General features: G+C 33.0%; 12 protein-coding genes and 1 pseudogene across 13 annotated transcripts; 7 read left to right on the forward strand and 6 right to left on the reverse strand.

The window, feature by feature from the left end:
* Window positions 1-17,430: 17,430 nt before the first annotated feature.
* Window positions 17,431-18,088, reverse strand: LOC137830935 (albumin-1). Its single transcript, XM_068638351.2, has 2 exons — window positions 17,964-18,088; window positions 17,431-17,859 (listed from the first exon to the last, which is right to left on the reverse strand). The coding sequence occupies exons 1-2, from the start codon at window positions 18,013-18,015 to the stop codon at window positions 17,525-17,527; spliced, it is 387 nt and encodes a 128-aa protein (XP_068494452.1). The 5' UTR covers window positions 18,016-18,088; the 3' UTR covers window positions 17,431-17,524.
* A 7,220-nt stretch (window positions 18,089-25,308) lies between these two features.
* Window positions 25,309-25,879, reverse strand: LOC137830945 (albumin-1). Its single transcript, XM_068638378.2, has 2 exons — window positions 25,776-25,879; window positions 25,309-25,671 (listed from the first exon to the last, which is right to left on the reverse strand). The coding sequence occupies exons 1-2, from the start codon at window positions 25,825-25,827 to the stop codon at window positions 25,334-25,336; spliced, it is 390 nt and encodes a 129-aa protein (XP_068494479.1). The 5' UTR covers window positions 25,828-25,879; the 3' UTR covers window positions 25,309-25,333.
* Window positions 25,880-31,070: 5,191 nt separating this feature from the next.
* Window positions 31,071-36,211, reverse strand: LOC137809962 (albumin-1). The gene is made up of 2 exons (XM_090297832.1): window positions 36,077-36,211; window positions 31,071-31,500 (listed from the first exon to the last, which is right to left on the reverse strand). The coding sequence occupies exons 1-2, from the start codon at window positions 36,196-36,198 to the stop codon at window positions 31,266-31,268; spliced, it is 357 nt and encodes a 118-aa protein (XP_090153958.1). The 5' UTR covers window positions 36,199-36,211; the 3' UTR covers window positions 31,071-31,265.
* A 10,630-nt stretch (window positions 36,212-46,841) lies between these two features.
* On the reverse strand, window positions 46,842-47,497 carry LOC137830941 (albumin-1). Its single transcript, XM_068638365.2, has 2 exons — window positions 47,362-47,497; window positions 46,842-47,259 (listed from the first exon to the last, which is right to left on the reverse strand). The coding sequence occupies exons 1-2, from the start codon at window positions 47,411-47,413 to the stop codon at window positions 46,913-46,915; spliced, it is 399 nt and encodes a 132-aa protein (XP_068494466.2). The 5' UTR covers window positions 47,414-47,497; the 3' UTR covers window positions 46,842-46,912.
* Window positions 47,498-54,230: 6,733 nt separating this feature from the next.
* Window positions 54,231-54,865, reverse strand: LOC137830203 (albumin-1-like; annotated as a pseudogene). The gene is made up of 2 exons (XR_016517445.1): window positions 54,759-54,865; window positions 54,231-54,655 (listed from the first exon to the last, which is right to left on the reverse strand). The product of XR_016517445.1 is annotated as an albumin-1-like (transcript).
* A 16,079-nt stretch (window positions 54,866-70,944) lies between these two features.
* LOC137809993 (uncharacterized) lies at window positions 70,945-72,207 on the forward strand. The gene is made up of 2 exons (XM_090297833.1): window positions 70,945-71,008; window positions 71,144-72,207. Exons 1-2 carry the CDS (start codon window positions 70,945-70,947, stop codon window positions 72,205-72,207), a joined length of 1,128 nt encoding a protein of 375 aa, XP_090153959.1.
* A 6,104-nt stretch (window positions 72,208-78,311) lies between these two features.
* LOC137821141 (albumin-1) lies at window positions 78,312-78,967 on the reverse strand. The gene is made up of 2 exons (XM_068625599.2): window positions 78,837-78,967; window positions 78,312-78,736 (listed from the first exon to the last, which is right to left on the reverse strand). The coding sequence occupies exons 1-2, from the start codon at window positions 78,886-78,888 to the stop codon at window positions 78,405-78,407; spliced, it is 384 nt and encodes a 127-aa protein (XP_068481700.1). The 5' UTR covers window positions 78,889-78,967; the 3' UTR covers window positions 78,312-78,404.
* A 13,460-nt stretch (window positions 78,968-92,427) lies between these two features.
* Window positions 92,428-93,086, forward strand: LOC137832526 (albumin-1). The gene is made up of 2 exons (XM_068640732.2): window positions 92,428-92,559; window positions 92,660-93,086. Exons 1-2 carry the CDS (start codon window positions 92,493-92,495, stop codon window positions 92,992-92,994), a joined length of 402 nt encoding a protein of 133 aa, XP_068496833.1. The 5' UTR covers window positions 92,428-92,492; the 3' UTR covers window positions 92,995-93,086.
* A 2,361-nt stretch (window positions 93,087-95,447) lies between these two features.
* Window positions 95,448-96,111, forward strand: LOC137824050 (albumin-1). The gene is made up of 2 exons (XM_068629485.2): window positions 95,448-95,537; window positions 95,636-96,111. Exons 1-2 carry the CDS (start codon window positions 95,486-95,488, stop codon window positions 95,977-95,979), a joined length of 396 nt encoding a protein of 131 aa, XP_068485586.1. The 5' UTR covers window positions 95,448-95,485; the 3' UTR covers window positions 95,980-96,111.
* Window positions 96,112-109,439: 13,328 nt separating this feature from the next.
* LOC150023398 (uncharacterized) lies at window positions 109,440-110,493 on the forward strand. Its single transcript, XM_090297834.1, has 2 exons — window positions 109,440-109,678; window positions 109,761-110,493. The coding sequence occupies exons 1-2, from the start codon at window positions 109,536-109,538 to the stop codon at window positions 110,491-110,493; spliced, it is 876 nt and encodes a 291-aa protein (XP_090153960.1). The 5' UTR covers window positions 109,440-109,535.
* A 3,229-nt stretch (window positions 110,494-113,722) lies between these two features.
* On the forward strand, window positions 113,723-114,354 carry LOC137822323 (albumin-1). Its single transcript, XM_068627212.2, has 2 exons — window positions 113,723-113,821; window positions 113,927-114,354. Exons 1-2 carry the CDS (start codon window positions 113,770-113,772, stop codon window positions 114,259-114,261), a joined length of 387 nt encoding a protein of 128 aa, XP_068483313.2. The 5' UTR covers window positions 113,723-113,769; the 3' UTR covers window positions 114,262-114,354.
* Window positions 114,355-116,996: 2,642 nt separating this feature from the next.
* LOC137823456 (albumin-1) lies at window positions 116,997-117,665 on the forward strand. Its single transcript, XM_068628600.2, has 2 exons — window positions 116,997-117,083; window positions 117,190-117,665. Exons 1-2 carry the CDS (start codon window positions 117,032-117,034, stop codon window positions 117,528-117,530), a joined length of 393 nt encoding a protein of 130 aa, XP_068484701.2. The 5' UTR covers window positions 116,997-117,031; the 3' UTR covers window positions 117,531-117,665.
* Window positions 117,666-126,765: 9,100 nt separating this feature from the next.
* LOC137821164 (albumin-1) lies at window positions 126,766-127,478 on the forward strand. The gene is made up of 2 exons (XM_068625635.2): window positions 126,766-126,855; window positions 126,973-127,478. The coding sequence occupies exons 1-2, from the start codon at window positions 126,804-126,806 to the stop codon at window positions 127,299-127,301; spliced, it is 381 nt and encodes a 126-aa protein (XP_068481736.1). The 5' UTR covers window positions 126,766-126,803; the 3' UTR covers window positions 127,302-127,478.
* Window positions 127,479-129,902: the final 2,424 nt, after the last annotated feature.

Raw genomic sequence — 129,902 nt, forward strand, 5'->3', positions numbered from 1 at the left:
AAATCAGGGACGTTTTGTTTTCAGAAAACCAGTTTTGTTCACTCTCGGTCTGGGACTTACTACCACTTACTCCTCGGGGGTTTTGGTATGAAATTTTTTCCTGACGTTCATCACTGTGTGTATTGAGTTTTGGTTGAGATTTGAGGCCCAAATTCGTCCCACAAGATTGGCAATAAATTTTTTATTGATCACTGCCAGGATCGAAAGGAAGGTTCGTTTGTGTGTGAAACTGTTTGATTTTTTTCGTCGTCGAGTACTCATCCGTTTGCCCTGAAATTTGTTGCGTTTTGTCCCAAATTCAGCGGAGAATCTTACGTGGAATATCAGGAAAAAACAATTTCGGGAGAATTTTTCGGAAATTTTGTGCAAACCAAGGTTATAACTCTACCAAAACATGTGAAATTTAGCCCTATTTTCTGTAATTTTTAGTCTTCGTCCGTATTGCGCTAAAAAAGTTCACACAAGTACTTCCATATGTTGTTTGCACCCAGGTAAGGAGGCACGTCCATAAAAGAATCACACAAAGAAGATACGGGGAAGAAAATCAGGAAGTTTTGTTTTCGGAAAACCAGTTTTGTTCACTCTCAGTCTGGGACTTACTACAACTTACTCCTCGGGGGTTTTGGTCTGAAATTTTTACCAGACGTTCGTCACTGTGTCCATTGAGTTTTGGCTGAGATTTGAGGCCGAGATTCGTCCCACAAGATTGACAATAAATTTTTTTATTGATCATTGTCAGGGTCGAAAAGAAAGTTCGTTTGTGTGTGAAACTGTTTGATATTTTTCGTGGGCGAGTACTCATCCGTTTGACCTGAAATTTGTCGCGTTTTATCCTAAATTTAGTGGAGATTCTTATGTGGAATTTCAGGAAAAAACTATTTCGGGAGAATTTTTCAGAAGTTTTGTGCAAACCAAGGCAACTACCAAAACTCTAGAAATTTCGCCCTACTTTCTGCAATTTTTATTTTGTCTCCGTATTGCGCTTAAAAAGTTGACACAAGTTCTTCCATATGTTGTTTGCACCCAGGTAAGGAGGCGCGTCCATAAAAGAATCACAAAAAGGAGATACGGGGAAGATAATCCAGGACGTTTTGTTTTCGGAAAACCAGTTTTGTTCACTCTCGGTCTGGGACTTACTACGCCTTACTCCTCGGGTGTTTTGGTCTGAAATTTTTACCAGATGTTCGTCACTGTGTCTATTGAGTTTTGGCTGGAATTTGAGGCCCAGATTTGTCCCACAAGATTGACAATAAATTTTTATTGATCACTGCTAGGACCAAAAGGAAGGTTCGTTTGTGTGTGAAACTGTTTAATTTTTTTCGTGGGCGAGTACTCATCTGTTTGCCCTGAAAGTTGTCGCGTTTTGCCCCAAATTCAGTGGAGATTCTTACGTGGAATTTGAGGAAAAAACTATTTCTGGAGAATTTTACTGAAATTTTATGCAAACCTACCAAAACTTGTGCAATTTCGCCCTACTTTCTGCAATTTTTATTCTGGATCCGTATTGCGCTGAAAAAGTTCACACAAGTACTTCCATATGTTGTTTGCATTCAGGTGAGGAGGCACGTCCATAAAATAATCGCAAAGAGGAGATACGAGGAAGAAAATCAGGGACGTTTTGTTTTCAGAAAACCAGTTTTGTTCACTCTCGGTCTGGGACTTACTACCACTTACTCCTCGGGGGTTTTGGTATGAAATTTTTTCCTGACGTTCATCACTGTGTGTATTGAGTTTTGGTTGAGATTTGAGGCCCAAATTCGTCCCACAAGATTGGCAATAAATTTTTTATTGATCACTGCCAGGATCGAAAGGAAGGTTCGTTTGTGTGTGAAACTGTTTGATTTTTTTCGTCGTCGAGTACTCATCCGTTTGCCCTGAAATTTGTTGCGTTTTGTCCCAAATTCAGCGGAGAATCTTACGTGGAATATCAGGAAAAAACAATTTCGGGAGAATTTTTCGGAAATTTTGTGCAAACCAAGGTTATAACTCTACCAAAACATGTGAAATTTAGCCCTATTTTCTGTAATTTTTAGTCTTCGTCCGTATTGCGCTAAAAAAGTTCACACAAGTACTTCCATATGTTGTTTGCACCCAGGTAAGGAGGCACGTCCATAAAAGAATCACACAAAGAAGATACGGGGAAGAAAATCAGGAAGTTTTGTTTTCGGAAAACCAGTTTTGTTCACTCTCAGTCTGGGACTTACTACAACTTACTCCTCGGGGGTTTTGGTCTGAAATTTTTACCAGACGTTCGTCACTGTGTCCATTGAGTTTTGGCTGAGATTTGAGGCCGAGATTCGTCCCACAAGATTGGCAATAAATTTTTTTATTGATCATTGTCAGGGTCGAAAAGAAAGTTCGTTTGTGTGTGAAACTGTTTGATATTTTTCGTGGGCGAGTACTCATCCGTTTGACCTGAAATTTGTCGCGTTTTATCCTAAATTTAGTGGAGATTCTTATGTGGAATTTCAGGAAAAAACTATTTCGGGAGAATTTTTCAGAAGTTTTGTGCAAACCAAGGCAACTACCAAAACTCTAGAAATTTCGCCCTACTTTCTGCAATTTTTATTTTGTCTCCGTATTGCGCTTAAAAAGTTGACACAAGTTCTTCCATATGTTGTTTGCACCCAGGTAAGGAGGCGCGTCCATAAAAGAATCACAAAAAGGAGATACGGGGAAGATAATCCAGGACGTTTTGTTTTCGGAAAACCAGTTTTGTTCACTCTCGGTCTGGGACTTACTACGCCTTACTCCTCGGGTGTTTTGGTCTGAAATTTTTACCAGATGTTCGTCACTGTGTCTATTGAGTTTTGGCTGGAATTTGAGGCCCAGATTTGTCCCACAAGATTGACAATAAATTTTTATTGATCACTGCTAGGACCAAAAGGAAGGTTCGTTTGTGTGTGAAACTGTTTAATTTTTTTCGTGGGCGAGTACTCATCTGTTTGCCCTGAAAGTTGTCGCGTTTTGCCCCAAATTCAGTGGAGATTCTTACGTGGAATTTGAGGAAAAAACTATTTCTGGAGAATTTTACTGAAATTTTATGCAAACCTACCAAAACTTGTGCAATTTCGCCCTACTTTCTGCAATTTTTATTCTGGATCCGTATTGCGCTGAAAAAGTTCACACAAGTACTTCCATATGTTGTTTGCATTCAGGTGAGGAGGCACGTCCATAAAATAATCGCAAAGAGGAGATACGAGGAAGAAAATCAGGGACGTTTTGTTTTCAGAAAACCAGTTTTGTTCACTCTCGGTCTGGGACTTACTACCACTTACTCCTCGGGGGTTTTGGTATGAAATTTTTTCCTGACGTTCATCACTGTGTGTATTGAGTTTTGGTTGAGATTTGAGGCCCAAATTCGTCCCACAAGATTGGCAATAAATTTTTTATTGATCACTGCCAGGATCGAAAGGAAGGTTCGTTTGTGTGTGAAACTGTTTGATTTTTTTCGTCGTCGAGTACTCATCCGTTTGCCCTGAAATTTGTTGCGTTTTGTCCCAAATTCAGCGGAGAATCTTACGTGGAATATCAGGAAAAAACAATTTCGGGAGAATTTTTCGGAAATTTTGTGCAAACCAAGGTTATAACTCTACCAAAACATGTGAAATTTAGCCCTATTTTCTGTAATTTTTAGTCTTCGTCCGTATTGCGCTAAAAAAGTTCACACAAGTACTTCCATATGTTGTTTGCACCCAGGTAAGGAGGCACGTCCATAAAAGAATCACACAAAGAAGATACGGGGAAGAAAATCAGGAAGTTTTGTTTTCGGAAAACCAGTTTTGTTCACTCTCAGTCTGGGACTTACTACAACTTACTCCTCGGGGGTTTTGGTCTGAAATTTTTACCAGACGTTCGTCACTGTGTCCATTGAGTTTTGGCTGAGATTTGAGGCCGAGATTCGTCCCACAAGATTGGCAATAAATTTTTTTATTGATCATTGTCAGGGTCGAAAAGAAAGTTCGTTTGTGTGTGAAACTGTTTGATATTTTTCGTGGGCGAGTACTCATCCGTTTGACCTGAAATTTGTCGCGTTTTATCCTAAATTTAGTGGAGATTCTTATGTGGAATTTCAGGAAAAAACTATTTCGGGAGAATTTTTCAGAAGTTTTGTGCAAACCAAGGCAACTACCAAAACTCTAGAAATTTCGCCCTACTTTCTGCAATTTTTATTTTGTCTCCGTATTGCGCTTAAAAAGTTGACACAAGTTCTTCCATATGTTGTTTGCACCCAGGTAAGGAGGCGCGTCCATAAAAGAATCACAAAAAGGAGATACGGGGAAGATAATCCAGGACGTTTTGTTTTCGGAAAACCAGTTTTGTTCACTCTCGGTCTGGGACTTACTACGCCTTACTCCTCGGGTGTTTTGGTCTGAAATTTTTACCAGATGTTCGTCACTGTGTCTATTGAGTTTTGGCTGGAATTTGAGGCCCAGATTTGTCCCACAAGATTGACAATAAATTTTTATTGATCACTGCTAGGACCAAAAGGAAGGTTCGTTTGTGTGTGAAACTGTTTAATTTTTTTCGTGGGCGAGTACTCATCTGTTTGCCCTGAAAGTTGTCGCGTTTTGCCCCAAATTCAGTGGAGATTCTTACGTGGAATTTGAGGAAAAAACTATTTCTGGAGAATTTTACTGAAATTTTATGCAAACCTACCAAAACTTGTGCAATTTCGCCCTACTTTCTGCAATTTTTATTCTGGATCCGTATTGCGCTGAAAAAGTTCACACAAGTACTTCCATATGTTGTTTGCATTCAGGTGAGGAGGCACGTCCATAAAATAATCGCAAAGAGGAGATACGAGGAAGAAAATCAGGGACGTTTTGTTTTCAGAAAACCAGTTTTGTTCACTCTCGGTCTGGGACTTACTACCACTTACTCCTCGGGGGTTTTGGTATGAAATTTTTTCCTGACGTTCATCACTGTGTGTATTGAGTTTTGGTTGAGATTTGAGGCCCAAATTCGTCCCACAAGATTGGCAATAAATTTTTTATTGATCACTGCCAGGATCGAAAGGAAGGTTCGTTTGTGTGTGAAACTGTTTGATTTTTTTCGTCGTCGAGTACTCATCCGTTTGCCCTGAAATTTGTTGCGTTTTGTCCCAAATTCAGCGGAGAATCTTACGTGGAATATCAGGAAAAAACAATTTCGGGAGAATTTTTCGGAAATTTTGTGCAAACCAAGGTTATAACTCTACCAAAACATGTGAAATTTAGCCCTATTTTCTGTAATTTTTAGTCTTCGTCCGTATTGCGCTAAAAAAGTTCACACAAGTACTTCCATATGTTGTTTGCACCCAGGTAAGGAGGCACGTCCATAAAAGAATCACACAAAGAAGATACGGGGAAGAAAATCAGGAAGTTTTGTTTTCGGAAAACCAGTTTTGTTCACTCTCAGTCTGGGACTTACTACAACTTACTCCTCGGGGGTTTTGGTCTGAAATTTTTACCAGACGTTCGTCACTGTGTCCATTGAGTTTTGGCTGAGATTTGAGGCCGAGATTCGTCCCACAAGATTGGCAATAAATTTTTTTATTGATCATTGTCAGGGTCGAAAAGAAAGTTCGTTTGTGTGTGAAACTGTTTGATATTTTTCGTGGGCGAGTACTCATCCGTTTGACCTGAAATTTGTCGCGTTTTATCCTAAATTTAGTGGAGATTCTTATGTGGAATTTCAGGAAAAAACTATTTCGGGAGAATTTTTCAGAAGTTTTGTGCAAACCAAGGCAACTACCAAAACTCTAGAAATTTCGCCCTACTTTCTGCAATTTTTATTTTGTCTCCGTATTGCGCTTAAAAAGTTGACACAAGTTCTTCCATATGTTGTTTGCACCCAGGTAAGGAGGCGCGTCCATAAAAGAATCACAAAAAGGAGATACGGGGAAGATAATCCAGGACGTTTTGTTTTCGGAAAACCAGTTTTGTTCACTCTCGGTCTGGGACTTACTACGCCTTACTCCTCGGGTGTTTTGGTCTGAAATTTTTACCAGATGTTCGTCACTGTGTCTATTGAGTTTTGGCTGGAATTTGAGGCCCAGATTTGTCCCACAAGATTGACAATAAATTTTTATTGATCACTGCTAGGACCAAAAGGAAGGTTCGTTTGTGTGTGAAACTGTTTAATTTTTTTCGTGGGCGAGTACTCATCTGTTTGCCCTGAAAGTTGTCGCGTTTTGCCCCAAATTCAGTGGAGATTCTTACGTGGAATTTGAGGAAAAAACTATTTCTGGAGAATTTTACTGAAATTTTATGCAAACCTACCAAAACTTGTGCAATTTCGCCCTACTTTCTGCAATTTTTATTCTGGATCCGTATTGCGCTGAAAAAGTTCACACAAGTACTTCCATATGTTGTTTGCATTCAGGTGAGGAGGCACGTCCATAAAATAATCGCAAAAAGGAGATACGGGGAATAAAATCAGGGACGTTTTGTTTTCAGAAAACCAGTTTTGTTCACTCTCGGTCTGGGACTTACTACCACTTACTCCTCGGGGGTTTTGGTATGAAATTTTTTCCTGACGTTCATCACTGTGTGTATTGAGTTTTGGTTGAGATTTGAGGCCCAAATTCGTTCCACAAGATTGGCAATAAATTTTTTATTGATCACTGCCAGGATCGAAAGGAAGGTTCGTTTGTGTGTGAAACTGTTTGATTTTTTTCGTCGTCGAGTACTCATCCGTTTGCCCTGAAATTTGTTGCGTTTTGTCCCAAATTCAGCGCAGAATCTTACGTGGAATATCAGGAAAAAACAATTTCGGGAGAATTTTTCGGAAATTTTGTGCAAACCAAGGTTATAACTCTACCAAAACATGTGAAATTTAGCCCTATTTTCTGTAATTTTTAGTCTTCGTCCGTATTGCGCTAAAAAAGTTCACACAAGTACTTCCATATGTTGTTTGCACCCAGGTAAGGAGGCACGTCCATAAAAGAATCACACAAAGAAGATACGGGGAAGAAAATCAGGAAGTTTTGTTTTCGGAAAACCAGTTTTGTTCACTCTCAGTCTGGGACTTACTACAACTTACTCCTCGGGGGTTTTGGTCTGAAATTTTTACCAGACGTTCGTCACTGTGTCTATTGAGTTTTGGCTGAGATTTGAGGCCGAGATTCGTCCCACAAGATTGGCAATAAATTTTTTATTGATCATTGTCAGGGTCGAAAAGAAAGTTCGTTTGTGTGTGAAACTGTTTGATATTTTTCGTGGGCAAGTACTCATCCGTTTGACCTGAAATTTGTCGCGTTTTGTCCAAAATTCAGTGGAGATTCTTACGTGGAGATTCAGGAAAAAACTGTTTTGGGAGAATTTTTCGGAAATTTTGTGCAAACCATGGCTATCTATCTTCTACCAAAACTTGTGAAATTTCGCCCTACTTTCAGCAGTTTTTATTCTGGGTCCGTATCGCGCTGAAAAATTGACACACATACTTTCATATGTTGTTTGCACCCAGGTAAGGAGGCACATCCATAAACAAATCATAAAAAGAAGATACATGGAAGAAAAGCCAGGACGTTTTGTTTTCGGAAAACCAGTTTTGTTCACTCTCGGTCTCGGACTTACTACGCCTTATTCTTTGGGTTTTTAGTCTGATAACTTTATCATAAATTCGACATTGTGTCTATTGAGTTTTGGCTGAGATTTGAGCTCAAAATTCGTCCCACAAGATTGGCAATAAATTTTTTATTGAGCACTTCCAGGCCTTACAGGAAGGTTTGTTTGTTTGTGAAACTGTTTGAATATTTTCGTGGGTCAATACTCATCCGTTTGACCTGAAGTTTGTCGCGTTTTTGTCTCAAATTCAGTGGAGATTCTTACGTGTAATTTCCGGAAAAAATTATTTCGGGAGAATTTTTCAAAGGTTTTGTGCAAACCAAGGGTTTCTGTCCTCTACCAAAACATGTGAAATTTCACCCTACTTTCTACAATTTTTATTTTGGGTTCGTATCGCGCTGAAAAAATTCACACAAGTACTTTCATATGTTGTTTGCACCAAGGTAAAGAGGCACTTCCATAAACAAATCATAAAAAGAAGATACGGTGAAGAAAAGCCAGGACGTTTTGTTTTTGAAAAACCAGTTTTGTTCACTCTCGGTCTGGGACTTTCTACGCTTTACTCCTTGGGTGTTTTGGTCTGAAATTTTTACAAGACGTTCGAGACTGTGTCTATTGAGTTTTGGATCATATTTGATACCCAGATTCGTCCCACAAGGTTGGAAATAAAATTTTTATTGCTCACTTGCAGAGCTGAAAGGAAGGTTTATTTGTGTGTGAAACTGTTTGATTTTTTTTGTTAGTTAATACTCATTCGTTTGACACGAAACTTGTCACGTTTTTTCCCAAATTTAGTGGAGTTTCATACACTGAGTTGTAGGAAAAAATATTTCGTGAGAATTTTTCAGAAATTTTGTGCAAACCAAGGCTATCCTCTATCAAAACTTGTGAAATATCGGCCTTTGTTCTGCAATTTTAATTATGGGTCAGTATCGCACTACAAAAATTAACACAAGTACTTTCATATGTTGTTTGCATACAGATAAGGAGACATGTCCAAAAAAAAATCACAAAAAGAAGATATGGGGAAGAATAGCCAGGACGTTTTGTTTTCGAAAACCAGTTTTGTTCACTCCTTGGGTGTCTTGGTTTGAAATTTTTTCCAGAAGTTCGACACTGTGTCTACTGAGTTTTGGCTGAGATTTGAGCTCCAGATTCGTCCCACAAGATTGCCAATAAATTTTTTATTGATCACTACCAGGGCTGAAAAGAAGGTCCATTTGTTTGTGAAACTGTTTGATTTTTTGTGTGGGTGAATACTCATCCGTTTGACCTGAAATTTGTCGTGTTTTGTTCCAAATTTAGTGGATATACTTACGTGCAATTTCAGGAAAAAACTATTTCGGAAAATTTTTCAGAGGTTCTATGCAAACCAAGGTTATCTATCCTCTACCAAAATTTTTGAAATTTCGCCCTACTTTCTGCAATTTTTCTTCTAGGTCCGTCTCACGCTGGAAAAATTCACACAAGTACTTTCATATGTTGTTTGCACCTAGGTAAGGAGGCACGTCCATAAAAAAATCACAAAAAGAAGATGCATGGAAGAAAAGCCAGGACGTTTTGTTTTCGGAAAACCAGTTTTGTTCACTCTCAGTTTGGGACTTACTACGTCTTATTCTTTAGGTTTCTTGGTCTGATATTTTTACCAGACATTCGACACTGTGTATACTGAGTTTTAGCTGAGATTTGAGCTCTAGATTCGTCCCACAAGATTGGCAATAAATTTTTTATTGAGCACTTCCAGGGCTTATAGGAAGGTTTGTTTGTGTGTGAAACTGTTTGGATTTTATCGTTGGTGAATACTCATCTGTTTGACCTGAAATTTGTCGCGTTTTGTCCCAAATTCAATGGAGATTCTTACGTGGAATTTCAGGAAAAAAAAACTATTTCGGGAGAATTTTTCAGAAATTTTGTGCAAACCAAGGCTATCCTCTATCAAAACTTGTGAAATTTCGCCCTACTTTCTGCAATTTTTATTCTGGGTTCGTATCGCGCTAAAAAAATTCACACAAATACTTTCATATGTTGTTTACACCCACGTAAGGAGGCACGTCCATAAACAAATAACAAAAAGAAGATACATGGAGGAAAAGCCAGGACGTTTTGTTTTCGAAAAACCAGTTTTGTTCACTCTCGGTCTGGGACTTACTACGCCTTACTCCCTGGGTTTTTTGGTCCGATATTTCTAACAGACATTAGACACTGTGTCTATTGAGTTTTGGCTGAGATTTGAGCCCCAGATTCTTGCCACAAGATTGGTAATAAATTTTTTATTGATCATTGCCAGGGCTGAAAGGAAGGTTCGTTTGTGTGTGAAACTGTTTGAATTTTTTCGTGGGTGAATACTCATCCGTTTGAGCTGAAATTTGTCGCGTTTTGTCCCAAATTCAGTGGAGATTCTGTCTTACAATTTCAGGAAAAAACTATTTAGGCAGAATTTTTCAAAAATTTTGTGTAAATCAAGCCTATCCTCTACCAAAATTCGTGAAATTTCTCCATACTTTCTGCAAATTTTTTTCTGGGTCCGTATCCCGCTGAAAAAATTCCCACAAGTACTTTCTTATGTTGTTTGCACTCAGGTAAGGTGGCACGTCCTTAAACAAATCACAAAAACAAGATACGGGGAAGAGAAGCCAGGACGTTTTGTTTTCGAAAAACCAGTTTTGATCACTCTTGGTCTAGGACTTACTACGCCTTATTCCTTGGGTGTTTTGGTCTGAAATTTTTACCAGACGTTTGGCACTATGTCTATTGAGTTTTGGCTGAGTCTTGAGCTCCAGATTCGTCCCACAAGTTTGGCAATAAATTTTTTATTCATCACTGGCAGGTCTGAAAGGAAGGTTCGTTTGTGTGTGAAACTGTTTGATTTTTATCGTTGGTGAATACTCATCCGTTTCACTTGAAATTTGTCGTGTGTTGTCCCAAATTCAGTAGAGATTCTTAGGTGGAATTTCAGGAAAAAACTATTTTGGGAGAATTTTTTCAGAAATTTTGTGCAAACCAAGGGTATCATCTACCAAAAGTTGTGAAATTTCACCCTACTTTCTATAATTTTTATTTTGGGTTCATATCGCGCTGAAAATATTCACACAAGTACTTTCATATGTTGTTTGCACCCAGGTAAGGAAGCACATCCATAAACAAATCACAAAAAATTCACAGAGGTACTTTCATATGTTGTTTTACCAGACATTCGACACTGTGTCTATTGAGTTTTAGCTAAGATTTGAGCTCCAGATTCGTCTCAAAATATATGCAATAAATTTTTTATTGAGCACTTCCAGAGCTTATAGGATGATTTGTTTGGGTGTGAAACTGTTTGAAAGAATTATACAAATTTTTTTTCTATATCTCTCTCTCTTATGAGATAATTCTCACTCAAGTGAGAATATAATGAACAATGGGATGCTCCAAGTTCGTTTTCGTCCAAACGAGAAGAAATTTTGTCTAGACGAGACTTGGGATGAAATTTTAAGTGCTCTCAGATTCAATCTCGCTTAAGTAAGAGAGAACCCTCTCTACGATGACAAACACTCGACTTAAACCTCAATAATGAAAGTTTATTGGTCGGCCTAAACCTGTTCATCAAGCTTAGAGATAAAAGCAGAATAAGGAAAGAGATATCTTTTAAAGACAAAACCGTGATGGAGCTGAAAACTCCAAAGTTGACAATACCTTATGTGGTAGGATTAATCCTAGTAATGTCGTTGAGGTCGGAACATCTTTCCTAACTAATATATTTTCTAAAGTAATTGAATCGGACAAAAAGTTAATAAAGTTTAATTACTTAGAATTATTTTTTATATTTCTTCTATTTTGATGATTTAAAAAGTTAATTAATTACTTAGAGTAACTAAATATTTATTGAAATTATAATAATAAATTATATTCAATTATACAAATAATTAAATACACAATTTTAAAAATAAATAACATAAAATATTAAATGTAATTTATGTTATTTAAAAAATATGAAAAAACAAAAATAAATTGAAAAATGAAAAAAAAAATTATAGAAGTGGTGCTTAATCACGATTTCTTTTCATATCTCTATATTTTATTTTATTTTGAAATTTATCCGTGGCATGAAAAAAGAAAAACTGAAAAAGACTGGAGAGAAGCAGAGGAATCATTGAATCAGAATAGGCCAACTGGATAGTACAAGAGTGTTGTTTTATCATGTGTTTGATTAGTATGAGATCTGTGAATTTGAAAGATTAATGAATTATATATTATTCTACTTTAATAATATTTTATATTTCTTGGTCTAATAATTATTATAATTGCTATATGTATTAAGTGCAAGCCTCTCAAGTGTTGTTTTTAATTTTATTTCATTCTTAGTTCATAAAAAAAATTAATTATCATTTTTACTAGTTAATTTCAGGTATTTAATTATAAGAAAATGAGGTATGCCTATATCATATATGATTTATGATTGCAAAATATAACTCATAATTAAATAGCAGTAGAAGAATAAGCAGAAGAATAAACTACACACTTGGTTTCGTAACGAGTGGATCACTAAAAGAAAATTATGTAATAGAAACCAATTTTTAGATACCAAAATAATTAGTTACAATAGAAACTATAATAGAAACCATTTTAGAAACTTTAAAAAAAAATGATTTCTAAATTAGTTTCTATTATTTTTTATTATTGTTAAATAGTTTCTAAATTGGTATCTAATTAGCAACTAAGGTTTTAACTACCAATTATTTAGTTTCTAAATCCTTGATTGCTAATTAGATATCAATTTAGAAACTATTTAACAATAATAGAAACTAAATTTAGAAACCAAATTTCTTTTTAGTTTCTAAAATGGTCTCTAATTTAGTTACTATTGCAACTAATTATTTTGGTTTCTACAAATTGATTTCTATTTCATGATTTTCTTGTAGTGGATTATTAGTGTAGTCTTTGTATTAAAACTGAATTAATATATTTATTAAATATATTACAGTATCACTAACATTAAGATTATTATTAGTTTTAATGCTTATGTAATGATATGAGTATTTAATATGTTAATGTAGTTTTCATGAATAATTTAAATTGTATTTTTAAATATAATGAACTATTAAATTTCATAATTTTATTAATCATCATATAAGTTTATTAAAGATATGGATACAAGACTTTTAGAAGGAAGCTAATATCAATTGTGTCTTTTGTAAATCTTACTTGTTTCTCCTTATAGAATTGTGTAACATTTGTTTTTGTTTTTTCTCATTTTAGTATTTATTGATTGACCTTTTATTTTCAATTCTCTATGTAATATCCCAAAAACACCTATAACTATTATAATACAAGTTTTATAGATTTCTATAAAGGCTTAAGAGTTTTTTTTTTTTTTTAAATTCTTAATACATGATTAGAGCTAATAGAAATACAAATATTTACAATTCATAGTTCAAAACAAACTCTAAAGCCTTTCAGACTCTCATGCACCTGTATCATCATCTGCTCGTGTACAAACTACAATCATCATATTTCAAACACAACAAGAAAAATAAGGGTAAACTAAAAATAAAGTTTTATAATATACACAACTAAACTAAAAGAGAAAACCAAATTACATGGATCGATTTCTTAATTATTCAATCTTCTTCAAATTCCAACATAAAAATCACATAGATCTCACACGTATCTACACATCCCAGATATTCAACAAACAGAATAACAACTTACGTCATCCGAAAGACACGTATTAAGTAAATTCTACCAGAGACTAACACATGATCCAAAGATTACTAGCAAATTCAACAGAAAGGATCAAGGCAAGCTCAATACAACACAAGTCGTGTATCTCATATGTCACAGTGTGCATGAACTCCCCCCATCAGCTTCTCACCACCTGATGTCTAGTCTATCTCACTTACATCATCAATGAAGCTTGGAGATCTCTATTACCACATAGGCATCAATACTTAATACACAAACAAACATCAGTCCATACATTATCCCAAATGTATGAATTCAATTCCATACAATTTTCATCATACAATATAATTCAAAACGCAATCCACAATATTTAAAATCTTATTTAACATAAAAAAATAACACTTACATCAAAATCTAATATTTTTAAGTTTAAACCGTATATAAACAAACAATACAATATATAAGCAAACAACATCCCTGCAAGATAAATTGAATATTGGGACCACGTCCCCTGCATATCTAGATCTTCTAGCCTAGGTACTATTAAAAATTAAAGTTAGTTTCCCTTACCAGAAATTCGACTGATGGAAATTCTACCTCAAATAGGGAACCACTCCAAAATTTAGGAACCTATAACAAGTTATTCAAATATTACAAAACTTTAGTATATGGTAAAATAAGTTGAGAGGAACATTTTTCTCAACTGTTCTCATCAAGATTGATGAACAAATCATAGAGAAAAACATAGAATAAGGGATGTTTAGGGTAAAAATAACTTACTCTGTTTGAAAATCTAATCGGATAAAAATGTACCCTGACTCCCCAGTTACAACATGGCGTGATCAGATTTTGAAATAGATGAGTTATGGGAGAGAAATTGAATAGATAAGAGAGAGAGAGAGAGAGAGAGAGAGAGAGAGAGAGAGATGGACTTTAGAGAAAGAGAAAGCACCGTAAGAAAAGAAAAAGAGGAGGTAGGGGTGAGGTAAGCACCCCACAACATAAAATTTCGTCCTCAAAAATTAGCTTATCAAGAAATATTAGAATATGATTAACTTATCTTCTCTTTTATTTTTCAAGTGGAATTACATCATATCAGATTTCGCAACATTTTGACTATATCGATATTTTTATCATGAAGTTACTTTACTTGAGAACTCATTTGTGTTTAACTGACCTCATATCAAGAGACAAATATTTTATTTAACTAAATCAAATACTAGAAGATGATTGTGACCAACTATATATATTTTCTTAGTTACGATACACGAAGGAGATAATTCTGAGAAATTTATTTAATTGACGGAGGATTTTTTAATCTTCGTTAAGTTCCAAAGGTTATTTTAAAATCTCAGCAAAAGAACAAAGGTTTTTTTAACTTACATTAAATTCCAAATGTTTATTTTAAAACCTCAGTAAAATAGCAGAGGTCTTCTTAACCTTCGCTAAATTCAAAAGGTTTATTTAAAACATCAACAAAATAACAAAGTTTTTTAAACCTTAGTTAAATTTCAAAGGTTTTTTTAACATTCATTAAATTTCAAAAGATTTATTTTTAGAGATGCCAATATGGACTAACCCGTCCCACATAGACCCGCTCGTGTTTGGTCAATCCCACACAAAAAGTGCAAACTCATTTTACTAACCTGTCCCATAAAAAGTAATCTACAGACCTACAAGCCATTCCACGTCATCTAAATTCTTTTTAGTTACGGTGTTCACTATAATTTATAGATGTAGGTTCTTTTAATAACTTTAATAGTTAATAGTTATTAAAGTCTGTTTCAATATTTAAATTTAAAAACAATAGAACTGTTTTAAGAGATTTTGCATGAATTACCTTTTTACTGTATTTATTTTTGTATTGTATAATGTTTTTTTAACTTATTATTATTATTATTCCTCTTTTACTATGGGAAAACCTACCAAAGGTGTTGGCATACAATGTTGAATAACATGTTACAAAATTCAATGCAAAGTTTAAAGTTTAATGGAGATTGAATGGGTATTGAAGGTCCATTATGAGCATTTAGTAGTACTCTGTGACTCTATATGTGTAACAACGGTTAAAACACTGTTATAAAATTCTAAGAGTTATTTCAAAGTCAGAACAAACCAAATATGTATAATAATTTTGTGTAGTTCTCAAATATATAAACATAAATGATAAAGAATGGGAAGAATGGAATGGTACATACTGGAAGTGGCAAGCAAGAAGAGAGCCAAAGGAGCAACCCTAACATAACCCATTCTTTGATTTTCCAGATTTCTTATTCTGAGTTTTGTGGTGTTATTCTGTTCTTGCATAACAATTTATAAACATTAGTCCACACATCTAATGCATTATCCCAACACACCATAAAGAAACTCTTGTTGTATACACTTGGCCTATTCTTGTTCACTGATTCCTCTGCTTCTCCTCGTACAAAGATTCCTCTGCTTTTTCAGTCTTTTCAAAAACAAAATTTCTTCTCCTCTTCATTCATTGATTTCTCTGTCAGATTTGTTGCTTGCTCCTCCATAAATGTATGTAAAAAACTATTTAATACCTATCTTTCTGTCTTTGTGCTTCAATAAGAATTATTTTCGGCGGCAATTATTTAAGAAGCAATCACGAAAAAAAAATTGGTACAATTTTGTTTCTTTGTACATAAATGGATACATTTCAAAAAAAAAAACAAATTATAAAAATGGGTAACTAGAGGAAAGAAGTCGTGATTTAGCACCACTTATAATTTGTTGATTTTCCATTTTTACCATTTTTTAATTTTAGTGAAATAACATAAATTATATTTAATTTTTATGTTATTTATAAATCACCACTTTTTTAACATATTTACGATTAGTCTCATAAAATTTTAGAACAGAGAAAATGACAAGACTACAAATAATGATAGCAGGGCAGACCATGATTAGACCAAACAGTGAAAACTACTACAAAGTAGATTCTTCCATTTAGATTTAATAATTGAAAATGTGTTTGTTGGTTCATGTTTTTTATATATACAATGTAATAACTTTGCAGAACAGAATAATGTTGTGTAAAAGATTCTGCTGACTGTGTACCCATCAAATCCAAGAGCATAAAAAGTTCATTCTCACCAAGTGCATTGCTTCTCATCAACTTGGTTTGTTGTTTCTATTTGAGTGTTGTTTTAAATATTAGCTTATAAATAGAGAAGCTTGGAATGAAAACATATTATATCTTTTAAAAAAGACGAAGGAACATTTATACTACTACCAAAGTTTTTCTTTTGATAATGAAGTTATGCATTATAGAAATAGAAAATAAAAATAACAGTAATAACAAGAAGGCATAAGATAGGAAATAGTAATCAATCATGTAATTTTGATCCTAAAAAAAAAAGAAGGGAACCACTGTCAATGATTATCTCAATCAATTCTTTTGTAGAGATTATATGCTTCATTAATTCATTTTCTAACTCATGTTTAATCAATGCTAATTATGAAAATTAGTACTTATCTTGATTAATATGCTATTGGTTTTACTAATTGTATGTCTCTCTACCTTTCTTTTCTTAATTATACAAAATCAAATCTTTGATGTTAGTTGCTTGTTCAACCTATGGGCCTACAATTGAACTTGTTAATACCAAATTCAGCTTAAACAATTAGTCAAAATTTTAAATACAACCAGTATACTAAAATACTTTATAACAACCATAATTTAGTTAGATTTTATGAAAGAATATAAAATACATTAGATTCATTTAGGATTATGAATAATTTATTCAAATTCTAATATATATTGGTAATATTTATATATGAATTTTGTTTCTTTTCATATTGGTATTGTCATTTTTACATAAAACTAATTTTTTTCATGATTTTGATTGTTGGATTTATCTGAAAAGTACTTGTGAAGATTTCACTTAAATAATAATGTTTGATATATTTAAATAATAGAAATAAATTTGAAATGATAATTATTTTATGACATTTATCAAAATGTTTTTATATAAATAATATTTAGTTACTTTGAATAATAAAGTAATTAACGTTTTAAACTGTGCATTTAATTATTTATAGTTGGTTACAATTTATGTGATTTATTATTATAATTTAAACAGAGATTTAGTTAATTTAATTAATTAAATTTAAATAAATATTTTTGAAATTAGAAAAATTAAAATGTTGAAACTGTGTATAGTTTTGACTTTGTTTGGTAGAAGCCAATGTTTTGAGGCTCTTAATCTGAGTAGGATGGAACACTCTTTTTATTTAAAGCATAGATGCATCATGCATCACAATGCACGACCATACATGGCCACTTTTCACAAACATACACATTACTTGGAGATTGCCCTAGGCATGGCCAAGAAGCCTTTAAGTTCATCAGAACCAGAGTTAAAGCACCAACCATAATCCATATAGTAATTGGGATAAGGAGCACAGAAGTTTCCAGTTCCTTTCTTGATGCATTCTTCATCAGATTCACATAAGTTGGGATGTTCATCTATCATCTTTGCCATAGATGATGAAAGTCCACTTCGACTAATGCAGGTACCAGTAATCATTCCATGAGGGAAACACTGACACTCACTTGACCCGCATGGTCGCGTGTCAAACACTGAACAAGCACCTGAACATGCTGCAACTTCTATGTTCTTCATCGAAAACATTACTAAAAATGACATTTCAAAGTCAGAAGAAATGAAGTATGTGTAATAATTTTGTGTAGATCTCAAATATATAAACAGAAATGATGAACAATGGGAAGTTACATACTGGAAGTTGCAAGCAAGAAGAGAGCCAAAGAAGCAACACTAACAAAACCCATTCTTTGATTCTGCAGATGTGTTATTCTCAGTTTGTGGTGTGTTATTCTCTTCTTGCATCTAACTATTTATAGCCATTTTGTTTTTGCTCAGCTATATCACTAAAAGAAAATAATAATAATAATATAAAGGTAAAAGTTATAAAATTTTAATTATTCAACCGAAAATAATATGCAAAATTTTAATTAACTAAAATTTATTAAAAATTATTTATTTTTTAATTATTTTTGTTAATAAAGATAAATTTATGAATTCATATTTTTATCATTTTAAAAATATTAAAAAAAATTAATATCTATTATATCACTTACAAAATTTAATAATTGTTTTTATAAAAATCTAGAAATTTTATCATTTTAAAAAAAATAAAATTTTCTAATATCTATTATATTCCTTACAAATTTTAATATATTTTTCTTACAAATTTACTTTTACTATCTTTCAATTTTTCTATATAAAACTATTTCATATTCATTCCCTCTTCGGTCATCTCATCCATAATCTTAACAGACTGTAAAATAACTCTGGTAGGGTAGATGACTAAAGACATATCGGTGGTGAATCGTCCCTGTCATGCTCATTGGTTTGGAAGCTGTTGTCACAGCCATACTTGCGGGGGATGGTGCCTCTAATTCACCTATGGAAGGTTGCAATGCAGCTGACTACAGTGGGCGAACCTGAGCAAAGGAGTACCTTAGGGTTCTCCTTGGAAGGGTGGTGTCAATTGTTAGTGTAAGTAGCGGAAGGCAAGGGTTCTGGCTCTGGAGCATCTGAAGGACTGTTATGTGGAAGGATGATATTACAGTCGGTGATCGTCGAAGGTATGCAAGTCAACATGATCGTCGGTCGGTGAAGTGGTGCTTTACATAGGTTACCTTGATTGCCGATCGGTGAAGCGGCATGACCCATTGTATGTAGTCGGTGATCGCTGATTGTGCAAAGCTCAACATGATCGCCGGTAATTGAAACGGCGATTTCAACATGATCGCCGGTTGATGAAGCGGCGCTTTCCACTTCTGTGCAGACGGCGATCGTAGATGGCAGCGCTCAACATGATCGCCGGTTATAAAAAACGGCGATGGTCAATATGATCACCGATCGAGGAAGCGGCGTTCCTCATATGTGAGTAGTCGGTAATCGCCGTAGCTACTTGAAACGGCGTGCTCCATATGATCGCCGGTCGGTGGTGGTCGATAATCGCCGGTCGGTGGTGGTCGGTGATCGCTGGTCGGTGGTCGTCGAAGTTATGCAAAGATAATCGCTGGTCGAGGAAGTGGCGTGCTCTTTATGGACGTAGTCGGTGGTCGCCGAAGGCAATGTGAATGGGTAACCCGTTGCGTGGTGAGGTGAATGTAGAGGGCATCGGTAGTGGGCGTCTCGAGCTGTGTCTTATTCAAAGCACAAGATGTTAAGCAGGTTCCCTATACGTATCCACTGTTCCTGGATGAGTAGCTGTGTGGTTGGTGTGCGGTAGTTACAGGGGACTGTTGAGTATAGAGCCTGCGGTGGAGAACGTGTGTTACTCAACACCGTTAACTTAGCGTACCTTTTCTGGCGTGGAGGGAGCTGGTGGTTTAATAGAGTGTTGATATGGTGTGCTGTCGAGGTTTTCGTGGTCTCCTATAAGGGTTAAGTTTGGTTCTGTCTTAGGTGGTGAGTGAGGGTCTTTGTGGTGTTTTTGTCTGTTGAGGTAAATGGGTAAACCATATTTGAGGTTGGTTCTTTATGTCTAGCAGAATCGATTTAGTTTATGCGTACAGTCTGGACTTTAAGATCTGATGTATACGGGTTGGGACACCCCTAAAGTGTCTCTTTTAATTTTTATTAATTCATTGCTGATAAAAAAAAAAACTCCGGTAGGGTAGAGTTGGCCTATTCTGGTTTTGCTTCGCTGTGTCACTAAAAGAAAATAAATTAATAATATAAATATAAAAATTATAAAATGCTAGTTATTTCATCAAAAATAATATAAAAAAATTATTTCACTTTTTAAATACTTTTTAAAATAAAAATAAATTTATAAACTCATATTTTTAATATTTTAAAAAAATTAAAAATTCATTCACATTTTATAAATTTCCTACAAATTCATTCTCCATATCTTAATCTAAATAATTTTGGATTAACTTAATTTTCTTCTCACTTTTTTTTCTCAAATTAATAAAAATTCATTTCTCTGTTCATAATGCATAATCCCAACACACCATCATTTTGTCGTAAACACTTGGCCTATTCTTGTTCACTGATTCCTCTGCTTTTTTCAGTCTTTTTTCTTTCTGTCTTCGTGCTTCAATAAGAATTATTTTCGGCAGAAATTATTTCAGAAGCAATCACGGAAAATTTATTCGTACAATTTTGTTTCTTTATACATAAAGGGTACATTTCAAAAAACAAATTATAAAAATGGGTAACTAGAGGAAAGAAGTGGTGATTTAGCACCACTTATAATTTGTTGATTTTCCATTTTTTTCATATTTTAATTTTAGTGCAATAACATATATTATATTTAATTTTTATGTTATTTATTTTTAAAATTGTGTATTTAATTATTTGTAATTGAATATAATCTATTATTATGATTTAAATAAATTTATTGGTACAATTTTGTTTCTTTGTACATAAATGGATAAATTTCAAAACACTAATTATAAAATTGGGCATTACTGCACTGTTGTTTTTGTTCATCTTCCCATTAATGCGGTGTTTTCACGTGAAATACAATTTTTGCCTCTTTGCACGTGAAATACAATTTTGCAGATTTATATATGCTATTGTGTTCTTTTCTTATATGTTTTGTTTCCTGTGTATTTTCTTTTTTTGTTTTGTTCTGGCTTGTTAGGATTAAAAAATTATTTTAGAATAAAAGTGATATAATTGGATATCTAAATAATTTATTATTAAAATAAAAATAATATATAAATAAAAAATTTAGTTATTCAGGTTTCATTTCAAAAGAATCATCAATTTCTAAATTTTTTTTCCTACTCTGTAAGATTCTAACTTCCTCACACATCAGTTTGATGATTGAAGTCAGCCATAAGACTTCTCGCAATGAGATCTACAAGACTATCCGATCAGAATATCTGATAGAGTAAGTTCAATTTTACTCTTCTCTTTCAGTTAAATTTTGAATTTGTAGGTCTGTCTCAATCTAAGTTTATGCATGTGCCTCTTTTAGTTATAAAATTAGTCTTTGTTAGATCAGAGTCCTAGTGTTATAATTAAATTTTTTATTAGGAATCTGTGGTGCAGGTTAAACTACTCTTAAAGCTTTTGGTAGGTTTAAAGCTCTTCGTGAGCATCTACTAAGGTAAAGGTAAGGAAAGCTAGTTTAAATTTTCAAAAGAACCCTAAACTAGAAGATCTGGATGTGAAGGTGACATGGTCACCAGTTCAAAACTTTTGTTTACAGGATTTCTTGTTTTGAGTTGATTGGAAACCATTCAAAAAGTAATGACCTGATATTGATCAGTTATAATAATTTTCAATTAAAAGGGAAGTATTTTGGAAAATATTTTATGTTTTTTGAGAAAAACTAATACCTCCAAAATAATTTTATTATTCTACTTTAATAATATTTTATATTTCTTGGTCTAATAATTATTATAATTGCTATATGTATTAAGTGCAAAACTCTCAAGTGTTCTTTTTAATTTTATTTCATTCTTTGTTCATAAAAAAAAATTAATTATCATTTTTACTAGTTAATTTCAGGTATTTAATTATAAGAAAATGAGGTATATGCCTATATCATATATGATTTATGATTGCAAAATATAACTCATAATTAAATAGCAGTAGAAGAATAAGCAGAAGAATAAACTACACACTTGGTTTCGTAATGAGTGGATTATTAATGTAGTCTTTGTATTAAAATTGAATTAATATATTTATTAAATATATTACAGTATCACTAACATTAAGATTATTATTAGTTTTAATGCTTATGTAATATAATATGTAATGATATGTGTATTTAATATGTTAATGTAGTTTTCATGAATAATTTAAATTGTATTTTTAAATATAATGAACTATTAAATTTCATAATTTTATTAATCATCATATAAGTTTATTAAAGATATGGAAACAAAACTTTTAGAAGAAGCTAATATCAAGTGTGTCTTTTGTAAATCTTACCTGTTTCTCTTTATAGAAGTGTATAACCTTTGTTTTATTTTTTCTCATTGACCTTTTGTTTTCAATTCTCTACGTAACATCCCAAAAACACCTATAACTATTATAATACAAGTTTTATAGGTTTCTATAAAGGCTTAGAGTTTTTTTTAAAAATTCCTAATACATGATTAGAGCTAATAGAAATACAAATATTTACAATTCATAGTTCAAAACAAACTCTAAAGCCTTCCAGACTCTCATGCACCTGTATGATCATCTGCTCGTGTACATACTACAATCATCACAGTTCAAACACAACAAGAAAAACAAGGGTAAACTAAAAATAAAGTTTTATAATATACACAACTAAACCAAAAGAGAAAACCAAATTACATGGATCAATTTCTTAATTATTCAATCTTCTTCAAATTCCAACATAAAAATCACATAGATCTCACATGTATCTACACATCCCAGATATTCAACAAACAGAATAACAACTTACGTCATCCGAAAGACACATATTAAGTAAATTCTACCAGAGACTAACACATGATCCAAAGATTACCAGCGAATCCAACAGAAAGGATCAGGGCAAGCTCAATTAAACACAAGTCGTGTATCTCATATGTCACAGTGTGCATGAACTCCCCCCATCAGCTTCTCACCACCTGATGTCTAATCTATGTCACTTACATCATCAGTGAAGCTCGGAGATCTCTATTACCACATAGACATCAATACTTAATACACAAACAAACATCAGTCCATACATTATCCCAAATGTATGAATTCAATTTCATACAATTTTCATCATACAATATAATTCAAAACGCAATCCACAATATTTAAAATCTTATTTAACATAAAAAAATAACACTTAAATACTAAACCATCAAAATCTAATATTTTTAAGTTTAAACAGTATATAAACAAACAACACAATATATAAGCAAACAACATCCCTGCAAGATAAATTGAATATTGGGACCACGTCCCCTCCACATCTAGATCTTTTAGCCTAGGTACTATTAAAAATTAAAGTTAGTTTCCCTTACCAGAAATTCCACTAATGGAAATTCTACCTCAAACAGGGAACCACTCCAAAATTTAGGAACCTATAACAAGTTATTCAAATATTACCAAACTTTAGTATATGGTAAAATAAGTTGAGAGGAACATTTTTCTCAACTGTTCTCATCAAGATTGATGAACAAATCATAGAGAAAAACATAGAATAAGGGATGTTTAGGGTAAAAATAACTTACTCTGTTTGAAAATCTAATCGGATAAAAATGTACCCTGACTCCCCGGTTACAACATAGCGTGATCAGATTTTGAAATATATGAGTTATGGGAGAGAAATTGAATAGATAAGAGAGATAGGGACTTTAGAGAAAGAGAAAGCACCATAAAAAAAAAAAGGAGGTAGGGGTGGGGGAAGGTGTCTGACAGGTCTTACAATTATCCCCAACAACAAAAAAAAATTTCCTCGGATATTTGCTTATCAAGAAATATTAGAATATGATTAACTTATCTTCTCTTTTATTTTTTTAAGTGAGATTTCGCAACATTTTGACTATATCGATATTTTTACCACGAAGTTACTTTACTTGAGAACTCATTTGTGTTTAACTGACTTCATATCAAAAGACAAATCTTTTATTTAACTAAATCAAATACTAGAAGATGATTGTGACCAATTATATATATTTTCTTAATTACGATACACGAAGGACATAATTCTAATAAATTTATTTAATTGACAGAATTTTTTTAACCTTCCTTAAGTTCCAAAGGTTATTTTAAAATTTCAGCAAAAGAACGAAGGTTTTTATAACTTACATTAAAATCCAAATGTTTATTTTAAAACCTCAGTAAAATAGCATAGGTCTTCTTAACCTTCGTTAAATTCAAAAGGTTTATTATAAAACATTAACAAAATAACAAAGTTTTTTAAACCTTTGTTAAATTTCAAAGATTTTTTTATCATTTATTAAATTTCAAAAGATTTGTTTTTAGAGATGCCAATATCGACTAATCCGTCCCACATAGACCCGCTCGTGTTTGATCAATCCCACACAAAAAGTGCGAACTCATTTTACTAACCTGTGTCGCATAAAAAGTAACTTACAAACCTGCCGGCCTTTCCACGTAACAAAATCATCTAAAGTTTTAATCTTTTCAGTTACGGTGTTCACTATAATTCCTCTTTTACTATGGCAAAACCTACCAAAGGTGTTGGCTGACAATGTTGAATAACATGTTACAAAATTCAATGCAAAGTTTAAAGTTTAATGGAGATTGAATGGGTATTGAAGGTCCATTATGAGCATTTAGTAGTACTCGGTGACTCTTTACATGTGTAACAACGGTTAAAACACTGTTATAAAATTCTAAGAGTTCTTTTTAGTCTATAAGATAAGTTTGAATAAATGCGGTATAGGTGGATCTCAAGTCAGGAAAAAATTAATAATGATTTCCATTTTTTATATAATTACGATATAACTCTCAATATTATTACTTTAATATATTTTTATATTATTTAATTTCAAACTTATTTTTATTATATATATTTATTTTAAAACCAATCTATAAAAAAAAAAATTGAGAGAAAAAATGTGTATTAGGGTTGCAGATTCTTCCAAGAGCTTGTCGATTCCTACCCAAAGAAACAAAAGTGAAGACTCTAACATTCAGCAACCCATTTACAAAAGTTGTTTTATTTGAAGGAGAAAATCATGATTTTTGGGTTCCTACACAAAGAAACAAAACTGAGGACTCTAACATTCAGCAACCCATTTATAAAAGTTCTTTTATTTGAAGAAAATTATAATTTTTGGGTTGTAAAAAAGGAAACTTCATTCACATATTTGGATGTTTCAGATTTCATACAAACACAGTAGGATGATGAAGCCATTGAAGCCACTGTGAAAAGAAAATTAAGTTTTCAACACGAGTTTGAAGGAAATTTAAAGGTGAAAATTAACAATACCGTGTTGATTTTGAAGAGACATTTATTCCTGTGATAAGTTTAAACGCCATTAGAACTTTAGTTTCCCTTACTATTGAAAATGAAGTCAGCATTTTCAAATCGTGAACACGGAGTAGGATGAAATACTCTCATTTTATTTATACCAGTAAATGCATCATGCATGACAACGCACGACCATACATGACCACATTTCGCAGGCATGCACATTACTTGGAGATTGCTCTAGACATGGCCAAGAACCCTTTAAGTTCATCAGAATCAGAGTTAAAGCACCAACCATAATCGACATAGTGATTGGGATAAGGAGCACAAAAGTTTCCACTTCCTTTCTTGATGCATTCTTCATCAGATTCACATAAGTTTGGATGTTCATCTATCGTCTTTGCCACAGATGATGAAAGTCCACTTCGATAAGCGCAGAAACCAGCAAACAGAGCAGCAGGGACACAGCTGCAGTCACTTGACCCGCATAGTGGTTGCATATCAAACGGTGAACATTCACCTGAACAGTCTACAGCTTCTATCTTCTTCATCGAAAACATTACTAAAACTGAAATTTCAGAGTCAGAAGAAATGAAGTATGTATAATCATTTTGTGTAGATATGAAATATATAAACATAAATGATGAACAATGGAAAGTTACATACTGGAAGTTGCAAGCAAGAAGAGAGCCAAAGGAGCAACCCTAACATAACCCATTCTTTGATTTTGCAGATTTCTTATTCTGAGTTTTGTGATGTGTTTTAGTTTGTGCTTGCAGACCAAAACACCCAAGGAGTAAGGCGTAGTAAGTCTCGAAACCGAGAGTGAACAAAACTTATTTTCCGAAAACAAAATGTCCTTGCTTTTTTTCCCCATATATTCTTCTTGCGATTTGCTTATGGACGTGCCTCCTTACCTAGGTGCAAACAACATATGAAAGTACTTGTTTGAATTTTTTCGGCACGATACGAACCCAGAATAAAAATTGCATAAATTAGGACGAAATTTCACAAGTTTTGGTATAGGATAGTCTTGGTTTGCACAAAATTTCTGAAAAATTCTTCCGAAATAGTTTTTTTCTGAAATTCCACGTAGTAATCTCCACTGAATTTGGGACAAAACGCGACAAATTTCAAGTCAAACGGATGAGTAATAACCCACGAAAAAAAAATCAAACAGTTTCAAACACAAACTAACCTTCCTTTCTGCTTTGCTAGTTCTCAATAAAAAAATTTATTGTCAATCTTATGGGACGAATCTGGGTCTAAAATATCAAGAAAAACTCAATAGACACAGTTTCGAACGTCTGGTAAAAATTTCATTCCAAAACACCGAAGGAGTAAGGCGTAGTAAGTCCTAGACCGAGATTGAACAAAACTGGTTTTCCGAAAACAAAACGTACTGACTTTTCTTCCCCGTATCTTCTTTTTGTGATTTGTTTATGGACGTGCCTCCTTACCTGGGTGCAAACAACATATGAAAGTACTTGTGTGAATTATTTAGCGCAATACGGACGCAGAATAAAAACTGCAGAAAGTAAGGCGAAACTTCACAAGTTTTGGTAGAGGATAGCCTTGGTTTGCGCGAAAATTTCTGAAAAATTCTCCAAAATATTTTTTTTTTCAGAAATTCCACGTAAGAATCTCCACGGAATTTGGGACAAAACGCGACAAATTTAAGGTCAAACAGATGAGTATTTACCCACGAAAAAAATCAACAAGTTTCACACACAAACGAACCTTCCTTTCAGCTCTGGCGGTGCTAAATATAAAATTTATTCTCAATCTTGTGGGACGAATCTGGTGCTCAAATATTAGCCAAAATTTAATAGACACAGTGTCGAGCGTCTAGTAAAAATTTCATACCAAAACACCCAAAGTGTAAGGCGTAGTAAGTCCCAGACCAAGAGTGAACAAAACTGGTTTTGCGAAAACAAAACGTCCTGGCTTTTCTTCCCAGTATCTTCCTTTTGTGATTTTTTTATGGACGTGCCTCCTTACTTGGATGCAACCAACATATGGAAGTACTTGTGTGAATTTTTTCAGCGCGATACAGACCCAAAAGAAATATTGTAGAAAGTAAGGCAAAATTTCATAAGTTTCGTGGGTTAATACTCATCCGTTTGACCTAAATATTTTCGCGTTTTGTCCCAAATTCAGTGAAGATTCTTACGTGGAATTTCAGGAAAAAACTATTTTGGGAGAATTTTTCAGAAATTTTGTGCAAACCAATGTTATCCTCTACCAAAACTTATGAAATTTCGCCCTACTTTCTGCAATTTTTATTCTGGGTCCGTATCGCGCTGAAAAAATTCACACAAGTACTTTCATATGTTGTTTGCACCCAGGTAAAAAGGCACGTCAATAAACAAGTTGCAAAAAGAAGATACGGGAAAAAAAAGTTAGGACGTTTTGTTTTCGGAAAATCAGTTTTTTTCACTCTCAGTCTGGGACTACGCCTTACTCCTTGGGTGTTTTGGTCTGAAATTTTTACCAGACGTTCGACACTGTGTCTATTGGGTTTTGGATGAGATTTGAGCCCCAGATTCGTCCCACAAGATTGGCAATAAATTTTTTTATTGAGCACTGCCAGAGCTGAAAGGAATGTTCGTTTGTGTGTGAAATTGTTTGATTTTTTCGTGGGTGAATACTCATCTGTTTGACCTGAAATTTGTCGAGTTTTGTCCCAAATTCAGTGGAGATTCTTCCATGGAATTTCAGGAAAAAACTATTTCGGGAGAATTTTTGAGAAATTTTGTCCAAACCAAGGCTTGCACTAAAATTTGTGAAATATCTCTGTACTTTCTGCAATATTTATTCTGGGTTTGTATCGTGCTTGAAAAAATCACACAAGTACTTTCATATGTTTTTTGCACCCAGTTAAGGAGGCACGTCCATCAACAAATCACAAAAAGAAGATACGGGGAAGAAAAGCGAGGACGTTTTTCTTTCGAAAAACCTGTTTTGTTCATTCTGGGTCTGACACTTACTACGCCTTACTCCTTGGGTGTTTTGGTCTGAAATTTTTACCAGACGTTCGACACTGTGTCTATTGAGTTTTAGCTGAGATTTGAGCACAGATTCGTCCCATAATATTAGCAATAATTTTTTTGTTGAGCACTCTCAGGGCTGAAAGGAAGGTTCGTTTGTGTGTGAAACTGTTTGATTTTTTTCGTGGGTGAATACTCATCTGTTTGACCTGAAATTTGTCGCATTTTGTCCCAAATTCAGTGGAGATTCTTCCATGGAATTTCAGGAAAAAACTATTTCGGGAGAATTTTTGAGAAATTTTGTCCAAACCAAGGCTTGCACTAAAATTTGTGAAATATCTCTGTACTTTCTGCAATATTTATTCTGGGTTTGTATCGTGCTTGAAAAAATCACACAAGTACTTTCATATGTTTTTTGCACCCAGTTAAGGAGGCACGTCCATCAACAAATCACAAAAAGAAGATACGGGGAAGAAAAGCGAGGACGTTTTTCTTTCGAAAAACCTGTTTTGTTCATTCTGGGTCTGACACTTACTACGCCTTACTCCTTGGGTGTTTTGGTCTGAAATTTTTACCAGACGTTCGACACTGTGTCTATTGAGTTTTAGCTGAGATTTGAGCACAGATTCGTCCCATAATATTAGCAATAATTTTTTTGTTGAGCACTCTCAGGGCTGAAAGGAAGGTTCGTTTGTGTGTGAAACTGTTTGATTTTTTTCGTGGGTGAATACTCATCTGTTTGACCTGAAATTTGTCGCATTTTGTCCCAAATTCAGTGGAGATTCTTACATGGAATTTCAGGAAAAAACCTATTTCAGAAGAATTTTTCAGAAATTTTGTGCAAACCAAGGCTATCCTCCGCCAAAACTTGTGATATTTCGCCCTACTTTCTGCAATTTTTATTTTGGTTCCGTATCACGCTGAAAATATTCACACAAGTACTTTCATATGTTGTTTGCACCTAGGTAAGGAGGCACGTCCATAAGCAAATCACAAAAAGAAGATACGGGGAAGAAAAGCCAGTACGTTTTGTTTTCGAAAAACCTGTTTTGTTTACTCTCGGTCTGGGACTTACTACGCCTTACTCCTTTGGTGTTTTGGTCTGAAATTTTTACCAGACGTTCGACATTGTGTCTATTAAGTTTTGGCTGAGATTGGAGCCTCATATTCGTCCCACGAGATTGGCAATAAATTTTTTATTGAGCACTACAAAGGATGGAAGGAAAGTTTGTTTGTGTGTGAAACTGTTTGATTTTTGTCGTGGGTGAATACTCATCCGTTTGACCTGAAATTTGTTGCATTTTGACGAAGGTTTTTTTAACCTTCGTTAAGTTCCAAATGTTATTTTAAAATTTCAGCAAAACTATGAAGGTTTTTTTAACCTATATTAAATTCCAAATGTTTATTTTCAAACCTAAGTAAAATAGTTGAGATCTACTTAAACTTCGTTAAATTCAAAAGATTTATTCTAAAACATCTAACAAAATAACAAAGATTTTTTCAACCTTTATTAAATTTTAAATATTTTTTTTAATATTCGTTAAATTTTTAAATGATTTATTTTTAAAGATGACAAATATGAGCTAACTTGTCTCACATAGACCCTTTCACGTTTGGTCAATCCCACACAAAAAGTGCAAGCTCATTTTACTAACCTATCTCGCATAACCTACAGTCATGTAGGCCTTTCCACATAACAAAATCATCTAAAGTTTTAATCTTTGAATCTTTTCAGAAGTTGTTCACTATAATTTATAGATGTAAGTTCTTTTAATAACTTTAATAGTTAATGGTTTTATTTTTAATTTTTTTTAACTGATCATATGATGACTTATTTTATAAATAGTAAACATAATTTTATGTTGTTAACAACAAAGCTTTGAAATCAAATACTTTTACACTGCTTATTTGTTTTATTTAATTTTATTTAATTATTATTATTATTATTATTATTATTATTATTATTATTATTATTATTATTATTATTATTACTTCTTTATTTGGGTGTTACTAGAAACTAAAAATAATTTACTGAGTTATAAAAAAATAAATCTCACTCTCTCTCAATTATTAAAGTCTGTTTCAATATTTAAATTTAAAAATAATAGAACTGTTTTAAGAGATTTTGCATGAATAACCTTTTTACTGTATTTAATTTTGTATAATGTTTTTTTAACTTACTATTATTATTATTATTCCTCTTTTACTATGGCAAAACCTACCAAAGGTGTTGGCTGACAATGTTGAATAACATGTTACAAAATTCAATGCAAAGTTTAATAGAGATTGCATGGGTATTGAAGATCCATTATGATGTGACTCTTTATATGTGTAACAACGGTTAAAACACATATAAAATTCTAAGAGTTATTTTTAGTCTATAAGATAGTTTGAATAAATGTGGTATAGGTGGATCTCAAGTCAAGAAAAAATTAATAATGATACATCGAAAACCCCATTTTCTATATAATTATAATATAACTCTCAATATTATTATTTTAATATATTTTTATATTATTTAATTTTAAACTTATCTTTATTATATTTATTTATTTTAAAACCAATCTATAAAAAAAAATTGAGAGAAAAAAATGTGTATTAGGGTTGCAGATTCTTCCAAGAACTTGTCGATTCCTACCCAAAGAAACAAAGTGAAGACTCTAACTTCAGCAACCCATTTACAAAAGTTGTTTTATTTGAAGAAGAAAATCATGATTTTTGGGTTCCTACACAAAGAAACAAAACTGAAGACTCTTAACATTCAGCAACCCATTTATAAAAGTTCTTTTATTCGAAGAAAATTATGACTTTTGGCTTGTAAAAAAGGAAACTTCATTCACATATTTGGATGTTTCAGATTTCATACAAACACAGTAGGATGATGATGAAGCCACTGAAGCCACGGTGAAAAGAAAATTAAGTTTTCAACACGAGTTTGAAGGAATTCAAAGGTGAAAAATAACAAGCCATGTTGATTTTGAAGAGACATTCATTCCTGTGATAAGTTCAGACACCATTAGAACTTTAGTTTCCCTTACTATTGAAAATTATTCTAATTGAACAAGAAGTCACCATTTTCAAATCGTGAATTGAAACACTGTTTTTATTTAAAGCAGTAGATGCATCATGCATGACCATACATGACTACATTTCACAGTCATACACATTACTTGGAGATTGCTGTAGGCATGGCCAAGAAGCCTTTAAGTTGATCAGAAGCAGAGTTAAAGCACAAACCATAATCCATATAGTGATTGGGATAAGGAGCACAGAAGTTTCCACTTCCTTTCTTGATGCATTCTTCATCAGACTGACATAAGTTGGGATGTTCATCTATCATCTTCGCCGCAGCTGAAACTCTATTTTGAGAGGCGCAAATACCCAAAAGACAGACACAATTAGGTTACATGCATGGCACAAACGCTGTCTAAAGCTGAAATGGACATTCATCTGCTTCTATCTTCTTCATCGAAAACATTACTAAGAATGACATTTCAGAGTCAGAAGAAATGAAGTATGTATAATAATTTTGTGTAGATCTGAAACATATAAACAGAAATGATGAAGAATGGGAAGTTACATACTGGAAGTTGCAAGCAAAAGAGAGCCAAAGGAGCAACCCTAACATAAACCATTCTTTGATTTTGCAGATGTGCTATTCTGAGTTTTGTGGTGTGTTATTCTGTTCTTGCATAACAATTTATAAACATTAGTCCATACATCTAATGCATAATCCCAACACACCATCAAGAAACTCTTGTCGTATACACTTGGCCTTTTCTTGTTCACTCATACCTCTTTCAAAAACAAAATTTCTTCTCCTCTTCATTCATTGATTTCTCTGTCAGATTTGTTGCTTGCTCCTCCATAAATGTATGTAAAAACTATTTAATACCTATCTTTCTGTCTTCGTGCTTCAATAAGAATTATTTACGGCAGCAATTATTCCAGAAGCAATCACGGAAAATTTATTGGTACAATTTTGTTTCTTTGTACATAAATGGATAAATTTCAAAACACAAATTATAAAAATGGGCATTACTGCACTGTTGTTTTTGTTCATCTTCGCATTAATGCGGTGTTTGCACGTGAAATACAATTTTTTCCTTTTGCAGGTGAAATACAATTTTGCAGATTTATATATGCTGTTGTGTTCTTTTCTTATATGTTTGGTTTCTGTGTATTTTTTGTTGTGGGCTGTAAAGATCTAAAAATTATTCTAGAATAAAAAGTGATATATTTTGAATAATATCTAAATAATTTATTATTAAAATAAAAATAATATATAAATAAAAAATTTAATTATTCAGGTTTCATTTTAAAAGAATTACCATCTATCTAAAGATTTTTTTTATTTTTCTACTCTCTAAGATTTTAACCTCCTCACACATCAGTTTGACGATTGGAGTCAGCCATTAGACTTCTGGCAACGAGATCTACAAGACTATCCGATCAGAATATCTGATAGAATAAGTTCAATTTTACTCTTATCTTTGAGTTAAATTTTGAACTTGTAGGTCTGTCTCGATCTAAGTTTATGAATGTGCCTCTTTTAGTTATAGGATTAGTCTTTGTTAGATCAAAGTCCTAGTGTTATAGTTAGATTTTTTATTAGGAATTTGTGGTGCAGGTTAAGCTACTCTTAAAGCTTTTGGTAGGTTTGAAGCTCTTCGTGAGCATCTACTAAGGTAAAGGTAAGGAAAGCTAGTTTAAATTTTCAAAAGAACTCTAAACTAGAAGATCTGGATGTGAAGGTGACATGGTCACCAGTTCAAAACTTTTGTTTACATGGTTTCTTGTTTTGAGTTGATTGGAAATTGATTGAAATTGAAATGTGAAATGGTAGATATAGTATATGTTGTAGAATGTATTTGAATACTTTGTAGAATCAAGTTAAATGAAATGTTTGATGAGAATTGGTTGTTGATTTTAAATGATTTTGATTTAGAAATCATATATATGTATAGATTGACATAAAAGCTCAATGACTCAATGAGGGTGTTTGTATAATTCTGAGTAGGAAGTGTCTATGTAATGTGTAGATTTTATAAAATTATAAATTGAATGAAATGTGGATTTAAAATCTAACAAGTATATTAGGTTATGCACAATTTTTCTGCATATCTCGCTCAGGCTTGATAATTCTAGCTCAAGTTAGAATAAAAATGAAATTTTGGGTGTTCTCGAGTTGATTCTAGCTCAAGCTAGACTCTAAAATAATAATAATTTATTTTTAAAATATTGGTTTATTTATTTCTGTATAGTTTTACTTATAAATTATGTAAACTTTTATTAAATGTATATTTAATTGAAAATCTCTTTAATTAGACCTTTATATGATTACTAAATGAATTATTGTGTATTTTGGAAATTCTAAACATTGGTATGAGTTGATTGTTTGATGTTGGAAATTGTGAGATTTAAAATATGTATTTTAATCAAAACATAGTATTTTCAGAAAAGAAAACACCGCTTAAAATAATAGAATCATATAGATCAAAATCCGTATATAGTTTTGGCGCCATAAAACGGAGAGTAAAATAAAATCTAATGGATAGGATTCAAAATCAAGTTCATTGAGTGATTAAAGAACTTTAACTACTACATTACATATGAGAAATTCTTTAGAACTTAGATTTTGCATGAACTAGGTTCTAGTGCAAATTTGGAAAGCACATTTGTTATGAGTACTTTAGTTAAACTAGAACCAAATTATCTCAAATATATAAACAGAAATGATGAACAATGGGAAGTTACATACTGGAAGTTGTTTCGAAGATTTTGTCTATCAGGTTGAAAAGAGTAATCAGTAAAGTTATTGACGTTAGACAATCTGCTTTTCTGGAAGGAAGGGGGTTATTGGATAGTATTTTGGTAGCCAATGAAACCTTAGAAGAGTTGAAGAGGAAGAAGAAAAGTTGTGTGTTTTTCAAAGTGGATTATAAGAAGGCTTACGACTCAGTGAGGTGGGATTTTATATATTATATGCTAGGAAGGCTTGGCTTTTGTGAAAAATGGATCTCCTGGATTAAAGCTTGTTTGGAATCAGCGTCAATGTCAATACTCGTAAACGGGAGTCCTACTAAGGAATTTTTTCCGAAGAAGGGGTTGAGACAAGGTGATCCGTTAGCTCCTTTCTTGTTTCTTATAGTGGCTGAAGGGTTAGCTGGAGTATCTAGAACTGCGGTTGAGAAAGACTTGATTGAGAGCTTGGAGATTGGGAATAAATCAGTAAAAGTGAATATGCTCCAGTATGCTGATGACACTTTGTTCTTTTGTAAGGCAAAGAGCAAAAGTGTATTTAATATAAAGGTTATGTTGAATTGTTTTGAGTTGGCATCTGGTTTGAAGGTGAATTTCTCCAAGAGTAGAATTGGTGGGATTGGGGTGAGGCAGACGGAAATTATTCACTTTGCGACTATCTTAAATTGTGAGGTGATGAGAACTCCTTTCAAATATTTGGGGATGCATGTGGGGGGTTGTCATAAGAAGAGTGAGTTCTGGGATGAAGTGGTTAACAGGGTAAAGAAAAGGCTAGGCAGGTGGAAAGGAAGATGTATTTCGATGGCGGGGAGGATATGCTTAATTAAGTCTGTCTTGTCTTCAATACCTTTGTTCTATTTGTCTATGTTCAAGATACCGTCTAATGTGTTAAAGAAGATTGTGTGTCTGCAGAGGGATTTTTTGTGGGGTTGGGGGTCAAATGGAAGGAAGGTTGCATGGATGGCATGGGATAAGATTTGTAAATCCAAGGATGCAGGAGGGCTTGGTATTATCAATATCAGGCAATTTAATTTGGCTTTATTGGGAAAATGGATTTGGCGTCTAAAAACGGAAACGGGGGGGTTGTGGAGGGATGTATTAGATTCTAAGTACGGAGGTTGGAGAGGTTTGAAGGAGCAACGAGATATTAATAGTAAGGTTTCTCTGTGGTGGAGAGATTTAAGGAAGGTCTGGAGGTCTGAGGAATGGGGAGGGAAGTTTGAAGATCGTTTGTCTTTGGAGGTCGGTAACGGGAGAGAGGTATTGTTTTGGTCAGACAACTGGATAGACTCAGAAGACTTGAGAAGTAGATTTCCAAGGTTATTTTCATTGTCTGTTAAAAAGGAGGCAAGATTATGTGATTGTGGAATATGGGGGAACGGGTCCTGGGAGTGGAAATTAAGGTGGAGAAGAGGTCTGTTTGCTTGGGAAGAGGAGCAAGAAAGTCAACTCTTAGAGCTGATCTCTAATAAGATGCTTGAGATGGAAACAGTGGATAGATGGGTTTGGAAAGATAGTGGGTCAACAGAATTTTCAGTTAAGTCTGCTTATGGGTTTTTAAGGGGAGAAGGAAGCGAGGAAGTCTCAAGAAGATATAATTTTTTCTGGAAAATTAAGGCGCTTCCCTCAGCACATGTCACAGCTTGGAGAGTGATGGAAAACAAGGTTGCTTGTAAGATTAATCTGGAGAGAAGAGGAATCGGGATTGAGAGTAATTTGTGTTGCTTGTGTAAGAGGTACGAGGAGTCAACAAATCATTTGTTTTGCGAATGCAGAGTTGCTTGATTAATTTGGAATCTTTGTTATGATTGGTTAGGAGTAAGATCTGTCGATTTTATGGATCCTAGGTCTCATTTTGAACATTTCAAGATTCTGGATGCACCCACTTCAGTTAATCTTATTATGGGTAATGTGTGGATAGCATTGATTAGTGAAATTTGGAGGCATAGGAACAACTGTTTATTTAAAGGTGGAGTGGTTGACCACATTGAGGTGTTCTCTTTGGCACAAATTAAGGCTTGGTCCTGGATCTCTTCAAAGGTACCGTCAGCTAATTTCTCATTCTCTGATTGGTGTCTTGAACCTTTGGTTTATATGCATTCAATTTAGTTTTGATATGAGGATTGATCTTTGTTATTCTTTGTTATTTTGATAGATATGGGTTTGACTGTAGGAGGTTTTGTTGGCTGATTTGTAGTTAGAAAGGTATTTTACTGTATAAGAGTTGGATCACCCCTGAAGTGATCCCTTTTAATTTCATTGCTATTTGCTGATAAAAAAAAACTGGAAGTTGCAAGCAAGAAGAGAGCCAAAGTAGCAACCCTAAGATAACCCATTCTTTGATTTTGCAGATATGTAGTCCACTGTTGTTTTTGCTCATCTCCACTGTATCATAAAAGAAAATAATAAAGATAATTAACTAAAAAATATTTCATTTTTTTTATTTCTTTTTTAAAAATAGAGATAAATTTATGAATTCATATTTTTAACATTTAAAAAAATTCTAACACCTATTATATCACTTACAAAATAAATTTTTTTTCTCAGTATCTTATCTTAATCTGAAGAACGTAACTTTCTTCCAATTTTTCTCTATAAAAATATTTCAAATTCATTCCCTCTTTAGTTTGGCCTACTCTGATTTTGCTTCGCTGTGTCACTAAAAAAAATAATAATAAAAGAAAATAAATTAATAATGTAAATATAAAAATTATAAAATTTAGTTATTCACCGAAAATATTTTAAAAAAAATTATATCACTTTTAATTACTTTAAAAAAAAACAAATTTATAAATTCACATTTTTAATATTTTAAAAATTAAAAATTCATTCTTATTTCTTACATTACTCATCAACTTTTTATGATGTTTGTGTCCATGTCATATTAATATTCCTTTCAGTGTTTATGTTACAAAAATAATTGTATATAATTTATTTTATGATTTAAATAAATATTTAGTTACTCTACCTTTTTAAAATAATTTATAGGCATTACTGCACTGTTGTTGTTGTTTTTGTTCATCTTCGCATTAATGCGGTGTTTGCATGCCAAATAAATTTTTGCAGATTTATATTTTCTTATGTGTTTTGTTTCTAGTGTATTTTCTTTTTTGTTCTTGAGAGTTGTGGAAAAAAAAATTGTATTTCTATAAAATATTTACAATAGTAATTTCTGGTTATGTTTTAAAAAAACTTAAATATTTAATGAATAAATCTTAAATAATTTATTTTAAATAAAATAAAATTGGAAACTGTGAAGATTTATGTTTTGTATACACTTCGTTTTATAATTGATTTAATTTGTTGATAAATTAATTTTTTCGTAACTTGATATTGCATAAGTGTGAGCCCTTTGCTAGTTAGTCCTAAACCATACTTTTTTTCCGTATTGTAATTAGTTATAAATTAATTTTTCTGTATTATAATTAGTTATAAATTAATTATATTATAAACATGAAACTTTTTATTTATATTTATCTTTAAAACAATATCTCCATAGGACTTAGTCAATATATTATATATTGTTTTCAATAATTTATTGAGACCTAAATTTGTATAAGTTTTTTAAGTATTTTATTATCCAGTCAGTATATACGAAACAGTTAATATTCGTTAAATAATATGAACAGTAATTATATACAGTTATTTTTATATTTTTACTAATATTGGGTGATAATTTTCACGTTTCAATTCATTTTCAGATCACCACTTTTTTCACATAATTACGATTAGTCTGTAAAATTTTAGAACAGAGAAAATGACAAGACTATAAAAAATGATAGCAGTGCAGGCCATGATTAGACCAAGCAGTGAAAGTAGATTCTCCTATTTAGGGTAAATCAATTACCCACATGAGCTAGCCACTGAAATACATTGGGTAGAATAATTTTTTTTGGATAGATTCTCCCATTTAGGAGAAAATAATGAAAATTTAAAAAAATTAAAATTGGTTTATCTATAAGTTTAAATTAGTTTATCTAGAAGTAAATAGTAGATTGTATGATTATGTAAGTAATAACTTATGGATATTTCATACATTACTTTCCTTTTTTGGATTCAATGATTCAAAATTTCCTTTTGGATTCAATGATTCAAAATGTGTTTGTTGGTTAATGTTTATATATATATATATATTATGAAGATAAATATTTTTTTTATGTGTTGCATTAAATGAAGTGCACGTAATCACATGTAATCGCAATGGAGAAAGGGAAGTTCTGATGAACCTTAATTGCAAATGAAAAAGAAACAATGACTTAAGCATAAAAGAGAGAAAAACAGAAAAAAGAAAATACAAAAAAAATTCTTATTTTCTTGTGTATTAGAGAGTAAAATATATGGTGTATATATAAGAAAAAGAATAAGACCGAGCTGAAACAGAAAAAGAAAGTTGGACAAAACAAACAAAACTCAATAACTTAAAATGGAAAAACTAAATATGTTAACAACCCCTCGAGCTGGAGAGTAGATATTCGTCAGACCCAGCTTGGATTTGAGAGTAAAGAATTGTACGGAAGCAAAGGGCTTGGTGAATATGTCAGCAACTTGCATGACATAAGTAATGGGCAACAGTTTGAGAAGACCAGAGTTAATTTTTTCACGAACTAGGTGACAATCAATCTCGATGTGCTTAGTGTGTTCATGAAAGACTTGATTGGACCCTATTTAAAGGAAGATTTGTTGTCACAATACATGGTTGCAGGCTGGGGGAGAGGAAGATGTAAATCCTGAAGGAGGTAAGACAACCATTGTAGCTCACATGTGGTGGTGGCAAGGCTCTATACTCAGCTTCGGAGGAGCTGCGGGAGATAGTTGGTTACTTCTTTGAGTGATAGATTTGCGTGTGGTAGGACATGTTGCCCAGTCAGAGTCACTAAAACCACAGAGGTGAAGTGAACTAGTATGAGAATATTAGGCACAGGGTAGAGGAGCTAGAGAGAGAAGATATAAAATGTAACTCAATCAATCTTATTAAAGGTATAGAATCTACTTTATATACAAAGGTTAAGGAGGGGATATATCCCTCTGGTTAACACCCCCCGTTAAACTCATGGCTGGATTAGGAACCACCATGAGTTTATCCCTGACATTAAGAAACATAGTTCCAGATACTGGTTTGGTGAGAGGGTCCGCGACTTGGAAGCGTGCAGGCAGATGAAGAAGAGTAATGTTGCCCTTGCAGATGTGGTCACGAACAAAATGTAGGTCCAACTCAAAATGTTTTGTCTTTGAGTGCATGACAGGATTGGCACTTAGAAGGACAGCACCAAGATTATCAGAGTACAACTTCGGTGTGAGAAAGGGAATACGTAATTCTGATAAAAGAGACTGAGTCCATATAACTTCAGTAAGAAGAGCTGCAACAGCACGGTATTCAGCTTCTGTTGAGCTTCTGGAAACAGATTTTTGCTTGTGAGTAGACCATGATACGAGATTGGAGCCAATATAGATGCAGTAGGCAGTTGTTGATTTCCTGTCATCAACATCAGCTCCCCAATCTGCATCCGAGAAGCCAATGATGGAAGATGAAGACTGACGTTTCAGTAAAAGACCAAAGTTGATGGTTCCAGCTAGATAGCGTAAGATGCGTTTCACAGCTTGCCAGTGGTGTAGTTTAGGGTCATGCATAAAATGACAAACACGGTTAACTGAATAGGATAACTCAGGTCGCGTTATAAGAATATATTGCAAAGCACCAACGACTGACCTGTACATAGAGGGATCTTGAAAAGGTTCAGAGGAGTCTTGTTGCAGGCGAGTTGATGAAGTCATAGGGGTAGGTTGGGACTTTGCATGAAGCATATTCGTTCGACGAAGCAAGTCTTTGATATATTGAGCCTGAGATAAATGCATATTACCATGTTGTGTAGTTGATACCTGAATCCCAAGAAAATGATGGAGAGGGCCTAAATCTTTAAGAGCAAAGAAAGAACTAAGAGTGGAAATAAGATCAGTGACAGCAGTAGATGAAGAGCCAGTGATAATTATATCATCAACATAAACAAGCACAAATAAAGTGAAGGAAGTAGTGAATTTGGTGAAAACAGAGGAATCACTGACAGTAGATTGAAAACCAAGATGAATCAAAGTTTGACTAAGTTTAGAAAACCAGGACCTGGGAGCTTGTTTGAGACCATAAATGGCCTTGTGTAATCTGCAGACAAGAGTTGAATCACGAGATGCAAACCCAGGAGGTTGTTGCATGTAGACATGCTCAATCAAGTCACCATGAAGGAAGGCGTTATTGATATCAATTTGACGCACAGGCCATTGTTGAGTGACAGCATGAGAGAGCACAATGCGGATGGTGTTATGTTTCACCACTGGGCTAAAAGTCTCTGTGTAGTCCACACCTTCAGTTTGATTGAATCCCTTTGCAACCAGTCGGGCCTTACACCGTTGAAAAGTACCATCTGCATGTAGCTTGGTTTTGAAAACCCACTTACAGCCAACAAGAGAGGCTCCCGGTGGAAGTGTGGTAAGAGTCCAAGTTTTGTTGGAGAGGAGAGCATGATATTCGTCATTCATTGCTTGAAACCACATAGGTGAAGAAATTGCTTCCTTGACAGACGTAGGAGCAGTAGGTATAGAAATTATGGCATTATATGTCTGAGGTTTGAAAATACCTACCTTGGCACGAGTAACCATGGGATGAGAATTGATAGGTTGAATCTCAGAGCCAGTATTGTGATGCATATCAGTGCTGTTATTTAGAGGGACAAGAGCAGAAGAACTATGAATAGGCATATTAGTATTAGCATTAGAATGAATAACAGTAAGTGGAGGAGTTGTAGTCACAGGGGAAGGCACTGAAACAGATGAAATAGGAAAAGAATTTAATTGTTCATGATATGGAAACTCAGTTTCATTAAAGTGCACATGTCTGGAAACAATTGTCTTACCAGAGGGAGTTAGACATATATAACCTTTGTTGGTAACACTATACCCAAGAAACAAGCACTGTTGTGAACGAAAATCAAACTTATTTTTGTTGTAAGGACGTAATAAAGGAAAACAGGCACAACCAAAAACTTTGAAAATAGCGTAATTAGGATTTTTGTTAAACAACATAGTATAAGGATTAGAGTTGTGCAAAACAGGAGTGGGAAGCACATTGATAATATGAGTTGAAGTAAGAAAGGCTTCAGCCCAGAAACGCCTAGGCAAAGAAGCAGTGGCCAAGAAAGTTAATCCCATGTCAACTATGTGCCTATGCTTACGCTCAACAGCACCATTTTGCTCATGAGTGTGAGGACAAATGAGCCTATGTTGTATACCATGCTGATCAAGAACCTGTTTAAGACAAAGGAATTCACGGGCATTGTCGGTTTGTAAAGAACGCAATTTAGAACACGTTTGATTTTCAGCAAAAGATTTAAATTTGTGAAAAGCAGCAGGAACCTGTGACTTAGCATGAAGAAAATATATCCATGTATACTTACTAAAAGCATCAACAAACGAAATGTAATAACGGGCACCATTGGAAGCAGGTATAGGAGAAGGTCCCCACACATCAGCAAACACAAGTTCTAAAGGTTTTGTGTAAACAGTAGCAGAAGAATGAAAAGGCAATTGCATATGTTTACCAAGCAGACAACTAGAACAAAAACTAATATGATTGGAACATCTGATATCATTATTGTGAAAAATCTGTTTGAGAATATCCATATTACAATGACCCAGCCTTTGATGCCAAACATTAGCAGTCAGTGTATTACGAGTAAAAGAAATATTGTGAACAGAGGATGAAGGAAGATGATTATGAAGCATTGGGAAACTGTATAACCCATCTTTAAGGGTGCCTTGAAGAAGAATCTTTTTCGTAGCCTGATCAACAACATAACAACTGTTAGCAGTAAAAGTAAACAAGACATTGTTATCACGAGCAAAGGAAGACACACTGAGAAGATTTTTTGTAATTAAAGGAACATGTAGAAGATTTTTTAAAACTAAACTTTTATGAGTAGAAGGAGAAGAAAAAGATGTGGAACCAATATTGGCAATAGACAAACCTGATCCATTACCCATTTTGACAGTTTCAGTGCCATGGTAAGGCTGTTTTGAAGAATAGACAGTGGAGTCCTTTGTGACGTGATGAGTGGCGCCACTATCAGGGTACCAGAGAGGATCGTCCATAGTGGATTGAACGCCCAACAAAGATGCCTCATTCGATGCATGATCAGAATCTGAAAAATGAGAGACATGGGCATGTGGAGGAGGTTGCGGTTGATAATCATACCAGCGCCAGCAATGAAGAGCAGTGTGACCGGGTTTGCCACACACTTGACAAAATATCTTGGAGTTATTCCAAGCACCACGATTGGAAGAGCGAGCCACACGAGCACCGCGACTAAAATTGTTGTTTCTGCCAGAGCCACGGGTACCACGGGAACCAGAAAAATTGTTCTTGTATTTTTCTTGAGATGGATTTGCAGGATGCCAGGACGTGTATGCAGCAGTGGCAGGAAACGTTAATGGATCGACTTGATTGTGCCGCTCAAGACGCTCTTCTTGAACCAGAAGAAGGGCTTCGATCTCAGCAACAGTATAGGGATCCCTTCGTGACAAAACAGAGGCAACAAATGGATCATAATCAGACGAAAGACCATCCAAGATGGCTTCGATATGATCTTCGACGGATATGGGCGCACCGACTGACGCAAGAGCATCCACAGTTCTTTTGATGCCGAGAACATACGGTGAGACAGATTTATCTTTCTTGAGTTGTTTGAGAGTGAGTTTAAGTTTCTTGACCTGAGATCGAGTATGAGACAAGAAATACGTGTGCAGCGTGGTCCAGATCTGGGTTGCAGAATGGAGACCAACCATTTGCGTTAGCAATGGTGTCGTCATTGACGCCAAAAGCCACGCCACCACCAGATTGTCCTGTTGTTTGTACAGACGATAAGCAGGAGATGTTGGGACAGTGCCATCGGCGGAGGTTGAAGGCGATTCAGGAACGCAAGAACCATCAAGAAAATGCGAGAGCATAAGACCATCAAGCGTGGCCAACACCTGTTGTTTCCAGAGAAGAAAGTTTTCTTCATCAAGCTTGAGAAGAATCGGAGTGTGGAAATGGTGTAAAGAAACAGAGGCGGAAGCGGTGGAAGAGGTGGAGGAGGTGGGGCCAGAGGCTGCAGAAGTCATGGGTACTCAAAAAAAGAAAAGAAAAGCGAAAAAGCTAATAGCTCTGGATACCATATTAGGCACAGGGTAGAGGAGCTAGAGAGAGAAGATATAAAATGTAACTCAATCAATCTTATTAAAGGTATAGAATCTACTTTATATACAAAGGTTAAGGAGGGGATATATCCCTCTGGTTAACAGAAAAAATATATTCCTTCACTAAGGGTGTCCTTGAGGTAACGCAAAAGAAGTGAGACAATTTGTTGATGATGAGTTGTGGGTGCAAATATGAATTGACTTAAATTGTGGACAGCAAAGACGATGTCTGGTCGCGTGTTGGCTAAGAAGATTAGACGTCCAAGGAGTCTTCTATATTGAAAAGTTGCATCAGCATCAAGAGGGGAGCCTTGGTCAGGAGAGAGACGGAAGGTGTGAGTCATAGGAGTGGCCACAAGTGTCAGTTTGGTGAAAAAGATCAAGAGTATATTTGCGTTGACTTAAATTAAGACCAGAATTGTTGCGAGTCGCAAAAACTAAGTGAGATGACCTAAATTTTTTATTTTTTTTAATCAGCAACAAAAATTTAATAAATAAAAGTACTCAGGGTATATTTAAAGAGGATTCCCCTCTTAACGGTCTTTTCTTTTTACATAAATTACTTCTCTAGTTTACCCTTATTTCAATAATTATTTTATTATTTTATTTTGGATATTTCAGTCATTTTGTTATTTTTCTTAGCGGTTACTAAATATACTACAATTTTTATGAGATTTGATTTTGAAAACTGTTTTTTATTTCTTTTTATTTTTTTTTTAAAATCAATATCCGATAAGTTTTGTTTTGGTTGGTTCTCTTTTATTATTTTATTTAATTATTTTGTAACTACTTGAACAGTTACAACAGTCTTGAAATGATAAAATTGAAAAATATTACTTAATTTTAAATTTGGAAAAAAACTAATTGAGAAACTAGAGGTTTGTTTGAACTTTGGATTGAAAACATGCTCTTTTTTATCCCGTTTTGCTCATTTCTCTATGTTCATGTTGCTCTCTTTTTTCTTTTGATTTTTCCAATTCTCATTCATTTAGCATAGAAATTTGTTTAACCGTCAGATCTTGATGGCATTTGGGTTTCTTTTCTGTTTTCTGTTTCTATCTTCTATTGGATGAAAATTAGTCATGCACTTTTCATTGATTGTTTGTGAGTTTTTGGGTTTTTTTTTGCGGTGGCTTTGGATCAATGATTGGGAAAATCTCGATAAACTATGGTGTTTTCGGTATGTTCTGGGAGCATCTCTCTAAGGTTTATTTGTTTCCAAGGGACAGAATATTGGTTTTTTTAATGACTATGCAGGTTTTGTTGTCTAATGATTATGAAGGTTTTGTTGTCTAATGAGGGGTCTAGCCTATACTCAAGACTGAAAAAGATATTGATGTAAGTTCTTAAGAAGAAGAATTTTTCGAAGACCTTCTTGAGCAACATAATGAGATTGAGTTCGTTTTCTGATTATTAGTTTAACATCATCTGCAGTTCCTTTTTTCGTATCTGTAATATAATTTTCCGACTCTTTTTTTTCAACTACCACTGTGAAGTCCAAATCAATGACATATGATTTTAACAGTCTAGTTCTACAAATGTTCTTTCTTCTTTCGTTGTTCCCTTTTTGTTTTTCTTCCTTTTCTTCTTCTTTGGACTATTCATTTTTTTTATCAGCAATAAAAATACATAAATAGCTAGCGTCTTACCAACCTCCAACCTAGAAACACCTTCCAACTTAAATAAGGAACAACCAGAGTTACTCAAGAAAGCATTAAACAACTAGCCTCATACAATCTACTGGATTCAAAACCCAGTTGGGGTACGTAAAGGAATTACATCAGGACTTTGCAAAAATCCAAGACCAAACATTTACCTGTATCAATGCAAATACCTCGAGCGCATCTACCACGCCCTTGTCGAAGGTCACCGAGTTCCTATGTCTCCAAATTCCACTCACAACACCAACCCAAATCGCCCCCCAAACGTCATTAACCACATCAGAAGTCGAACACAACCTGAATTGTTGGAAGTTTACCAAAGGGTCCTTGTGACTATGTCTTTGGACTATTCATTATCTACCATGAATTTGAATTATATGCATATATATTACACTATGTGGATGTACACTACATTTAGCTCTTTTGGGAGATAAGGATACTCTTACAATTTTGAGAGAAAGTTGGTTGTGAAACAATTCAATTTTAATAGGTATAAAAAAAGTGCAACAAATCTAATACATATATCTCAAATTTTTATATCTTAATTATAAAGCATTAAAGTTAAATACATATTAGTTATTGTTTCTATGATCCTTTGATATTTCTTATTTGTTTTTAAAACTTATATTTGTTGTCATTTTCTTCTGCACATCATAATTCTTTGTTTTTTTAGTCTTCTCAATGGATTTTCTCCTCTTTCATCGGATTTTCTCTCTTTTAGTGATCGTCTTTGTAATTTGATAGTATAGAACCTAACTTGTATTTTGTCAATATTACATTGCATTATAATTCAAACCTTTTTAACTTTTCTCTTTGCTTTATACTAAATTATAAAAAAAATAAAAAGTGATAACTTCTCTTACACTAATTCCACCTAGCAACCATAAAATAATGTTTTTTCATCATCACTTTAATTAAAATATTTTAATTTATTATTTTATTCATTATCTTACTTTGGTTTATAATTTTCTTTATGAAGATTTGATTTTTTTTATTCTGTGGAACATAATTTAATGAGAGATCTTTTAAAATTATTATATAAACCAAAATAAACATAATTTACTAAATTTAATTAGTTTTAATAATTTTCAATCAATATGTATTTAAAAAAAAAATTTGACATAATTTTCACAATCTATATTAAAACAAAATCAATATATATGATCGTCTATATATTTTCGATTTAAAAAGTTAAATATTACTATAATCACTAAAAAATTGTATTAATTAAAACCTAATTTTTTTTAGTTTAAAATACTAATTAAAATAAATAAAGTAATAAAATATTTAAATTAAAATGATTTTTTAGTTGCAAAATTTATTCAAGTAATTTATCTAATATTAATTAAGATAAATATATTGTTTATTTTTTTTACATATTACAGTATAAAAGTAAAAAAAAAAATATAAAATTAAAAAATCAATAAAAATATGAAAAACATATGTGATAAAAATATTTTAATAGATTAATACTTTGAAATTCAAAGTTTAAAAAAATAATATTCTAAAACGTTTCCAGTAACATCCAATATAAAAACCACATTAATTTAAATTTATTTGAATAGGCTTCATTTATAGAGTTTCAAGTAACATCCAATATAAAAACCACATTAATTTAAAAACCACATTAATTAAGATTTATTTGAATAGTTTTATTTATAGAATAAAATTGTTGTTGCATTTGATAAAAAGTAAAATATACTCAAATAGGTATTCCATCATATCACATGTGAATTTATGATTTTTTTATTAAAAGTGGACATTAATCCTCAAATATACACTTCTTAATCTCTTTTATCTTTCTCTAATAATCAATTATACTATTAATTAACTAAAATTCATTTTCCTTATAATCATTTCATTAAAAAAAATACAATAAAAAATCGAAATAAAATTAAAAAAAATAAAAATATTTAATCCATAATAATAATAATAAAATACAGATATACATTAAAAACAAAAACAAAAATAAGCGCATTTTATATGTGTAACAACGGTTAAAACACTATTATAAAATTCTAAGTTATTTTTAGTCAACAAGACTTTGTGAGTGAACACGGAGAAGTGAAGGCTTAGTTTACAGAACAAAGTATGAGTAGGATGAAACTCTGTTTTTATTTATAGCAGTAGATGCATCATGCATGACCACTTTTCACAGACATACACATTACTTGGAGATTGCTGTAGGCATGGCCAAAAAGCCTTTAAGTTCATCAGAACCAGAGTTAAAGCACCAACCATAATCCACATAATGATTGGGATAACGAGCACAAAAGTTTCCAGTTCCTTTCTTGATGCATTCTTCATCAGATTCACATAAGTTGGGATGTTCATCTATCATCTTTGCCACAGATGATGAAAGTGCAGTTGGATGATAGCAGGTACCAACAAATGGTGCAATTACAGGGAAACATCTACAATCACTTGACCCGCACGGTGGTTCATGCGACGCCGGCGAACAAGCACCTGAACAGTCTACAGCTTCTATGTTCTTCATCGAAAACATTACTAAAACTGAAATTTCAAAGTTAGAAGAAATGAAGTATGTATAATAACTTTGTGTAGTTCTCAAATATATAAACATAAACGAACGATGAAGAAAGGAAAGATACATACTGGAAGTGGCAAGGAAGAAGAGAGCCAAAGGAGCAACTCTAACAAAACCCATTCTTTGATTTTCCAGATTTCTTATTCTCAGTTTTGTGGTGTGTTGGTCTCTTCTTCAATGTAACAATTTATAGGGATTAGCCTCCTCTTGTTTTTCCCTATGTTACAAAGAAAATAAATTAATAATATAAAGGTAAAAAATTATAAAATTTTAATTATTCAATAAAAAATAATAACACAATTTTAAGTAACTAAAATTTACAAAAAAATTATTTATTTTTAAAATAAAAATAAATTTATGAAGTCATATTTTTAACATTTTAAAAAATTAAAAAATTTCTATTATATCTCTTACAAATTTTAATAAATATTTCTTACAAACTTATCTTATTCTAAAGAAACTAAGTTTCTTCCAACTTTTCTCTGTAAGATTATTTCAAATTCATTTAGTCTTCCCACACTGTAAAACATCTCTGGTAGTATATAGTTGGCCTATTCTGGTTTTGCTTCGGTGTGTCACTAAAAGAAAATAATAATATAATAGTAAAAATTATAAAATTTTCATTATTTAACCGAAAATAATATACAAATTTTAGTTAACTAAAATATATAAAATAAATTCACTTTTTTTTTATTTTCAAAAATAAAAATAAATTTTTACACTCACATTTTTAATATTTTAAAAAAATTAAAAATTCATTCACATTTAGTACACCACTCAACAAATTTTATAAAACTTGTTACGAATTCATTTTATATATCTTAAAGCAACTCTTGTAGTATACAGTATTCTAGGCCATTGATTCATCTGCTTCGTAGTACAATGATTCTCTGCTTTTTCAGTCTTTTCAATTTTATTTTTTCTTCTCCTTTCAGTCATTGATTTTTCTGTCAGATTTGTTACTTGCTCCATAAATGTATATAAAAAAATTATTTAATATGTATCTTTCTGTCTCTGTGCTGCAACATTGGTACAATTTTGTTTCTTTGTACCCAAATGGATAAATTTCAAAAATAAATTATAAAAAATGATAACTTGAAAGAAGTCGTAATTAAGCACCATTTATATTTTTTTTTTCTATTTTCAATTTATTTTTGGTTTTCTATTGTTTTTTAATTTTAGTGAAATAACATAAATTTCATTTAATTTTTTATTTTATTTATTTTGAAAATTGTGTATTTGATTATTTGTATAATTTATTATTATAATATAAATAAATATTTAATTACTTTAAATAATTAATTAATTAATTAACTTTTCAATAACCAAAATAGAAGAAATATAAATTAAATTAATTCATGATGTAGCACTGTTAAAGGAGAGTGATCTTACCACGCCTTGACCAGTCTTCGCAATGGTCCTCCACTCACATGTTTCGTTTACTTCAAATCAACGCTCCTCGTTTCGATTCGCCTCCCAAACGCATCTCAACCGTCCATCTCATACCAAAGGGTAGGTGAATGTGTCCTACTTTTGTACTCCAATTCAGGGACATGTTCCTTTACCCTATGTTTCTGACAAGGGAAGGTGGAAAAATAAGATTAGAAATTGCAAAAAAAAAAAGACACTTTCCATTCTCACAGTAGAAAAAAAGTCTTATTTTTAATAACTTATAAATTAATTTATTATCATTAAATAAGAGGTACTAATTATTACTTTTTATTTTAACATAATAAATATTTAAAATATAGTTAATACACTATCTAAGAACACTGCACTATATTCATAATAGTTTTAATAAAAGAAATTAGTTAATATTTTTTTAATAAATTTAAATTAGTTTACCTAAGTTATTTAATATGTATCTTGCGTCCGACAATAAAAATAGAGCAATTATTTAACTTTCTTTGAAGCAAAATTCTTTCGATCAATTATGGTTGCATCGGAAAAAAAAACCCCAACTCAAAATCATTTTAATGTGAAAGTATTTACTAATATAGTTAAACTATGAACTTAAATTAAACTAAAATTTTACAAAGAAATCTAACTAATAACTATAGATTTATTTTTTATTATGACTAAACTCAAAATCATTTTAATGTAAATGACACCAGAGAGCACCAGATTTGTTGCTATGGTGTCATTTCAATCAACCCAAAATTCCTAGTGCTATCTGGTGTCATTTCGATCAATCTAAAATGTTTTCCATCGATCCAAAAATTTCTGGTGCTCTCTGGTGTCATTTAGATCAACCTAAAATATTTTCGATCAATTCAAAAATTTATGGTGCTCTCTGGTGTCATTTCGATCAACCTAAAATATTTTCGATCGACCCAAAATTTTTTGATGCTCTCTGGTGTCATTTCGATCAACCCAAAATTTCTGGTGCTCTCTGGTGTCATTTAGAACAACCTAAAATATTTTCGATCGACCCCAAAATTTCTGATGCTCCTCTGGTGTCATTTCAATCAACCTAAAATATTTTCGATCAACCCAAAAATTTCTGGTGCTCTCTGGTGTCATTTCGATCAACCTAAAATATTTTCGATCAACCCAAAATTACTGGTGCTCTCTGGTGTCATTTAGATCAACCTAAAATATTTTCGATCGACCCAAAAAAATTTTGGTGCTCTCTGTTTTGGATATTACTATCATTATTATTTTAGCATAGTTTATGTTGGATTACTATTGTTAAATAACTTCTTGGATATATTTGGATTGTTAGAAAGTTTAAATTATATGTTGTGATTGTATGGTGTATTGATGTGTTACATGAGATATTGAATGTTGTGAAAGTGAGATCAAACATAGTATTTTCAGGAAAGGAAATACCGTGTTGAGATTGTTGTTAGGGTATATTGATATGTTAGGCCCGTAATGAGACATCTTGACTCTACTGATATAATGGAATCAAATAGATGAAGTTATTCAGTTGGTGAGAGTCGATGGAGGTTCATATGACTTTGTTTATGGTTTGAAATATAATTTGGTCTTTCAAGTCATATGAATTTACCCTGTCATACTAGATGATGAGATATTGATTTGTTTATGCGCATGGCTGTGTGGATTCACATCGAGTAGTATGACAGGTGCAGGTCTCAGGATTCTAAATTCAATATACAAGTCTTCCGGAAGTAGAGTCAAGTGTTTGAGTATGTGAGTCAATAAAGATCTGACATGAATAATGTGGATGATAGTTGTGATAGACATTTGATGAATTTGTGTAAATTATGAGAATTTGATGGATTATGTTTGTTCTTGAAAGTTAAATTTATATTAGAATTCTTAAAAATAGCTAGCTTACCCCATTCTTTGTGTTGTGTTTGTTTTCTTTAATCTGTGATGATCGTGTTAAATTACACGGGAGCAGATGAAGTTGCAGGTAATAAAGCTCCTCAGTGAGCAGCAGGAGGATTAAATATATTTAAATTGAATGTTTTGCTTTGTTTTGTTTTTAAACTTTTTGATGTATATATTAAATCCCTATGAAGAGGGATATATTTTTTTGAGATACAAATATGAGAAAACAATATATGTTTATATGTTAATTAGATATTGCATGCATAATATATAAAAATAAAAATAAAAATGAGTAAAATTAGGGATGTTACACCTCACACATAGTAAGTTCAATTTTACTTTTCTCTTTGAGTTAACTTTTGAACTTGTAGGTAAGGGAACTCAACCTCATAAAACCGGCTTATGAGGTTGAGGTTTGCACTGACTTATATACAATCAATCTCCAACGCACCCCCTCACGTCGAGAGTGATCATAAAACCGGCTTATGAGGTTGAGGTTTGCACTGACTTATATACAATCAATCTCCAACGCACCCCCTCACGTCGAGAGTGATAGCTTGTGCGTGGGATAACATATTATGGGTGGTCTGATAACGGCCTGATAGCGGGTGACACGATAGACCCAATAAACACTCGCTAGGATAGGTTTTAAATGGCTCTGATACTATATTACAAAGTAGACTTTAAGCCTACCTCAACCCCACAAAACCGGCTCATGGGGTGAAGTTTGCACCCACTCATATACAATGAAATATCCTAATCTCTAGTCGATGTGGGATCTCCAACAGTAAGCTAATTTAAATTTTCAAAAGAACCTTAGACTAGGAGATCTGGATGTGAAGGTAACGTGGTCACCAGTTCAAAACTTTTCTTTACAGGGTTTCTTGTTTTGAGTTGATTGGAAATTGATTAAAATTGAAATGTGAAATGGTAGATATAGTATATGTTGTAGAATGTATTTGAATACTTTGTAGAATCAAGTTAAATGAAATGTTTGATGAGAATTGGTTGTTGATTTTAAATAATTTTGATTTAGAAATCATATATATGTATAGATTGACATAATAGCTCAATGACTAAATGAGAATGCTTGTATAATTTTGAGTAGAAAGTGTCTATGTAATGTGTAGATTTTATAAAATTATAAATTGAATGAAATGTTGATTTAAAATCTATCAAGTATATCAGGTTATGCACAATTTTTCTGCATATCTCGCTCAAGCTAGAATAAAAATGAAATTTTGGGTTTTTTCGGGTTGATTCTAGCTCAAGCTAGCAAATTCTAACTCAAGATAGACTCTAAAATAATAATAATAATAATAATATTTTTTGTTTTTAAAAGGTTGGTTTATTTATTTCTGTATAGTTTTACTTATAAATTATGTAAACTTTTATTAAACATATATTTAATTGAAAATCTCATTAATTAGACATTTATAGAATTAGTATATGAATTATTGTGTATTTTGGAAATCCTAAACATTGGTATGACTTGATTGTTTAATGTTGGATATTGTGAGATTTAGAATATGAATTTTAATCAAAACATAGTATTTTCAGAAAAGAAAATACTGTGTTAAGATTGTTATCATGTGCATTGACTAGGGATTTGTCTAGAACAGATATCCTGACTCTCTTGAGATAATAGAATCATATAGATGAAGTTATTCAGGTGGTGAGAGTTGAAGGAGGTTCATATGAATGGGTAAGTTGTTTGAAAGATAACTAACTTAACCTGTTATATGAATTAACCCTATCATACTAGGAGAGATGATATTTAGTTATTTATGCATATAGTTGTGTGGATTTCACAGTGAGATAGTATGACAGGTGTAGATCTCTGAGTCTGAGTCAACGCACGAGTCTTCCAGAAGTAGAGTCAAGTGTCTATGTGTTATGAGTCAGTGAAAGTCTAACATGTGAAAGATGAATATTGAATTTTAATAGACACTTGATGATTTAAGAAATTGCATGAGACTTGATGATTTACGTTTATTAATTTGAAATTGAAATTATATAATTTTTTTTTAAAATAGCTTGCTTATCCTGTTATTTGTTTGTGTTTGTTTCTTTACATGTGATGATCGTGTATTTATATGGGAGCAGATGAAGTTGCAGGTGATAGAGTTTCTTGGTGAGAAGATAGATGATGAAAATTATTATTTTTTGTTGAATAATTGTCTTAATTTTATGTACATATTTAAAGTCCTATGAGAAGGAATATATTTTGAAACACTATATAAAAAAATTGTAGACATATTTATATTATGTTAATATATTTATTTTGATATTTCAAGCAGATTATAGTTATTAGATATGGGTAAAAAAAGTTGGAATGTTACTGGAGTTTGTGTGAAAAAAATTGTATTTCTATAAAAATATTTACAATAGTAATTTCTGGTTATGTTTTTAAAAACTTAAATATTTAATGAATATCTCTTAAATAATTTATTTTAAATAAAATTTATTTAAGTCTAAAATTGGAAGCTGTAAAGATTTATGTTTTGTATACACTTGGTTTTATAATTGATTTAAAATGTTGATAGATTAAATTTTTCGTAACTTGATATTGCATAAGTGTGAGTCCTTTGCTATTTAGTCTTAAACCATAATTTTTTTTCCCTATTATTATTCCACATATATTCCAATTCCGAGATTTATAAGAAACGTGGGTGCAAAAAATGCCACAAACAATTTGTCATTGATTATCTCAATCAATTTTGTGTAGACATTATATGCTTCATTAATGCATTTTCTAACTCATGTTTAATCAATGCTAACTATGAAAATTAGTACTTGATTAATATGCTATTGATTTCACTAATTGTATGTCTCTCTACCTTTCTTTTCTTAATTATACCCGGTTAATTGTCCAATCTGAAAAAGAGTAATTAAAAGACTTGGTTCTATGTTTTAGCCAAGATCACGATTTTAGCTGCGCCATCTAAATCATCTCCTCTACATCCACAACTCCTTGTTTAAACAAAATGGAATTTCTCTGGTCCCAAATACCTCTTATAACCGCTGTCCAAATACCTTTCTAAATCAAGATTTGTTTTCCACTGGCCTGAGTACAAAGCAAACTCTCAAAATGAGATTTAATCTCATTATTTTGTACTAACATGATTCCCAGCCACTTTTGGCAAAGGGACCATACATGCTGTGTAAACACACATTCAATGAATAGATGCTGTGATGACTCCTCCTTATTCCGCATCCAATTAGTTAATAATAATCTTGATTGCTGATTGGATTAGCAACTATAATCATTCATGATTGTACTGCATCATCAATACTCATAATTAGCAATGAAAGATCAAGCTTTTGTGGTTACAGAAACAGTGACAAATCACCCCATTTTCATTTATTTTCATTTATCAGTGTTAACAAAAAAAGAAATAATGTTGTATATAATTATGATGGATTTATTTATAATTAAATGATATAAAAAAAATATTAAAGGGTTAGTGTATCATTATTTTATTAAATTTATTGAAATAGTTTATAATTTTGAGGCTCTTAATCTTCACAGTTTTCTTCTTGTCTCTAAGGTTAAGAACTATTTAAGCATGAGGTACCTATTTCTCTCTTCTTGTCTTTTACGTATTTCCAGCAGGAGTACAGGAACAAGTATGAGTAAGATGGAACACTGTTTTTATTTATAGCATAGATGCATCATGCATCACAGTGCACGACCATACATGACCACCTTTCACATGCATACACAATATTACTTGGAGATTGCCCTAGGCATGGCCAAGAAGCCTTTAAGTGCATCAGAATCAGAGTTGAAGCACCAACCATAATCCATATAGTGATTGGGATAACGAGCACAGAAGTTTCCACTTCCTTTCTTCATGCATTCTTCATGAAACTGACATAAGTTGGGATGTTCATCTATCATCTTTGCCGCAGCTGAAAGTCCAGTTGGATGAATGCAGGAACCAACAAATAGTCCTTAAGGAACACAGCGACAATCACTTGATCCACATGGTGGCATCTCAAACGGTGAACAAAAACCTGAACAAACTACAGCTTCTATCTTCTTCATCGAAAACATCACTGAAAATGAACTTCAAAGTCAGAACAAACTAAATATGCATAATAATTTTGTGTAGATCTGAAATATATAAACATAAACGATGAAGAATGGGAAGTTACATACTGGAAGTGGCAAGCAAGAAGAGAGCCAAAGGAGCAACCCTAACATAACCCATTCTTTGATTTCGCAGATGTGTTATTCTGAGTTTTGTGGTGTGTTGGAGTCTCTTCTTGTAACTATTTATAGGCATTAGTCCACTGTTAGTTTTTGCTCAGCTATGTCACTAAAAGAAAATAATAAAGGTAAAATTATTTATCTTACTGTCTTCTTGCTGCAATAAGAATTATTTTCGACAGCAATTATTTCAAGCAATCATGGAAAATTTATTGGTACAATTTTGTTTCTTTCTACATAAATGAATAAATTTTTTAAAAAAAAACACTATAAAAATGGGTAACTAATGGAAAGAAGTCGCGATTTAGCACCACTTGTAATTTTTTCAATTTTCCATTTATTTTTTGTTTCTCCATTTTTTTTTAATTTTTTAATTTTAGTGAAATAACATCAACTATTTTTTTTATTTTTATGTTAGTTATTTTTAAAATTGTGTATTTAATTATTTGTAATTTAATATAATTTATTATTATAATTTAAATAAATATTTAGTTACTTTAATTAATTAACTTTTTAAATAATTTACAGGCATTACTCCTCGGTATTACTGATGAGAGATGAACACTTAAATTAGGGATCTTTTATTTCATTGTTCTTGGGAGAATAAAAAACTTATTCTTAAAATATTTATATAAGAATTAAAATACTCCTAAAATATTTCATTTTATTTGATTTATTTTTTAATGATAACATACACATACATGCATAAGAAGTTGACTGAAAGTAATATATCGAAGTATTTGATTTTGAATATTTTATATTAATTTTAAAGTGAATAAGGAGTTGAAAGTGTTTGTGATTGAGAATTGAAAGTGTTTCAAAGATAATATAAATGAGTATTAATTTTAAGGTGAATAAGGTGTTGAAAGTGTTTCAAAGATAATATAAATGAGTTGAATTGTTTTTGAATATTTTGTTGAATTACTAAAATGAAATGTTTGATGAGTAGTGGTTGTTTGATTTTAGATGATGAATGATTTAGAGGAACATAGTTATGTATTTAAGTGAATTCTGATATATATTTGGATTGTTTAAAAAGTTAAAAATATGATGTGATTGAATGGTGAGAGTATTAATGTGTTAAATGATGTATGTAATGAGGTGAAAGTGTGATCAAGACATAGTATTTTTAGGAAAGGAAATACCGTGTTGAGATTTTGTTAGGGTGTATTGATTTGTCAGGCCCGTAATGAGACATCCTGACTCTACTAATATAATCGATTTACATAGATGAAGTTATTCAGTTGGTGAGAGTCGATGGAGGTTCATATGACTTTGTCTGTGGTTTGAAATATAATCTGGTATTTCATGTCATATGAACTTACCCTATCATATGAGATGATGAGATGATGAACTATTGAGATGTTTATGCGCATGACTATGTGGATTCACAGCTAGTAGTATGACAGGTGCAGGTCTCAGGATTTTAATTTCAATACATGAGTCTTCCGGAAGTGGAGTCAAGTGTCTGAGTATGTGAGTCAGTAGAAATCAGACATTGTAAAAATGTTTGAATACTGGTGATTTATGTTGATATTTAATCTTTTATATTTGAAATTTTAAAAATAGCTAGTTTACCTTGTGCTTTCTTTTGTGTTTGTTTTCTTTAATCAATATGTGATGATTGGGAACAGATGATGTTGCAGGTAATAGAGCTCATCAGTGAGCAATCAGAAGAGGATGAGATGTTTTATTTTGGATGTTTTTTTTTTAAAAAAACTTTTGTGTATATATATTAAAATTCTTAAGAAGAGGGAAATATTTTGAGATACAAAATGAGAAAGTATTATATGTTTATATGTTAATTAGATATTGCATATATAATATATTATCAAATATGGATAAAAATAGAGATGTTATCCCAAACTTTATTCACACTTTCTTCTCAAATTCACACACTTTCACTCTATCACACTCTCACATTTTCATTTCACAATCCAAATAAAACATAAAAAAAATTAATAATATAAATGTAAAAATTATAAATTTTTTATTATTCAAATGAAAACAATATAAAGAAATTTAATTAACTTAAATTTATATTAAAAAATTATTTTATTTTATGTTGTATTTATTTTTAATATAAAGATAAAATTATATTTTTAACATTTAAATTTTTTTTACACATATCAGACTCATAAATTTGAATAAAATTTCCTTATTAATTTACTTTATATACATTAATCCATACAAAGTTAACTTTTTTTTCATATTTACCTCCGAAATTCACTCTTTCTATTAGTCATTCATCTCATCTGTAATCAAACACATCATAAAGCAACTCTTGTGCTATACAGTTGGCCTTCTGATTCATTGATTCGTAATGATTCAAAGCTTCTTCAGTCTTTTCAGTTCTTCCTTTTTCATGCAAGTTGTTTCACAGCAATTATTTCCAAAAAACATTAGAAAGATTGTAACTAGTGTGAATAAAAGTCGTGATTAAGCACCCCTTCTATTTGTTTTCCTTTTTCAATTTATTTTTGGTTTTTCCATTATTATGAAGTGGGCTTTAAGTCTAACTCAACCCACTTATATACAATAAAAGGCTTTAATCTCTAGTCGATGTGGGATCTCCAACACCCCCTCACGTCGAGATTGTCAACTCGTGCGTGAGACTATATATTATGGGTGGTCCGATAACAGCCTGATACCATATTACAAAGTGGACTTTAAGCCTAACTCAACCCCATAAAACTAGCTCATAGGGTTGAGGTTTGCACCCACTTATATACAATGAAAGACTCTAATCTCTAGTCGATGTGGGATAATACCATATTACGAAGTGGACTTTAAGCCTAACTCAACCCCATAAAATCGGCTCATAGAGTTGAGGTTTGCACCCACTTATATACAATGAAAGGCTCTAATCTCTAGTCGATGTGGGATCTCCAACATCCATTTCCATTATTTTTTTTTCAATTTTTTTCTTTTAATTTTACTTATATAAAATAAATTACATTTAATTTTTTATGTTATTTACTAGTTGTGGGAAATTGTGATGTTTACTATATCTCACTCGAACACTTCAATTATTATATTAGCTCTAGTTTGAATGTATAGAAGTTATATTATTATTTGTATTATTATTCTAGCAAAAGTACAATGTGTGCTTAATTTTTAGCACTTAAAAAATAACTCAGTGTTTAATGTGTTACATTCCTTTTTCTCAAGATTTTTTATTTATTTATATTTATCTTTAAAGCAATATCTCCATAAGACTTAGTCAAATAATTATGATAATAATTAATGTTCTAAATAAATAAAAAATAAGGATTACTTTATCATATATTATATTTTTTAAATATTTTAATGAGTTCTAAAATTTATATAAGTTTTTAAGTGCTGATAAAAAAATATAAGTTTAACGTTTCACATAACATTTCATTCAATTCATTCTCAAATCACCACTTTTTTCACATAATTACGGTTAGTCTGATAAAATTTTAGAACAGAGAAAATGACAAGACTATAAAAAATATTAGCAGTGCAGGCCATGATTAGACCAAGCAGTGAAAGTAGATTCTCCTATTTAGGGTAAATCAATTACACACATGAGCTAGTCACTGAAATACATTGGGTAGAATAAAAGATTTTTGAAGAGATTATCCCATTTAGGAGAAAATAATTAAAATTAAAAAAAATTAAAATTGGTTTATCTATAAGTTTAAATTAGTTTATTTTGAAGTAATAAATAGTAGATTATGTAAGTAATAACTTATGAATATTTCATACATTACTTTCCTTATTTGGATTCAATAATTGAAAATGTGTTTGTTGGTTCATGTTTTTTATATATACAATGTAATAACTTTGCAGAACAGAATAATCTTGTGTAGACGATTCTGCTGACTGTATACCCATCAAATCCAAGAGCATAAAAAGTTATGTAGGTATATCGTGTGCGGAAGCGTGATAATTTCAACCAAAGATTATGAGAAATTAAAGTAACAAGTAAAGTGAGAATGATACCAGAATTTTTAGGTGGAAAACCCCTTTAAATAGAGGTAAAAAACTACCGACGACAGAGCCAAAACTTTCACTATAATGATATTGGGAGTACAATGAATTCCTCTCAGACTAATAGATAAATAGCCCTAAAAACAAATCCTCTCTATATGGGTTAAACACTTACACCCAAGAACAGAAAATAGAGAGTATATGAAAAGAGAGAGGAAGCAAGTGTGTGTTGCTTGTTTGTAGTGTGTTACATTGCTTTGCTTGAAGGAAGCCACTATATATAGTGGTTCTAGGAGACAACAATAATAAATACAATTAATGGTAATTAACCTCCCATTGATTGCAATTGATTGCGCAATTAATCTCCCATTGATTGCAATTGATTGCTGCAATTAATCTCCCATTGATTGCAATTGATTGCTGCAATTAATCTCCCATTGATTGCAATTGATTGTGATTGCGACAATTAATCTCCCATTGATTGCAATTGATTGTGGCAATTAACCTCCCATTTATGCCAAGATAACGGTAAAGGTGAGTCATAAACCCACAAATCTCCACCTTGACTTGCCTTTGATTGGAACACTCTCTCACCATGAAGTCTTGATTAAGTATGGATAATACCAGCTAAGTTCAGGCAATGATCGAACTTAGCCGATGGAAGTGGCTTGGTCAACATGTCTGCAGGATTTTCGGTCGTATGAATTTTTTCAACAATTATATCTCCTGTATCAACAATGTCTCGGATAAAATGGTGTTTAATTTCAATGTGCTTGGTCCTTGAGTGATACTTACTATTCCTGGTTAAGTGGACAACACTCTGACTATCACAAAATATAACAAGAACATCTTGTTGAAGACCAAGTTCACTTACCAAGCCTCGAAGCCATATATCCTCTTTCATACCTTCTACAGCAGCAATATATTCTGCTTCAGTGGTGGACAAAACCGCAATGGCTTGAAGTGAAGAATACCAGCTGATAGCAGACCCACATAGGGTAAAGATGTAAGCTGAAAGTGACCTTCTCCGATCTAAATCACCACCATAGTCAGCATCAACATAGCCAACTGCTCCTCCGGGATCGGATCTTTGTTGATCAAATACCAAACCAAGATCCGGAGAACCTTTCAGATAACGAAGTATCCATTTAATGGCTTCCCAGTGTGCCTTGCCTGGATTATGCATGAACCTGCTAACAATGCTAACAGCATAAGCTAAATCAGGTCTAGTACATACCATAGCATACATGAGACTTCCAATTGCATTTGAATACGGGACATGTGACATGCGTCTTTTGTCCTCGTCTGATTTTGGACACTGATCTGAAGAAAACTTGAAGTGGGCGGCAATTGGAGTATTAACAGCTTTGCAGTCTCGCATTCCAAATTTGTCAAGCATCTTAAGAACATACTTCTTTTGTGATAAAAAAAAGTTTTCCAGCTTAACGATCTCTGTTGATCTCCATTCCCAAAATTTTCTTGGCAGGACCTAAGTCCTTCATATCAAATTCACTACTAAGTTGGGCCTTTAACTTGTTAACTAAAGATTTATCTCTTGCAGCAATCAACATGTCATCAACATATAACAACAAGTATATAAATGACCCATCAGATGTCTTTTGAAAATAAACACAGTTATCATAGCTACTTCTGGAGTATCCATGTCCAACCATGAAAGAATCAAACCTCTTATACCATTGTCTTGGTGATTGCTTCAAGCCGTAAAGAGATTTTTTCAAACGACATACATGGTCCTCCTTTCCAGGTACAACGAAGCCCTCAGGCTGTTGGATGTAAATCTCTTCCTCAAGATTACCATGAAGAAAAGCAGTTTTCACAATTAACTGTTCCAACTCCAAATCATACAAGGCAACTAAAGCAAGTAATATACGTATTGAAGTATGACGAACAACAGGAGAAAAAACTTCATTAAAGTCAATACCTTTCTCTTGATCAAAACCTCTTACAAAAAATCTTGCTTTATTCCTTGTACTCTCAACACCAGGGATCCCTTCTTTTCTCTTAAAGATCCACTTGCAACTAATGACTCGTTTTCCTTCTGGTAACTTCACCAATTCCCATGTTTCGTTTTTGAGAAGACTCTCAACTTCTTCTTGCATAGTAGCAATCCACTTTGTTGAGTCGTCACCAGAGATAGCTTGAGAGTAATTCTTGGGTTCACCTTCTTCACCCATCTCTTGTGCAATAGTTAAAGCATAAGCGATGTTGGCAGATTCTGCAATTAATCTTTGAGTCGGTTTTCTTGGTCTCTGTTGTGGAAGTTCTTGAGCCATAGACCACGGCTGTGGTAATCCTCGTCGTTTAGGTGGACCTTGCTCACGTGGACTCAAATGTTCATTTGTACCATCAATAGCAGTGACTTGATCATCTTGAGTACTGGAGGAATTGGGAACATCTTCCTCATGAGCGGGTGTTTTAATCTCAAACTCCACCTTCTCTCGAGCATCTTCCTGGTCACCTGTATCAATTGAGGAAATGACAGTATCTTTTGCAGAAGAGAGCATAACGTTTTCATTAAAGGTCACATTTCGACTATGAATTATTTTATGAGATTCTGGGTCATATAAACGATAGCCTTTAACCCCTGAGCCATAACCCAAGAAAATGCACTTCTTAGCACGAGGTTCTAATTTTCCCTCGTTTACATGAGAATAAGCAGGGCAACCAAATATTTTAAGATTAGAATAATCAACAAGGTTACCTGACCAAACTTCTTCTGGAATGTTGCAATCAATTGATCTGTTAGGAGAGCGGTTTATCAGATAACATGTCGTTGAAGCCGCTTCAGCCCAAAAAGATTTGCTCAAACCAGAATGGGAGAACATGCAACGAACTCTCTCCAGGATAGTTCTATTCATTCTTTATGCAATCCCGCTCTGTTGTGGAATACTTGGGATGGTGAAGGGTCTGGAAATGCCTTCCTTCTTGCAGAAATCATTGAATTCATTCGAACAGAACTCAAGGCCATTGTCTGTCCTTAACCTCTTTATCTTCTTGCCAGTCTGATTCTCAATCAATAATTTCCACTCTTTAAAAGTGGAAAATGCTTCATTCTTATGTTTAAGGAAATACACCCACAGTTTTCGTGAGAAGTCATCAATAATTGTCATCATATAACGACATTTACCTTTGGAGGGAACTTTTGACGGACCCCAAAGATCCGAGTGAATGTAATCCAAGGTACCTTTGGTTCTGTGTATGGCTTTAGAAAAACTAACCTTTTTCTGCTTACCAAAAATGCAATGTTCACAGAAATCAACCTTTCCAGTACAGTGGTTACCAAGGTGACCCTTCTTCTTGAGGATTAGAATTCCCTTCTCACTCATGTGGCCTAATCTCATATGCCACAACTTGGTGTTATCTTTGTTGGGTGAGGCAACAGCCGCAGAACCTGTAACAGTTGAACCCTGCAGCACATGCAAACTATCACATCGAATTGCCTTTAGTAACACAAGAGCTCCTTTAGACACTTTTAAAACTCCACCTTCAGCTGAGTATCTACACCCATGAGATTCAAGGGTGCCTAAGGAAATGAGATTCCGTTTCAACTCAGGGACATATCTGACACCTGTTAAAGTTCTAACAATTCCATCATGTGTCTTGATTTTGATTGTTCCTTCACCAACAACTTTGCATTGAGCATCGTTTCCCATCAAAACAAGACCATTATAAACTGGTTCATATGTGGCAAACCAATCTCTATTGTGAGACATGTGATAAGTACAACCAGAATCAAGAATCCATTCATTTTTAGACCTTTGTTCAGTGTTGGAAGCTCCAAAACAATCCCCATCAGATTCAGTTTCAACAATACTAGCTTCGCCAAATTTTTCTGGTTGTTTACCATTTCCCTTATCTTCTCTATCTTGCTTATTTTTCAATTTATAACAGTCAGAGATCTCGTGTCCCTTTTTCTTGCAATAACGACAATATTTGGAGTTCTTGCCTCTAGATTTTGACCTAGATTTATACTTATTGTTCTTACCTTTCTCTTGGTTTCTCCCTCTAACTACTAATCCTTCACCAGAACTTTCAGAATGAATTTGAGTATCAAATTTTTCTTTGGCTAGTAAATTAGTCTTGACATCATCAAAGCTTAAGGTAAGATAATTACCGTATAACATAATTTCTTTGAATTGTCGATGCGAGGGTGGTAGAGAAACAATAAGTAGAACAGCTTTATCCTCATCATCAATTTTAACATCCAAATTTTCCAAATCAATTATGATGGAATTAAATTCATCAAGGTGAGATTGGATGGGAGTACCTTCAGACATTCGGAGTGTAAAGAGTCGCTCCTTTAACCGGAGTTTGTTTGCAAGACTTTTGGTCATGTATAAAGACTCCAATTTACTCCATATGCCTGCTGTACTTTTCTCGTTGATGACCTCACGCAACACCTCACGGGACAAGCATAACTGGATTGCAGACAATGCCTTTTCATCCATCTCATCCCACTGCTCCTCCGTCATAGTGGTTGGTCTCATCATTTTACCTGCCAGAACTTTCTTTAAACCATTCTGGGTGAGAACAGCTAGCATCTGGACTCGCCAGATAGCAAAGCTGATTTTATCATCAAATTTCTCAATATCCAATTTTGACATTATTGAACAATAGATCCTAGTTGAATTATCGAAAAGCTCTGATGCCAATTTGTAGGGATATCGTGTGCGGAAGCGTGATAATTTCAACCAAAGATTATGAGAAATTAAAGTAACAAGTAAAGTGAGAATGATACCAGAATTTTTAGGTGGAAAACCCCTTTAAATAGAGGTAAAAAACCACCGGCGAGAGAGCCAAAACTTTCACTATAATGATATTGGGAGTACAATGAATTCCTCTCAGACTAATAGATAAATAGCCCTAAAGACAAATCCTCTCTATATGGGTTAAACACTTACACCCAAGAACAGAAATAGAGAGTATATGAAAAGAGAGAGGAAGCAAGTGTGTGTTGCTTGTTTGTAGTGTGTTACATTGCTTGAAGGAAGCCACTATATATAGTGGTTCTAGGAGACAACAATAATAAATACAATTAATGGTAATTAACCTCCCATTGATTGCAATTGATTGCGCAATTAATCTCCCATTGATTGCAATTGATTGCTGCAATTAATCTCCCATTGATTGCAATTGATTGTGATTGCGACAATTAATCTCCCATTGATTGCAATTGATTGTGGCAATTAACCTCCCATTTATGCCAAGATAACGGTAAAGGTGAGTCATAAACCCACAAGTTCATTCTCAGCAATTGCATTGCTTCTCATCAACTTGGTTAGTTGTTTCTATTTGAGTGTTGTTTTAAATATTAGCTTATAAATATTTGAAAACTTGCATGTATAAGATTTTGATATCAAATGAGTAGATCTTGAATGAGTTTCATGTACCTAAGAACATTCTGATATCAAATGAGTAGATATTGAATTATATTAAGTTAATTAGACTACTTTATTCGTATTTTTATAGTTATATGATTCCATTATCCACTCCACTGTTTTGTCGAATACCGAATGATATTTTGGTATATCACTCATTCGATTCAAACATGAACCTCACTAAAAAAAATAATTCGGGATTTGGACACAATGTAACTAATCACAATAATCACTTCCTAAATAAGCTCCTAAATAGGATTAAAAGAGTATTAGGTTTTTATGTGTATGAGATAATCCTCAAGGTCATAAGTAAACTATAAATAGACGAGGATCCAAAGGAAAAAAAGGTAATGTTTCTCTGATTATAATACTCATAATCTAGATATATTCACCGTTGACTTGAGCATCGGAGTGTCTTTACAAGTACATACCACCGAGAGACTGGAGTCTCGATAGAGAAAATCTAATCTTGTTGAACTGTGTAAGAACATTTTTGACGCACACCGTTGGGTTAGAAGAAAAATCTATTGAGAAACCACATGGTAGATACTATAAGCATGATAGGAAGCGAAAGACAGGTGGTAGAGGAAGATCACCGGATAGACTTGGTGACAGTAGTGTTAGAGTTGAAAAGGGAGTTGGAAAGATTGAAAAGGAAGAACACTAGGGAGTAGGAAAGCCTGAAAAGGAAAAACACTGAGGAGATGGATGCTTGTTCAAGTGTGATTTCATCTGAACCTTCAAGTATCATTCAAACTCCACTACCTTTTTTTTTTGGAAGATCCATCTACGTTAAGAGTCCATCTTTCCTGTTTTTCGTTGATTTGAGGTAGCTTGACAATGAAATAGGTCAATAGTTTTTCCTTGATTAGTTCTCGACCTTCATAGGTGAACTCAAACTCTTATAATTCCAATGATAAAGTTGTCTTTCTACCAGTGAGTTCGGGCTTTTGCAGAACTTGTTTGATGGGGTAGTGGATGTGAATGGTAATGTTAAAGCTCTTGATATAATGTCTGAGTCTTCGAGTCGAAAAAACTAAGGCAAGGATGAGCTTATCAATGACTTAATATCTTTCTTCAGTCGATTATAGAGTTTTGCTAGTGAAATATACATATAGATGTTTCTTGCCTTCTTTATAGACCAAAACTAAACGTATTGCCAAGTAGGATACTGCCAAAGAGAGAATAAGAGTAGAATGTGGAAGAAGGCTCACCAAAGTTTGCAAAGAAGCAATATCTCGCTTAAGTTTGAATCTCTTCAGATTGTTGGTTCCACTCGAATTTTGTTACAAAACTTTAATAACGGGAATAATGGTTTTGACTTCTCGACGAGCTTGGGAGTAAACTTGAAAAGGGAAACAAGCTTTCCGTTTGGCTGTTGGAGTTCCTTGAGATTACTTTGACTCCTTGTGCTCAAAATGGCTTCACATTTATCGGGATTGACCTCATATCCTATTTGTGCAATCATGAAAACAAGAAATTTTCTGCCTCCAACCAAAAATGCAATTTTCAAGGTTAAGGCGCATGTTATGTGTTCAAATTTGGTTGCACACCTTCTCTATAAAGAGTGGGTGCTTCTATATGGATGTTGACTTGATCACCATGTCATCTACATAAAATTTCATGGTGGAACCTATGAGATACATAAAAATTTTATCCATTAAACGCTGGCAAGTGGCACTAACCTTTTTTTAGGCCAAATGGAATGACCTTGTAATAAAAGTTGTCGCCTTCAGTCATAAACGTTGTTCTGTCCTTGTTATAAGGATACATTCTAATATGGTTGTATTTAGAATAAGCGTTGTCAAAACATAGGAGCTCATGTTACGACCTATTATTAATCAGTCGATCAATACTTGGTAAAGGATATGTGACTTTTGGGCAGACTTTGTCTAAATATGCATCGTCTATACATATCTTCCACTTACCATTGAACTTCTTTACCATCACCACATTCAACAACCATGTGGTGGTAAACAATCTCTCTAATGAAGTCGACCTTCAATAGTTTCCCGGCCTCTTGATCAACTGATTGACGTCTTTCTTCATTAATTTACATTTTCTTTGAGCCATTGGATTTTCTTGAGGTAAAATAGAAAGCTTGTGGCACATGAAATCTAGATCAATGTCAGGCATGTCAGATGGGCTTCACGCGAACAAATCAACATTGTTGAGGTGTACTTGTTCTATCTCATTCCGTAGTACTCGGCGAATAGTTTTCCCAACTCGAGTGATTTGAATGGGGAGAGAACCGAGTTATACATTGATCATCAGTTCATCAAGGTTGGGTTTATTTTCTTCAAATTCGGCCTTGGGATCCAGGTCAACTTCCTCAATTTGTTCTTCATGTTCATCCTTGATAGGATGTATTTCCTCTATGTTGAGATCTGGTCGAGGAACATCGTGTTGGTGAGGGACCTTAATGATAAACTTCATTTGTGTTGTACTACTTGAAGTTGAGGCCTTCATCAAATAAGGTGTTAGTCATGAACTATGTGCGTAACATTCCCAAGGTGTCTTTGTTTTTTTTTACAGTCATAATTGTCATTTTCTACTAGAAACTTCATGGTCATGTGTAGTGTCGATATGACAATGTCAAGTTGATTGATAGTTTGGCGTCCAATCAGCACATCATAAGAAGTATTGGTCTTAACCAATATATACCTCACAGTTAAAGTACGATATGCTCCACTAGTACCAAGAGTAGTAAGAAGGTCTACATACCCCCTACACTACAAGAAAAATGCGAATTATATACGGATTATTACACACGGATTTTTTCCGTATGTAATTACATACGAATTATATCCGTATGTAATTTTGGCACCATGAAACGGGAATTAAATTTAACCACTACCCCCAAACAATTTCTTTAGTATCATTATGATTTTTATTATACTTATTATTATTAATAATATTAACAATATTAACAATATGAATATAATATTAATAATATGAATATAATATTAATAATATGAATATAATATTAATAATATGAATATAATATTAGTAATATGAATATAATTTATATTATTATTATTATTATTATTAATATGTATAAATTATATTAATAATAATAAGTATAATAAAAATGATAATATGACTAAAGAACTTGCCTGGTCTAGTGGTTAATACTTTCTTGATCATTGAAAGGACTTGATCATAGAATGAGGAAGGACAACTATTTAGCTGCCCTAATCAATGAGGACTTTACAAACTTGCTAGTTGATTATGGTAGTTGTAACAAACATTGGATCATGGACGAGGTTGTTTACACAAAAATCTTCATTGGAGAAGGTGATAAGAGACAACAAATGAGGTGTTAAGGAGTTTATTGAAGTGATACTCCTAAGCTTCCTTTTTTGTCTTGCATTTGAACTTCCTCCACTTGCGAAGCCTCCAACAATGGTGAGAACAGTTCCTCGTACGTGATCGAGATTTTGAGGTTGTTCTTGCTCTTATGTAGGTTGTAGTGTAGGAGCGAGAGGAGGAGATATTGTTTCAGATGGGGTGATGTTTCTCTTCCCCTTCCTTGATTACCTCCTCAGAAGCCTCAACCTCTTCCTCACCATCTCCTGCATCCTCATCCTCTGCGAGATTTATTGTTTTGCACAAAACAATTTAAAGCACGTGACTAAAGAAATCGGGTCACATACTTTGTAACATTCTTCGGATTTTGGTGATAGTTGTATCTATTGGTTGGATCAACATAAGTACGTGAAGGAGCGGGGTGAAGAAGTCAGACAAGCTCTAATGTAAAGGTCTCACGGAGAAAGAGACTATGCTAGCATTTAAGGGTGTATAAGTTTCAAATCTACCAACACATTTCTTTTTGAAATTTTATGGATTGGGAGGTAAATCTTTGTAAGTTGATAATATTGAAATTTTATGGATTGGGAGGTAAATTTTATGACATGTATATATAAATGTTTTAGTAATTAATAATAATATTGATTTTTACATCTATACTGAGATAGTTATAATCAGGTCCGAGGTGATTACCATTCAATAAATATCAGCAAAATATAAGGATAACTGCATATAGTTAATGTTCATATTATTTAACAGATACTAACTGCTCTAAATTTATTGGTTCGGATAATAAAATACTTAAAAAAATTGTACAAAATAATATGAATATGTTAAGTTTCATTAAAATTAAAATATTATAAAAGAGATATAACATACATAAAGTAATCCTTATTTTCTTTATTTAGAATATTTATTATCATCATAATTACTTGACTATACGTCCTACGAAGATATTTTTTTAAAGATAAATATAAATAAATATTATCTTGAAAAAAAAGGAATATAGCACATTTTACACTAAAATATCTTGAAGTGCTAAGACTTAAGTATACATTTTGCTAGAATAATAATAATAATGTAATTTTTAGTAAACAGTTACATGTGAAAGCGATTTTGTGTTGGGGTTTATAAGCTCTAGTTTTCTAATATTATGATAATTTTTTTTTAAATGTTTATATATCTAATGGCAACGTATTTTTTATATTATAAATGTGTAGACTGCTTTTTCTGTTATTAAATATTTTTTAATAATAAAGCAAGTTAGAGGCATTCTCCGGGAGAATGGAAGACAACCCTGTCTCAATACGACGTTGAGGCGCCCGAGTGAGACGCCCTCTCTTCTTTGGATTTGTGGGTTGTTTAGTGTTGACCAAAGACACTAAATCAATGATAGAGGTAGATGTTTCAGTCATTGGGTACGCGGAGCGGAGGAGCGGAGGAGCGGAGGGTACGCGGAGCGGGGGAATCATTCATATGCTAATTTTTTCACAACCTTCTTCTTCTCCAACTTCCCAGACAGTCATGGGGAACGCGATATATTGGAAGTGTTTTAGAAGTGGGCTAGGGTTAAGGAAGTATTCATATCAAGGAGGAGGAATAGATGGGGAAGAAGATTCGGGTTTGTGAGATTTTTTGGTGTAAGAAATGTTGTGAGCTTGGAGAGGGACCTGGACAGTTGTTTCGTTGGAAATATGAAGCTCTATGTTAATATACCAAGGTATAGAAGAGACGGGCTAGGAAACAAAGGAAACGCGTCTTACTATGCTGAAGTGAAACCATCAGGAGGTGATGCACAGAGCAACATAACGAGGAAGATCAAGGAGGTTTGGAGGGAGAAAGGTGGGAAGGAAGCAATGGTTACGAATAGCTATAACGTTAAGTCGTATGCGGACGCAGTAAAAAGACCAGCACAAGGTCAGTGGAGCGGCCCAAGTATAACAACCAGGGTGCTGTCTCTTCCTTGGTTGACTAAGAGTATGATTGGTCGTATGTTGGATGAGTTTAACTTTGAAACAATGCGAGAGGAGTGCCTTAAGGGAGGGATGTCTATGTTCAATACGAAGTTTTTGGGTGACGACCAAGTTCTGCTGTCACCTAAGGCGGAAGGAAGAATGGAAGACCTGGTGAAATCGCATAAGGAGTGGTTCTACAGTGTTTTCGCATAAATTAAACCTTGGACTGAGCATGACGTTGTAAGGTATAAAAGAGTGTGGGTCAGATGTTATGGGTTGCCGCTCAATCTATGGAGCAAGGAGTGTCTATCAAAAGTCGTGGGGGAAGTGGCTACGGTGGTGGAGATAGATGAAGCTACTCTATCTTGGGACCGCTTGGAATATGCCTGGTGCCAGGTTAGGATGCTAAAGTCATGTAAAGCAGATTTATCCAAGGAGTTCCGTATTAATGGGAGATTATATAATGTCACTGTTGTTGAGGAGGCAACAAAATCTGGTAGAATAGACTTCTGTTGCAAGTGTGCATTTCACAACGAAGGGTCCTCTATTAGCTCATCCTCAGTAGAATCCTTTGTGGCAGACTCGCTGGTCTCTGAGAAGTTCAGCGAGGACGACGACGGTAGTGAAGCAAGGTTTGGGTGGCCGGAAAAGGTATCTGGGGGAGGAGAGGGTAGGTCAACAACGTGTGCACCAAAAGCAATGGATAAGGAATGTTCAGAACGACACGAAAGTTGTCAGCAAAAAAGTGGGCTATTTACAACTAGAAAAGACCTGTGCACGCAGGGAGCCTTAGCGGAGAGGACTTGTGTGTCTGACACGCAAAGACGTGTCAGTGATGCGTGTGTGGCTCTTCATCAGTCGATGGTGAGCTTAGTAGAGGTAGTGGAGGCAGTTAGTAATGCTAGGCCCAGGCCCATTAGCATTGAAGCCCAAACCAGCGGAAAGTGCAATCAGAATTTTGAGAGCCACAATGCAAATCGCGTATTGACTCAGACGCAGGAGTTGGGCGGTGCTGGGCGGTTGTCAGCGGCGGTGAGCACGAAGGATGAACCCAATACGGGCGAGGTCGTTCGAGGAGATGCGCCCTCACAACGTAGTCAGGAAGAAAATCAAATCGGCGTCGCTACGATTTGCAACGAGGTTGAAGTGGAGAAAGCAGAGGGCGGAATGGGTAACGAGGCGGTAGGCTGTCATCGCGGAAAGGAAGGTGGAGCTATGGTGGAAGATGGTATCACACTAGAGAGAGTGCGACACTTAAGAGCACTATTGGAGAAGGGGACCCTCACTGTTCAGCGACGGTGGAGATCGAAGGGGGGCTTGGTGTCTCTTCATCAAGGGAACAGTTACTCAACTAGGTTAAGTTCCAAAACTTATGCTATGTCAGATTCTGAAATTGTGGAATGCAACAATCGTCTTAGAAGGGAAGCCACCCAATCGGAAGAAACTTAGATTTGGGAAGTTGGAAAGCATCTGGGGACAACCTGTTCTGAGGATGCAGGCATGTTAATTAAGGAAATGGAAACCTTGGAGGATAGGGACAACCAAGTTTTGAGAAATTTTATGGAGGGTGACAGAGGAGGTATCCCATGATAGTTATCAGCCTGAATATTAGAGGGCTGGGGGGGTGTGAAGGCTAAGTATCTTAGGAATATCATAGGTAAGGAGGGTGCGGAGTTTGTGTGTGTGCAAGAAACTAAATTAACCGAGTTTTCAGATAGCAGGTGTTTCTCTTTGTGGGGAGATAATAAGGTGGGATGGGTGCATAATGAAGGTGTGAATGGGGCTGGAAGCACATTATCTATGTGGCACAAGCAAGCCTTCCACTACGTGTCTCATACGGTAGGGAAAGGTTTTATTGCTATTGTGGGGCACCATGTTAAGTCAAACTGTTCCTGTATTATAATTAACGTCTATGTTGCTTGTAATCCGACTGAGAAGGTGGCTCTGTGGGAGGATGTGTCTGTTATCAGAAGTATTCATCAGGATAAGGTGTGGTGTTGTTGTGGTGACTTTAATGCAGTCAGGTGTGCTACGGAAAGGAAAGGCATTAAACGAAATACAAGCAACAAAAAGGAAATCAGGGACTTTAATGATTTTATTGGAAGCAATTCTATGGAGGATTTGCCTTTAGTAGGTAAGAAGTTCACTTGGTTTAAGGCAGATGGGTCCGCAAAAAGTAGGCTGGATAGAATTCTGGTATCCGAAGAATGGCTACAAGTGTGGCCTATGAGCAAGCAATACATACAAACAAGGGAAGTTTCAGATCATTGTGCAATAGTAGTGAAATCATGGAGTAAAGATTGGGGGCCAAAACCTTTCAAGTCTATTGATGCATGGCTATTGGAGCCCGGGTTTAAGGATCTGGTGAGGGGTAAATGGGGATCTTATGAGGTGCTGGGCGACAATATAACAAAAGTTAAAGAGAAACTCAAACTTCTAAAGCTGGATCTTAAAGAGTGGAATAGGAGTGTGTTTGGGAATCTTGAGGACGAAAAGCGCAGGATATTGAAGGAGATTGAGGATATTGATGTCAAGGATGGTGTATCTGACTTGGTGGAGGGTGAAAAGTTGAGAAGATTGGAACTTGTAAGCCAGCAAAAATTGGTAGAGAAAAAGATGGAATCCCTTTATAGGCAAAAAGCCAGGTCCAACTGGTTCAAATATGGGGACTCTAATTCTAAATTCTATCACACTACTATCAGATGGAGAAGAATCAAGAATGAAGTTAAAGGAGTTGACTTAAATAATCTATGGTGTGAGGAACCGGAGGCAGTATGAAGGGAAGTAAAGCGAGTGTTTGAGGAGAGATTTAAGGCCACCCCTAATCTAGGGTTTAGGGTTTAGATCTCTTCTTGAAGAGGTAAGCCTGAGAATGATTGAGGTGTTCTCCGAGGAGGAAATCAGGGAGGCGGTGTGGAATTGCGAGGGGACTAAGAGCCCGGGCCCAGATGGTTTTAATTTCAACTTTATTAAAGCTAATTGGGAGACCCTAAAGGAAGATGTTATGGGAGCAGTACATAGTTTTCAAGAGACAGGGATCTTGCCGAAGGGGTGTAACGCGTCCTTTATTGCTCTAGTCCCAAAGGTAAAGGATCCAACTACAATTGATCAGTACAGACCTATCTCTCTTGTGGGAGCTATGTATAAGATTATGTCCAAGGTCATGTCGAATCGGATCAAAATTGTTCTACCTATGGTCATTGATGAAAACCAATCAGCCTTCATGCAAGGAAGGGGGCTACTAGAGAGTGTTCCGGTGGCTAATGAGGTGATTGAAGATGTACGAAGAAGGAGGAGGAGGGGTGTGTTCTTGAAGGTGGATTTCGAAAAGGCATATGACTCGGTCAAGTGGAGTTTCCTGTTGGATATGTTAAATAGGCTGGGGTTTCATGTGAGATGGATCAAGTGGGTGCAAGGCTGCTTAGAATCAGCAACAGTATCTATTCTGGTCAATGGATGTCCGACAAAGGAGTTTAGACTGACTAGGGGTTTGAGGCAAGGGGATCCCATGGCTCCGTTCCTGTTTCTTGTTGTGGCGGAAGGTTTGGCGGGCCTAGTACGTTCTGCGTCTAAGGAAAACCTTTTAAGAGGAGTGAAAGTGGGGAGAAATGAGATAGAGTGTAGCATGCTGCAATTTGCGGACGACACACTCTTTATGTGTGAAGACTCCTTCTCTAATGTGTTTACCATTAAGGCAATTCTTAGGATGTTTGAGCTGGCATCTGGACTCAAGGTAAACTTCCATAAATCTAAGTTGGCAGGTATCAAGGTTGGTAGGAGCTCGCTAGAAACCTACGCAAGAAGTCTCAATTGTGGATTAATGCAGGTTCCTTTCAAGTACTTGGGTTTAAAAGTAGGTGGGAATCCTAGGAGAACGCAATTTTGGAAGCCAGTGGTGGAAAAAGTTAAAGCTAGACTTAGTACTTGGAAAGGGAAATGCTTGTCACTAGCAGGTAGAGTTTGCTTGGTTAAATCGGTCCTAACATTTGTTCCTCTATTCTACTTGTCCTTATTTAAAGCGCCAGTGTCAGTATGTAAGACGATTGCAAGTATTCAAAGGAGGTTTGTATGGGCATAGGGGGCGGAAAATAAACGTATCTCGTGGGTCAGCTGGGGCATTGTGTGCAAGCCAAAGGAGGAAGGGGGTTTAGGAGTTAAGGATGTTAGAACGTTTAACTATGCCTTACTAGCAAAATGGAAATGGAGGATGCTGACTGAGGAAGAAGGGAAATGGAAGGAGATACTAGTCTCTAAGTATGACTAGGAGGGAGCAGGACATGAAGTGTCTAACAATTACTACTCCTGGTGGTGGAAAGACCTATCTAGGGTTACTGGTGAGGGGGAGGGGACAGGATGGTTCCACAAGTCGATAGGTTGGAATGTTGGAGCAGGGGATAAGGTCAGGTTCTGGGAAGATGTTTGGTTGGAGAACAGCGAGCTCAAAGTGTTGTTTCCTAGGTTGCATTCGGTTTCGCTGGACCAAGGTAAGGTGCTGGGAGAAATGGGTGTTTGGGAGGACAATGGGTGGAGCTGGAGGCTAAGGTGGAGAAGGTCCAGGTTCGCATGGGAAAGTGTGATGGAGGAAGAGTTGCTTAGCCTTATTATGAGAAAGACCCCGCGCAAAGATAGAAAGGATGTTTTGATATGGAATGGAGAACAAGATGGTGAGTTTTCTGTGAAGTCCGCCTACTCTATTTTGTGCAGTCTAGCAAATAATGAAGTGCAAGACACTTTTCCTTCACTCTGGCAAGCTATAGCTGTCCCTAAAGCGCTGTATACAGCTTGGAGAATCCTGATCGAGAGACTTCCAACCTATGACAATTTGATCCAGAGAGGATTGGCTGTATGCTCTTCACTGTGTGTGTTCTGCAAGGAAACGCAAGAAACAACACAACACTTCTTTATAGAATGTGCCTATGCGCAGAGGGTATGGATCCTATGTTTCAGATGGTTTGGCATCACACTTGTGCAGAATAAGGATATTTTAATACACTTCGAGAGTTTCTATCTGCCCCATCTGAGTGTTAAACATAATCAAATTTGGAAGGGTGTTTGGGTTGCTATTGTTAGAAGTATGTGGGACCAAAGAAATTTGGTGGTGTTCAAGCAGGGGACAGCTGATGTAGAATAGATTGTTCACATAGCCCAACTGTCAGTGTGGCTCAAGCTGAAGTTTGGGACAAACTCCTTCAACTATGCTTTTTCGGATTGGGTTCTAAATCCAGGTGTGTGCATGCAAAGTTGCTAGTTGGACGGCAAGGGCCTGTATACTGATATTTAAGGTGTGCAGGTTTTGGTTGAAGGTATACAGACTTCATACCAGTTTGGAGTTCGGGTGCAGCTCAAGTTTGATTTATGCAGCTGGTCATACCAGTGGTACCATCTGTGGGGGGGATGAGCAGGGGTGCGGTTGACGTCTGGGGGATGAAGGGGACGGTTGCTGTCAGGACACGCAGCTTTAATGGGTGCTGGTAGGATGTGCTATGCTGGTTTGGGTGATTCTGTTAGGGGCTATGTGTTGTATGCTTTGCAGGTTTGGGTGACCCTGTTAACGGGTGCTGTTAAGATGTGCTATGCGTGCAGTCCCCACGGTCATCAAGTGAATCTGATGGTAGTTGCGACAACTCAAGGAAGTTGAAGCCTAAGTCCATCTGGGGTTTGGGCATGCTGTTCGGAGGGCATATTTGAAGATGAGGTGTCCAGGGAATAGACTTAGGATGAAGGAGGAATGTGTGTTGCTGGATCGTGTCTGCTTTGGCCAAAACAACCTCAAGCTGCACATGCTTAAGGCTGTGTATTGAGGGTCTACAGATGCTTAAGGCTGTGTCTTTAGGGTCTACAGATGTAATCCAAATGGCCAATTTTGCTTCTGAAGATCATTACCACTATGCTGTAGTATTGAAATATGAACACCTGGGGTTTGCTTATAGTAATGACTGGGATTACCGTGGGTTTTTGGTCTTAAACAAGAGGTAGATGGATTTTTCATGGGTTAAAGGGATGGGAGGGAGTTGCTTTTACTATATGCAGCAGTATGTTTTCTGCTGGTGTCTGTGCTGATCAATTTTTTCTGGTTTGGGAAGCCTTTGTACTTTATGGTCTTTAGTGTTAAGTGCCCCATTAACTCTGATTTGTATTGTTGTTTGTTTAAACTATGAGGGTATTATATATAAGGGTTGAGACACCCCTTAAGTGTCTCATTTTTATTCTATTAATTTATTGCTGATAAAAAAAAATGATAGAGGTAGATGTTCCTGCTCCTATCAACTCAAGAGAAGCCTTCTATCTCTTTATCGCCTATATTTTCAATTGTTTTAATACATTCATTGATTTGAGGACGATGTGAGGCATAATTTGTGCAAAACACAAATGAATTAAACTCAACATATGAAATAAATATACAAGTATATGAAAACGTAATATACCGGTCAAATTGGCCCATCGTTGGGACAACTCATATACGGTTAAAACTTTATGAGTAGGGAGCCTATTTGGAAGTTGATCAAACACATGAAAAAATTCTTTATCTTGAGAGTCATGGAGGACCTTGGTCAAGATGCATAACGGGTGGGCATCTGGGTCCAATGAAAGGGGAATTTTGTTTTTCCCTCCGAGTCATAGAAAAATGGCTTACCGTCCGGCTCAACTAATATTTTGAAGTATCTCTCCTTGGAATTTTTATAGGACGAGGTGAATGGAGTGAAAAGAATGTCGCGGAGGACGAGCAGGCACGTACAGTAAATCAAAAGTGGAGTGTGATAACTGTCATAAACGCGACCATTATGCAAATGAGTGTAGATTAAAAGGTGATAATCATGCTGCCAATTGTGCTCAAGAAGATAGTAATCACGAACAAGATGAAGAGGATAATGCAATACTAATGGCAACCACATCATATGAAACTCCATACAATCAGACTTGGTATTTGGATACAAGTTGCACGAATCATATGTTTGGTCAAAAGGAGTTGTTTGCATATTTGGATGACTCATTTCGCACAAAAGTGAAATTCGGTGATGGCAGGTTCGTTCCGGTGACTGTAAAAGGGCGAATTCTTGTCACATTGAAGAATGGTGATCACAGGTACATCTATGATGTTTTCTATGTACTTGATATGAAAAGTAATTTGTTGAGTATGAGACAACTGGCCAAAAAAGGTTACGTGATGCACATAGTTGAAAATCAATTCTCAACTTATGAAAATCAATTCATAAGTTAAGAGATCTATTGGGCATGAAGGTTGTTCCAAATCAGAATTAAGTGAGGATGTTGGTTATTAATTCAGATTTTATTTCCCTTAAATTATTTACTATTATTATTACATTAGTGGTAAATTTATAAACTATTAGTATTCTTATTTTATAGCTTTCCGTATTTATAATTTTATTATATATATTATTGAAGTAATTCAAAATGTATATATGAGTTCAGCAGTTTTGCAAATTCGTGCAATTACATTCAATTAATTTCTACAACTTTTTACCTTTTGTTATTTCCTTCTATTAGTTTCTACAAAAATGCGTTGTTGGTTTTTTTTATATATACAATATAAACATAGTCCAAGACAACTTTCATATTTTAAAGGAAAGAATAATCTTGTGTAGAAGATTCTGCTGACTGTGTACTCATTAAAATCCAAGAGCATAAAAAGTTCATGTGAAAGTTCATTCTCAGCAAGTGCATTGCTTGTCATCAACTTGGTTAGTTGTTTCTAATTGAGTGTAATTCTTTTGTAGAGATTATAAGCTTCATTAATGCATTGTCTAACTCATGAATCAATGCTAACTATTTTAATCAATGCTAACTATGAAAATTATTACTTAACCTGATTAACATATATGTTATTGATTTCACTAATTGTATATCTCTCTACCTTTCTCTTCTTAATTATACAAAATCAAATCTCTAATTTTAGTTGCTTGTTCAATCTATTTAATGGGGCTACATTTGCAGTTGTTAATACCGTATTTAGTTTAAACGATTAGTCAAAATTTTAAACTACAATAATATATTAAAGTACTTTGTAAGTGCCATAATTAAGGGAGATTTTATGAAAAAAAAAATTAAATATTTATGTGTCGATCAAATTATAATTCAACCTTAATTTGAGACATTTGAATATAGTAATTTGAATCTAGATAATAAACTTTTATAAAAAAATTTCAGACATACACTCACTATTTTTCACCTTTCTCTCACACATTTCACTCCTACAATTCTTACTTTCATTCTCCTTTTTCACCTTTCTCTCACACATTTCACTCCTACAATTCTTACTTTCATTCTCCAATCCAAAATCCAAGCACAAGCACAACCTTAAAGAATAGATGAATTAAAATTCTTTGAGTGATTATGAATGGTCGAAAGCCCTAGTCAAAATCGTTTTCACCTCAAACTGTTTACTAATAGGTAGACTATGAACTTCGATTAAACTAAATTTTCATAAAGGAATCTAACTCAATACACGTATTTTTATTTTTGTTATGACCATCACTATAACCAACGAATTTATGCACTTAATACATAAGAATGTTTTTATTAACCAACCCTCAACAACATCAAGTATATTGTATTCACCCGCAGCCAATTAGTTAATAATAATCTTGATTGCTGATTGGATAAGCAACTATAATCATTCATGATTGTACTGCATCATCAATACTCATAATTAGCAATGAAAGATCAAGCTTTTGTGGTTACAGAAACAGTGACAAATCACCCCATTTTCATTTATTTTCATTTATCAGTGTTAACAAAAAAAGAGAAATAATGCTAAAATTTTAATGTTGTATATAATTATGTTGGATTTAAAGGGTTAGTGTATCATTATTTTTAAGAGTAAGATAGAACACTGTTTTTATGAGTAGAGGAACAAGTATGAGTAAGATGAAACACTGTTTTTATTTAAAGCATAGATGCATCATGCATCACAATGCACGACCATACAACATGACCACCTTTCACAGGCATACACATTACTTGGAGATTGCCCTAGGCATGGCCAAGAAGCCTTTAAGTGCATCAGAATCAGAGTTGAAGCACCAACCATAATCCATATAGTGATTGGGATAACGAGCACAGAAGTTTCCACTTCCTTTCTTCATGCATTCTTCATGAAACTGACATAAGTTGGGATGTTCATCTATCATCTTTGCCGCAGCTGAAAGTCCAGTTGGATGAATGCAGGAACCAATAAATAGTCCATAAGGAACACAGCGACAGTCACTTGATCCACATGGTGGCATCTCAAACGGTGAACAAACACCTGAACAAACTACAGCTTCTATCTTCTTCATCGAAAACATCACTGAAAATGAAATTTCAAAGTCAGAACAAACCAAATATGCATAATAATTTTGTGTAGATCATATATAAACATAAACGATGACGAATGGGAATTTTCATACTGGAAGTGGCAAGCAAGAAGAGAACCAAAGGAGCAACCCTAGCATAACCCATTCTTTGATTTTGCAGATTTCTTATTCTCAGTTTTGAGTTTTGTGGTGTGTTGGAGTCTCTTCTTGTAACTATTTATAGGCATTAGTCCACTGTTTTTTTTTGTCTATTTATAGATCACTAAAAGAAAACAATAATATAAAGGTAAAAACTATCAAATTTTAATTATTCAACCGAAAATAATATGCAAAATTTTAATTAACTAAAATTTATAAATAAGTTATTTAATTTTCTTATTTTTTTTATAAATAAAGATAAAATTATGAATTCATATTTTTATCATTTTAAAAAATTAATATTTTTTTTTAACATCTATTATATACCCTACAAATTTTAATAAATTTTTCTTACAAAATTTAAGATTTTTATCATTTTAAAAATATTAAAATTTTCTAATATCTATTATATCACTTATAAATTTTAATAGATTTTTCTTACAAATTAACTTTTACTATCTTTCAATTTTTCTCTATAAAACTATTTCATATTCATTACCTCTTTCAGTCATCTCATCCATAATCTTAACACACTGTAAAACAATTCTGGTAGGGTACACTTGCCTATTCTGGTTTTGCTTAGCTGTCTCACTAAAAGAGAATAAATTAATAATATAAATGAACAAATTATAAAATTTAATTAATCAACCGAAAATAATATACAAAATTTTAATTAACTTAAATATATAAAAAAATTATTTCACTTTTTAATTATTTTTAAAAATAAAAATAAATTTATAAATTCACAGTTTTAATATTTTAAAAAAAAATAAAAATTCATTCACATTTATTAGATTGCTGACGGATTTTTTATTTAATTTTTTATAAATTTTTCTACAAATTCATTCTATATCTTAATCCAAATAATTTTGCATTAACTTAATTTTTTTCTTATTTTTTTCTCGAATTACTTAAAATTCATTTCTCTATTCATACATCTGATCCATAATCCTAACACACCATAAAGCATCTGATCCATATTCATTTCTCCTCTTCATTGATTGATTTATCTGTCAGATTTGTTACTAATTGCTCCTCCATAAATGTATATAAAAATAATTTAATATGTATCTTACTGTCTTCTTGCTGCAATAAGAATTATTTCCGACAGCAATTATTTCAAGCAATCACGGAAATTTATTGGTACAATTTTGTTTCGTTCTACATAAATGAATAAATTTTAAAAAAAAATTATAAAAATTGGTAACTAGTGGAAAGAAGTCGTGATTTAGCTCCACTTATAATTTTTTCGATTTTCCATTTTTTTTTCTCCATTTTTTTAATTTTTTAATTTTAGTGAAATAACATCAACTATTTTTTTATTTTTATGTTATTTTTAAAATTGTGTATTTAATTATTTGTAATTTCATATAATTTTTTATTATAATTTAAATAAATATTTAGTTACTTTAATTAATTAACTTTTTAAATAATTTACAGGCATTACTCCTCTGTTGTTTTTGTTCATCTTCCCATTATGCTGTGTTTGTTTCAGCGGTATTACTGATGAGACGAACACTTAAATTAGGGTTCTTTTATTTCATTGTTCTTTGGAGAATAAAAAACTTATTCTTAAAATTATTTATATAAAAATTAAAATACTCCTAAAATACTTCAGTATTTTATTCTTTTATTAGTGATATGAAAAAAATTTCATTGTCCATATACATACTACATGCATAAGAAGTTGACTGAAAGTAATATATTGAAGTAATTGATTTTGAATATTTTATATTAATTTTAAGATGAATAAAGTGTTGAAAGTGTCTGTGATTGAGAATTGAAAGTGTTTCAAAGATAAAATAAATGAGTTGAACTATTTTTGAATATTTTGTTGAATTACTAAAATGAGATGTTTGTTGAGTAGTGGTTGTTTGATTTTAGATGATGAATGATTTAGAGAGCATATATTTGGAACTTAGTTATGTATTTAAGTGAATTTTTATATATATTTGGATTGTTTAAAAAGTTAAAAATATGATGTGATTGAATGGTGGGAGTATTAATGTGTTAAATGATGTATGTAATGAGGTGAAAGTGTGATCAAGATATAGTATTTTCAGAAAAGGAAATACCGTGTTGAGATTTTGTTAGGATGTATTGATTTGTCAGACCCGTAATGAGACATCCTGACTCTACTAATATAATGGATTCACATAGATGGAGTTATTCAGTTGATGAGAGTCGATGGAGGTTTATATGACTTTGTCTGCGGTTTGAAATATAATCTGGTCTTTCATGTCATATGTGTTGAAGATGGATGAAGCCTCTTCTCTACCTAGTGTTAGTGTGTGTTTGATGTAGAAAAATAGCTAGTTTGTTGTAATGTTTGTAATAGGTTTAGATGATCTTGTATGTAGGCTTGTATTTGTGTAAGGTTGCCTTTTGCTACATGATCCATCCTAGATGCCTAACCAAGCCTAGATCAAGCACATGATGTGGTTAAATGGTTTTTGAAAAGCTTTTTAAAGTGCTCTTAAAAGTTTTAAATCAGTACACAAATAAATCTGTTTTTTGGAGAAAGAATCGGTTTATTTCTTCTCTGTTAGAAGGCTTTTCTAAAATTTTGATAAAACACCACAGGTAAAGCTTAGTTAGTTATTTCAGTTAAAGCTGAGCTGGCCTACTTGCTATCATTTAATATGTTTCACTGTGAAAGAACAGGTTTATTCTTTGGTCAGCTGAAAGGTTTTTCACAAGTTAGTTAGGGCACCAAAGGTACAACTCAGACAGTTATTTCAGGTAGCTGAGTTGGCGGTTTTCACAAAATAAATCTGTTAAGTTCAAAAATGAATTTTTTGTTTTCATAACTGCTTTTCAACTGTTTTTTGAAAAGAAGTTAGAAACTGTTTTCTATATAAAGAAAAGTCTCTCTCACATGAAAAAGTGCTGAGCAATTACGTTTTTGACAGAGATCAAACGTTTTCCATGTGAGAAGAAGGATTGAAAGATTTTTGAAAGGTTTTCCAAAGAGATTTTCAAGTGTGCTTGTTCTAGGAAACCTTTGATCTTGGTGAAGGTGCTGGTGCAGTTCTGCAGCAAATTGAACTACTGGTTTTGAGTTCTTGCATCTTCTTTTCAGGTGTAATCTTTCCTTTATTCTGGTTTGTAAATGTGTAAGTGTTAGTCACTCTTTGATAGGGTTTCTTGGAGTGCAAGGTGTGCTGAAATAGGGTTTTTCAGCATTGGTTGTATTGTTCTTGTAGTGTTCAAGAACTGCTGTGATTGTAAGTGATTGGTACTGTTTGTTTTAGTGGATTCCACCTTGGGGTAAGGTGAAACTGGATGTAGCTCTGTATGAGTGAACCAGTATAAAAACTTGTGTGCCTTTCTTCTCATCCCTGCACTCGTTTCTGGTTTTGCTTATTTCTGTCAAGAACTAAATCTGTTCTTTTGAAATTGAATCTGTTAATTCTAGGTTTAATAAAAACTGTTCTTCCTGATTTGTTAAAGCTCTCTAATCACAATCAATGCAGTTGTATATGCTGTTTTAATTGATCTGAAAACAAATTGTCTATTCATTAAAACCTGAGAAAGGTTTATTCTCATTAAAACCTTGTGTTGAATGAAGTTGATTGATTTCTTGGCATAGCTGTATTCTTCATACTCATAAAATCCAACTAATCTGATTCTGTTATAACCCTCTGTTGTTTACAATTCTAATTTGAACAAAGTCAAATTGTGCTAGACTGCTCTGAAGAATCCATCTGTTTTGTGTAAAAACAATATGTTCTCTTTGTCTCTGATATACTGGAAATTGTGTGTTCTTGCGAAAATTTTATAAGCTCAATTCACCCCTCCCCTCTTGAACTTAGACACTAATAGACCCAACAATATGAACTTACCCTGTAATATGAGATGATGAGATGATGAACTATTGAGATGTTTATGCGCATGACTATGTGGATTCACAGCTAGTAGTATGACAGGTGCAGGTCTCAGGATTCTAATTTCAATACACAAGTCTTTCGGAAGTGGAGTCAAGTGTCTGAGTATGTGAGTCAGTAGAAATCTGGCATAAGTAATGTGGATGATGAACGTGATAAACACTTGATGAAATTGTGAAAATGTGTGAATACTGGTGATTTATGTTGATATTTAATCTTTTATATTTAAAATTTTAAAAATAGCTAGTTTACCTTATGCTTTCTTTTTTGTTTGTTTTCTTTAATCAATCTGTGATGATAGGGAGCAGATGATGTTGCAGGTAATAGAGCTCATCAGTGAACAATCAGAGGAGGATGAGATGCTTTATTTTGGATGTTTTTTTAAAAAAAAAACTTTTGTGTATATATATTAAAATTCTTAAGAAGAGGGAAATATTTTGAGATACAAAAAATGAGAAAGTAGTATATGTTTATATGTTAATTAGATATTGCATGTATAATATATTATCAAATATGGGTAAAAATAGGGATGTTGTCCCAAACTTTATTCACACTTTCTTCTCAAATTCACACACTTTCACTCTATCACACTCTCACATTTCCATTTCACAATCCAAATAAAATATAAGAAAAAAAATTAATAATATAAATGTAAAAATTATAAATTTTTTATTATTCAAATGAAAACAATATAAAAAAATTTAATTAACTTAAATTTTTATTAAAAAATTATTTTATTTTATGTTGTAATTATTTTAAATATAAAGATAAAGTTATATTTTTAACATTTAAATTTTTTTTTTACACATATCAGACTCATAAATTTGAATAAAATTTCCTCATTAATTTACTTTATATACATTAATCCATACAAAGTTAACTTTTTTTTTCATATTTACCTCTGAAATTCACTCTTTCTATTAGTCATTAATCTCATCTGTAATCAAAGCAAGTCTTGTGCTATACAGTTGGCCTTCTGATTCATTGATTCGTAATGATTCAAAGCTTCTTCAGTCTTTTCAGTTCTTCCTTTTTCATGCAAGCTGTTTGACAGCAATTATTTCCAAAAAACATTAGAAAGATGGTAACTAGTGTGAATAAAAGTCGTGATTAAGTACCACTTCTATTTGTTTTCGTTTTTCAATTTATTTTTGGTTTTTCCGTTTCCATTCTTCTGTTTTTCAATTTTTTTGCTTTTAATTTTAGTGAAATAAAATAAATTACATTTAATTTTTTATTATTTGTAATGAATAAAATTTATTATTATTATTATTTACTATGGGAAATTGTGATGTTTACTATATCTCACTCGAACACTTCAATTATTATATTAGCTCTAGTTTGAATGTATAGAAGTTATATTATTATTTTTATTATTATTCTAGCAAAAGTACAATGTGTGCTTAATTTTTAGCACTTAAAAAATATCTCAGTGTTTAACGTGTTACATTCCTTTTTCTCAATAATTTTTTTATTTATATTTATCTTTTAAGCAATATCTCCATAAGGCTTAGTCAAATAATTATGATAATAATTAATGTTCTAAATAAAAAAAATAAGGATTACTTTATCATATATTATATGATTTTTTTAAAAATATTTTAATGAGATCTAAATTTATATAAGTTTTTTAAGTACTTTATTATCAAGTAAATACGAAACAGTTAATATTCATTAAATAATATAAACATTAACTATATGCAGTTATTTTTATATTTTTACTGATATTGGGTGATAATTACCTCAAACATAATCATAACTATGCCAGGAATAAAGATAATTTATTTATCATAATAAGGAAGATAGTACACTTTTTCATGTAAACATATTTGATATATTTTCACGTTTCACATAACTTTCTGTGCATGTGCATGATAGAGTATAAGAATGAAAAATGATGGTGACTTATATCACTCTTTCATTCTCAAATCACCACTTTTTTCACATAATTACGATTAGTCTCATAAAATTTTAGAACAGAGAAAATGACAAGACTATAAAAAATATTAGCAGTGCAGGCCATGATTAGACCAAGCAGTGAAAGAGATTCTCCTATTTAGGGTAAATCAATTACGCACATGAGCTAGTCACTGAAATACATTGGGTAGAATAAAATATTTTTGAGGGGATTCTCCCATTTAGGAGAAAATAATTAAAATAAAATAAAAATAAAAATTGGTTTATCTATAAGTTTAAATTAGTTTATGTTTTAGTAAATAGTAGATTGTATGATTATGTGAGTAATAACTTATGGATATTTCATACATTACTTTCCTTGTTTGGATTCAATAATTGAAAATGTGTTTGTTGGTTCATGTTTTTTATATATACAATGTAATAACTTTCATATTTTGCAGGAGAGAATAATGTTGTGTAGAAGATTCTGCTGACTGTGTACCCATCAAATCCAAGAGCATAAAAAGTTCATTCTCAGCAAGTGCATTGCTTCTCATCAACTTGGTTTGTTGTTTCTAATTGAGTGTTGTTTTAAATATTAGCTTATAAATATTTGAAAACTTGCATGTATAAGATTTTGATATCAAAATGAGTAGATCTTGAGAAAGTTTCATGTACGTAAGAACATTCTGATATCAAATGAGTAGATATTGAATTATATTAAGTTAAATAGACTACTTTATTCGTATTTCTATATTTCTATAGTTATATGATTCCATTACGCACTCCACTGTTATGTCGAAAACCAAATGATATTTTGGTATTCCAGTCGATTCAAACATGAACCACACTAAAAAAAATAACTCGGCATTTGGACACAATGTAACTAATCACAATAATCACTTCCTAAATAAGCTCCTGAACAGGATTAAAAGAGTATTAGGTTTTTATGTGAGATAATCCTCAAGCTCATAGTAAACTATAAATAGATGAGGATCCAAAGGAAAAAAAGTAATGTTTTTCTGATTATAATACTCATAATCTAGACATATTCACCGTTGACTTGAGCATCAGAGTGTCTTTACAAGTACCTATCACCGAGAGACTGGAGTTTTGATAGAGGAAATCTAATCTTGTTGAACCGTGTAAGAACATTTTTGACGCACACCGTGGAGCTAGAAGAAAAATCTATTGAGAAACCACATGGTAGCTACTAGAAGCATGATGGAAAGCGAAAGACAGGTGGTAGAGGAAGATCACCGGATAAACTCGCTGACAATAGTGTTAAAGATGAAAAGGGAGTTGCAAAGACTGAAAAGGAAGAACACTAGGGAGTTGGAAAGCCTGAAAAGGAAGAACGATGAGCTCAGGCATTTGCAGAACTTGTTGATGGGGTAGTCGATGCGAATAGTAATGTTAAAGCTCTTGATATAATGTCTGAGTCTTAGGGTCGAAAAAACTAAGGCAAGGATGAGCTTATCAATGACTTGATATCTTTCTTCAGTCGATTGTAGAGTTTTGCTAGTGAAATATACATATAGATGTTTCTTGCCTTCTTTATAGACCAGAACTAAACGTATTGCCGAGTATGATACTGCCAAAGAGAGAATAAGAGTAGAATGTGGAGGAGGGCTTACCAAAGTTTGCAAAGAAACAATATCTCCCTTAAGTTTGAATCTCTTCAGATTGTTGGTTCCACTCGAATTTTGTTACTCCCTTTAATAACGGGAATAATGGTTTTGACTTCTCGACGAACTTGGGAGTAAACCTGAAAAGGGAAACAAGCTTTCCGTTTGGCTATTGGAGTTCCTTGAGATTACTTTGACTCCTTGTGCTCAAAATGGCTTCACATTTATCGGGATTGACTTCATATGCTATTTGTGTAATCATGAAAACAAGAAATTTTCTGCCTCCAACCAAAAATGCAATCTTCAAGGTTAAGGCGCATGTTATGTGTTCAGATTTGGTTGAACACCTTCTCTATATCGAGTGGGTGGTTCTCTATGGATGTTGACTTGATCGCCATGTCATCTACATAAAATTTCATGGTGGAACCTATGAGATCCACAAAAACTTTATCCATTAAACGCTGGCGAGTGGCACCAACGTTTTTTTAGGCCAAATGGAATGACCTTGTAATAAAAGTTGGCGCCTTCAGTCATAAATGTTGTTTTGTCATTGTTATGAAGATACATTCTAATCTGGTTGTATTTAGAATAAGCGTTGTGAAAACATAGGAGCTCATGTTACGACCTGTTATTAATCAGCCGATCAATACTTGGTAAAGGATATGTGTCTTTTGGGCAGACTTTGTCTAAATATGCATAGCATATACATATCTTCCACTTACCATTGGACTTCTTTACCATCACCACATTCAACAACCATGTGGTGTAAACAATCTTTCTGATGAAGTCGACCTTCAATAGTTTCTCGACCTCTTGATCAACTGATTGACGTCTTTCTTCATTGAATTTACATTTTCTTTGAGCCATTGGATTTTCTTGAGGTAAAATAGAAAGCTTGTGGCACATGAAATCTAGATCAATGTCAGGCATGTCAGATGGGCTTCACGCGAACAAATCAACATTGTTGAGGTGTACTTGTTTTATCTCATTCCATAGTACTCGGCGAATAGTTTTCCCAACTCGAGTGATTTGATTGGGGAGAGAACCGAGTTATACATTGATCATCAGTTCATCAAGGTTGGGTTTATTTTCTTTTTGGGATCCAGGTCAACTTCCTCGATTTGTTCTTCATGTTCATCCTTTACATGATGTGTTTCCTCTATGTTGAAAACTGGTCGAGGAACATCGTGTTGGTCAGGGACCATAATGATAGACTTCATTTGTGTTGTACTACTTGAAGTTGAGGCCTTCATCAAATAAGGTGTTAGTCATGAACTATGTGCGTATCATTCCTAAAGTGTCTTTGTTTTTTTTTTACAATCATAATTGTCATTTTCTACTAGAAACTTCATGGTCATGTGTAGTGTCGATACGACAATGCATGCCGAGTTGATTGAGAATTTGGCATCCAATGAGCACACTATAAGAAGTATTGGCCTCAACCAATATATACCTCACAGTTAAAGTACGATATGATCCACTAGTACCAAAAGTAGTAAGAAGGTCTATATACCCCTAGTGTGTACTCGTTCCCAACAAATCCTAACAATGGGTCCGAATACGACTTGATCATAGAATGAGGAAGATCCAATTTCAAAACGGTTGACCAATAAAGGACATCTATTTAGCTGCCCTAATGAATGAGGACTTTACAAACTTGCTAGTTGATTATGGTAGCTGTAACAAATATTGGATCATCATGGACGAGGTTGTTTACACAAAAATCTTCATTGGAGAAGGTGATGGGAGGCAGCAAATGAGGTGTTAAGGAGTTTATTGATGTGATACTCCTAAGGTTCCTTTTTTGCCTTGCATTTGAACTTCCTCCACTTGCGAAGCCTCCAACAATGGTGAGAACAGTTCCTCGTACGTGATCGAGATTTTGAGGTTGTTCTTGCTCTTGTGTAGGTTGTAGTGTAGGAGCGAGAGGAGGAGATATTGTTTAAGGTGGGGTGATGTTTCTCTTCCCCTTCCTTGATTACCTCATCGGAAGCCTCAACCTCTTCCTCACCATCTCTCGCATCCTCATCCTCTGTCAAATTTATTTTTTTGCACAAAACAATTTAAAGCACGTGACTGAACGAAATCGAGTCACATACTTTGTAACATTCTTCGAATTTTGGTGATAGTTGTATCTATTGGTTGGATCAACATAAGTAAGTGAAGGAGCGGGGTGAAGAAGTCAGACAAGCTTTAATGTAAAGGTGTCACGGAGAACATCACTCTGCTAGCATTTAAGGGTGTATAAGTTTCAAATATACCAACACATTTCTTTTTTAAATTTTATGGATTGGGAGGTAAATCTTTGTAAGTTGACTTCCTTGTTACCTTTTCTTCTATGCTAATATATCAAGCAACTAATGCTCGGAGGTCATCTATGTTAAGAGGGGGATCAACATACAAAGTATATGAGAAAGGATCGGGTTGAAGTCCAACCTTAATCGAATGTATTGCCACGACCAGATGCAGATCAAGAAAGTTCAAAGATGTTTTAGCAAAGTGAGTCATGTATTACCTTTATGAGTCATTTTCTCCTTGAAAAAACGTGTTTGAATGATGCTAAATCGGTGACAATGGGTTTTGGAACCGACAAACCGAGTTATAAACCCTATGCAAAAAAGAGGATGAAGACGAGAAGGAAAAAAAGGAGGAATCTCCTCAACCACCTACTAAGAAGAGGAAATCAAAATTATACTGGTATATAATTGTTTTGTGCCTTTGTTAGTACTTTCTAAATGTTAGTGAAATTTAGGTATTAGGACAAAGGTTTACCATCCTGGACCTGTCACCCTATGTTGTTGTGGTTTAATATTAAAATTTCTGGACGTTATCATTGATGTAAACTATTCAAACTAGGCTTGTTAAATACTTGTCCAGTTTTTTTCTATTAAGTTATATAAATACACCCAAGATTTAAATATGTTTGATTATTTAAATGAGTTGAGTTCAAATTTGAAAATAATATTTTATCATGCTTTTGAATACACGTCCAGGTTTGAATATTGATGAATACATGTCTTTGAATGCTTTTTAATATATTCAGGTATAGAAAAACAAAGTTTTCAATACCTTTAGGTATTGAAAAGAAAAGAAAATTACAGTTACATACGGATTTTTCGGTATGTAATACATAAGTAATTACATACAAAAAATATTCATATGTAACTTTCTGGTGAAATTATATACGGAAATATCGGTATGTAAGTCTAATAGACAATTACATACGGATAAATTTGTATGCAATTACATATGGATTTTAAATCCGTTTGTAAAGTTATCTATGACAGTTTTACATACGTTTTTTTTCCGTATGTAATCTGTATGTAACTATGCTTTATATACAGATTTTATTTCTTACATATGGATTAATGTTGTATATAATACCAAATTTTCTTATAGTGTGTTCGAATCTTAGCACTATTCGATTCTACTATATTTCATGTCGAATAACGTGAATCTCTTCGCGTTGTTGCTCTCTAAGCTTCTGAATCTCAGTCTAAAGTTAGGCTACTAAGAATCCCATGTTTTTATCCAATTGTTGGCGTATCCTAATGATAACATTTAGTATTGTGGTCTCCTTATTTATTGTAGAATTAAAAGCATTATGCACTGTAGTTTCATTCTTTTGTGTAGCATAATCAATATAAGCTTTCAAGGCTTTTAAGATTAAAGAATGCATCCCAAATTAGGGTGTATTAATTGTTGTTTTCCTTATGGTGAATATCATAATGTGGTTCTGGAAAAATATTACTAGGGTCCCGCAATGGTCGCAAAATTTTTTTTTTAATCAGCAAATAGCAATGAAATTAAATGGGACCATTTCAGGGGTGATCCAACCCTTATACAGTAAAATGATATTCACAGATTACCTTTCCAACTGCAAATCAGCCAACAAAATCTCCTACAGTTAAACCCATCTCTATCAAAATAACAAAGAATAACAATGATCAATCCTCATAACAAAACTAAATTGAATGCATACAAACCAAATTTCAAGTCACCAATTTATTTTTACTGGGCTTAAGATTTAGTCGCCTTTGGTGGTGAATCCGAGTTGATCAAATTGTCTGCTCTTTATCTTGACAAATTGTCGAGCTTTGATGATAAAATCTGAAAAAAAGTCCACTTATAGAAGATTCTTCGACGCTCAAATTAGTAAAAGTATAAAGATACATGAATAATGAGTAAATGAAAGTATTAAGGGTAGAAATACTCATTGGAATTGTATATAAAGACTTATGACATGTATACATAACTGTTTCAGTAATTAATAATAATATTGATTTTTACATCTACTGAGATAGTTATAATCAGGTTCGGGTGATTACCATTCAATATCAGCAAAATATAAGGATAACTGCATATAGTTAATGTTCATATTATTTAACACATACTAACTGCTCTAAATTTATTGGTTCGGATAATAAAATACTTAAAAAATTTGTATAAAATAATATGAATATGTTAAGTTTTATTAAAATTAAAATATTATAAAAGAGATATAACATACATAAAGTAATCCTTATTTTCTTTATTTAGAACATTAATTATCATCATAATTACTTGACTAAGTCCTACGAAGATATTGTTTTTTAAAGATAAATATATATAAATATTATCTTGAAAAAAAAGGAACATAGCACATTTTACACATCTTGAAGTGCTAGGACTTAAGTATACATTTTGCTATAATAATAATAATAATAATAATAATAATAATAATAATAATAATAATAATAATAATGTAACTTTTAGTAAACAGTTACATGTGAAAGCGATTTTGTGTTGGGGTTTATAAGCTCTAGTTTTCTAATATCATGATATCTTTTTCTTTAAAATGTTTATATATTTAATGGCAACGTATTTTTTATATTTTAAATGTGTAGACTGCTTTTTCTGTTATGTATTTAATTATTTCTTTGATGAAAACTTTAAAAATATTCGTTTTTGTAGCTTTAATTCTATTAGAAGTTTTTATGAAGACTTATCTAAAATATAAACATGAATTAAAACTAGAACTTATAAACAATAGGTTGAATCAATTTTTCTGATTCATTGATTGATTTGTTTGTGTGTGATCACAATCTCCCACAACCAAAGTGGCAGTATTTCAGTTGAGATGTAACAGCGAGAAAGTTGGAACTGAAACCCCCTTTTATAGCAAACTTGTAATGAAGAAAAAATAAGTGTGAGGGTGCATTGTTTTTTTCTAAAGAAAAAGACTAGTTCCAAATTTTATATATCTTTCATAACTAATATATTTTCTAAAGCAATTGAAACGAAAACAAAAAGTTTAATAAAATTTAATAACATAGAACTATTTTTTTATATTTCTTCTATTTTAGTGATTTAAAAAGTTAATTAATTACTTAAAGTAACTAAGTATTTATTTAAATTGTAGTAATAAATTATATCCAAATAAAAATAATTAAATACACAATTTTAAAAATAAATAACATAAAATAATAAATGTAATTAATGTTATTTCACTAAAATTTAAAAAATTAAAAAATGGAAAAACCAAAAATAAATTGAAAAACGAAAGAGAATAGTAGTGGTGCATTTATGACTTGTAATCATGTTTATAATATTTTTTTAAAAAATTTATCCATTTATGAACAAACGAAACAAAACTGTACCAATATATTTTCCTTGATTGGTTCTGCAATAATTGCTGCCTAAAATGATTATTTTTTTTGCAGTACATATAAAATAACTTGCATGAAAAAGAAGAACTGAAAAGACTGAAGAACAGAGGAATCAATGAACCAAATAGGCAATTAGATTATGGATGAGAACTGAGGATTCCAGAAAAGGAATGTATAAACATTTCTGAGGAAAATACGAAAATAGTTATATTGTTTGGATGATAGCAAATAAAATGAATTTGTAGAAAAAAAATTTATTAAAGTTCGTGAATGATTGGGAAAGAATTTTTAACTTTTTCTAAATGTTAAAAAGGTAAATATATAAATTTCTTTTTATCTTTAAAAAATAATTAAAAATAAAATAAAAAATATTTTTTTATATTATTTTCGGTTGAATAATACAAATTTTACAATTTTATACTTATGTTATAATTTATTTTCTTTTATTATTATTTTCTGTTAGTTGCATAGGAAAAACAACGGTGGACTAATGCCTATAAATTGTTACATGCAGGAAGAGACTAACACACCACAAAACTGAGAATAACACATATGCAAAATCAAAGAATGGCTCATCTTAGGGTTGCTCCTTTGGTTCTGTTCTTGCTTGCCACTTTCAGTATGTAACTATTGTTCATCATTTATGTTTATATATTTGAGAAGTACACAAAATTATTATACATACTTCATTTCTTCTGACTCTGAAATTTGATTTTTAGTAATGTTTTCGATGAAGAAGATAGAAGCTGTAGACTGTTCAGGTGCTTGTTCACCGTTTGAGACGCTACCATGCAGGTCATATGATTGTCGCTGTGTCCCTGCTGGACTATTTGCTGGTTTCTGCATTCATCCAACTGGACTTTCATCATCTGTGGCAAAGATGATTGATGAACATTCCAACTTATGTCAGTCTGATGAAGAATGCATCAAGAAAGGAAGTGGAAATTTTTGTGCTCGTTATCCCAATCACTATGTGGATTATGGTTGGTGCTTTAACTCTGGTTCTGAAGAACTTAAAGGGTTTTTGGCCATGCCTAGAGCAATCTCTAAGTAATGTGTATGCCGCTGAAAAGTGGTCATGCTAATCATGCATGGTTATGCATGATGCATCTACTGCTATAAATAAAATGAGAGTGTTTCATCCTATACTCGTACTTAATGAAGAAATGAAAACGTAGTGATATTTTCTGCTGTAGGAAATATATAAGAAAAAATAGAGAGAAATAGGTACTCTCGAGCTTAAAGTAGTAGCACTTAACACATGAACAAGAAAACTGTGAAGAAGTTGTCACTGTTTCTATATCATGCTCTTAGAGCTTGTGTCATTCCATAAAGAAAGTTCAACCACAAAACCTTGAGGTTCTCGAGCATAGACCTCTTTCAATGCACCATTCAAAAATGACTTCATATTTTATTAGAATAATTTTGAAGAGTAAGGGAAATTATAAGGTTCTAATGGTGTCTAAACTTGTAGCTGTAATAAATGTCTCTTCAAAATCAAAATCAAAATCAAAATCAAAATCAACATGGGTTGTTATTTTTCACCTTTATATCTCCTTCAAATTCTTGTTGAAAAGTATCCTATGCTTCCTTAACTGTTTTTCTTTTGATGATGATCTTAGAAATGAAATATGACTAATGGAACTCCTATTTCAATCATCCCAAAAGTTATAGTATAAGTGATTTTCTTTGTTTTCTTTTCACTGTGGCTTCAATGGCTTGCTCATCATATTGTGTTTGTATGAAATCTGAAACATCCAAAAATGTAAATGAAGTTTCAATTTTTATAACCCAAAAATCATAATTTTCTTTTTGAAATAAAGGAACTTTTATAAATAATTGCTCTATTTTTATTGTCGGACGCAAGATACATATTAAATAACTTAAGTAAACTAATTTAAATTTATTAAAAAATTATTAATTAATTTTTTTTATTAAAACTATTATGAATATAGTATAGTGTTCTTAGTAGTGTATTTAATGCAAATAATTTTTTCATTGATTATCTGTTATTCCACACTATCAATAGTGAAAAAGGTTCCGTACTCAGTAATTGTAGATTAAGATAAATTTAAAGACGTGTTTGGTGTGCAAGAAAAGAAAGCCATGAAAAGACGTGAAACATCATAAATAGGTGTGTCGCTAAAAAACGATGATAAAAATGTAACAAAATTAATTTTATTTTCTTTCTTTTAATTTATTCAAGTCATGGAAAACAAAGAAGTTAGAATTAGGAGAACCACATAATTCATTATGTGAGTTTTTTTAAGGGATAATGGATTATGTTTGGAAACTAATTAATTTTATGATTTTTTTAGTTGTTAATCGATTGTTTTTTATATAAAAAAAGAAGCTGAAGAAATCGTTGTACTACATCATAAATTAATTTAACTTATATTTGTTCTATTTTAGTTATTTAAAAGTTAATTAATTAATTATTTAAAGTAATTAAGTATTTATTTAAATTATGATAATAAATTATATTTAATTACAAACAATCAAATACACAATTTTAAAAATAAATATCATAAAAAATTAAGTGTAGTTTATGTTACTTTACTAAAATTAAAAAACAAAAAATTTGAAAAACATAAAACAATTGAAAACCAAAAATAAATTGAAAATCGAAAAGAATATAAGTGGTGCTTAATCAAGAGTTCTTTCCAAATTATCCATTTATGTACAAAGAAACAAAATTGTACCAATGCTTCGAAAATAATTCGCACGAAGACAGGAAGATACATATTAAATAATTTTTTATATACATTTATGAGGAACAAGTAACAAAGGAGACAGAGAAATCAATGAATGAAAGGAGAAGAAAAAATAAAATTGGAAAGACTGAAAAAGCATAGAATCATTGTACGAGCAGAAGCAGAGGAATCAATGACCTAGAATAGACAAACTGTGTATACGACAAGAGTGGCATGTTTTTTATATAAAAAAGTTAGAAAATGAAATTTTTTATATTTATTTTTTGGTTTTGAATAATTGAAATTTTATAATTTACATTTATAATTATTATTTTTTATTATTTTCTTTTAGTGACACGGCAAGCAAAACCAGAGTTGTTTTACAGTGTGTTAGGATTATGGATAAGATGTCTGAAGAGCAATGAATTTGAAATAATCTTACATAGAAAGATGGGAAGAAACTTAGGTTCTTTAGAACAAGATAAGATAGTTAGATTAAATTTGTAATAAAAATTTATTAAAATTTGTAAGAGATATAGGTGTAGAAAGTTTTTAATTTTTTTTAAATGTTAAAAATATGACTTCATAAATTTATTTTTATTTAAAAATAATTAAAAAATAAATAATTTATTTTTTAAGTAATAGTTAATTAAAATTTTGTATATTATTTTTGATTGAATAATTAAAATTTTATAATTTTTTACCTTTATATTATTAATTTATTTTCTTTTATTATTATTTTGTTTGTAACATAGGAAAAAACAACAGTAGACTAATGGCTATAAATTGATACATTGAACAAGAGACCAACACACCACAAAACTGAGAATAAGAAATCTGCAAAATCAAAGAATGGGTTTTGTTAGACTTGCTCATTTGGCTCTCTTCTTGCTTGCTACTTCCAGTATGTAAGTTCCCATTGTTCATCATTTCTGTTTATATATTTGAGATCTACACAATATTATTATACATACTTCATTTCTTTTGACTTTGAAATTTCAGTTTTAGTAATGTTTTCGATGAAGAACATAGAAGCTGCACACTGTTCAGGTATTTGTTACCCGGCGTACGATGATCCACTGTGCGGGTCAAATGATTGTCTCTGTAAACGTGTTAACCCAATGTTTGGTGTCTGCATTGATCCAACTGCACTTTCATCATCTGTGGCAAAGATGATAGATGAAGATCCCAACTTATGTGAATCTGATGAAGAATGCATCAAGAAAGGAACTGGAAACTTTTGTGCTCGTTATCCCAATCAATATATGGATTATGGTTGGTGCTTTAACTCTGATTCTGAACAACTTAAAAGCTTCTTTGCCATGCCCAGAGCAAACTCCAACTAATGTGTATGCATGTGAAATGTGGTCATGTATGGTCATGCATGATGCATCTCCTGCTTTAAATAAAAAGAGTGTTCCATCCTGGTCGTGTAACATGAGTTAAAAAAAGTTATGATATTTTGATATATTGTTCTATTGTACACTTATAATAAATATTAATATTTATAATAAAAAAATTTGAAAAAAAGAAAAAATCTCTTTAATAAGAATATAAGCGAAATAAATAAATTTTATAATGTTTTAAAATTAAAGATATTATAATTTTTTATAAATGATTAAAATATTAATATTTATTGATGTGTAAAATAAAGGATGGTGTGAAATAAATATTTTTGGTTAAAAAATGAAAACGTTGGTGTCGTTGGAAATAAGAAAAAAATAGCAGACTTACTTAACCTTAACACATGACTAAGAAAACTGTGAAGATTAAGAGCCTCAAACATTGGCTTCTACCAAACAAAGTCAAAATTATACACAGTTTCAACATTTTAATTTTTTTTAATTTCAATTTTTATTATTAAATATTTTAAAATTTTTAATTCAAAATAAATAAATTATTCTTATTTTTATTAAAACTATTATGAAGAGAGTACCGTGTTCTTAGGTACTGTAAACCATTTATCCACAGATTCTCTGGCTATAGCACATATAGGTTTAACGTTTATCTCATAAGAGTTGTAGAATAGTGTTTTATATAGCTTTATGGAGGAGCAAGTACCAAATCTGAGGAGAAATCAATGAATGAAAAAAAACAACTGTGAAGAGACTGGAGAATTCGGAAAAATAAATCCACAAAACCAAAGAATGAAGCAGGTTAGGTCTTTCTTCAGCTCATGTATCTGAAAAAGTTATTCTAATGTTTAAATTATTAATTGTTTTGAGATATTTGGTCGTAATAAATATTGTTTAATATGTATTTTTATGTTGTAGGTGTGTTTATTTGTAGGATTATGATGAGACTTTGATATTAGGGTATGTTTTCGTTTTAACCTTTTATGCTGTGTGTTTGGATCCATTGATAGAGTGGGAGCGTGGTTGGACGAGGGGAGCGTGGATGGACAAGTGAAATGATGTTTTTTTGTGTTGAATCAACATGTTTGGAGGTGAGGGTGTAGAGAGTGGAACACGTACATAAATTTTCCTTTCTTGTCACGTATGTAAATTTTAGGATGGATTTTCATGTAGAATGGAAGTATTTTATGTTAATACTCTTAAAATGTAACTTTGTAACAGGCATGAATTCATATTGGTCATTTCATAAATATAACTATTATAATTATTAATATAATTATATATATACGATATACAAAATTAAATATTAGATAAATTTATTTAATAATTTCAAAAAAAATTAATTATACTATTAATAACAACATATAATTATAAATAATAAAATAAAATTATAATATCAACAAAATATATATAATTATATAAAATAAAATGATATATTGTATTTTCACAAATTTTAATATATTTAATAAATTTATTTGAATTTAATACAAAATTAGTTTTTATTACAAAAATAAAAATAATTATGAATATTATATATTAAAAAAAACTTAAATTTACGAAAAAAAAAACACCATAATTCATTATTAAATATTTTTTTAATAAAAAAGGCAAGTTGTAGGCATTCTCCAGCACCAAGGAAGAATGAGAATGAGAAGGGAGAATGAGAAGACGATCCTCTCTTCTTTTGGGATACCCCTGAAGTATCCCTTTAATTTTATTTATTCATTGCTGATAAAAAGAAATCAAGGGAGAATGAGAAGACGATCCTCTCTTCTTTGGATTTGTAGGTTGCTCAGTGTTGATCGGAGGCACTAAATCAATGGCAGGGTCCTGCCCCTATCAACTCAAGAGAACCCTTCTATCTCTTTGTCGCCTACCTTTTCAATTGTTTTAATACATTCACTGATTCGAGGACCATGTGAGATATAATTTGTGAAAAACACAAATGAATTAAACACCCAGTCAACATGTAGAATAAATATACAAGTATATATAGAATAAATATACAAGTATATTAAAACGTAACATTATGATCAAATTGACTCATCGTTAGAACGACTCATATATAGTTAAAATCTTTCGAGTAGGACCTATTTGGAAGTTGATCAAACACATGAAAAAATGTTTTATCTTGAGGAGATATGGAGGACCTCGGCCAAGATGAAAGGGGAATTTTGATTTTTCCTCTGAGTAATAGAAAAATGGCTTACCATCCAGTTCGACTAACATTTTAAAGTACCTCTTATTGGAATTTTTAAAGGACGAGGTGAAGGGAGCGAAAATAATGTCACTCAGACGACTCTTCAAAGATAACCAACCCATGCGGTAAGTCGATTGGGAGTTATAATAAAAAAAAGAAAGGATCGAGGGAACGACATCAATCTAAAGACATCACAAATGAGCCTAAATGCCCAAAGAGCCGCTGATGAGCATATATTTATTCACACACAATAGCCTTAATCATAGATTATTGGACTATAATAATAAATAAATCCATTGTTTTAATTAATATTCATATAATTGGGTTTATTTGGGTCTTAACTATTATCTTTGGTAATTTTGTGTTTTTAGGGTAAATTATCTGAAGCATCTACCTTTGTGAATGGGCCAAACATGCAAAAGTCCAAGTTGCTTCTTTGAATCAAAACAAAAAACAAATTCTGAGGAGAAGAAAGAGAAAATAAAAGCTACAACATTCCAGAAACAGAATTGAAAGCAAATCTTCTGCAAAATAAAAAGAATTATGGAAAGTGGAAACTGTTTATTTTCCCAAGATCCTTGGAGCAGAAAAGCCCTATAAAAGGACACAAGCATCAAGTAGAAAGAGAGAGAGCTTCATAGGGTTTTCTTAGTTTATTTTCTTCTTTTGTAATTCTTTTGTTTTGCCTCCGCATGGAAAGCTTAACCTTTTTGGCTGATTCCTTTGTAATTTCCCATTGAGTTATGAGGTTTTGTTAAATAAAAGTTTCGATTTTTAATTTTCTATAGCAGTTGTTTTTATTGTCTAATCTCCTGGAAAACTGGTTTTTGTGAGAGGTTGTACTTGACCGCATGATTGAGAGTCTTCCTTATCTTAAACTTTGGTTTCTTAGTTAGTTCGCATTGTTCTAATTAATTTCTTAGGCGCATGATTCAAGGGAGAGGAGGTAAGCATTCCCATGGAGTATACGCATGGAACAAAGTGGGTATTGATTAAACCAGTAGACGCATGTTTTACTGGTGAGTTTCAGTTGAATTAGATTGGCGCATGTTCAATCTGGTTTAACTCTGTTGGAGGATTGAGAAAAGATTAATCTTTAGAGAATATGTAAAGAATTCAATGGTGGAAGAACTTGGGATCAACCGCTTTTTATTTTCTATTTCAATCTCTTTTATATTTTCTGCATAACTATCTTAACCCCTTTTTATTATTATTTTTATAACTAACTTTTCATTACTTGCTGATAGATTTTAAACCCTAATCAACTAATTTTACTATTGGATTCGTTGGGAGACGACTTTGGGACATTTGTCCACAATTATACTATCATCTCTCTAGTGTTAGCCAAGTCTACGCTAGAATCATATTAATTTGACAGCAAAACGACAGCTATCAAATTTGGCGCCATTGCCGGGGAATCCAATTTGATTTTGGTTATCAGTTTTTCTTTTTATCTGCATAATTTTTATTTCCTAATTTTATTTTCTGCATATTTAACCTGTGTTTTCTTCCTATTATTTATTTATTTATTTATTTAGTATAGCAATAAAAATACGAAAATAAAAAATAAAAAATCTAATATTTAGGACGAAACATCCTCTCCCTGTCACCGTCGGATCACCCCACTCATAATGTGGACAGTTGGACGGTAGGCTAGCAAGATCGACCGCCGGATTTGCGCAACTCACATCTCTCACATTATTAGATGCCGAGTGTGTGAGACCAGAGGAAGAAAAAGAAGAACATAATGAATACTAAATGACTCATAAGAGGAAGTCATTACAAACCTCTTGATGCAAAAGTGCAAAAAATAAAGGAAATTGAAATACACTCGACACTCAGATAACTCTAGACAAATTCAGCAATGACAAAAGTGAATTCAAAAGTAATAACATTCAACATTCATCTCTATTTATAGAGACGAAGAAAAGAAAGGATGAAACGTCCTCTCCGTGACACCGTCGGATCACCATCGATCTAAGGGTGCACAATGCTTGACATTCGAAACGACACAATGTTAGTTCTTTGATCACACGGTAAACAATTGAACGATGCGTGGACAAGGCGCACGTCAAGTCTCTGACATTGCATTTAATGCGTCCATGTCACTTCTCACATCGGGGTACGCAACAGTCACATCTCTTCAGAAGTAAATGTTCCTCGAAGTTAGGGGACAAGTGTATCGGTCTCCACCAGACGAGTCTCGTTACTCGGTTTCGGTGACCAACCGATTAAAGGCACATTTAAACCAGCTACAATAAATAGTAGTTAAGACAATTGTAAGAACTTTGTAAAATACAGGACACGTTCCACCAAATTCGGGTAACATCCCAAAAACTCTAAAAAATCAAAGAAACTATCTAAAAGTAATACTTGTTATCTCTTATTTAATGATAATAAATTAATTTATAAGTTATTAAAAATAAAACTTTTTTTCTAATGTGAATGGAAAGTGAGATTTTTTTTTGCTATTTTTAATCCTATTTTTCAACCTTTGCTGACCTTTCTTCTATCTATATGTTTCCGAACATACAGGGTAAAAGAACGTGTCCTGAATTGGAGTACAAAAGTGGGACACATTCACCTACCCTTTGGTATGAGATAAACGGTTGAGATGTGTTTGGGAAGCAAATCAAAATGAGGAGCGTTGATTTGAAGGAAGCGAAACATGTGAGTGGAGGACCTTGGGAGGACTGGTCGTGGTAAGAACACTCTTCTGCCAAACGTGTACTACATCATAAATTAATTTAATTTATATTTCTTCTGTTTTAGTTATTTAAAAGTTAATTAATTAATTATTTAAAGTAATTAAATATTTATTTAAATTATGATAATAAATTATATTTAATTACAAACAATCAAATACACAATTTTAAAAATAAATAACATAACAAATTATATGTAATTTGTTACTTTACTAAAATTAAAAAACAAAAAATTTGAAAAACATAAAACAATAGAAAACCAAAAATAAATTGAAAATCGAAAAGAATATAAGTGGTGCTTAATCACGACTTCTTTCCAAATTATCCATTTATGTACAAAGAAACAAAAATTGTACCCGTGCTTCGAAAATAATTCGCAGCAAGATACATATTAAATAGTTTTTTTTATATACATTTATAGAAGAGAAAGTAACAAAGCAGACAGACAAATCAAACAATGAAAGGAGAAGAAAAAATAAAATTGGAAAGACTGAAAAAACGGAGAATCACTGTACAAGCAGAATCAGAGGAATCAATGACCTAGAATAGACGAACTGTATACGACAAGAGTGGCAATTTGTTTAAAAAAAAAAAGTTAGAAAATGAAATAATTGTTTTATAAATTTTAGTTAATTAAAATTTTTATATTTATTTTTTGGTTTAGAATAATTGAAATTTTATAATTGTTACATTTATAATTATTATTTTTTGTTATTTTCTTTTAGTGACACGGCAAGCAAAACCAGAAAAGGCCAATGTATACTACCAGAGTTGTTTTACAGTGTGTTAGGATTATGGATAAGATGTCTGAAGAGGAATGAATTTGAAATAATCTTACAGAAAAAACTGGGAAGAAATTTAGGTTCTTTAGAACAAGATAAGATAGTTAGATTAAATTTGTAAGAGATATAATACGTGTAGAAATTTTTTAATTTTTTTAAATGTTCAAAATATGACTTTATAAAATTATTTTTATTTAAAAATAATTAAAAATAAATAATTTCTTTTTGTAAATTTTAGTTAATTAAAATTTTGAATATTATTTTTGATTGAATAATTAAAATTTTATAATTTTTTACCTTTATATTATTAATTTATTTTCTTTGTAACATAGGGAAAAACAAGAGTAGGCTAATCCCTAAAAATTGTTACATTGAACAAGAGACCAACACACCACAAAACTGAGAATAAGAAATCTGCAAAATCAAAGAATGGGTTTTGTTCGACTTGCTCCTTTGGCTCTCTTCTTCCTTGCCACTTCCAGTATGTATCTTTCCTTTCTCCATCTTTCGTTTATGTTTATATATTTGAGAAGTACACAAAATTATTATACATACTTCATTTTTCTGACTTTGAAATTTCATTTTTAGTAATGTTTTCGATGAACTTATGTGAATCTGATGAAGAATGCATGAAGAAAGGAAGTGGAAACTTCAGTGCTCGTTATCCCAATGACTATATGGATTATGGTTGGTGCTTTAACTCTGCTTCTGATGAACTTAAAGGCTTCTTGGCCATGCCTAGGGCAATCTCCAAGTAATGTGTATGCCTGTGAAAGGTGGTCATGTATGGTCGTGCATTGTGATGCATGATGCATCTATGCTTTAAATAAAAAGAGTGTTCCATCTTACTCATACTTGGTAGTGTAACATGAGTTATAAAATGAAAACGTTTGTGTTGTTGGAAATAATATATAAGAAAAAAAGCAGACAAATACCTACTTAACCTTAACACATGACTAAGAAAACTGTGAAGATTAAGAGCCTCAACATTGGCTTCTACCAAACAAAGTAAATATTATACACAGTTTCAACATTTTAATTTTTTTAATTTCAATTTTATTATTAAATATTTATTTCAATTTAATTCAAAATAAATAAATTATTATTCTTATTATTATTTAACTGATGAATCAATGGACTAGAATAGGCCAACTGTATACGACACGATTTGCTAAGATGAGAAAAACAACAGTGGACTAATGCTTATAAATTGTTACATGAAAGAAGAGACTATAACACACAACAAAATTCGGAAAAACAAATCCACAAAACCAAAGAATGAAGCAGGTTAGGTCTTTGTTCACGTGTGTCTGAAAAAGTTATTCTAATATTTAAATTATTAGTTGATTTTAGATAATTGAGTGTATAAATATTGTTTAATATGTATTTTTATCTTCTAGGAGTGTGTAGGTGTGTTTATTTGTTGGTTGATGGTTGATGGTTGATGGTGAAATTCTCATATTGGGTTTAGATAATGGTAGGTTTTTGCTTTAATCTTTATGCTATGTTTGGATCTGTTGATGAAGAAAGAGCTTGGATGAGTGAGTAAGAGAATCTCTTGTTTGGATCATGAGGGTGTGTAGACACGAAATATGATTTTTTTTCTTTGTTTTCATATGCGTAAGGATTGCGAAGGATGTCCAAGTAGAATATGAGTCTTTTACACATTAATATCCTTAAAATATAACTTTGCAAGAGTGCATGAAATAATATTGGTCATTTCATAAATATAACTATTATAATTAGTGATATAATTATATATATATATATATATATATATAATATACAAAATTAAATATTAATTAAATTTTCAGAAGAGACCGTGTAAATCACATTGAAATTTTCACTATGACTCAAATGAAGACTTGGTCTTACATTATGTCTAAAGTGCGCGGTGTAAGTTTTTCATTTGGCCTTTGTTTTGTATGAGGTCAGTTAAAGTTCCTAAGAGATAAATTTTTGTTAAGAGATTAGAAAATTAGATTCTCTTACTTATATAAGGGTTGTGTTATCTTTGAAATACTTCTCATTTATTCATTTATTTTTTTGGCTTAAAAAAAACAGATGATGAAACTCCAGTTGAATGAATGCAGAAACCACCAAGTATTGCAATAGGAACACAACGACACTGAAGTGACCCACATGGTAGCACCTCAAACGGTGAACAAGCACTTGAACAATCTACAACTTCTATCTTCCCAATCCAAAACTTACTATATAACAAGATTCATCCAACGTATGATATGAAACAATGAAACTAGTAGCCGCATAGAACCATAAACAATTTTGTGAAAGTAATAATCAATTATCTACTTAAAACAACAACATAAACAACTGTGGGCAAGGTATAATCAATTTTTAGTAAAAAACGTCATGATTAATTATGTGCTAAGAATATGTAAAGCATAACTAATTATCAACTCAAAAAATTCACAAAATCGATTAGCTTCCAAGCATAATCATTTATCCACTAAAACAAACTTACATAATCGATTATCGATTATGTGGTTCTCAAAATTGATTTTTTTGTCAAGAATTCTATTTTTTTTGTTTTTCATGCATGACTTGCATAAATTAAAGGGAAAGAGAATAAAATTACTTTTGTCACGTTGTCTTTATCACTGTTTTTTAGATAAATTACTAATGTAGATAAACTATGAACTTAAATTAAACTAAATTTTTATAAAGAAATCTAACTAACTATAGATGTTTTTTTTGTTATGACTGTCACTAGAATCAACAAATTTACGAATTTATGTACTTAATACACACGAGTTTTTTTGGTTAACATACTCTCAACATCATTAATACAGTGTATTCACCCACACCCAAATTGTTGATAATATACTTAAGATAAAATATCATTATTAAAGTAGAATAATTAGATTATTTTGGAGGTATTACTTTTTTTTTTCACCTCAAAAATCCAACATATGATCTTTCTTGAGAAGAACTTTTAGCGTTCACCGTAGAATTTGGATAGAATTTTTGTCACATCTCATCTTCATCAAAATTTGAAATAAATAGTTATTCGTAAATATCTTCAAAACACACATTCAGCAACCCAATTTATAAAAGTTCCTTTATTTGAAAAAGAAAATTATGATTTTTGGGTTATAAAAATTGAAAGTTCATTTACATATTCGGATGTTTCAGAAATAGGAGTTTGAATGAAGTGTGATAAATTTTTGGCAATGATGAATGAATTAGTGAAAAAGAAATAGGAGTAGGATGAAATATTCTCATTTTATTTATAGCAGTAGATGAATCATGCATGCATGAGCATGACTATGCATGACCACTTTTCACAGACATACACATTACTTGGAGATTGCTGTAGGCATGGCCAAGAAGCCTTTAAGTTCATCAGAATTAGAGTTAAAGCACCAACCATAATCCACATAATGATTGGGATAACGAGCACATAAGTTTCCACTTCCTTTCTTCATGCATTCTTCATCTGACTGACATAAGTTGGGATGTTCTGTCAAAACTGGGCTTTGGGCTTTTTGGGCCTCTGCTGGGCCTTTTTCTCTTTCCAGTTTTTCTTTTTAGTTTCTGCTGTTTGCACCCTTGTATTTAAGATTATTTTTAGGGTTTTCTGATACATAATGTGACATTACTACTGAATAACAATTTTGTTTGAGTTCTCTCATCTCCCACGTTCCCTTTCTTCTCTTGCGATTCTCTTCTTCACCAAAGACTCAACATACTCTATTACTTCTGTAAATATTACAGAACCTTGTTGATTTCTCTAAGATGGTATCAGAGCTCTTCACCATGAAGAGCTCTGTTGCGCGCTCTGAATTCGTCCCTTCACTCTATCAAGATTTGTTCTCTTTCGTTCTCTTTCGTTTTCTTTATTTTACGTTTTTCTGTTTTTCGTTTTTGACAGTTTTTCCTTTTTCCTCAGTTTGTGTTTTCGTGCTTCAATGGCTGCTGAAAACCCTAATCGGAGCGAAACTCCAATTTCTAATCAAAGCAAGAATGTTGCTCAAGGAGAAAATCCTACCCACAGTTTCCTGTATCTACATCCCAGTGAGAATCCCGCGACTCCTCTTGTGTCTCCGCTTCTTGATTCAACCAATTATCATTCTTGGAGTCGCTCAGTCATCACTGCATTAAGCGCAAAGAACAAAGTGGAGTTCATCAATGGTACCACTACCCGGCCTCCTGAGACCGATCCTTCTTTCTCATCCTGGACGCGTTGCAACAACATGGTGGCATCCTGGCTTGTGCATTCGGTCTCTGTTCATATGCACCAGAGCATCCTATGGATGGATAAAGCACTAGACATTTGGAATGATCTCAAGGCTCGTTTCTCACAAGGGGATTTATCTCGTATCTCTGACCTTCAGATGAACGTCTCCTCTCTCAATCAAGGTGATCTTTCTGTTTCCGACTTTTTCACTAAACTTAGGATAATTTGGGATGAATTAGATAATTTTAGGCCTGATCCTGTATGTTCCTGCAATGTGCCTTTTATTACTGCTCAAAGAAAAAGAGAGGATCAGGCAATGCAATTTTTATGTGGCCTTAATGATCAATATAACAATATAAAAGCTCATGTCCTTCTCATGGAACCTGTCCCTGAGATTACCAAATTTTTTTCTCTAGTTGTTCAACAAGAACGCCAGTTTAACAGTAATGTTCTTGTTGCTAATATTAGAAATGCTTCCCCTATGACTCACACCAATAACACTACCTGTTCGTTCTGTGGTAAACTGGGTGACAACGAAAATGTTTGCTTTAAGAAAAATGGTTTTCCTAACCAAGATAACAAAGGACCAAAATTTGGCTATGGTAAAAGATTTTGTACTTACTGCAATAGAACTGGTCATACTATTGATATTTGCTACAAGAAACATGGGTATCCTCCTGGATATAAATCCCAGTATGGTAAGGCTCCTCAATTAAACAACATCACCACTGTCATACAAGAAGAAAGTTCTGAAAATCAAGATCAGGATAAACTGAATAATGGAGGAGATTTTCGCATCACTCAACATCAATATAAGATTCTCTCAAACCTTCTGAAAAATGTCAGCAGTTCCAACAATCAAGTGCAAGTGAACCAGGTTGGTTCCATCTCTGCTAATCATCAGGATCAGATTTCACCCATCACAGGTAATATCCATAAATTCAAAAACTCCATTTTTAATGAATACACTTGGATACTAGATTCTGGAGCCACAGACCATGTTTTCTTTTCTTTGTCTAACTTTACATCATATAATCATATTAAACCGATTACTATTAAGCTTCCTAATGGGAATTGTGTTATTGCTTCTTGTTCTGGCACTGTTTTCTTTAATGAAAAATTCATTCTTAAAAATGTTTTATATGTACCAGATTTTACTTTTAATCTTATCTCCATATCCCATTTGACTGCATCTCTTAAATGTGAACTTATTTTTTCCCCTACTGAGTGTTTGATACAGAACTCCATGACCAAAGACAAGATTGGTACAATTGATATTGTTGATGGTTTATGTGTTCTCAATAAGATTGATGGCAGCATTCTGAGTTGTAGTGCAAGACAGAATAATATTTGGCACCTCAGATTGGGACATCCTTCAGAAGAAAGGTTAAAAATTCTGCAAAACTATTATCCTAACATTCGCATTGACAAGAATTATATTTGTGATGCATGTCATCAAGCAAAACAAAGAAAAATTCCTTTCTTTCCTAGTAATACTCAAACTGCTCATGCTTTTGAATTGCTGCATATTGATATTTGGGGCCCCTGTTCTATTGTATCAATGCTTGGTTTTAAATATTTTCTTACCATAGTTGATGATTTTACTAGATATACTTGGCTCTTTCCCATGCATAACAAATCTGAAGTCAGGGCTAGTATTATTAGTTTTGTTGCATATGCTAAAAATCAGTTTTCTATTAAAGTCAAAACCATTCGCACCGATAATGGTATTGAATTTTCTATGCATGATTACTTTGCCTCTAAAGGGATTGTCCACCAAACCACTTGTGTTGAGACACCTGAGCAAAATGGCATTGTTGAAAGAAAGCACCAACATATTTTAAATGTAACACGGGCTCTCCTTTTTCAGTCTAAACTTCCTGCTATTTTTTGGTGCTTTGCTGTACAACATGTTGTTTTCCTCATTAATTGTATGCCTACTCCGCTGCTTAATAATGTCACTCCCTATGAAAAACTGCATAAAAAGCTATGTGATATCTCTTCCATTCGTGTTTTTGGATGTTTGTGTTATTCTTCAACTATCCTTGCTCATAGAAAAAAATTGGCTTGGTTTTAAGTCAAACACAAAGGGTTTTCTGTTTTTAAATCTTAATAACCATAAAATAGATGTGTCAAGAAATGTTATCTTTTATGATAATTCTTTTCCTTATCATTCAAAACTCATTCAAAGTGATGATTTAAACAATTTTTCTTTACCTATACCTCAAAACTATGCCCAGACTCATGATGATTTTTACATGCACACTGAAAATATTAATGATACTAATAGTCCCATTAATAATACTCTTGAGATTGATACTAATATTGAGCAAAGTGAGACTATAGCTGTCTCCCCTAGAAGATCTACCCGCAGCAGAAGGCCCCCTGCTTACCTTCAAGACTTTGATGTACCCAATCTCAACAATAATACTGTAAGTACTAAACACTCCATTCATTCCTTTTTAAATTACAATTCCTTATCCAAGCATTTCAAAAATACAATAATGTTAATTACTTATGCTGAGGAACCTCAGAATTATGAAGAAGCTGTCCTATACCCATCTTGGATCCAAGCCATGAAGGATGAACTGGAGGCGCTCCAAAATAATGACACATGGTCCTTAACCAGCCTTCCTTCTGGAAAAACAGCAATTGGGTGTAAATGGGTTTATAAAGTCAAGCATCATGCAGATGGCTCTATTGAACGCTACAAAGCCCGCTTAGTAGCAAAAGGGTAAAACCAAATTGAAGGACTGGACTTCTTAGATACCTTTGCTCCTATAGCAAAGCTGACCACTCTACGACTTCTCCTAGCTCTAGCAGCAGCTCAAAATTGGGCACTCAAGCAACTAGATGTAAACAATGCCTTTCTACATGGAGATCTAGATGAAGAAGTTTACATGCAATTACCTCCAGGTTTTCCAACCCCTTCTCCCAATCTTGTTTGTCGCCTCAAGAAGTCTCTTTACGGGCTCAAACAAGCAGGTAGGCAATGGTATGCTAAACTCTCAAGCTTTCTACTTTCACATAATTACAAAATTTCCACTGCTGACCACTCTTTATTTCTGAAACATGATGGCAAACACACCACGACACTGCTGGTCTATGTGGATGACATCATTCTCACTGGAACTAATCCTAAGGAGATTTATACCATCACTGGTTTGTTACACAATTTTTTTCATATTAAAAATCTTGGTGATTTAACTTATTTTCTTGGTATTGAAGTGGCTCGTAATACCACTGGAATTCACATAAGCCAAAGAAAGTATATTCTGGATCTGCTTAAAGATGTTGGAATGCTGGGATGTGCTCCTGCTCCTACACCAATGCTCCACAATAATAAACTCTCAGCCACAAAAGGCATACCCCTTGGAGATGCAGAATCCACTGCTTACAGACGACTGATAGGACGTCTCATTTATCTTACCAACATCCGGCCAGACATCTTTTTCTCAGTAAATCACCTCAGTCGATTCGTCTCACACCCAACCAATGAGCATCACCAGGCAGCAATGCGCATTCTTCGCTATCTTAAAAGAACTCTGGGCACAGGTCGATTCTTCGCATTCACTCCAAAATGTGACTCACTTGTGAACAATATTTCTGAAGGCTTTAATAGTGTGCTTGTACCTGCACGTGCAAGACCTATCATTACCATGCTAGAAGATATCAGGACTTATATAATGCAGAGATGGGAAAAGAATAGATTGAAAATTGCCTCATTTCAAGGATCAGTATGTCCAAAGATTTTAAGCAGGTTACAAAAGGAAGCAAATCAAACTCGATATTGGATACCAAGGTTGGATGACAACATTGATACACTATTTTAAAAACTTATTGTGTTACTTGTTAGATATGTCTAACCAATTCCATCATCACAGCTCTTCTGCAGATCACCTATTTGAAGTGAGACATACCTCTACCATTGGAGAAAAGTTTGCGGTTAACTTGGACATACATGAATGCAGTTGCCGAAAATGGATGTTGACTGGAATACCATGTTGTCATGCAATTTCTGCAATGAAATTTGTTAATGTCGATCCCGTCAACTTCATTTCATTTTGGTACAAGAAGGAAACATATGAAAAGGTGTACAACTCAATTATCTATCCAGTGAACGGTGAACAAGTATGGGAAAAAACTGAAATGCCAGATGCTGTGCCACCTCCCACAAAGAAGATGCTTGGAAGACCAAAAAAGAAGAGAAGGTTGGAGACATGGGAGCTAATGAAGAACAAGACTCAGTTAGGCCAAACTGGATTAAAGAAAAAATGTGGGATATGTCATAAGGTTGGGCACAATAGAAAGTCCTGCATTGAAAAATCATCTGAACAGGGTTCAAGTGCACCACGACCATCTCACCCAAGGCCATCTCACCCAGGCCCATCTGAGCAAGGTCCAAGTCAGGCAGCTCCAAGTGCACCAAGACCATCTCAGGAAGCTCCAAGTCAGGCAGTTCCAACCGCACCTCCTCCACCATCTCTCCCTACTCAACCAAAAGTTTCAAAACCATCTCAGACAACTCGAAGGACAACAATATCAAGTGCAAACTTTTCAAGACCCAACACGAGGCTTAAGTTACAGTCCATTAGAGGCCGCTTTTGGAAGCCATGAATGCTTTTGGAACTCACTCATTCTATACCTGTGTATTTTGAGAAACAATTATTGTAGGCTCTCCTAATGTATTTTGGAATGATAATTTGGTAATTTGTTAATGTATCATGTACTTAATGTATTTGGTAGTTTTTGGAGTACATTAATGTTACCAGGTTCTATGATAATTAAGTTTGCGTCATTCTAAATCTATGATAATTAAGCTTTTGTGTGTGCTTGTTACACTTTAGCTATAGCTTAGCCTCTGAATAGTGGACTCTTGGTTTACTCTGAGATGGGAAAATTCTGATTGAACATGTATTGTTCTCCTTCCTGCTCAACTAATGTCAAATTTAATAATCACTTTTGCTAGCTGTCAAAACTGCTTTGTTGTGCATCTATAAACTGTGTAAATAGTTTCTCAAAAACATTTTAACTTAACCAAATTAATAATAAACTTATTTCATTTGGATAAAAAATATTTAATTGTTTAAACTAAAATCTGTACTCAATTATTTTATTAAATTAGTGTTTTAATATTGATGTCTACTACTTGCTAAATGATGTCTACTATTCAAGATGCATCCAGGGTCTATCAGAACATCAAATATTTCGTTCATTAAAATTCATTTTGCATTGATACAAATTTAAGGATACATATTACATACGGGACATAATAAACTCAACACACTAATACATATTACATTAACTCATTTAATCATAATCCTAACCAAAATAAACATTGACGTCACTTATGGGAATTTTAAGAAAACAGTCAACATAACAATGTTTATTACAACAACAACACACAACCCTACTAATAACATCTTAATCCACTTTCTTGACATTTTCAGACATTTTTCCAAGCTACAAATCTTGTTTCTTTGTCTAGCAATAGTTCCATCTTTGTCATCCCCAGTGTCTTCAATGCACCATCTGAAGAAATTGCATCCCATGCTTACACCACTCCTACTCTGTATTAGACAAAACGATAACCAAAAAATCAATACCAATGCATTTTTTTCATAAACCACACTTTAATACATCTCACCTTGTACTTTGGACACCCTCAAAATTGCCTCCCACCATTTTTGACCGTTGTTGCTGTTCTCAAAACTGCAAATTCCCCATAATTGCAAATGGGAGCAACAAAAGTCGTCCTACTCCCACCACCATGGCTAGAATTAGATCGCTGTTGCTGCACTTCCATTCGATTATAGCTGCATGATGATACAGATGCAGACCTATAGGCACACATTTCCACCACAAACGGACCTACACCCACGAACGAATCAAAAACGTTGATTAATCCTCTCCAACCAACGAATCCTCAAACACCGGGCTCTACCACAAACGGCGACCCTCCTATATGTAAACTCACTCGTTTCTATGAACAAGGCAGCAACCGAAAATTTTACACACGCAAACCCTAACGACCACAATTTATGAATCTCCCCCTATCCAATCTCATTCCCAAAACTCTAATGACCCAAAACGACATGTCAATGACTTGGCAGTCCACACAACACCTTATCTCTGCCACATAAGCACCACTTAACGCCGTTACGTGCGACTTGACGGAAAGGACCATTTTGGATACATTTTAAAAAACATAGGAACCAAATTGATTTTTTTAAAAACCACGGTACTAAATTGAATATTGGCCCTAAATATAAGGACCAATAAGGTAATTAAATCTTAATTTTATTAAGAATTCAAAATAATTTTAACGTATTTAAATTTTTAATTACATATAATAAAAAATTATTTTATAAAAATTCAGCCAATTTTTAATTATATATATTAAAAAAATATTTTATAAGAAACTACTTAGTTAAAAAAACATTTTATAAAATTATAAATAATAAATTAAAATTATATAATTTCTTCTTATTATTTTTAATTTTAAATATTAGAAAACATATATTAAAATAATATAAATGTATAATATATTATTAATTAAAATCGTATATAGAGTATATGAATTTAGGTTTTTTTTTTTTAATTTTATACAATTATATATTATAATATTACATAATGTGTATATGAAATACGATTTCAAAATGAAATCATATATCGTTTATACGATTATTGTTTTTTTTTCTAAAATTTTCTAATTTCTTTATGATAAAATCGTATTTCGTGTTATAATTTATCTATTTTTTTTAAAAAAAAATACTCATTTTATGAGAATCGAACAAAAATTACTATCACTTTGAGAAAAAAAGCTCACATTTTACACTCAGATATGTTTGAAATGCTTGAAGTTCTAAGACTTAAAGTATACCTTGTACTTTTGGTAGAATAGTTTGAATCTCATTTTCTCTGATTCATTGATTTTTTTTGTTTGCGTGTGATCACAATTTTCCACAACCAAAATGGCACTATATTTCGGTTGGGATGTAACAGTGAGAAAGTTGAAACTGAAACCCTCTTTTATAGCAAACTTGGAATAAACAAAAAATAAGTGTGAGGTTGTTGAAGACTAGTACAAAATTTTTATATATCTTTCATAACTAATATATTATTCTAAAGAAATTGAATCGAAAAAAAAAGGTTCATAAAGTTTAATTACTTACAACTATATTTTTTTATATTTCTTCCATATTTGGGTGATTTAAAAAGTTAATTACTTAATTACTTAAAGTAACTAATATTTATTTCAATAATACTAATAATAAATTATATTCATTTACAAATAATTAAATACACAATTTTAAAAATAAATAACAAAAAGACAAAAAATGTAATTTATGTTATTTCGCTAAAATTAAAAAACAAAAAAATGGAAAAACGAAAAATAATAGAAGTGGTCCTGGACTTCTTTTCACTATTTATTCACCCATCTTTCCAGAATAGGCTAATTGTACACTACAAGACTTGTTTTAAAGTGATTTGAGAAATTAAGTTGTTTTAATTAAATTATGTAGAGTAAATTTGGAAAAGAAATTTATTGAAGTTGTTGAGGTGGGTGTAGAGAAATTTTAATTTGTTTAAAATGTTTAAAATGTGAATTTTCACAAATTTATTTTATCACTAAAAATAATTAAAAATAAAATAATAAATAGTTTTTTTTATAAATCTTAGTTAATTAAATTTTTTATACTTTTTTCAGTTGAATAATACGAATTTTATAATTTTTATATTTATATTATTAATTTATTTTCTTTTATTATTATTATTATTATTTTCTTTTAGTGATGCAATACAAAGTGGACTAATGGCTATAAATTGTTACATGCAAGAAGAGAAAAACACACCAGAAAACTCAGAATAACACATCTGCATAATCAAAGAATGGCTCATCTTAGGCTTGCTCCTTTGGTTCTGTTCTTGCTTGCCACTTTCAGTATGTAACTTTCCATTGTTCTATCATTTATGTTTATATATTTGAGAAGTACACAAAATTATTATACATACTTCATTTCTTCTGACTCTGAAATTTGATTTTTAGTAATGTTTTCGATGAAGAAGATAGAAGCTGTAGACTGTTCAGGTGCTTGTTCACCGTTTGAGACGCTACCATGCAGGTCATATGATTGTCGCTGTGTCCCTGCTGGACTATTTGCTGGTTTCTGCATTCATCCAACTGGACTTTCATCATCTGTGGCAAAGATTATCGATGAACATTCCAACTTATGTCAGTCTGATGAAGAATGCATCAAGAAAGGAAGTGGAAACTATTGTGCTCGTTATCCCAATCACTATGTGGATTATGGTTGGTGCTTCAACTCTGATTCTGATGAACTTAAAGGCTTCTTGGCCATGCCTAGGGCAATCTCCAAGTAATGTGTATGCAGCTGAAAAGTGGTCATGCATAGTCATGTTCATGTATGCATGATGAATCTACTGCTATAAATAAAATGAGAATGTTTCATCCTACTCATAATTGGTTTGGTTCTTGTAAACTCTATAAGTTAAGTTAAAAACTGAAAGAAAAAACGTTTCTGTTGTTGGAAATATATAAAGAAAAAAAGAGCATCAAAACATTGGCTTCTACCAAACAAACAAACTTCTCATAGGAATAAATGTTTCTTCAAAATCAACATGGGGTTGTTAGTTTTAACCTTTAAATTTCCTTCAAACTCTTGTTGAAAACTTTGTTTTCTTTTCACCGTGGCTTCAATGGCTTCATCATCATACTGTGTTTGTTTGTATGAAATCTGAGGTAAATGAAGTTTCCATTTGAATGGACCTTCAATACGCATTCAATCTCCATAAAACTTTGCATTCGAAATTTGTAAGAACATGTTATTCAACATTTTCACCCAACACCATTAGTAGGTTTTATCACCATAGGAGTACTGTGGGGATTGAGTTTATTATGCAGAGTTTGCACCTTGGTCTGATCTTGGTCACACATAAGCTTGACTCTAGTTGCTCCCACAGTTAGTCCTCAATCCTGTGATTTTCTTGTGTTTGTTGTTGCACATGTTAATTATTTATTTCTTCATTTTTGGAAATATTTTATGTTTGTTTTGAAGATGATATTGAAGAATGACAATTTATTTCAAATTTTGATGAAGATGAGATATGAAAAAAGTTCTACCCAAGTTCTGTGGTAAACGCTAAAAGTTCTTCTAAAAAAATGTATGTATGTTTGATTTCTGAGGTGATAAAAAAGTAATGTCTCCAAAATAATGTAATTATTCTACTTTAATAATATTTTATATTTCTTGGTTTAATAATTATTATAATTACTAATATTATGAGTATTGAATGATGGAGGACTACAATCATGAATGATTATAAGTTGCTTATTATTACATATCTTCATATCTATGTTGTCTTTCAATTACATTCACCGAATTCAAAGATTATATTTATAGGCGTATGACTTATATACATATGTTAATCATAATGTCAATCTTTACACGTATATTGAGATAGTTATGATTATGTTTGAGGTGATTATTATTCAATTAAACAAAAATATAAAAGCATGTAGTTGATATTCGTATTATTTAATGTATATTAATTATTCTGTATTTATTTATCAAATAATAAAATACTTAAAGAAACTTATACAAAATAATATGAATAAATATTAATATGTTAAGTCTCATTAAAATGTATTAAAAATATATATAATATACAATAAAGTAATCCTTTTTTATTTATTTATTTACAATATTAATTATCATCATAACTGCTTGACTAAGTCCTATGGAGATATTGTCTTAAAGATAAATAGGTATACAAATTATTTTGAAGTCCTAAGACATAAGTATACATTGTACTTTTGCTATTATTATAATTATAATAATAATAATAATAATAATAATAATAATAATAATAATAATAATATTTTAGTTGTGATGTGACTGTGAGAAAGTTGGAAATAAATTTAAAGCCTCTTTTTAGCAAAGTTAGAATAAGGAGGTAGGGTACATTGTTTTTTCTAAAGGAAAAAATGACTAGTACCAATTTTTTATATATCTCTCGTAAGTAATATGTTTTCTAAAGTAATTGAATCGGAAAAGATGTTAATAAAATTTAATTACTTACAAATATTTTTTATATTTCTTCTATTTTGGTGATTTAAAAAGTTAATTTATTAATTACTTAAAGTAACTAGATATTTATTTAAATTATAATAATAAATTATATAAATTATATTGAATTAAAAATAATTAAATACATAATTCTAAAAATAAATAACGTAAAAATTAAATTAAATTTATGTTATTTCACTGAAATTAAAAAACAGAAAAAATATTAAAAATAAAAAAATGGAAAACAAAACAAAATTGAAAAACGAAAAAAAATAAAGAAGTGCTGCTTAATAACGACTACTTTCCACAATTTATCCATCTTTATAATTTCTTTTTAAAATTTATCCATTTATAAAAAACGAAACAAAATTGTACCAATAATTTTTCCATGATTGCTTCTGAAATAATTGCTGCCTACATGAAAAAAGAAGAATCAGTGAATGAGAATAGGTCAAGCTGCATAAGAGTTGAGTTGCTTTATGATCTGTTTGATTAATAGAGATGATTTTTTCAATTTTTTTTTATCGATAATAAATAAATATATTAAAAGGGATGCTTCAGAATGTACAGAGTATCCTAATGGTAATGTTTTTTTCTTTCCAAAAATATGAAATAAGTTTTGTATTAATTAAGATATTTAGTGTGAATTTATATGCAAAATTTATTAAAATTTCTGAATAATATAATACATGTAAATAATTTTGAATTTTTTAAAAGTATTAAAAAGATGTAATTTTATAAATTTATTTTTATATTAAAAATAATTAAAAAATAAAATAAAATATATATATTTATATATTTGAAGGAAATGGAGCATGTGAGTGGAGGGGACCCTTGTCAGAGCTGGTCATGCTTAAACATGTGCTACATCGTAAATTAATTCAATTTATGTTTCTTCTATTTTGGTGATTTAAAAAGTTAATTAATTAATTATTTAAAGTAACTAAACATTTATTTAAATTATAATAATAAATTATATTTAATTACATTGCTATAAATTGTTACATGCAAGAAGAGAATAACACGCCACAAAACTGAGAATAACACATCTGCAAAATCAAAGAATGGTTTATGTTAGGGTTGCTCCTTTGGAGCTCTTTGTGCTTGCCACTTTCAGTATGTAACTTCCCATTGTTCATCATTTATGTTTATATATTTGAGATCTACACAAAATTATTATACACATACTTGGTTTGTTCTGACTTTGAAATTTCATTTTCAGTGATGTTTTCGACCAAGAACATAGAAGCTGCATACTGTTCAGATGTTTGTTCAACGTTTGAGATGCCACCATGCGGGTCACGTGACTGTGTTTGTATCCCATTTGTACCATTTGTTGGTCTCTGCCTTCATCCAATTGGACTTTCATCATCAGTGGCAAAGATGATAGATGAACATCCCAACTTATGTAAGTCTGATGAAGAATGCATGAAGAAAGGAAGTGGAAACTTCTGTGCTCCTTATCCCAATGACTATATGGATTATGGTTGGTGCTTTAACTCTGGTTCTGAAGAACTTAAAGGCTTCTTGGCCATGCCTGGAGCAATATCCAAAGTATGGTGATGCATGATGCATCTAGTGCTTTAAATAAAACCAGTGTTCCATCCTACTCATACTGGGTTCTAGACTCCTGAGTTAAAATATGATAATGTTTTCTGTTGTAGGATATATATATATATAAAGACAAATAGCTACCTCAAGCTTAAATAGCATTTTTTTTTATCAGCAAAAAATACAATTGAATAAAAATGGGTACTTCAGGGGTACCCCAACCCATATACAAAAGACCAAGTAGCACAAGACAAAGGCAAGTAAACATTTTAAAAAACAGAAAAAGCATATACACAACCCCTCATCCACCTATTTAACCATATCTTCAATACAAGCATGTCTTGCCCACCTAACCTCTTCTGTTACGTGTCTTCATATGCTACCCCCAACACAACTTTCTTTTAAGCTCCTTAAAGTGTAAAAATCAGGAGCACCAGCAAACTCATATACTTCCCCATGACTTCTAGCAGTGACCACGATACCAGAATTTCGTGCAAACCACCTCACTCACCCAAAACATCCTTGTGGCAGCTCTTGAACCAGCTCCTTCTCTAAACCAAGAAGTACCTTAACTCCTTACCACACCTTCACCAAAAAACCTGCAGAAAGGTAGGAAAAAAAGATAACCTCCATCAAGAGTTATATTTCCTTTACTGAATCAACACAAAACCAACACATATTCCACCCTGCAACACCCTGTTTCTCCTTAAATTTAAGTCCTACAATTTTCACCTCATTTCCACCGCACCTACCGACCTTCCAACTAGCACAGATACCTTAAAGTTGACGCATCAGTACAGAATCATCTCATCGCCTACCCTCATATCAAAAACCCTGCATACAAATGATTGGACTAAGAATCCAATCTGAAAAAGAAAAATTAAATGGAGCCGTACCAAACTTCAAACATAACCACGTGGCCAATTGAGCTGAGTGGAAAATTTCTTCAGCATCCGGAATCCCTTGTTTGAACATAATCAGATTTCTCTGATCCCATATGCTCCTAATAATTGCGATCCACAGGCCCTTGCAAACTTGATTCTGCTGATTGGTTAAGTGAGGGAGATGAAAGCTCTCAAAATGCACTGAGAGATCCTTGTGCTGCACAGATACTATACCCATCCACCGCAGGCAAAGAACCCAAATCTTTTGTGCACACAAACACGTCAAGAATATATGTTGAGCTGATTCTTCAGTAGCCTTACAAAAAACACACACTGAGGAGTTGATAGCCAGGCTTCTCCTTATGAGGTTATCATTCGTTGGTAACCTCCCAATTAGGACCCTCCATGCTGTACACACATCCTTGGGTACCGCTTTAGCTTGCCACAACAGCGAAAAAACATTAGTCGAGCTGTCATTGGGATAGTTACACAGAGTGAGATATGCAGATCGGACAGAAAACACACCTTTGGGATCCCCACTCCATTCAATAATATCCTCAGAATCCCTGTTCAGAGTCGTTCTTGTAATAAGGTTCATCATTTCTTCCTATACACTAGTTTCCCACTCAAATCTAGTCTTTCTCCATCCTAACCTCCAGGACCATCCTAACTCCCCCCACGTGCCTACCTCACCCACCAATTTTCCTTGCTCTAGAGATATGGTATACAATCTAGGAAGCATAAATTTGAGCTTATCATTGCCCAACCATGTATCTTCCCAAAACCTGATTTTGTCCCCGTTTCCCACTTTCCATGAAACATGGTTACGGAACCAACCCTCACCTTCTCCTTCTTCGCATACCTTTCCAAGGTCACTCCACCACCAGGAATGATTTTTACCACAACCTTGAATATTAACCGTATCATTATAGTACTTAGATACTAAGATCTCTTTCCATTTCCCTTCTTCTTCACTCATCATCCTCCACTTCCATTTTGCTAGCAAAGCCCGATTAAACTTCTTAATATCCTTGACCCCCAATCCCCCTTCCTCCTTTGATTTGCACACATTTTCCCACCGAACCCAGGCAATGTATTTGCTATCTTTGCCCCATGCCCAAAGAAACCTCCTCTGTATACTAGAAATCTTATCACAGACTGCAGTTGGTGCTTTATAGAACGACAAATAAAATAAAGGTATAGAAGTTAAAACCGACTTAATCAAACATAAGCCTGGCTTTATAGAACGCACTAAGCCTGGCTTTAACTTTCTCCACCACTGGATCCCAAAATTGAATCCTCCTTGGATTACCAGCAATTTGCATTCCCAAATAAATAAAAGGTATTTGCATGATATCACAATTGAGAGTTTTCGCATATAGCTCAAGATTGCTTCGATCTACCTTTAACCCTGCTATCTTTGATTTATAGAAATTAACTTTGAGCCCAGAAGCCATCTCAAAGACTCTAAGAATCGCCTTAATTGTAAAGACATTGGAAAAGGAGTCTTCACATAAGAATACGGTATCATCTGCAAATTGCAACAAGCTGCAGTCTACCTCATCTCTCCCCACCTTGATACCTCTTAACAGGTCCTCCTTTACAGCTTTACGAACTAAACCCGCCAACCCTTCAGCTACAATGAGAAACAAAAACGGCGCCAGAGGATCTCCTTGCCTCAACCCCCTCGTAGGTCTGAACTCCTCTGTTGGACTACCATTAACCAGAACTGACACCGTAGCCGTCTCCAAGCATCCTTTCACCCACTTAATCCACTTGCTATGAAACCTCATCCTCTGTAACATGTCCAGCAGAAAAGTCCACCTAACTGAATCATAGGCCTTTTCAAAGTCTACCTTCAGGCACACCCCACTCTTTTGATTTCTTCGGACCTCTTCAATTACCTCATTTGCCATCATGACACTGTCTAACATACCCCTATCTTCCAAGAAAGCTGACTGCACATCATCAATAACCAAATGCATGACTTCCTTGATACGGCACGATAAAACCTTAGTGATAATCTTATAAAGAGCTCCCACTAAGGATATAGGTCTGAACTGCTCAATCAAAACAGGATTCTTCATTTTAGGAATAAGAGCAATAAACGACACATTGCAGCCCTTAGAAAAGCTCCCAGATTCTTGAAACATGTACACTGCTTCCAAAATATCCTCCTTTAGAGTCTCCCAATTACTCTTGATAAAGTTAAAGTTATAGCCATCTCGACCCGGACTTTTTGATCCGTCACACATCCACACTGCAGCCCTGACCTCCTCCTCAGAGAAATCCTCTACCATTTTCAGGCTAACCACCTCTGGAAGAGTCATGAAGTCCACAAGACCAAGTCTAACACCATGATCAGGAGTGGCCTTGAACCTCTGTTCAAACACACGTTTCACTTCCCTACGCACGGCTTCCGGTTCTTCGCACCACTGATTATCTATTTCAACGCCTTTGACTTCGTTCCTAAGCTTCCTCCATCTAATAACAGAGTGATAATACTTGGAATTTGAATCCCCATGCTTATACCAAGTAGATCTAGCTTTCTGCCTATTTAAAGATTCCATCTTTTTATCTAAGCTCTTTTTTTGGCTAAGTAACTCCCACCTTCTCAATTTCTCCCCTTCCAAAAGATCACATTCAGCATCCTTGACATCAAGGTTCTCAATCTCCATCATGATTTCACGCTTACACTCCTCAATATTTCCAAAAACACTCTTGTTCCACTCCTTGATGTCTTTTTTCAATAACTTCAATTTATCTTTGAGCCTGGACATACTGTTCCCCTGTACCTCATAATTGTTCCACTTGCCTTTCACCAAGTCCTTAAATTCAGGTTCCATAAGCCAAGCATCAATAGATTTGAAGGGTCTAGGTCCCCAATCTTTATCCCAAGACTTGACCATTATAGCACAATGATCGGAAACTTCCTTCTGCAAAACATACTGCTTGCTCGTAGGCCACCTTTGTAACCATTCCAAGGATACTAAGAATCTGTCTAGCCTTCTTTTGGCGGACCCATCTGCCTTAAACCAAGTGAACTTTTTACCTACGAGAGGTAATTCCACCAACACATTCCTATCAATGAACTCATTGAAATCTCTAATCTCCTTCTTCTGACTGGAAAAACCTCTAACACCTTTCCTTTCCTCCATAGATCTAACAACATTAAAATCCCCGCAACAGCACCACACCTCATTATGATTAGCACTTTTAATGATTGACAGGGCATCCCACATGACAACTTTATCACTAACCGAACATGTTGCATACACATTCACAATTACGCATAGGCAGTTCATTTTGACATGAGTCCCAGACACAGCTATGAAGCCTCTTCCTTTAACATGAGACCTGTACTCAAACGCTTCTTTGTTCCACATAGAGAGAATACCTCCTGCCCCATTTTCTCCTTCATTAAGTACCCAACCAATTTTATTATCCCCCCATAAGGCAAAGCATTTAGAATCAGAGAAATCCGTAACTTTTGTCTCCTGCAAACACACAAACTCGGCACCTTCCTTGTAAATAATATGCTTAAGATATTTAGCTTTAACCCCTCCTCCTAGCCCTCTGATATTTAAATTGATAATAATCATCAACAACCTGTTTTCGTACCCTTCTTCATCTTACTCAAGACTTGTCTATCCCTATCCTCCATCACCTCCACTTCTTGTAACATCATGACATCTCCCTATGGGCATGTCGTTCCTAACCTTTTTGCCAATTCCCATATCCTAACTGATTCGGGTTCAACAGCTTCTTTCCTAATTCGGTTATTACATTCAACAATTTCTGAATCTGACAACGCATAAGTTAAAGAACGTGACCTGGTTGGGTATCTATTCCCGGAATATAGTGATCCCGTGCCCCCTTTGGAACGCCACCGTCTCTGGATCGTTCGACCCCCTTGCTCCCATAGCGCACGTAGATGGCGTACTCTGTCAGGGGTTTGATGGTCATCCACCTCTGTATGGTCCTCCTCGCCGCTATCAGCGCCACACATCTTCTTCCCCAAATCTCCCTCGCATCCTTTACTGATCATAAGCTTCCGACAGCTACTCGATTCAGATAGAGAATTGTTTACCCTACTCAACGAACAATCACCCCCTCTATTAACAATAAAAGAGTGCTTCAATGGTTGCTCCACCCTCGGACTCTCCGGCATTGGTGACTGTACATCATCAGGACCCAATGCACAGACGCTTTTGAGAAATTTTTCTGAAACTGGTGCACACCTAGCTTCGATGTCCACATGGGCCTCTGGTCCGCTAAACTGCAAATGGGTTTTAGATAACACTGGGCTTTCGTTTAGGGAGTTAGTAGACTCCCCCACTTTTACTAAGTTGACCAGGGAACTTTGTATATCCCCACACGCCACATTGACCTGTTGAGTGGCCGAAGCTGCTGTCCCCTCCTCTGATCCTCCCTGCAAACTCACCTCCTCTTTTGTGAAAGATGAAACAACCTTTCCCTGACCTGACACAAGATCTTCTGCACCTTCCTTTTCTAGCCCCGTTTTTGTCTTATTCGTAGACCACCCCTTCCCTTCCCTTTTGTTTTCCTCCGACCACCCCCTGCTTCCTTCTCCGTTCCCCCCCTTTTCATTACTCAGATTCGCCGAAAAAAGAGAATCTTCAACAAAAGTTTCAAAAGAAGATACACTATCCGATGATCCTTCAAGACTATGTTCACAATTACACCCGAACTTGACTCCATCATAATAGTTCATCTCCTCCTCCAGCGTAATATTATACAGACACCCATTAATCTGAAAGCCTTTGGACAAATCTACCTTACGAGATCTCAAAATTCTTAATTGAAACCGCGCATACTCCACCCGAGTCCAATCCAAAGAGGCTTCATCCACCTCCATCAGCGTTGCCATATCCTCTATCACTTTCGAGAAACACTCCTTGCTCCATAAGTGAATAGGCAGCCCATAACATCTAATCCACACCCGCTTGTAACTGACCACGAGAGATTCTGACCAAGGTTTAAGTTCCTCAAAGAAACAATTGAACCATTCAGCATTAGACTTCACTATATCCTCTATTTTCTCACCGGACTTAGATGACAACAAAACAAGATTGTCTCCCAAAAAATGTATTATAAGCATGCTCAACCCTTCCTTAAAACATTCTTCTTGCAGAGCCTCATGTTCGCACTTCGGCTTCATGTGACCAACCATGCTGTTCTTCATCCACGGTAAGATACTCGCTTTAGTCGTAAAAGAAGGCCCTTTCCAAGCATCACGAAATGGCCTTCTTACTACATCAGCGTATGATTGCTTACCTAGACCGTTTCCGATAACATCCTTCCCTACTTCATTCCCAATAACTTCTTTCCCTCTTTTCTCCATCCACACCTCCTTATTCTTCCTCTGTGTGTTTCAAAAGGGAGGCCCACCACTTCTACTTTTCTCCTCCAGCGAATGAACACTACCTTTACTCTCGAAGCTTTCCCTCCTGTACCTTGGTACATTAACGTGAAGTTTCATGTTTCCGATGAAGCAGTTATCTAACTCCCTCTCCAAGCTTAGAGCATTACCCACCTCAAAAAACCTTACGAAACCAAACCTTCTGCCCCATCTGTTCAAGCGTTTAGAGATGAAAACTTCTTTAACCCTGGCCCATTTCTGAAACAGTCTGAACATTTCATATTCACCATGATTTTCTGGAAAGTTTGAAAAGAAGAAAGTTGTAGAAGACTTTGCCAAGTGCTGATGATGACGACACACCGCCTGTCTTCTCCGAATCTCCTCCTCCTCTCTCGCCCTTCTCCACACAGCCATAGATTCACTAGGAGGTGTTTGGGGCTGCAACAGAGGAAAATTATCCCTTCATATATTATATTGATTGCTTTAGTGTTGATATGTCATTTGCTTAAATAGCACTTAATGACCAAGAAAACTGTGAAGATTAAAAATCCAGAAGTGAAATTTAAGTTTAAGTTAATCTTCAATCTCATAAAATTAAGGTATATAAAGTAAGATTTACATTCACTTATATATCTAATCGATATGAGATTATTCAATTGTATATCTAATTTATATGAGATTTATATGGTGAGGTTTACATTCTCGATCGATGTGAGATCTTTAATACATCTACAGTGACACTATATATTATGGGATTGTTAATTTCCACCTTAAATTTTTTCAAACTCTTGTTGAAAAATTAGTTTTCTTTTCATCGTAGTTTCAATGGCTTCATCATCATACGTATGAAATATGAAACATCCAATATATGTAAATGAAGTTTTCATTTTTATTAAAATTTTGGGAAATGATGCTTTGACAAGTCTGAAAGTTGTATACAAATTTAGTGTGAAAAATTTCCCTACCTCTTAGTAATTGTAGACCAAGATAAATTTGGAGGTGTGTTTAGTGTTTGGATTCGTGAGCAAGGAAAGGAAGGCGTGAAAAAGTACGAAACATCGTAAATAGGTGTCTAGCTAAGAAAGGGTGAGAAAGACAACGTGACAAATGTAATTTTATTCTCTTATTCCTTTCCATTTATGCAATTCATGCATGGAAAATGAAGAAGTTAGAATTCATAACACAAAAAATTGATTATGTGAGTTTTTTTAGTAAATAACAGGTTATACTTTAAAGCTAATTGATTTTGTGACTTGTTGAGTTTATAATCAATTATGCTTTACATATACTTTGGCGCATCAAAGACTTCACAAAATAGCATGGGTTGCTGGGGCATCTGTTCTTTTTTTGGAGATAGTTGTGCCTGCTCTTTGACACCTCTCACATGTGGATGAGACGGTCCATGCATCTCTAAAAATGGTTGGCCAAAAGAAACCACAATCTAGTACCTTCCTTGCAGTACGTTGTGCAGTCAAGTGTCCTCCACCAGATGAAGCATGACAAAAATTTAGCACAGATGGAATCTCCTGGTCAGGAATGCATCTGTGTATAATCTGATCACTGCAGAAACGCCAATATTAGATCATGACTTTTTTTTATAGTGATAATTGATTATACCTTGTCCATAATTGATTATGTTGTTGTTTTAAGTGGATAATCGATTATATTTTTTTTTAATTAATTAGGATTCTACTTGTTGTGTTGAGAATTTATTGAATAAAAGTTTGATTCCTACTTTCTCAATATTGGCGAGTTTGATAAAACATCTCCTCGGTCGTTAGTGTGCCGATACACGTGTTAAACTTATCAAAATGCTTGTTCAAATTCTTCACATTGTGATAATATTTTTGTGGTAGGGTTTTTTTTGGCTTGATATTCTCGATTAACTTGACTTGTCACCAATTGGGAATCACTATCAATGTAGTACTTGGGTTTCTTCACTCCTAATTCGTGTGCCAACTTTAATCTTGCTATTAAAACTTCATACTCAACCTCATTGTTGGATTGCATGTTCAAAATAATTTCACATTTATCCGAATTGACTTCAATTCCCTTTTGAGTAATCATGAAGCCATGAAATTTTCTTGCTTCAACAATTTTCAGGGTTCATGACTCTTTAATTCAACAAGTTAACCCACCTACCACACATCTTCTAGACTGTAGTAGAAATTCTGCAGTTTAGACAAATGGCTTTTGTCTCATCTTCTTCATTGCAGAACACACACCTAACATTAAGACACTCCTTTTAAAAAGATTCACCTTTGTAAGCCTATTATGGATTACTCTCCAACCTGAGTGACGAGTTGATGGTGTTGTTTTTAAATTCCACAGTGATTTAAACATCCAATCTGTCATTCTTATTCTCCTTCCATAACCAAGTATATTGTCAGAGAGAAACCAATATTAGGAGTTATTGTTCAAAATAATTTTTAATTAAGTCAAGAATATTTTTCTAAAATTGGTTTTTATTTAATGATTTTCTTATAGTGAAAGGTTATTTTTTTAAAAATTATATTAATTTTTAATAATAATTATACATTTATTTCTCTGTCTTTTTTTCTCTCTTAAAAACTATATATATATATATATGTCAATATACAATAAAATAATTCATTATAAAATGTAAAATTAAGTTCAATATATTAAAAAAATTAAACATATTATATGTGAAGTTTGGGAACTTTAAATTTAACAATCTAGCACACTAGGTGTTAGAATCCTACTCAGAAGTTTTCATGAACTGATACGTGTCTTTGTTGCGGCCTGCATGCATGCATTCATATTCCCTATTCCCATTCCCTATAATCGACCACAGCTAAACAGAGACCATTAAGTAATAGCTTAACGTGGTGATGAGTGATTACAAAACTTCAGCATGCAGCTCGAGTCTCTTACAATCAATTTTTTTATCATCATAAATCTTGTTCAAGAAAACACTAATGCCTATAAATTCTCATCTGCAAGAAGAAACTATAACGCATCACAAAACTCAGAAAACCAAATCTGCAAAATCAAAGAATGGCTTATGTTAGGGTTGCTCCTTTGGCTCTCTTCTTGCTTGCCACTTCCAGTATGTACCTTTTCATTCTTCTTCATATGTTTTCTATCGTTTCTGTTTATATATTTTGGAAAGTTATTACATATATATACGTGTTCATTTGTTCTGACTTTGAAATGTCATTCTTAGTAATGTTTCCAATGAAGATAGAAGCTGTAGACTGTTCAGGTGCTTGTTCACCGTTTGAGGTGCCACCATGCGGCTCACGTGATTGTCGCTGCATCCCTATTGCACTATTTGTTGGTTTCTGCATTTATCCAACTGGACTTTCATCTGTGTCAAAGATGATAGATGAACATCCCAACTTATGTCAATCTCATGGAGAATGCATGAAGAAAGGAAGTGGAAACTTTTGTGCTCGTTATCCCAATCATTATGTCGATTATGGTTGGTGCTTTAACTCTGGTTCTGAAGAACTTAAAGGTTTCTTGGCAATGCCTAGAGCAATCTCCAAGTAATGTGTATCGCTGTGAAAAGTGGTGATGCACATATGATGCGTCTACCACTACTTCTATAAATAAAAGTTAAGCTTGTAATGCATCTACTGCTATGAATAAAAAGACTGTTCCATCCAAGTCGTAGTTGCTTACTGTAGACTCTTGGCACATGAGTTAATAAACAAAAAGGTTATGATATTTTCTTTTGTTGGAAATAGATAAGAAAAAAGAGACAAATAGTTACCTCAACAAAAAAATTGGTATATTGGTGGATCAGTTTTTTAAGCTAAAATAAGAATTGGTGACTTAAAATAGCACTAAATCATTAATCTTAGCAAATGTTTCTTTGATACTAACTAAAAAAATACATACACTTCACAACCCACATTAATAATATAATAATATTTATTAAAATTTCAAATTAAAAAATAAAACCAATGTTTTTAAAATAGTATTATTTAGAGATGTCAATGCTTTTAATTTGATGGGTCAGCACCTTAATCTTAACCACATTACTGTGAAGATCAAAAGGCATAAACATTTTTATTCCAAACAAAGTAGTTTCAACATCTTAATCCTAAAAATATTTTAGGCTTTGTTTCGATTAGAGGGTGTGGTGGAGTGGAAAGTTGAGGGTGTGAAAGAGTGAAAGTGCGAAGATTTGAGAAGAAAGTGGAAAGAAAGTTGATGTTGTTTGGATTGTGTTATCTTAGATCGAATGTGTGAGGAAAATTTATTGAAATACGTGAGTGATATGATGATTGTAAGAGTATTTTAAATTATTTTGAATAGTGTAAGTTGTAAAATTACAAATTTACCCATATATATAAGAAAAGAATAAATAATTATTAATTTTGTGCATATTTTAGTTAATTAAAATAATTTAAAGTTTCATTTATAAATAAAAGAAAAAATATAAAATTCAAAGAAATAATTAAATATAATTTTAAATGTAAGTATAATTTTATTATTTTCCATTTTATTAATTTAAATTAATTTTGTTACTTAAGTTAATTTATTTAAATAATTTTAATATTATTTATGATTCTTTAAATTATATTATATATATATAATTATAATTAATAATGTTTTTCATTATTATTATTAACAAAATTAATATATTTTAAAAAGTAAATGGATATTTAGAATTAAGTAGTTGTCAAAATATATAATATAAAACCTATTTATTTTTAATTTATAAGGGTGATATAAGAATATAAAGGGGTACAGGAAGAAACAAAGTAATGTAATTTTTTTTTTGAAAAGTTGAAGCCCATAGTGAAAAAAAGGAAGCCCAAGTTAATATCAAAACCTAAATTTGAAGGAGCAGTGTGAGAGAAAAGATATAGAGAAGAGAAGCCGCAGAGGAAGAAGAAGAAACATGGGGCACGTGAGGACGAAGACGGTGAATAAATCTTCACGACAAGTGATCGAGTGTTACTGTTCGAGGATCCCTGCTGCAAAGCTATGTAATGACAATGTATGCAACTGTGTAACGTGAAAAAAAGTAAGGGCAGGATGGTATTTCATTACATCCTACGTGGCTTTCCTCTTTAGCCACTCTCCTTTCTCTTCATATTTGAGAGGAACCGAAAACCACCCATGTTTCCACTTAATCTCACCCTCACCCTCTCCCTCTCACAGAATCAAACGGGGGTGACACCCTCAAATCCATTTGTGCTACAGTGCCACCCCTTAACCCAAACATATGTTTAGAGTAAGAGAAATATTATTTTGACACCAATATCCAAGTGAAGTGATGCTTACGTGGCAAGGCCTATGTGACAAGTGATGTTTACGTGACAAATTATAGTTTAGTAAATGTCATCCAATTTTTTTTTTAAATTGGGATGTATAATATTTTGAAGGTTGTTTGAGGAAAGTGGGGATTGGGAGAGAGACTGGGAGCTAGTAACCTAGGGTTTGGGAGCAAAGAGGGAGAGAACATGTGAAAGGGGTCTAACACTACAAGAAAATCAAGGAATAGAAACAAATTTTAGAGGATAAAAATAATTAGTTCCTATAGTGACTAAATTAGAGATCATTTTAGAGACTAAAAAATTTTTGGTTTCTAAATTAGTTTCTATTATAGTTAAATAGTTTCTAAATTGGTATTTAATTAGCTATCAAGGTTTTAACTACCAATTATTTAGATTCTAAATTTGGTAGCAAAAATCTTGGTAGCTAATTAGATACCAATTTAAAAACCATTTAACAATAATAGAAACTAATTTAGAAACCCAAAAAAAAATTTAGTCTCTAAAATGGTCTCTATTTTAGTCACTATAACAACTAATTATTTTTTGTCTCTAAAATTGGTTTCTATTTAATGATTTTCTTGAAGTGTAAGTTGTTGCGAATTGGAAGATTGGAAGCATGAGGGAGAATCAGGTGGTTGTTAGTGGTGCCGGTGTTGTAAGGTGTCTAAGGAGAAAATTTTGGATTGGAAACGCGGAGGAGAATTAATTCGGTGGTGGTTGGTGGCGATGGTGTTACAGGAGATGTGAGAAAATTTTGATTTGAAAGCGCTAAGGAGAATTTATGTCACCAACTCTAAGTTATTATTTTTTTACATTTGTGTTGTTTGAGGGAGGGTGTTGACAATGTTGGGTTTAGATGTGT

Source organism: Phaseolus vulgaris, chromosome 11 (genome assembly GCF_051622355.1).
Source record: "Phaseolus vulgaris cultivar YP4 chromosome 11, ASM5162235v1, whole genome shotgun sequence".
Lineage (NCBI taxonomy): Eukaryota > Viridiplantae > Streptophyta > Magnoliopsida > Fabales > Fabaceae > Phaseolus > Phaseolus vulgaris.

Coding starts and splice junctions, on each gene's coding strand:
- LOC137830935 (XM_068638351.2), bottom strand. CDS start 18,015: ATGGGTTTTGTTAGTGTTGCTTCTTTGGCTCTCTTCTTGCTTGCAACT. Junction 17,860..17,963: donor CTTCTTGCTTGCAACTTCCA/GTATGTAACTTC, acceptor TGTCATTTTTAG/TAATGTTTTCGATGAAGAAC.
- LOC137830941 (XM_068638365.2), bottom strand. CDS start 47,413: ATGGGTTTTGTTAGAGTTGCTCCTTTGGCTCTCTTCTTCCTTGCCACT. Junction 47,260..47,361: donor CTTCTTCCTTGCCACTTCCA/GTATGTATCTTT, acceptor TTGAAATTTCAG/TTTTAGTAATGTTTTCGATG.
- LOC137821141 (XM_068625599.2), bottom strand. CDS start 78,888: ATGGGTTATGCTAGGGTTGCTCCTTTGGTTCTCTTCTTGCTTGCCACT. Junction 78,737..78,836: donor CTTCTTGCTTGCCACTTCCA/GTATGAAAATTC, acceptor TTTCATTTTCAG/TGATGTTTTCGATGAAGAAG.
- LOC137822323 (XM_068627212.2), top strand. CDS start 113,770: ATGGCTCATCTTAGGCTTGCTCCTTTGGTTCTGTTCTTGCTTGCCACT. Junction 113,822..113,926: donor GTTCTTGCTTGCCACTTTCA/GTATGTAACTTT, acceptor TTTGATTTTTAG/TAATGTTTTCGATGAAGAAG.
- LOC137821164 (XM_068625635.2), top strand. CDS start 126,804: ATGGCTTATGTTAGGGTTGCTCCTTTGGCTCTCTTCTTGCTTGCCACT. Junction 126,856..126,972: donor CTTCTTGCTTGCCACTTCCA/GTATGTACCTTT, acceptor TGTCATTCTTAG/TAATGTTTCCAATGAAGATA.
- LOC137832526 (XM_068640732.2), top strand. CDS start 92,493: ATGCAAAATCAAAGAATGGCTCATCTTAGGGTTGCTCCTTTGGTTCTG. Junction 92,560..92,659: donor GTTCTTGCTTGCCACTTTCA/GTATGTAACTAT, acceptor TTTGATTTTTAG/TAATGTTTTCGATGAAGAAG.
- LOC137823456 (XM_068628600.2), top strand. CDS start 117,032: ATGGTTTATGTTAGGGTTGCTCCTTTGGAGCTCTTTGTGCTTGCCACT. Junction 117,084..117,189: donor CTTTGTGCTTGCCACTTTCA/GTATGTAACTTC, acceptor TTTCATTTTCAG/TGATGTTTTCGACCAAGAAC.
- LOC137809993 (XM_090297833.1), top strand. CDS start 70,945: ATGGAAACCTTGGAGGATAGGGACAACCAAGTTTTGAGAAATTTTATG. Junction 71,009..71,143: donor TATGGAGGGTGACAGAGGAG/GTATCCCATGAT, acceptor CCGAGTTTTCAG/ATAGCAGGTGTTTCTCTTTG.
- LOC150023398 (XM_090297834.1), top strand. CDS start 109,536: ATGCTAGAAGATATCAGGACTTATATAATGCAGAGATGGGAAAAGAAT. Junction 109,679..109,760: donor ACTCGATATTGGATACCAAG/GTTGGATGACAA, acceptor CCATCATCACAG/CTCTTCTGCAGATCACCTAT.
- LOC137824050 (XM_068629485.2), top strand. CDS start 95,486: ATGGGTTTTGTTAGACTTGCTCATTTGGCTCTCTTCTTGCTTGCTACT. Junction 95,538..95,635: donor CTTCTTGCTTGCTACTTCCA/GTATGTAAGTTC, acceptor TTGAAATTTCAG/TTTTAGTAATGTTTTCGATG.
- LOC137830945 (XM_068638378.2), bottom strand. CDS start 25,827: ATGGGTTATGTTAGGGTTGCTCCTTTGGCTCTCTTCTTGCTTGCAACT. Junction 25,672..25,775: donor CTTCTTGCTTGCAACTTCCA/GTATGTAACTTT, acceptor TTTCAGTTTTAG/TAATGTTTTCGATGAAGAAG.
- LOC137809962 (XM_090297832.1), bottom strand. CDS start 36,198: ATGGGTTATCTTAGGGTTGCTACTTTGGCTCTCTTCTTGCTTGCAACT. Junction 31,501..36,076: donor GGTGATCCAACTCTTATACA/GTAAAATACCTT, acceptor ATGCATGTAACC/TAATTGTGTCTGTCTTTTGG.